The sequence below is a fragment of the Amphibalanus amphitrite genome, unplaced genomic scaffold (genome assembly GCF_019059575.1).
Source record: "Amphibalanus amphitrite isolate SeventyFive unplaced genomic scaffold, NRLGWU_Aamphi_draft 000033F_arrow, whole genome shotgun sequence".
Taxonomy (NCBI): domain Eukaryota; kingdom Metazoa; phylum Arthropoda; class Thecostraca; order Balanomorpha; family Balanidae; genus Amphibalanus; species Amphibalanus amphitrite.
The window spans coordinates 553,882-675,777 of NW_024881529.1; the positions used below are offsets into that span (position 1 = coordinate 553,882).

Below are 121,896 nucleotides of genomic sequence, written 5' to 3' on the forward strand. Positions count from 1 at the left end.
AAAACAACCATTCCCGCAATTGCTCCTTCTCGGTGGGATTGGGAGTGGAAAATTGGGCTTGAAAACTGGAGGCGAGAGTGGAAAATGATTTGCATTTCGATGTCGTTTCCCACCCACATCTACAAATTTTGGGACACTGCGCATCAGTCAATGTACATTATGGTTCAGTCGCAAGCCTTGCTTTAATCAACGAAAAAAAAAATTCTAACATGCATCATGAATTAACAAAATTTTTATTTATATTTTTGTTTTTACCTTTTCTCATTATTTCATGCACACCTTAAAATCATGAAACTGTAGCGAGCAACTGATTTGAAGATAGGAAAGTCCTTGCTACATTTCTCGACATTATCAAAACATCTTTTTCCAAACATACATGATACCTATCAACATCCTGGAAATATGACTTAGCAATATATTGAGGTTCCATACCGTTGACAAGGCAAATGCACAAACTTTTAAACCAAAACAACTTTACCAACTTTTAAATAAATTTGTGACTTCCACTCCTACTCCTTTACAAAAAATCATTGTTGTTGCCTGCTGGATCGAAAAGCGAAAGAGCGCCCTCGCCCCTTCCGTGAGACCTGCACAAACTTACCAGGAGTCTGCAGTCAGAACACGACACCGTATTCATATTGAAAAAGGGCATAGCGTATAGAAGAGTAGCGACTAGCGTCTCACTGACCGTAGGCCAAAATATTTCACTTGAGATGACATCCACGCAACGCAAGGCCAATGCAGTGTAGATAGGCATATCAATATAGAAATGATATGTCCAAATATGTCTTTGCCGCGTCATAGTTGTAACGCACTGCGGGGAACTCCAGAGATCTGATTGGTTAATATTAGCCAATCAGTAGCATATGTTACTGGAAGCTGTCATAGTGGAAGTAAATTGGTAGCTGTTTCAGCTACCAAACTGATGAAGGAAATAGGTAAAATTGCTTATTTTACACGAACACCTGTCATACGCTAATCAAAGTAGAGCTAATGAAAATGGCATTATCCCACAAAGGAAAGCCAATTTGCCACGTAAGTCACCATGAATAGATTTGCTGAGCTTGTCATCACGTGTTTTTAACAAAAACAGTCAATGAAATAATGTAATTTACGAATTTCTAGCACTCACATGCATATTTTCGTCTGCACACCGAATTGCGTCCAGGATATTGGCCATGGCGTATTTCTCGGGAACCCTCTGTTAGTGGAAATTCCACTATCTGGCAACTAGCCCTATGTAAACGCGGCTAGTGACACCACAGGCCTGTCAGGAGCACCATCGGCCTTGCAAAAGCACTACAGGTCTTCCAGAGGCACCACAGACCTGTCAAGGGCACCTGCGTTCTAGCAGGGGCACCACAAACCTGCCAAGGCCCAGGGACACCACAGGCCTAGCAAGGACACCACAGGCCTGTCAGGGGCACCACGGGCCTGTCAGGGCCCATGGGCACCTAAGTCATGTCAGGGCCCACCGTAGGCTTGTCAGGGGGCAGGGTAGGTAGGTACCACAGTCTTTCCAGGGGCACCAGCGGCCTAGCAGGGGCACCAGTCATCACATGACTAACCAAAAATAAAGAAAATAGAAAAAAACTGAAAATAGGGCACCACCAAAATTAAGTGGCCGAAATCCGTTGAGGTTTTAATTTTGGGCATAGGTAGGGGCACCACTTCGATTCATGACCCTCCCCTTGGAGTTTTCCCGAATCCGCCCCTGGTACTAATACATCAAATTTAAGGGGGCACCTTGCTATTGGTGCCCCCTTGCAGAATTCAAGGGGGGGCACGGTGCCCCGGTGCCCCCCCCCGTTCCGCCGCCTATGCCGGTAGGGGTCGTGACGGGTATTCGTAGTACCTGCCATCCGCCTCTGACAGCTTCGTAACATGCTACGAAGGCACCAAAACTACTTCGTAAATGTTCAAATGGTTGCTAAATTCGAATTCAGCTCCAAAAACTAGCCTAGAAACATGTAAAACTCGAAAAGGTGAACCGAGGTCACCAAAGGTCAATGACCTGACCTGACCTTCAGGTGACCTCGACACCCACCCTAATGCATGGGAGCAACATCAAATCACATGTTTGAACGTTTGAAGCCACGAAAAGTTTGCAAACGCGCGGCTAATGCGAGCCGACATACGCCGAATCGCGATTCCGGCCAAACATGGTCTCGGAAAAAGAGGTCACAGGTCAAAGGTCATTTGGGTCAGGGTCATGAAATTTTTAGGGTAGGTGTAAAATTGAACAATGCGAGGGTACTGAAAGTTTCGTCGCGATCGGCCCCTTTTTACGCGAGTTATTCGCGAAAAACCTTAGGGGGGGCTGCATCACTCCCCCCGTGCCTGCGAGGGTTAATGACCTTGGTCTGAAATTTTCGCAGCATGTGTAGAATTGATGTATGATAAGGTGTACCAAAAACGGCCCGCTGTTTTTGAGATATTTGCGAAAAACACAGGGGGGCTGTTCAAACACCCCCCCCCCCAGCAGGGCGCGGGTTAACACAAAAGCTGAATCCCCCCCCCAACCGAAAATCTCTGGCGACTCCTAGGTGCTTTGTAACGTGTTGCGAAGCTGTCAGAGGCGGTTGACACCAACTACGAACACCCGGCAGGACCCCTGCTGGTTCATGGTTGACCTGGCCTGACCTGACCCGACCTTGCCTAAATGCATGAAGACGACATCATCTGTGATGAAAACTAACATGATACCTACTCGTGATCAGCACCCAAAAAAAAAAAAAAAAAAAAAAACGTAGCAGCTACAGTTTATGACGTTCTAACAGGTCCCGAATTTCTTGACTTTTGGGTCATTGACCTGACCTGGAAGGTCAACCAAAGACCTAGGACCCTAAAATTGGATATCATCGGCTTCCTCTCGTCACGGGCAACACGCTTTTTTGCGAATCTCTAGCTCGATCAGGGGCGAAACGGAAGGGGGAGGGTCCAACGGACCCTCTCCTCTCTTACCCCTCAATAAGTGAGAGGGCTTATCGCTGCTAGTGGCCCAAACACTGGGAAAAAAATACTTTTATATCGTGCTATAAAGCTCAGCCGCACTCTTATTTGACCGTAGACAAATTTCCTCTTCAAGAATAAATCCGTCTCCCGAAAAATTCTTTCTCCGTGTTGAACCGTAAGCGCTTGACTGAGTGAGACTATAGAGGTCGACCGTTCGGACAGTTTCCTTCTCAAAGTGATGCCCCGTCCGGGCTTCAGTCGGCGTTCGATTATAAAATCTGCAATGTCTGACCTCATTCCGCGGCTCATCCTAGGCGGATCTGAAAAACCTTGTAGATAAGAAACCAACGATATAAGGAAACTAAAATTAGTAACATGGTGATCGTGGAGATAGCCTGGATTGTTTGTTTGGTAAGCTAATTTCCTCGTTTTTCTACGTGATTTGCTTAACTGCGTGCCCCCCCCCCCCCCAGTGACGCGATTTCAGCTCCACTGGGGGGGGGGGGGCCAGCGGCATCACTGGGGGGGGGCCGCCCCCCCCCCCCAGTTAGCATGTTAGAGGAGGCCCTGCGTGCAAGACTCACCCCCTCGCTCGCTCAGTTAGTCGCCCCGAAAGGCGCTATACTGGTTTTAATTTAGCAGCCAATGCTTATTTTGCGCATGCGCGTTCTCATCAACTCTGACGCCGTCCGTTGCCGCCGCCCGCGCAACTCACCTGTTTAACTCACCTGTTTGGTTTCCCTGCCCGGTCCAATGGAATTGGAAGGGGGAAGGAAACCGTGTATGATAGAGACGCGCCAACGACCCACGTTAGATGTTTCTTAGGAGAAGGACTCGTGGGGGTCGGAAAAGTGCGTCTGCATAGAAGCATGTATGAGTAGATGGGTCGTTTTGACAGTGAAGTGAGTGCACTGTGCAGTGTGGTTCTTCGCGGTCCAAGGGCTTGTCCTCGGGCAGGTTCTTCATTTCATCACGTCCTCAGGCGAGGTACTCATAGAGCCTGTTGCCAAGTATTCCTGCCAGGGATGACTTGAATTCCGCCAGAGAGTTCATCGTGACAGTCGAGTTGGGTAGTGCACTCCAGTACTTCACGATCCTGTCCGTGAAGTACCGCTTTGTCGAGTCGAGCTGGCGCCTCTGGACCTTGATTTTGAGGGTGTTGCCACGTGTGCGACCGGCTGGAGCCATGTCCCATAGGTCCAACGGCTTGATAGGGAGACAGGCCGTGGAAGGTTTTCCAGGTCTTGATAAGGTCTGCACGGAGAAGTCTGCCTTTGATCGAGTATAAATCCAGTACCTTGAGAGACGCTCCTCATATGTTTTGTGTTCTAGGCCTTTGATGTGACGTGTCCAGAGCCTCTGCACCGCTTCAAGCCGTCGGACGTCTTCAATGTAGCCTGTCTTCCAGACTGTCGAGGCATACTCAATGATGGGGCGAATATGTGTCACAAAGACGTGCGTCATGAAGTCGCGCTCCCTGCACAGTGTCGATTTCAAGAAGTTGTGAGCTATGCCTCCAGCCTTCCTAGCAGCGGTTCTTGCATGCTCGTGAAACTTTAGATCGTCATCGATCGTGACACCAAGATCCAAAATGGGAACGAGCCCATCGAACTACTGATCCATCGAGGTGATACTCTGGTCTCGTTAACGTGTGGAACCTACGCTGGAATCTCATGACCGCAGACTTCTTTTGATTTAGGATCAGACCCCAGGATGCTGCGGTCTCTTGAAGGAGATCTATATCTTCCTGGAAGTTGGTTGCATGGGACCCTGAGTCAGAGATGCACATGTAGACTTTCAAGTCGTCTGCGAATATCTTGTAGGCGGCGTGTAGGCGGAAGGCGACGTGGTTACGTGCGTGAAGTTAGCGTCGTATTCCGCGACGGATTCAGCGTCGAGTCCGAATTTCAACTAAACCCAACCTATCCAATGCAGTTTGGGACGCTGATTCCGAATATCGTATTCATTTCAAATTTCAAGGTCATCTTCAAGGTCAAATCACGGATTGAAATTGAGTCCCCGATTTTTCCTACACCGATCGTCCGATCCGATTTCTGAAGGTCGCATTCGATAGTTAGGGTCAGAATCTCGAATTCCCTAATATATACCTTATTAAAAATATTTGACCTTGAAGGTCAAATCACGGATTGAAATTTTGAGTCCCCCGATTTTTTCTACGCCGATCTCTGATCCGATTTCTGATGGTCACATTCGATAGCTAGCAACAGAGTCTCGAGTTCCCTAGTATATACCTTAGTAAAAATATTTGACCTTAAAGGTCAAATCATGGATTGAAATTTTGAGTCCCCCTATTTTTTCTCCACCGATCGTCCGATCCAATTTCTGATGGTCGCATTCGATAGCTAGGGTCAGAATCTCGAGTTCCCTAATATATAACTTATTAAAAATATTTGACCTTAAAGGTCAAATCACGGATTGAAATTTTGAGTCCCCCTATTTTTTTCTACACCGATCGTCCGATCCGATTTCTGATGGTCGCATTCGATAGCTAGGGTCAGAATCTCGAGTTCCCTAATATATACCTTATTAAAAATATTTGACCTTAAAGGTCAAATCACGGATATTTGACCTTAAAGGTCACATCACGGATTGAAATGTTGAGTCCCCCGATTTTTTCTACACCGATTGTCCGATCCGAATTCTGATGGTTGCATTCGATAGCTAGGGTCAGAATCTCGAGTTCCCTAATATATACCTTATTAAAAATATTTGACCTTAACCCGCGCCCTGCTGGGGGTCCTGGATTTCCACGCCCTGCTGGGGGGGGGGGGGGTGTTCAAACACCCCCCCTTCTAACTCGGCTCCTGGGCCACGTAGCGATACGCGGAAGGCGGCGTTCGAAAGAGCATAAAAAATAATGACGAAATCACTTCGGTCAATTTTTTGGTCAGGTCAAAGGTCAGGTCACCAGAGGTCATTGAAGGCAAAATTTCGCCGATTTCCAGGTCGAATGTCGACAATTTCCATGAAGCCAACGCATAACTCGGGAACCAATAGAGCTACAGCGCTGCGGAAAAGCGCATTCGATAGCCCTATTAGCGATCTTTCTGAGTAATTCTCTCAGATTTGACCTAGCGTCAACGGTTTTGCCTGCAGGGGGTAAAAACTGCAAAAATAGCCGATTTTTTTCGGAAACAGTTTTTCTGCAATAACTTTTGACCCAAACCTTGTACGAGCTTACTTTTACCGGCATCGTGTTCCTCTCGTCAAGACGCATCGAATGAACTATAACTTGACCTTGAAAGGTCAACTTGAAATTTTGACCTCAGGTCAAGGTCATGACCTGACCGGAAAGGGTGATGTTGCATATCAGTCGATCCGTATCGTCGAGCTGAACACATCTAAGGCGTTTTCATCGCTCTAGCATGCCTCTATCAAAAGTTATTTGCGAAAAACTGTTAGATACCATTCGTGACCTAAGATGACCTCAGGGGCATAACCAGGGGTCACGGACACCATTTTCATGTTCAGTGTGTCTAAACCACTTGTAATTCAGTGTTTGGGAGTGTTTATAATGCTTTTCGTCCAAAAGAGGTGCATTTCAATTTTCTCCCATTGACTTATAATGGGGAGGTCGCAAAATTGACCTGACCTTAGGTCATCGATATCAAAATTCTGAGATATACATTTTGTACATGCTATTGCTCTTAGTAATCGCTGAAAGTTTCAAAGCGATCGGTCACTCGGTGTAGCTATGGCAGACATTGAAACTTTTTATGAGGTGAGGTCACTTCAAGTGACCTGGTGACCTGACCTTGAATGACCTTGGTCTGAAATTTTTACAACATGTGTAGAATTGATGTATGATAAGGTGTACCAAAAACGGCGGCGCTCCGCGCCGCCGTTTTTGAGATATCCGCGAAAAACCACAGGGGGGTGTTCAAACACCCCCCCCAGCAGGGCGCGGGTTAAAGGTCAAATCACGGATTGACGATTTTTTCTACGCCGATCGTCCGATTCGATTTCTGATGGTCACATTCGATAGCTAGGAACAGAATCTCGAGTTCCCTAATATATACCTTATTAAAAATATTTGATCTTAAAGGTCAAATCACGGATTGAAATTTTGAGTCCCCGTATTTTTTCTACACCGATCTTCCGATCCAAATTCTGATGGTCGCATTCGATAGCGAGGGTCAGAATCTCGAGTTCCCTAATATATACGTTATTAAAAATATTTGACCTTAAAGGTCAAATCATGGATTGAAATTTTGATTCCCCCTATTTTTTCTACACCGATCGTTCGATCCAATTTCTGATGGTCGCATTCGATGGCTAGGGTCAGAATCTCGAGTTCCCTCATATATACCTTATTAAAAATATTTGACCTTAAAGGTCAAATCACGGATTGAAATTTTGAGTCCCCCTATTTTTTATACACCGATCGTCCGATCCGATTTCTGATGGTCGCATTCGATAGCTAGGGTCAGAATCTCGAGTTCCCTAATATATACCTTATTAAAGATATTTGACCTTAAAGGTCAAATCACGGATTGAAATTTTGAGTCCCCAATTTTTTCTACACCGATCGTTTGATCCAATTTCTGATGGTCGCATTCGATAGCTAGGGTCAGAATCTCGAGTTCCCTAATATATACCTTATTAAAAATATTTGACCTTAAAGGTCAAATCACGGATATTTGACCTTAAAGGTCACATCACGGATTGAAATGTTGAGTCCCCCGATTTTTTCTACACCGATTTTCCGATCCGAATTCTGATGGTCGCATTCGATAGCTAGGGTCAGAATCTCGAGTTCCCTAATATATACCTTATTGAAAATATTTGACCTTAAAGGTCAAATTACGGATTGAAATTTTGAGTCCCCCGATTTTTTCTACGCCGATCTCTGATCCGATTTCTGATGGTCACATTCGATAGCTAGCAACAGAATCTCGAGTTCCCTAATATATACCTTATTAAAAATATTTGACCTTAAAGGTCAAATCACGGATTGAAATTTTGAGTCCCCTATTTTTTCTACACCGATCGTCCGATCCAATTTCTGATGGTCGCATTCGCTAGCTAGGGTCAGAATCTCGAGTTCCCTAATTTATACCTTATTAAAAATATTTGACCTTAAAGGTCAAATCATGGATTGAAATTTTGATTCCCCTATTTTTTCTACACCGATCGTTCGATCCAATTTCTGATGGTTGCATTCGATGGCTAGGGTCAGAATCTCGAGTTCCTCAATATATAGGTACCTTATTAAAAATATTTGACCTTAAAGGTCAAATCACGGATTGAAATTTTGAGTCCCCTATTTTTTCTACACCGATCGTCCGATCCGATTTCTGATGGTCGCATTCGATAGCTAGGGTCAGAATCTGACCTTCTGACCTACTGACCTTCGAAGTGTACCAAGGTGCCAGCGGAACTGCTCAGCGTCCAGACTATGAGGCCGCCTTCGGGAAATGTGGATCAGCAGTGAAGATCCTCAAAGACAGAATGCCGAAGGAGATGCGCATGGACGCACTGCACATCTTTACGGACAACCTCTTCACCAGCCTTCCTCTGATGATGGCGCTGAAGGAGGAGGGAATCGGGCACACGGGAACCATCCGCCAGAACCGCCTCCGAGGATGTCCGCTGAGCTCGGTGGCAGCGATGAAGAAGGCTCCCAGGGGAGACACCTCTGTCGCCGTGGAAACGAAGCAGGGCATCAACCTCGTCAGGTGGAAGGATAACAGCGTGGTGACCGTAGCATCTACGGTAAGCTCATCCCGAACTGTGGCTGAAGTTCAAAGATGGTCGCGACGAGAGAAGAAGAGGATCAAGGTAGCTCAGCCACAGATGATTCAGGACTACAACTGCGCCATGGGCGGTACCGACCGCATGGACCAGAACATCGGCGCGTACCGCATCGCGATCCGACAGAAGAAGTTCTGGCGGTGCATCTTCTGCTGGCTTCTGGGGGCCGCGATGCAGAACGCCTGGCTGCTCTACCGTCAGCATCATCCAGGCGAGAATCAGATCAACTTCATCCGAGCCATCGTCCGGTATCACCTGGCAGAGACGACGAAGCCACCATCTGGACGTCCAAGTTCCGCGTCGAATCAGCATCGCGTCCCAGCCAGCATCCGCTACGATGGTATCAACCACCTGGTCGTTCCTCTTGCCAAGCAGGGAACGTGTGCAAACAAGGAGGGAAAGTGCAAGAGCCACCCGAAGACCGCCTGTCGCAAGTGCCAGGTGCCGCTGTGCGTGGCGTGCTTCGTGCCGTTCCATGCGACCTGAGAGTAAGAACATGCTGTACACCATGGGGAAATTTGGGCTAGTTGGGCCAACACTGTTGGATACGGTGAGATGGGTGAAAGTTTGCAAGCGCCGTCTAGATCCCGGAGGGATGTTTTGTTTTCAGCGTTTGCTGTAAGCTGTGTCACTGTCCAATGCACTTCGATGTTTGTGAGTCAGGTAGTGCATTGACTCATCATCGTAATTGATTGTTGACCGCTGACACTATCAATCATCACAATCATTCGCCTGATCTCATAATATGTTCACATGTTGGTAGTGGCAAGTGCCTATCAGCATACACATCTAAGAATATACATTGGTTCTCAAAAGTTTCGTTTGAATTGCGCTTTGTGGCAATATTTCGACTACCCAGGTGCCCATAGCCATATATTTATTGACCCCCCTGGCGACAAATGGGGGGGGGGGGGGCTAAAAAAACAAGAAAATCATCCTAAGCTAATACATTCGATAAACAAGCTAGTATTTTGTGCAAAAAAGTTTGAAATTTTGACTAAAAATAAGTTGGGCACTAATGGGTTAAAGGTCAAATCACGGATTGAAATTTTGAGTCCCCCGATTTTTTCTACGCCGAACTCTGATCCGATTTCTGATGGTCACATTCGATAGCTAGCAACAGAGTCTCGAGTTCCCTTATATATACCTTATTAAAAATATTTGACCTTAAAGGTCAAATCACGGATTGAAATTTTGAGTCCCCCTATTTTTTCTACACCGATCGTCCGATCCAATTTCTGATGGTCGCATTCGATGGCTAGGGTCAGAATCTCGAGTTCCCTAATATATACCTTATTAAAAATATTTGACCTTAAAGGTCAAATCACGGATTGAAATTTTGAGTCCCCTATTTTTTCTACACCGATCGTTCGATCCGATTTCTGATGGTCGCATTCGATAGCTAGGGTCAGAATCTCGAGTTCCCTTATATATACCTTATTAAAAATATTTGACCTTAAAGGTCAAATCACGGATATTTGACCTTAAAGGTCACATCACGGATTGAAATGTTGAGTCCCCCGATTTTTTCTACACCGATCGTCCGATCCGATTTCTGATGGTCGCATTCGATAGCTAGGGTCAGAATCTCGAGTTCCCTAATATATACCTTATTAAAAATGTTTGACCTTAAAGGTCAAATCACGGATTGAAATTTTGAGTCCCCCTATTTTTTCTACACCGATCGTCCGATCCAATTTCTGATGGTTGCATTCGATAGCTAGGTTCAGAATCTCAAGTTCCCTAATATATACCTTATTAAAATATTTGACCTTAAAGGTCAAATCACGGATTGAAATTTTGAGTCCCCAATTTTTTCTACACCGATTGTCCGATCCGATTTCTGATGGTCGCATTTGATAGCTAGGGTCAGAATCTCGAGTTCCCTAATATATACCTTATTAAAAATATTTGACCCTAATATATACCTTATTAAAAATATTTGACCTTAAAGGTCAAATCACAGATTGAATTTTTGAGTCCCCTATTTTTTCTACACCGATCGTCCGATCCAATTTCTGATGGTCGCATTCGATAGCTAGGGTCAGAATCTCGAGTTCCCTAATATATACCTTATTAAAAATATTTGACCTTCAAGGTCAAATCACGGATTGAAATTTTGAGTCCCCAATTTCTTCTACACCGATCGTCCGATCCGATTTCTGATGGTCGCATTCGATGGCTAGGGTCAGAATCTCGAGTTCCCTAATATATACCTTATTAAAAATATTTCACCTTAAAGGGACTATCCCACCTTCTAAAATGTTGTTAAAACCAGTTAAATTGTGCCCGGCTTTATAGATTGGATGACCAGGAACACGGTTCTGGCATTTATTTTTCATTAAACATCTTAGGCTTCCCATATTCCAAACACAAACTTTCAAATATGTGACGTCACAGCCCAAAATTACCTCCTTCCCCAGGCCACATTACTGTCATAAAGCTGATTCTTTTTACTCTGTAGGCACCACAACAAAGTTCAGACCAAGTTTTAAGCGATTTTTCAACGAACAAACCCATTTAAATCAGAATAACTAAACGAGGTGACGTCACACTAACGGTCGCTCCATGTTGAAGATAGGGCCTTGTACAAGGCCCATTTTCAAATGAAGGGAACAAATTTCTTCAACACCAAGAGGCCGCGGGGGTTGCAACCTAGATAGATAGTGGTTTCTGAACCTCGCCGCAAACTTGGCTATCTCAACTCAAACCCCATGTTAAAGGTGGGATAGTCCCTTTAAAGGTCAAATCACGGATTGAAATTTTGAGTCCCCCGATTTTTCTACGCCGATCGTCCGATCCGATTTCTGATGGTCACATTCGATAGCTAGGGTCAGAATCTCGAGTTCCCTAATATATACCTAATTAAAAATATTTGACCTTTAAGGTCAAATCACGGATTGAAATTTTGAGTCCCCCTATTTTTTCTACACCGATCGTCCGATCCGATTTCTGATGGTCGGGGCATTCCATGTCAACCGGGACAGCCAAAATCGGTCACCTCTGCGATCAGGGGCGCGGGAACTACTTTCCGACTGGGGGGGCACACCATAATAGAGATCAACCTAGGGTACCCCCAAATCTAGTTTTCTCACCGGTTTTAGGCCACTTATTTTTCACCCCTCGGCTTTTTTTAAAAAAAAGAAAACATTTGCAAAAAAAGTGTGGTATTCCGTCTCAAAGCTGTGGGGGCACCGCCCCCACGGCCCCAGAGTTGGGGGGGCAAGCTGCCCCCACTGCCCCCCCGGCTCCCGCGCCTATGTCTGCGATTTTGTTCAAACTTGGTATACCTACTTATTGCCTATTGGGTGAAACCTCTGAGGGTGAAAGGATTTTGTCATATGCCCTCGGGCTACAGAGATACAAGCTGCTAAACTTCTGCTTTTTTAGCAGAATTGGACGTGTACTGCAATCTTGAAAGATCTATAGCTTCAACATTTTTGAAGCTATTAATTTCAAACAAACTGAAACGTGTACATAAGGAGTTATTCTAGTAAAATTTGACAATTTTTACATTTTTTGATGATTTTGAATTTATTTTATTTTGAATTAATTTCTTAAAATGTAATTTGTGAAAAATGGGTACCCTTCGATTTTGCTCAAAACAAGTAGTGCAACGTAGCACGGGCGGTGGAAGAGGCCGATTTCGCTAGCCCCACCTGTTTATCGCCAATAACTCACGCCATAATTATTATATTAACGTCAAACTTTCAGTATCTGTCTAGAATCGAACTGCAAATTCTCCCGTGCAAGAAATAGGTAAATCGGTCCACAACTTTTCTAGTAATGGCGGTGTAAAGTTAAACATTCCTGCCGGAGCGGCTCGGCGGCCGGCGCCGGCCGTTAACGCCTGAATGGTAGACTGTGCCGGCGCGGGACGGTTCATCTTTGCACCGCGCTTCTTACCGCTGATTATGATCGATTCGTGTCAAATGTTGTGTGAAGGCTTAAAAATGTACAGGCAATCTAATGGTCAAATACCTACATGCGAAAATCAACAGGTAAAAATTGAATTATTATGGCGCAAACACAATCTGTGAATGAAACGTTTCCCGCGTCGGCCGATCTCCGCCTCTGCCGGCGACATCTTACTCTTAGCAGGCCAATAACTGCCAAATTTATGGTTACATTAGCTAGAGATTCTCATAACACTACAAATGTCGTATAAAGAAAGAAATAGGGAAATCGGCCATTAACTCTTAGCGCTATGGGCGTATAAACGCAAAATATTCACTATAGCAAATTCAATCACGTTTAACCCTCGCCCTGGCAGGGCATTTTTCATAACACGGCCTGGCAGGGGGGGGGGTCGATGCGACCCCCCCCCCTCGCGATTGGCTCCTATGGCACCTAGAAACACCAAATTTGGTAGGTAGGTGGGCCCCCTGGAGTTCTCGTCCCTGTGCAAATTTGGTTGCTCTAGGTCAATATTTAGGGGGGTTTTGGGGGGTATAAATGTAAAAATTTCGCTTAAAACAGGTCAAAAGTTTTTCGCTTATAACTTTTGATCTAATTAAGATAGAGCAAAAAGAAAAGCACAAGTGAACTCAGCACGTCAAGGCGCGTCGAATGATATACTTTTTAGCTTGTTTAAGTGTACCTAAAGTTTTTCTTAAATTTTAAGTAAACTTAAATTTATAAATTAAGTTCAAGTTAACCAAATTGCGTCATATCGTATATCATTCGATTTGGCTGATCACCAGGAACACAATGATACCATTTTTTAAGCTCTAGCGTCATTATGTGCCAAGTTATTGACAAAAACGTCATTTGACCTCAGTTGACCTCATTTGACCTGACCCATGGATAAGTACACCAAACAAAGAAGCACCAAGTGACCTGCTGTTAAGTACTGTGATTTCAAAGCACAAAAATAATAGAACGAAGCGGATAACTCCAGTATTTTCCGAATTTAGTATTTTCCCATAGGCTTAACATTACGACGTAATGACCTCTAACTGACCTCAGGTCAGTGACCTCAAAAAACCCGAACTATATGTTATACAACTCGGTGAACTTAGCACATCCTGAAAGTTTGAAGGAAATCAGTCCAAAACTGTGAGTTGGACAGGTGCAAAAAGAAAATTGAAATTTGACCATGACCTTGTACCGGTTTTTCTGACCTGGTGACCTGACCTAAGGTCACCGGGACCTGAAATTTTAAGGTCATATGTAAAAAGGTTGCCCCATAGGCTGTGCCAAATTTGGCGGCGCTGCGCGCCGCCGTTTTTACGCTATCTTCGAAAAACCTTAGGGGGGGGGTCGCATCGACCCCCCCCTGCCAGGGCGAGGGTTAACCTCATTTGATCTTGAAGATATTGATCTAGGGCCATGAAATTGGCACACGATAAAGTTCCCCACCGCCCCACCTACAATTCAAATTCCGTTTTTTAATACCCTTTTTTGACTAAACCGGACCTTTCTCCCCTAGCGCTGGGAGAGTCAGGCGTATTTCCTTTTTGCAACCAAAGAGAGGCGCTGCCGGGAGAATGCTCAATTGCATCATTAAAAAAGAAAACTGGCTTACAGCTCAGCGATGACCAGCTATCTTCGTGGCTTAGTAGTTAGTGTGCCGAGTGTACCCAACCCACCTCGTAATCTATAGGTCGCTGGCTCGTGGCTGGTCATCCTCGAGTGTTTTAACACGCGTTCATTTTTGTTTTATAGTGTTCGTATCTAAGTCAGGGGCGTCGTTTTGTATAGGCCTGGTAGGGCCCGAGCCTTACCAATGTTTATTTGGGCCCTACCAATGTTCGCTGAGCCCTACCAATCTTTTGTCACTTATCAGTTGATAAAAAATCAAAATAAACAGATAAGCAAATATTAAATAAGCACATATGCAAGTACATAAATAAGGCTCTAGCCACAGTAGGTGCATGTAGCTGACAATGAGGTTTCACGTGTCTAGGACTCCGGTCCTTAATGGATTTTAAGAGGCTCGAAAACGCAATTGGTTATAGAGGTCCATAACTGCCTCTGAGTCCCGCATACCACGCGACCGCCCCTAATAGACCCCGATCCGTCTCCACACCAGCCGCTGGAGGCCCTACACCGACTTCGGAAGGTGCCGCAGTGCTCCAGAATAGGCCATAGGTATATTGATTTGAGTGGGTGATGCAGCCTGATTCCCCAGGGTTCAACGCCAGGTCATTACCGCATCAGACCCCGAAAACTGAAGCTCGTAACTACGAGGGGCGTTCAAAAAGTTTCGGGCCGAACAATGAAGGAGTTGGAATTTTGGCCTGCAAGGCGGTGTGTTAAATGATGTGTTATTGGGATGTCCACTTACGCAAATTAAGTAAGTGGCCATTAATTAAGTCTCTTCTGTGATTGATTCGGGCTTCTATTCGTAGCATAGTTCGCCATTTCGGATAGGATGGGCGACGCCCAGAAGAGAGCAGTGATTCGTTTCATAGTAGTTAGTGCAGAAAAGGCACCAAGCGTTAACCCTCGCCCTGGGCATTTTTCATAACACGGCCTGGCAGGGGGAGGGGTCGATGCGACCCCCCTCCGCTCGTCAACTTTCCAAAACAGGGGCACACAATTGATGATGTGCGTCCATTCGATAAACATCGAACATCGAGGAGAGGCTATAGGGAAGCTGACGTAAAGTGTGCACCTGATCCGCGACCACGCACCTGCGTACATACATGGGCGGGATGACGAACAGTGAAGCGATGAGCTTCGAGTTGTTGTCGCATCCACTTTTTCTCTCCGAACCTTGCACACTCTGGTTAGTGGTTGCCACCTCTTCCCCAACACAAGAAAATTAGCAGCGGCAACCTCGCTAACAGCAGGGAGACGAAATCAGCCGTCTTGGACGTGCAGGATGGGTCCAAAACCCACTTGGTTATGGAGGCCTTGAGGGCTCTCGCGAAGCGCTGCGCGAAATGTGTTTGTCTTAACGGTGTTTATTTGAATAAATGAACTTTTTGGTCTAATGAGTCGATGCTGTATCTCTCTGCTCCTTCATGGTCGGGCCCGTAGCTTTCTGAACGCCCCTCGTACTGTCATCCTTTTATTTTGGCAAGCAGGTCTTTCTAACTATCGTTGTGTTTCCAGTCCTCGTTAGTTGTCGAACCCTTCAATTGGCGTGGGTCTTCAAAACCGTTCCTGGCCCCGCAGCCGTCTTTTTTAGTCGGCTTGGGCCCTCAAAGCTGTTCCTGTCCCCTTTCAGCACAGCCGTCCTTTTAAGTCGATGTGGGCCTCTTTCAGAATGGCGTGCATTCCTCCGACACTATTGCCTATATAACTGCACGTTTTGTGCATGGCGTCCGGTGTGGACCCAGATTTCCAAAGTTTTTTTTTTGTGTTTTTTTTTAGATTTCGGTTAGTCTTGTCAATGACCAGGGCGAAAAATAAGTGGCCGAAATCCGATGAGAAAGGCAGATTTGGGGGTACCCTACCTTGTAAGCCCCGTCATATATGGCCAGCCGCCGCCTTTGGGCACTACCAATCATTTTCGGAAAACGACACCCCTGATCTAAGTAGCATTTGGCCAGCCAGCAACTGCCGTGAGGGCTATACATAAGTTTTCGCGTGTTAGATTAGGTCAGGTCAGGTTAGGTTTGCTTTGGTTTGATTAAGCTAGAAAGAACCATCTCCGCGTAGCGCCTCTCCTTGGTTGCTAAAACGAAACGCGCGAGTGCCAGACATTACGAAGTCCAAAAGACAGTTACGTAGACGTCGGCCCATTCTGAAATTTTCATATGAAGTAGCTAATGTATGGAAGAAGAAAATATGCAAAAATCAGCAAAATCGAAGGGTACCCATTTTTCAGAAATTCAAAATTTATTTTTTGAATTTTAATTATGCTCACTAATTAGTTAATGACGTCCATATTGTGATCCTCAAATTAAAGCCTGATCTATTCCCTCCATTTCAAACATTGTCACGTGGTGATATGTCTAAAACTTAAAAAGTTATGACGCTTAAAAGATGATAATGTGCCTTGCCGAAGTCAATGTTTGATGACGTGTATCTCGGAAACGTGACGTCATATCTTGGCAAAAAAATGTCTCCTTTCTTTTCACATATAGATGAGTAGGTTCACAAAGTTTCGCAAAAATCGGAGGAGGTGAGGTTCAAAATCGTCATTTTTTGTCCCACTTGACGTGGAATGCCCCGGTCGCATTCGATAGCTAGGGTCAGAATCTCGAGTTCCCTAATATATACCTTATTAAAAATATTTGACCTTTAAGGTCAAATCACGGATATTTGACCTTAAAGGTCACATCACGGATTGAAATGTTGAGTCCCCCGATTTTTTCTACACCGATTGTCCGATCCGAATTCTGATGGTCGCATTCGATAGCTAGGGTCAGAATCTCGAGTTCCCTAATATATACCTTATTAAAAGTATTTGACCTTTTATATTATACTTTATATTATATTTTATATTTAGTGGCACTTTTTCAGCTCCCCGTCCTTTGACCTTGAATTTGACCTTGAAGTTTGACCTTGATGAAAATGGTTTTCGATGTGCGGCTAGAACTTTGCACGCGCTACATTTTCGTGCCAAAGTTTTGAAGATCGGACAATATTTAGTGGCACTTTTTCAGTTACCCGTCTTTTGACCTTGAATTTGACCTTGAAGGTCAAGGTTTAGGGGTGAATGGGCTCGATTTTCGTGATCCTCATGGTCCAATTGACCTTGGACGAGGTTTTGGCTAAAATCGGTGCTCGTCGCTGGAAAAGTCGCTGGTGACGAAGCATTTTTAAAGTTCCCCGTCCTTTGACCTTGAATTTGACCTTGAAGTTTGACCTTGATGAAAATGGTTTTCGATGTGCGGCTAGAACTTTGCACGCGCTACATTTTGGTGCCAAAATTTTGAAGATCAGACAATATTTAGTGGCACTATTTCAGTTCCCCGTCCTCTGACCTTGAATTTGACCTTGAAGTTTGACCTTGATGAAAATGGTTTTCGATGTGCGGCTAGAACTTTGCACGCGCTACATTTTGGTGCCAAAATTTTGAAAATCGGACAATATTTAGTGGCACTTTTTCAGTTCCCCGTCTTTTGACCTTGAATTTGACCTTGAAGTTTGACCTTGATGAAATGGTTTTCGATGTGCGGCTAGAACTTTGCACGCGCTACATTTTGGTGCCAAAATTTTGAAGATCGGACAATATTTAGTGGCACTTTTTCAGTTCCCCGTCCTTTGACCTTGAATTTGACCTTGAAGTTTACCTTGATGAAAATGGTTTTCGATGTGCGGCTAGAACTTTGCACGCGCTACATTTTGGTGCCAAAATTTTGTAGATCGGACAATATTTAGTGGCACTTTTTCAGTTCCCCGTCCTTTGACCTTGAATTTGACCTTGAAGTTTGACCTTTATGAAAATGGTTTTCGATGTGCGGCTAGAACTTTGCACGCGCCAAGGCCCTAAATGCACGCGCTACATTTTGGTGCCAAAATTTTGAAAATCGGACAATATTTAGTGGCACTTTTTCAGTTCCCCGTCCTTTGACCTTGAATTTGACCTTGAAGGTCAAGGTTTAGGGGTGAATGGGTTCGATTTTCGTGATCAGGGCCTATTTTAACATGTTAACTGGGGGGGGCAAATGCCCCCGCACTCAACAGAATTGCCCCCTAGTCGTCGAGATTTGCCCACTATAAAAATGGGCATAAAGGAACAGGGTGACAAACATACTACGTAACTACTGTGACTTGTTTTGCAATGGATGTCAAATGAGTCAGTCTGTAAGTAATGACCAGTGGTGTATCTAAGGGTGGGTCATATGGGTCATGACCCCCACCCTCTTGGGGCCCGGGGACACCACAGGCCTGCCAGGGGCACCACCGGCCTGTCAGGGGCACCACAGGCCTGTTGGGAGCACCATCAACCTAGCAAGAGCACCATAGGTCTGCCAGGGGCACCACAGACCTGCCAGGGGTCCCACCGGCCTCGCAGGGGCACCACCTTGGGCCTGTCAGGGGTACCACCACAGGCCCGCCAGGGGCACCATAGGCCTGCCAGAGGCACCATAGGCCTAGCAAGGGCGCCACGGACCTGTCAGGGGCACCAGAGGCCTAGTATGGACACCACATGCCTGGCAGGGACACCACCGGCCTCGCAGGGACTGGGACACCTTGGGCCTGTTAGTGGCACCACGTGCCTGTCGGGGACACTCCAGGCTTGTCAGGAGCACCACAGTCCTGTCAGGGCCCAGGGGCACCACCGGCCTCACGTGGACACCACCGGCCTCGCAAAGGCATCATGGGCCTGTCAGGGGCACCACGGGCCTGTCGTTGGAACTTCAGGCTTGTCAGGGGCACCACAGTTCTTTCAGATGCACCGGCGGCCTAGCACCATGGCACCATGTTTGGCCGAGGTCGCGATTCGGCGTATGTCGCCTCGCATTAGCCGCGCGTTTGCAGTCTTTTCGTGGTTTCAAACGTTCAAACATGGGATATGATGTAGCTCCCATGCATTAGGGTGGGTGTCAAGATCACCGGAAGGTCAGGTCAGATCATTTACCTTTGATGACCTCGGTTCACATTTTCGAGTTTTATATGTTTCTACTTTCTAGGCTAGTTTTTTTAGCTGAATTCGAATTAAGCAACCATTTGACCATTTACGAAGTAGTTTTGGTGCCTTCGTAACATGTTACGAAGCCGTCAGAGGCGGTTGCCACCTACTACGAATACCCGGCAAAACCCTTACTGGTTGACCTGACCTGACCTGACCTGGCCTAAATGCATGAAGACATCATCTATGATCATAACTAACATGATATTCGTGATCAGCACCCCGAAAAACCATAGCAGCCACTCTTTACGACGCTCTAACAGGTCCCGATTTTCCCGACTTTTGGGTCAATGACCTGACCTGGAAGGTCAACCGATGACCTAGGACCTTAACCCTCGCCCATGTAGGGGGGGGGGTTGGTGCAACCCCCCCCCCTGAGGTTTTTCGGAAATAGTGCAAAAACGGCGGCGCGCAGCGCCGCCAAATTTTGGGTACCTTATGGGGCAAACCTTGCGCATCTTTTGATGAAAAAAATTTGACCGGGTCATGTCAGGTCACGGAGTTATGACGTCACAAAGGGAACAGCCTCCGGCCGGATTTTCACAAACTGAGTGCCAACGCCCGAGGTTTCCTGCCGGTGGTACGGAGATCGGTTGATGGATCGTGATGAAACTTCCCATGCATGTTGGGGCAAGTATTGGCTATCATATGGTATAAGAAACTTGACCGGGTCAGGTCAGGTCACGGAGCTATGACGTCACAAGAGGAACAGCGTCCGGTACTATTTTTGAAAAGCGCCCGAACCACTATTTTGCTAATTCTTGTCACCTCAATGGGAATATGCAGCAAATTTAGCTTCTATAGGGAGCAAATGGACCTCCCAAATCCAAAAATACAATCAGATTTCAAAAATTTAAATTTTGATTTTTCGAATTTCTGCCGCCGACTGTGACCTTGCCGACTTCCGGCGCTCCCAACGCGCCATTTTTAGAGCTAGGGAAACAAAATACATACCAAACGATAGAGAATTGATCAAGGAACACGATAGTGAAGGTTTCAAGTCGATATCTCCCACCGTTTTGCCGCAATCGCCGTCGAAAGTTGAAAAAAGTCTATTTTTCCGAAAATTTACCCTTTGACCGGTCAAAAGTAGGTCAAATGTTGACCTAGGACCAAAAAATATACCACCAATCGCGAGATCTCGGCGAGAGCAATCCGTTGGTCTTTTCCGCTAAGCTCTACGACGCTCCGTTTTCAAACGCCAAGGGGGGGGTCGCACCAACCCCCCCCCCTGCATGGGCGAAGGTGGCAGATCGCCGTTTACGGGCGAGGGTTAAAATTGGGTATAATCGGCTTCCTTTTATCACGGGCAACACGGTCGTTTTTTCCGCGAAGCTCTAGCTCGATCAGGGGCGAAACGGCAAGGGGGAGGGTCCAACGGACCCCCCCCCCCCTATACGCTCGCTACTGGAAACACCAATACGGGCGAGGGTTAATGGATTATTAAAGACAATTTTCCAGGTTGCCCCCCCCCCCCAGTCAAATTCCCTTAAAATAGGCTCTGTTCGTGATCCTCATGGCCCAATTGACCTTGGACGAGGTTTTGGCTAAAATCGGTGCTCTTCGCTGGAAAAGTCGCTGGCGACGTCGCCAACTTCACGGACATGGGTATGATAAGGTCGAACAACACGCCTTCAATAGTTGTGGATGGAATGCGTCTGGGCCTATTGCTGAGTTGGGATCCAGATGGCGAAGAACTGCTTCAACATCAGCCTGAGTGAAAGCGATTTCTGCCAGCACAGAGTCGCAGAGCTGATGAGTGAAGGGGTTTCGCGGAACCTCAGACGAGAAAACGCTTGCGAAAGCGTTCACGAAGATATCCGCCATCGAACTCGGGTCGTCTGTGATTACTCCAGAGGGAGCCTTCAGAGGACCTGCCGAAGAACGGTACTGCTTCTTGTGGCGCAGGTAAGAGTGCAGGACAATCCAAAAAAAAAAAAAAAAACAATGTAATAAGATCAGACGTTTCGACAACAAAGTGCCTTCGTCAGTGGAAACAAGATAGGCTTTACATTGATAAAAAATATAGAAGACACCGTCTAAGACACCGTCTAACCTGTCTTTTATATTTTTTATCAATGTAAAGCCTATCTTGTTTCCACTGACGAAGGCACTTTGTTGTCGAAACGTCTGATCTTATTACATTGTTTTTTTTTTTTTTTGGATTGTCATTGTCGTTGAGAAAAACAAAATGTCTGACTCTTCTAACCTAAAGAGTGCAGGAGCTTCGGGCTTTCATTTTACTCACCAGTGACTTCTCATAGTCGATTTGAGAGCGCGAGGTAAAGCTGCGTAGCTCCTTGCAGGGCTGCGGAGTCGATGGATTTTCGGCGACTCCGACTCCGACTCCGACTCCGGCTTTTAAAGACCAGCTCCGACTCCGACTCCGACTCCGGGCAGAATTGTCGACTCCGACCGACTCCAACTCCCGACTCCAACTCCGTAGACCTAGCAGGGCTGCGGAGTCGACAGATTTTCGGTGACTCCGACTCCGACTCCGGCTCGGGTTTCTAAAATCGACTCCGACTCCGACTGCGGTCACAACTGTCGACTCCGACCGACTCCGACTCCGACTCCGACTCCGACTCCGCAGCCCTGGCTCCTTGTTCACTTCTTGGAATGAAGTAAGTAAAGACTTGAGGGCTGTTCACGACGTCGGTTTATGTGGTTTACATAAACTGCCCTCGGGGCACGTTCCCGGCTGTGACGTCACAAGGCGTTTATGTTTACGAAACACAAATGTTTACGAAACACAGTGACAACTAATTGGCAGTTGAGAGTTGAGACGATACTGTAAAAGTTGCAAATAAAAGATAATCTGATGGAAATATGTCTCATATCATGACATATTGCAAGAATAATGACAGTTTTCACCGCAAAATACCCACGACGCCAGACGCTAGTTAGCAGAGAACGATGCTCAAAATAATCATTAATTTCAATGAAATAATAAAATACACCATTCCAGTCCTCTGCGACGTTGTTTAAAACTCATTTACCCATCTATCAGCCCCTGAACTATCCGAATTCAAATTTCCGGACATGCCTAAGAGCTGGACTTTTTGCACGCGTTCCCCGCCAGGGGGCGCCACTGAGGAAGCACCCTCTGACGTCACGATAAAACTGCGCGCACTGTGCGCACGGTTCTGTAAGCAAGTAATATAGTGGTGGTTTCATGGTGGAAATTGGAATAAGTATTTTAACGTTGTAAAATTTCAAGCCGTTTTTGTGAAATTAATTAGTAAATGCATTTCAAAAGTATTTATTTTAAGTGTGAAAGGAGAATAATTAGAAGAACATGGATATTTTTGTTCCAATAGCTTATTATGTGAGACATTATCGGTACTAACGGGTACTTCTAAGAAGTAGTGAAGAAGTACCAAACAGCCTGCTCCGCTACGATCGTCAGCTGTCCTTTGGAGCTGGACTTCAACGCTGTAAAAAAAATATGTGCTGAATTAATTTTTAGTTTCACCAAAATATAAGCAATTTATCATTTCTTTTTCACTTTTGTAATTATTGTTGAGTGAAGAGACATGTTGCTAGTTCTGACAATTTAAATTATTAATTAAAAAAAACGAAATGCGACGGTAAGTATCTGCTACTAAATTATCACTCTGACCAAATACATGGAGAATCTTGCTACCATTGCTTATAAAACGTGCTTATCAATACACAAATGTTTTATTTCACACAAGAAGGATTTATTTGCCTGAAGTCTTGCGTCATGTGCTACTGCTTTGATTCCAAAGACGCTCTCCGGGTCGGGGTAATTTAGTTCTTCATCGATCGATAAGAGATTTTGATTCCATTGATATCCAAATTGATAAGCTCGGCACCATGGAGTAAGGGCGTCCCCACAGGGGTGACGCAGGAAATATGAATAGCGTTTACACCGACAGTAGTTTCCCACAGCCGGCAATGGGAATCTCCTGTCGGTGTAAACGCCACTATAGTCCCATCCAACTCAAACACTGGGGAATATCCCCGCACTTTTGAGGACGGAAATCTATGGACCTGCTCGAAAAATAGTGGATAAAATACGGCGAGCTTTCAGTTTTATGGTTGGGTCTCCCTTCCGAGGCACATATTTACGGGGGATATTGGGTCATATTCCCCCGGCGTCCTGATGATCGGCGCCCAGCTCAACGTCGAAGGCGCCCTGATACGCGGCACTGCTATCTGTGAAGGTGCCCAGGTTGCTGCCGCTCGAATTTTGGTCGCCTACTTAACAAAACCTCCGTTGGTGCCATCTCAGTTTCCTCGAGGTCAGGCAACCTTCACACGCCGTTGGCTACCTTGGCTGGCCGGCGACTCGTTCCCCTCGTGGCGACGCTCTTGACATCCAGTCAAAAGTTGGAGTGGCTGGCGCCCCCAGTGGGGGCCGGGGAAGGGGCAGTGGGCCTCCACGTTGCTCTCTTCCCGAGCCTATGGTGACTTGGCTCAACTCTCCTCAATAGAATCTGGATTCTGCACGCTGTATTAACATGGGCGTAGACACCACTACGGACAATACGGACAGTGGGTGTGACAATCAGTAGTGCCATTCATATAGAGGGTGTCATATATGAGCGGAGAGGCAACAGTACAGCTGAGCGGACAGACAACATTAAAACAACAGTACAGCTGGCGTTGCATGGAGCTGCAGGCAACCGGACAGCGGAGGCTTGCGAAAAATAAACAATTCGTCACTTCAATGTATAAACAACAGTACATATAAAAAGCAACATAAACACATATTCGCATGGTCGAACCCATGCACTAGCGGCTCACGGCGGGCACAGGCACGCAGTGCGGTAGCGGTACCGGATCACACGTCATGGGCGTTGTCTCAGCATAGGTTGTTATGAGCGGAGAGGCAACAGTACAGCTGAGCGGAGAGACAACATTAAAACAACAGTACAGCTGGCGTTGCATGGAGCTGCAGGCAACCGGACAGTGGAGGCTTGCGAAAAATAAACAATTCGTCACTTCAACGTATAAACAATAGTAAAAGCAACATAAACACATATTCTCATGGTCGAACCCATGCACTAGCGGCTCACGGCGGGCACAGGCACGCAGTGCGGTAGCGGTACCGGATCACACGTCATGGGCGTTGTCTCAGCATAGGTTGTTCGCAATCTAGTTGAAGCCTAAGAAGACGGCCAGTGGGGTCTCACTGCTGCTGAGGCGACCTCGGAGACGATGCGTCGCCCCTTCCTGTCGGCGACCTGCGGTGAGCAGGACTCCAGATAGCTGGCTGGCACGTTGCCGACACTGCCAGACGCTGTCAGCAGGCCTCACTGCTGCAAGTGATGTGCAGATGGACGCCAGGTGACTTCGTCTGCAGGCGATTCCGGAGACCGCGGCCTCACCAGGCAGTATCACCTGCATCGCCATGTCGGTGTTTCTAGAAATGGAAAAATAACAGTATCGGTGAAGGACAAGCAATACAATGTATTCTGTTTTCCTCTCTTGCAGGTATACGTAATCTACAATTATCATTGTTCCTATTTCATTCAACTGAACCTGAAAATTCCATATTGGCACATTGTTTGACTAAATTTGTGTAGTTGGGAACAGGGGCGACGCCACGGTGCGACGACTGGAGGGGACATTGACCATTTTGGAGGGGACGAGGACCATTTCAAGTCGATTCTTTCCATGCAACGCCATAGGCGTAATGTTAAAATTTTAAAAAGTGGAGGGGACGAGATTCCCTCTGTCCCCCCCCCCTGTGGCGACACCCTTGGTTGGGAAGCAGATTGTTTGAAATACATGTTTGGCTGAACAGTGCGGAAAATATTTCATTGATCACTATAGCTGCAACAAAAATACTGAGCCAGAAAACATTTGCGCTTACCTGGCTCCTTAGTCAGTCCCGCACAACGGAAGTGGTACCATTTATCGCAGCCGTCGCATGCGACCATCGGTGCTGCACTGATGCTGCTGCACTCCCCACATTCCCAGTAGGTACCTTAGGAGCGTCCTGGCTGTGAAAAGATTACATGAGTCATGGCGCATACATGAAAAGTAAGATGTTTTATAGGTTTAACATCGCATAGCAAAGACACAACAGCTGGGAGTCAAGTGTTAGCCAAAGTGTAAGCCCTGCCATGTTTTGCAGACTGGATTTTAGGCAAGAAAAGCTTTGCTAAAAATGACGCTTGACGAAGCCTCATCCTACTGGGCTGTCTGACATGTCTCCCTGTAAAAAGCATGTGGCCCTTATATTGTATATATGATGAATATGTTAATAATGCAGAGAAAACACGGTATAAATTATACCCAGCGTTTCATCTTAATCGACTTTGTCAAGGGTGTTTGAACAGCTTGAGATGAGTGAAGTGTAAGGTGTAAGGGTACCTAGGTACAATAAACTGAATCTGCGTTCAATAAACATTGATTTTGATAATACATTTCACAAATCAACTGCTAATAACAATAATACTAAAATAGCAAGACAGATAACTACCTAACAATCGCACGAAGAACTTCTTGATTCGCCTTGACATTGTCGTCCGAACGAATGTTGTCTGAAGTTACACATTTGTCTTTTCTGCGCAGCATTTGTGTTTGCCATTTACCGCACCAATGTTCGCCAGCGGTGGTGACTTTTCCTTACCTGCCCACGAAACGTCACACACGACATGACGTCACCCGAAGACGTCATCAAAAAGTCCAGCTCTTAGGCGTGTCCAAATTTCCTAACTCACAACTCGCCTTACGAGTTTGCCGCATATCGCCATAATTGTCACATTAACGCGTTTACGCGCCATGTTGATGCTCGGAGGCATCAACCGCATAAACGGCTTACGGCGGAGGTCTGACGTCATTGACGGGATGTGACGTCAGGATCAGGTCGACGCTGATTGGTGCTTCAAAAAATAAACATGTTTACGGTTTATTAAACGGGATAAACCGACGTCGTGAACAGCCCTTTGGTGATAGAGACCTGCTCTCCTGCCGTAGTTTTCTCTGGCTTTCTTGTAGGCCGGTAACAGAGCCACTGCATTGACCCGGCCGTGCCCGTCCAAATATTCGAAATATTGCTGATCTTATTTATTTGCACTGCACTGGATTTACTTGATTGCTTCCAGTTTCCACCAACCATAACATAAAAAATTGAATCCGTCTGAGGTCAGAATGCACATATTTTAATTTACTGGCCTCCAATACTTCTGCGCATGCGCGTTCGCACCAAGTTTGATGCCATCCATCCGCTCCGCGCCAATGGCGCCATTTCTTGCCGTTGCTGGCCGTTGCCGCCAAATTGCCGCCGCTTGATATCCGTGTGGAAGTGGAGAATATTGGAGAATCGTATGATAAAATCGATTGTGGGATGTTATAAGGTCTTGGATAAAATGGAAGATATGCATGGTGCTCGCCCTGGCTTCGGAGGGTCTGACTTTGGTAACCCAACTGGAGCGGGATTTTGGAGAGGACCGTGAGTAGAAATATTCAGACCCTAGAGCACACTGAATTACGTGATGTCGAAGCTCCTACAATGTTTTTTTCGGATTTCCTCATGTATCTCGTCTGGTCTGTCATGTCCGTCGCTAAGCCAATTCCGCACCACAGTCCACACTACTAAATCTGTACCGCACCATGCCATGCCAATACCGCACCACACCACACCTAATCCGCACTAGCCGAACAAGCCCGCACCGACGAAATGGTGAAATTGCCATTCTTTGCAGACTGGCTAGTGGAAAATGGAAGCCTTTTCTCCAATGAGTCGGAGTGGACGTGGTACCTACTGCAAGTACTGTCACATTTTACCGTTTTCACCCGTAGTAGCGAGGGCTGTATTTATGCCTATATATGGTCAGCAAAAGTCGGTATTAGTATATATTAGGTCCGAGTGGACAATTGTGACGCTGTTGATACAAATATGTAACAGCAAAAAATTTAGGTTTTAGGTTAGGTTAGGTTGTAGGTTTGTAGGTTTTAGGTTTTAGGTTGGTAGGTTTGTAGGTTAGGTTAGGTTAGGTTGTAGGTTTGTACTGTTAACGCCAGACCCCTTGAGACCCTAATTTTTCGCGATTACTTTTAAATGCGTGAAGGTATTTCAACCAAGCTCAGGACATGGCCGTTTCAAGACAGGCCGAAACTTTTACAATTTAGATATTTTATCGCCATTTCAATATTTCAGGCACTTGTCATTGACTCGTAATGTTAAATTTCGAGCAAGATTTTCATCCGGTGTGTAGAGGCTATCACCAGTCAGTCTGTGATACGTTATGACGTCACAGCTAAGCCCCGCCTCTGTGGTCTTGGCCTGCGGCGGTTTGGGGCCGGCGCGCGGTCACTCTCGCTGTGGCGGGGAGCGGGGACGGGCGACGGTCGAGCGGTGCCGAAAGCCGGCGGAGTTGTGCGTAGCGTCTTGGCTGACAGTGCCCAGACTCCAGAGAGTGACATGATGACTAAGGAGTCATAAATGCTCAATGCGCATTGCTTCTACAATGCTGATATGTTTGCTGATATATATTTTTTTTATATAAGCTGCAAATGACGGGCAGATGGCATATAACTGACATAAGGTTAGGAAATATTCACCTGTATTTAAAGCCTATGGCGTTGCAGATAATGCGATAATGGGATGTCGGATGTCACCAAGTAGCTGCCGATTTGTACATCGCTATGAAACCATCGAACAACGCAATAATAAGTTAATTGCCTGAGCTTCACATCATACGGCTCGCTCGTATTTCAAACAGATACCCTACATCGAAAATCGTATTTGTTAGGAATCATTAACGTTTGTTCGAAGCACGACTGAGTAGTAGGTTGAGGAGTGATGGTCCTCTTGGTCCTATATACAAGAGTCAACAAGAGCCTAACATTTACTTGACCGTCTGCTGCAATTGACTCATAGCACGTGAAGCGTCAGCGAAATTCATAGTCCTTCACAGATGGCAGGGGTGTCGTTTGTACAGAGGTCGCTGATGGGCACGGGTCAATGCCGCAGTCGTGGGCGGAGCCTAATGTCATATGACGTAGAAAGCCTTTATCCAGGATGGAAAAACAGTTAACATTACGAGTCAATGACAAGTGCCTGAAATATTGAAATGGCGATAAAATAACTAAATTGTAAAAGTTTCGGCCTGTCTTGAAACGGCCATGTCCTGAGCTTGGTTGAAATTCCTTCACGCATTTAAAAGTCATCGCGAAAAATTAGGGTCTCAAGGGGTCTGGTGTTAACAGTAGGTTGTAGGTGGTAGGTTGTAGGTAAATAGGTAAGGTTAGGTCAGGTTTGATTATGTTTTTTCTTTTATTTCCAAGACATATAAGTATCATTTTTGGATTCAGGATGTCAAATAATGTAAGAATATGAAAACTTTATCTTTTTACAGTCACTCGGACTCAATCAAAAGTCTAGGTAAAAGTATACATTAGGTAACTTCACTCGGACATAATATATACTAATACCAAAGTCTATTTATTGACCGATCAATTTTTTTATCTTTGCCTCCTAGTTTCCCCAACTGAACTAGTTATGTATGTTCAAGTGTGCTCCTTTTTGGGAACACATTTTCGTTCCCATATTTGGGAATGACAAACCTAAATGTGGGAATGCTATGTAGGCAGCATTTAACCTTGGCCCAGTGGGGGGCTGGCATATGTTATCACCCTGTCACGTTTTTTCATGTGTGAATAAAAAACTGGCGTGTAGCGCTGTGCCGCTTCAAGTAGCTTTCTGTACTTCAATTTTGGACAATGTGAAATTTTTGACCCCAGGTCATGTCAGGTCAGGTCACCAGATCAAGTTAACTGATCAAGCCTACAAAAGTTTGCAATGATGTCCAGCCTGCAGTGTTTGTCAGAGGTTTTAAACTTGGTGGACTGTAATTGCATGATGTTATGGGCACCTATAATTTGTATATCTCAGATTTTTTATATTCGTGACCTAAGGTCAGGCCAGTGCCAGTGACGTGACCTTTCCATTATAAGTCAATGGAGAAAAATGAAAATGCCTCTAGATCCGTGTGTAAGCATAGGAACAGTCCAAACATTTCAGAATCACAATGATTTGGACCACCCGTGACAACAAGGGTGTCTTTTTTGCTGATAGCCTCTAGAAAGGTCATCCAAGGTCATTTGAGGCTACAAACAGATTTTTTTTCCAAACACTCTAGATTGGGAAGAGATATACCTAATGCTGGGGATGGCTTCATTGTGTTTGTCTTGTCGAGATGCATCAAATGATATGCAACATGACCTATTTGTGTCACCATGTGACCTTAACCTGAGGTCAAAGTTTGACCTTGACCTTTCCAGGTAAAAAATATATTTTCCGAAACAACTGAAGGAGAGAAACACGATAGTGCCATTGCCAATTCTTCATCTTTGCTGGTTGAAAAATTATTCATGAAAAAAAGCTTTATCCAAAAACAGCTATTTTCAGAATGTTTGACCTATGGAGGCTTAACCCGCGACCTGGTGGGGGGGGGGGGGGGCTATTTTTTGCCCCCCCCCTCCAGACTTTTCGATATATCTCCAGAACCGCTGCGCCGATCGTCACCAAACTTTCAGTAGGGGAGAGTGGGGTAAGATGCCCAGGGTGGGAAAGACGCCCCACCCCCTCTAGCGGGGAAACAAAGAATCGAACCTGGAAATTAATGTTCTTAGCGTAAAGCGGAAGCCTGCCTTGTTAACTGCACAAAAATTTGCGAAGCTCAGTTGGGCAACGGCTGGCTGGTGATTGTATGTTTTTTATTTGCTGCTTTCAAAAAATATTTTGGCGTCAAAACATTGTAAATATCAAAGAAGATAATTTTTGCGTCCCTTGCTATAGTCGTGATACATTAACATGCGTGTACTGTGTCCCAAACAGTTTGTTTCAGGGTGTAGTTTTATGGCTAACAAATTGTGCTGATTTAATGTTACTTCGGTACCTTGGGGTAAGATGCCCCCTGTCCTGATGGGGAAAGACGCCCCCCTAAATCCGTAGGCTGTCCTTCAAGCAGCCCGTCAAATCATTTCTTACATACTTGTGATGAGAGACAAAAGCCGATCTGGGACTATTGAGAGTCCGGTACGGTCGAGTGCTCCCCATGCCGGTCTCTCGGCCCACACAGCGACTTTTTGGGCGGCATCTGACTCTGAGAGAGCCCTCACGACGGCCTCTGTGGGCCCCATTATTGGTTCCAGGGCCCCTCACGACATCCTTTGAGGGCTCCCACGTTGGCTCCACGGGCCGCGCTGGCATCTGAGGTCCCCACAATGGGCTCGAGGGCCCTCAAGCATCATGAAGGGCCCCACAGTGGTCTCCGAACGCCACCACGGAGGCTTGTTTGGCCACGCTGGACTATGATGGCCCTAACGATGACCTCTGAAGCCCCTTACGACTACTTTTGAGGGACCTTACGATGACGTTTGGTGTCTACTGCAGGCTCGAAGGGACTACTGATTCGTTCAGGCGATTCACGTGCCTATTTATGTCACTTATAGTGCAGGGGGCATCTTACCCAACGCCAGGGGGCGTCTTTTCCACCCTGTGGGGTAAGACGCCCCCTTTCACTTCTTCAGGAAAATGCTTAATAGCAAAAAAAGTTATCATGTTTCAGGCACGAAATTGTGATATTTTTGGAGAAAAATGATGTCGGCTTCCGTTGAAACTCCAAGTTTTGGCTTTCCGATCGTCATTTTCGAATAATATATGACATAGTCAAACCCTGGGCATCTTTCCCCACTCTCCCCTACCCTCCCGGACATCAATTTTACACATTGTGACCAAAAATTTTTCCAAAGGCTATGATAGGTTGGCCGGAAATGACGTCAGAGTGACGTCATGTTCTGCCGTTTTCGACCCAAAAAAGGGTTTCGCGGGAAGAGCTGTCAGGCCTATAGCTTTGCAAATACAGAAAAATGATAAGAACATAAAAGCTGTAGAATCAACAGGGCTACAAAACTGCTATCTTGGATTTTTAAAATTTTTGGATTTTGACCCCCAAAAATAAAAAAATAATTTTTTTGGATATAATTATCGAAAAATTCAAAAAGTTTTTTGAATTTCGCAAAAACCGGAATATATGTGATAGTCCTTACCGCCTTCCATCCATATATACCAAATCTGAGATTGATACCTCGTTTTTTGGCGAAGTTATAGCGAAAAACTGTTCAAAATTGATGACATCAAGTTTTCAAGCTCAATTTTTAGCAATTCTAGACCCCGTAGCGCAAAACAAAGATCACCATTAGACTCCCCGTGACGAGCTGCATCGAATCAATACCCATTTTATGCAAAACTATCAACTTTAAAATTTGACCTTTTTGGCCTGACCTTGACCTGACCTTGACCTGAACTGCACCAGAAAGTGACCTAAGCCGTACCTGATAGTCTTATAACCAACACCATTGAGTTGGAAATGAAAAATTGGCCATAAAACATGCATCACACAACCTTAGCAAAGTTGGGCTCATGTGACCTGACCTGTGACCCTTGGTGACCTGACCTGTGACCTGACCTGGTATTGTCAGTGACCTCTAATTGCAACATATCTACTAGGCAACTGACGCCCTATCGCTGATTCTCGACGAAATGCGTTTTCCTCGGTGTTATAGCGCATACCCTAGAAGACCCGTGAACGGTGAATCATTTCATCTTTGACCTGACCTGTGACGTCATCGGTGACCCCGAGGTCAATGAAATTTGGTTTCCTTCGACAAATTTGACAGTCCTTTCGAACGCCGTTTGAATCTTGCGGATCCGTCCAGTAGTTTCGGAGATACGAGGGGGGGGGGGCAAAAAATAGCCCCCCCACCAGGTCGCGTTATAAACAAGCTACCTATCGATTGCTTTTCCATACGTTTTTCTAGCTATCATAGTTCCTGAGATAACGGCATGCTTTCTGAAAAATATAATGACATTTGGCAAATTTTGACCTTTAATGACCTCTGGTGACCCCTATATTGCTCTAAGATGAAAAAGCTGAAATACTTTCAAACATACGCATTGAGAGCTATCGACTGCTTTTTACTACGTCTTTTTAGCCCTCTTAGTTTTTGAGTTAGAGGTGGGTGATAACATATGCCCCCCCCCCCTCGTACTGTTGCGAAGTTGGCCGAGACCGCCACTGAGGCGCGGGTTAAAATAAGAACCATTAAATGACGCCCAACAAATATAAAACGATCGTGAACCGCCTGATATTTGTCTCAATATTGTTGGGAAGGAGTTTGCTATTGTAAACTGGGAAGGAGTTTGATATTGTAAACTGTAAAGCCCAGCGTGGTTTCAAATTGTTCCCCTTTTCCTAAAGCAGTCCACCGCCCGTGCCGCGTGCCCAAATTTGGGAACGCTTTCGTACACTGGCGCTGCCAGCGGTCCTAATTATGGGAACGGCGTACCCAAAATTGAGAACAATTTCACCGACGCCTTTCACGGCCTGCTTATTTTGTCATTAATATTTTGTTACGTGCATATATTATATAATATGTTGGCGCATTAAATTGTACACAAAGAAGAGAGATGAAACTTTGCTGCATCTGTGTGCATGTTGACTTCTCAGAATTACAGGTACTATAATTCTGACTATTCTGGCTTATATAGGTATATCGCTACGACATTGGTTTTTAAATAAAAGGAGCATGTAACACATTTGTTACGAGATAAAACAAACACAAGAGACCCCACGCATGTGCCAGGTACAGGAGAAATGCGCACTGCGCAGTATGGTAGTCAGTAGTGGTGTCAATCGGAACTTGAATCTTCGGAATTCCGATTTTGTCCAATGTCCAATTCGGAATTCGGTTGAATAATGACGGCAGGCGTTGGACATCTTTGGACAATCACTTGCTACACCTCAGCATTTTTATAAAGCAATCGTGTTTAACACCGATTGGCGAATAGAAAGCTCAGCTTTTGAGATGATTAAATTAAATTAAAAAATTAATTATTTTTAAATAATTAAATAATAATTAAAAAATTAAAAAAACACATTAAAGCTCGCAATAGTACATTTAAAACAGATTGAATAGCAATGTTGAGTGTAAACTATTGCGTAGGTTTCGGACATCTTTGGACAAATGGCTGGCTTGGACATTTTTGGACGGACAATTCAGGTAAGCATTGGAAATTGGACGGACATTGGACATACATTTTCTGAAACTGACACCACTAGTAGTCAGTATGAGCATGTTTGCTCACTTGTACGCTTACTAGGGGAAGGTGGGGTAAGACGGCCCAGCGGGGCAAGACGGACCACCAGCCATCCCGGCTGAACCGCTGCTGGTATCTACTGCTTTATTCACTCACTATGTTTGTTTTCCTTCGTAACAATGGCCACCTTGAGCTCATGCTGCTAGGATGCATAGCTTTTGAGTTATTGAGAAAAATGTTGTTTTTCGTCAAACCGATCTAATATAAGAGGTCTACGGGTGATTCAATTACAGCGCCTTTCTTGCATGATTAGTTTCTATTTTGCACTTAACTGTGAAGAACAAAGTTATAAACTTAGTTATAGTCACACTTTAGGAAAGGCAAGGTTTTGCAATGTTGGGCTATTTGACATATACGTCATGATAATGACAGAATTTAGATTTGGGGCAAGACGGACCACTGTGGTCCATCTTACCCTGTGGTGGTCCATTGTACCCTGCATATGGAAAGTTCTTTTCCAAAACATTGACACAAGTTTAAGTAAGCTAATTTTTCAGGAAGGAGTCTTTGTTGCATGTGAGCCATGCATGCAAGTGCTCAGTTAGCATGCATTCATGCCAAACGACAATCAACACACATGTTCCCAGCTTTTAGCTGCACTTCCATCACACATGAGTGAAGAATAAAGGCTCATTTTGTTATTTTACCATTCTGGTTACTTTTTCTTACAAGAGTACAGAGCAGAAGTGTAACACACATGAACGGATAGCAGGCACTGCTGGGTGGTCCGTCTTACCCCACGTTTTTTCTTGTCTGAGTTTTTGACATGTCCCTCTTTAAGAGCATCCACCACCTACTATGAACGTCAAACCCCTTGAGACCCCACTTTTTTGCGATAATTTTTAAATGCGTCAACTTTCGTTGACAATATTCTGGCATTGTATGTTTCAGAACCTGCCGAAACTTTTATTACTAAGGTATTTTGACGCCAAACGATTATGGAAGGTACTTCTCATTCACTCGTAATGCTAAGGTCAATTCAGGCCCGGGCAGAGGCTTGCGCTCGGCCACACTCGAGCCCCGCAACCAGCGCCATCTGCTCTAAATGCCATCTACCAGCGCCCGCTATCGCTACCAGCTACCGCCCACCATCAAGCCTGAATGGAGCGAGAGACGCGAGTGACCGGTCGCCGGGCAAGGAGCGCCGGAGGGGTAGGGCGGAGCTTAGCGCTGACGTCATTACGTGGCTCCGCCCCATGAACGCGTAGCCTCTACCCAAACAGCAGATTCGTTCCGTGAAATTTAACATTACGAGTGAATGAGAAGTACCTTTCATAATCGTTTGGCGTCAAAATACCTTAGTAATAAAAGTTTCGGCAGGTTCTGAAACACACATTGCCAGAATATTGTCAACGAGCATTGACGCATTTAAAAATTATCGCAAAAAAGTGGGGTCTCAAGGGGTTTGACGTCCATAGTAGATGTCTTTAATTGGAAATTTAGTCTTTACACATATCAACAGAGAAAGGATTGAGCATTCCGAAGACTATAAATAATATGAATTACGAGAGCAGTGTAGCAAGATATGCGGCCTCAAACCTTAGCTGGTCCGTCTTACCCCACCTTCCCCTACAATCTATGGGTGCTCAAAAGCCGCAGATATTCACACGATCGTTGTAGGAACCTAATAGGGGAGGCCCGGGAGGTATGGGCCGGTTTTGTGAAAAGGCAACTTTCTTCCAGTGTGCAGTGGCTAGACCCCGGTTTTCACTCTGTGTACGTGAAATTGCCTTTCGCCTGCAAAGTGTGCCTGATATTAGGCATCTGGGCTCAACTATTTTGTCTCGAGATAACTTTTAATAAATCATGCGCTTTTTCGATCCATCGAAATACACCGGGAGGTATGGGTCATGGCCCGGGAGGTATGGGCCGGTGCCATGTTTCATATTCTTTTCTCGACAAGGAAAACAATACTCGCAGCTGGTATCTACCTTGATCTCTCTTAGAGCCCAGAAACCGCATAAGCGGCCAACAGCTTACTTCATGGAGGTCACTTGGGCACACATCTATTTTGGTAAACTCAATCATGCTCCATGAAATAAGATAAATAATATTTCTGTTCGAATGGAATGAATTTGTAGTTAAATTTTCGACCTTGCGCGACAAAACTAAAACTTATTGAAGAGGACATTCAATGAAAGCATCAGTTTATTGATTTAGAATCACCGGGGGTGGGTGGCCCGAACCTTCCGGTTAGGACGCCAGAATGTGCGAAGCATCTCAGCTCATACCTAATCTTGCAAGATTGCTTCATTTTGTCTATCCAGTCTTAATTTGCATGCTTTACACTTTATGTTAGCAATAGCGATGGTCTGACATCATAGAAGGAGCCTGTTTCAAATTTATCACGAATTTCCTGTATGTACCATATTTTACTCGAAGAGGGCAAAAACGCTTTATCATCGCTCATTGCCAAAGAAGACTGAGACTGAGGAAGATTTTGAAAATCACTTGGTTTGTTTAACGGAATGGCTGCTACCAGTTTACGCAGTCAAATGTGTAAAAATACGGAACACTTTTTCAAAACTGCGATGGCCCATACCTCCGGGGCCCATACCGAGTAGTAAAGTAATCTTGCCCATACCTCCCGGGTCTCCCCTACCTATCACCGGCTACCTATCACCGGCAGCCTTCGACTTCAGTAGAGCGTATGACGTCGTGGACCACAAGTTACTGCGTCTGAAACTCCTCGAGAGCGGCCTCCCCCTCTGCCTTGTCCGGTGGGTATGGGGATGGTTAGGCGACAGAAGAGCGAGGGTCGAAGCTCAAGGAGCCCTCTCCAAGTCGAGGATGTTCCGCGCCGGGCTGCCCCAGGGCAGTGTTCTGTCGCCCTACTTGCTCCTGTTGTGGGCGGCAGACCTGGCCGAGGCCCTCCGAGCGCCGGGCACCTCCCCCTACATATACGCCGACGACACGGCAGTTTTATGCTCGGGAAACACCATTGAGGTGGCGAGAGGTCGAGCGCAGACAGCGGCAGACGCCCTCGTCGCGTGGGCTCACCACAACAAGATGCTGGTCGCCGGGGAGAAAACCCAACTACTGGTGCTCTCCCAGAACGCCCGAGACGCCGTCCGAGGCACCATCAAGGTGGCAGGAAAGACGGTGCAGGCGAAAGACACCCTAGTCCTCCTCGGCATAGAGCTCGACCGCCACCTCCAGTTCGGTGCCCACTGTCGTCGTCTCCGGAAACGAGTTCGCCCCCGGCTGGCTCACCTGCGCCGCCTCGGCGGACGCAGCTGGGGCCTGGACGAGGATGCCCTGAGGACGGTGGCCAACGGCTACGTCCGCGGGGCGCTCGAGCACGCCGCCGCCGCGTGGCTGCCGGCGGCCGCTCCCTCGCACGTGGAGCTCCTGGAGCGGGAACTGCGGGGGGCGGCCCGCATCATCACCGGGTGCCCACGATCAACACCGACCCACGCGCTGATGGCGGAGGCTCGACTAGCCCCGATGGAGGAGAGGGGATGGACGTTGGCCGCCAGGCTGCTGGGAAGGGCCCTGGCCCTGCCGCCGGGGGACCCCCTGCGCGCGACCGCCGAGGCCTCGGCGCCGGCGCGCCTGGCTTCAGTCCGGGGGTGGAGAGAGCGGGGCCGCCGGGCCTGGGAGAAGGCCGGTGTCGCGCTACCGGTGGAGCCGGTGCTCCCCCCTCGGATACCGCCGTGGCGGCAGACATCAGGCGTCACCTTCAGGATGGACGTGGGCCCCCTCCGGGCCGGCGCCGCGGCGGCGGAAAAGGAGCGCGCGGCCGCCCTGCACCTCACGTCCCTGCCGCAGTGCGCCGTCTGGCTGTGGACGGACGGGTCCGCGGCGGGCGGAGTCTCGAGGGGCGGGGCTGGGGCCGTGCTGGTCTGGCCGGATGAAGAGACCGAGGAGCTGCGGGTCCCGGCCGGACAGCTATGTTCCAGTTACCGTGCAGAGATGGTAGCGCTGGTGACCGGCCTGGAGACCCTAACCCAAAGAGACAGAGACCAGGACCTGCCTATCGTGGTCTGCACGGATAGCCTCTCAGCAGTGGCGACCCTGCGCAACGGCCCGGCCGCCCAGACCTCCCCGCTGGGGGTAGCGGCTTGGGGAGCCATGTTCGCCCTCTCGGATAATGGCCGGAAGATCCACGTCCAGTGGGTCCCCTCGCACTGTGGTGTGGAGGGTAATGAGCGAGCCGACAGAGTGGCCCGAGAGGCCGCGGAACTACCACAAGACAGCGTGCCTGCAGACATCAGGACAATCACCCGAGCGGTGGCTAGGGCCGCCCGCGACGATACGGTCCGGGCCTGGCCCCCCGGCTGGTTCCGGTCGCTGATGGGGGGCCGATTCCCCCCACCGGTGGCGGGGCTGGACCGGGAGAGCGCGGTGGACGTCCACCAGCTGCGAGCCGGGCACTGGTCGGGCTCCAGGGCCTATCTGCACAGGATCGGGGCCGTTCCCTCTGTGGGATGTGAGGGCTGCCGCGACGAGGGCTGTGTGGCGGCCCGCTGCCCCCTGTGCAATGAGGAGCCTGACTCGCCGGCACACGTGCTGCTGAGATGTCCGGCGCTGATGCGACTGAGACATTCAACCCTGGGTCACATCCATCCCAGGCTGGAGGAGGTCCGGGAGACCTCAGTGGTGGCGGCCCTGGCGGCCGCCGCCAGACGCTTCCAGAGCCGCCTGGCTATGCTCCCGTGAGGAGCAGAGGGAGAAACAACAACAACAGCAACAACAACCTATCACCGGCAGCGCTCATTGTCCGCCGTGGTGTGCCGTTTACCGTTTAGCACCCATGGCAAGATCAGGGTCATACGCCCTGCATAGTGGCGCTGCACATGATTATAGAAGCGAAGGCACATCACTGGAGTGATCTGCTCCATTTGTAGGGGCCGGGTTTGGTACCCGGCACCAGGCCCGTCTGAGGCGCGGCCCTGCCGCGGGCTGCGGCGGACCGTCACCTGACCCGCTGGGGCGCGGCCCCGCGGTCGGCTGAGACGGACCATCACCTGACCTGCTGGGGACTGGTGAGGTCGCCGGTCCATCGTCTGTCTCGGCAAAAGTGACCTCAATATTATGTGGATCAAAGTGATCACCTACGTCCTGGGACGACGCAGCCTGAGACATGCCCGATATCCGGCGCGCCCCTAACCCCCAACAAACAAACTGCCCGATATCATGATTAAAACGCGATATAACAAAAGTACGGTAAGAAAATAGAGCTATTAAAAAATAAACAGATTGTGACTGATAACATCGATATTACTCGGTGTTAAGTTTCAACAAAGGTCGAACTCGACAACCAGAGTAAAAACAAAAACTACGATCAACAACAGCATTCGTTTTAATATTGCACGTTCTTTTGTATGAAGCCGTTTACCTCAACATACTCCTCGACACAAGCGTTTCTGCGCGGTGCAGAGGGCTTTTCACGGGCACCGCACACTGCTGAGTGCGGTGTGTGCGGTGTGTGCAGCAGGCGTGGGGGTAGGGGAGGGGTAGTCTGTATGACGCCACACGGCTGCGTGCAGTGAACCGCACACATCCAACGCTGTGCGATCCCGACCGGCCTCGGCGGTCGCTGTGTGCGGTGACGCAAGGCTGGCGTAGGGACGCAGTGGGCAGAGCTTGAAGCCTCTGTACGGTCCTACGGCACGCAGGGCCCGTGAACAGTCCTCAGGCTAACCTAACATATGTATGTTACAGGGAGTATGAGAAATCAGTTAGTTTGCAAACTACCTAGGGAATTTGCAAACTCCCTGAACGATCAGGTAGTTTGCAAACTCCGTAGGTAGTTTGCAAAGTACCTGGTCGAACAGGTAGTTTGCAAACTCCCTAGGTAGTTTGCAAAGTCCCTAGTTAGTTTGCAAACTCCCTAGGGTTGTTGCAAACTACCTAGGTAAAATGCGAAAACGACGAAACAACAGCCATATACGAGTACATATGTAGATAAGACGCGATGAATTGGTTCAGAGCTCAGAATGAAGCTCGAGCAGCAATGGTGCATAACGAGACGATGTGTTGTTTTGATGACGCTCTTTCGCAGCTCACTATTTATTTTACGTCTTCCTCGCAAATATCACCTTACATATTAATGTCTGCCTTTTTTCTTGTAGTCGACAACATGTTACGTTGCCATCCACCTCCTTTCCTTGGACGTCAGCGGCCTCTCCTCCACCGGTCTGGCGTCCATCAGAAAGCGGATGACGTCGCCATGTTCGGCGTCTTCCACGATCGAGTTATTGCCGCTCAACGCTTCCTCCCACTCTCGAAACCTCTGATCGAACAGTTCGCGAGACATCCCCACAGAACCACAGAGCAACCGCAGAACAGAAATTGCTATCACTATGCTGCCTCTTCACACTCCGCTCAGCACTGCCTGACCCGACTGCACTGAGCACCGTCCACCAGCCGTGACCCGACAGCGCCTTTCATCCGTATCCCGCAGGCACACACTGACCTGACCTGTCAAGCTCAGGGAAGTCGACTGCTGGCTACCAGGATCGGGTGGAAGCGGAGCGTTGGGTTGACTAAAGATGACATCTTGATTTCTAACCCGCGCCCCGTAGGGGGGAGGGGAGCGGGGCCGAAACGGCCCCCTGTCCTTTTGCGTCAATATCGCCTAAACGGCTGCAGCTATCGCCACCAATCTTTCAGGACTTCTCCGGGCATCAATTTTACACATTGTGATCAAAACTTTTCCAGAGACTTTGATAGGCTGGCCACAAATGACGTCAGAATGACGTAATGTTCTGTCATTTTCGACCGAAAAAAGAGCTTCGCGAGAAGAGCTGTCAGACCTACAGCTTTGAAGATACAGAAAAATGATCAAGACATAAAAGGTGTGAAATCGACAGGGCTACAAAACTGTTATCTTGGATTTTTTATTTTTTTATTTTTGACCCCAAAAAAATGAAAAATAAATTTGGAAATATTACCCAAAAATCCAAAAAAAGTTTTTGAGCTTCGAAAAAACGGATTATATATGATAGTAGGTACCTACCGGCTTCTATCTACAAACCAAATTTCAGATCGATATCTCTTTTTTGGCCAAGTTATAGCGAAACAACTGTTCAAAGATGATGACGTAAAATTTTCAAGCTCAATTTTTGGCTACTTTGCTATCTGAGGTCACTGATACCAGGTCAGGTCACAGAGCAGAGGTCAGGTCACTGGGGGTCACAATATGAAAGTGTCGTGTGATACATGTTTTATGGTCCATTTTACATGACAAATGCGATTATGTTGGTCAGGCAGCCTTTGGGGCCAGCTTAGGTTACGTTCTGGTGAAGGTCAGGTCAAGGTCAGGTAAAAAAAGGTCAAATTTCAAAAGTGGTATTTTTGCATAAAATGGGTATCGATTCGATGCAGCCCGTCACGTTGTGGTCTTTAACCCGCGAGTTGCTGGGGGGGGGGGACGTTAAACGCCCCCACTTTTTTCGCCGGGCCATAGCATAAAAACGGCGCGCCGCAGGCGCGCCAAATTTTGGGTACCTGTAGGGAATTGATTGAAGTTCATTGAGACAAAGTTTCAAAAAAATCGGTCGGAAAATTTTTGAGATATCGAGGTTTTAGTGACCTCATGATTTCTGAGTTTTCGACCAAAAACGGCATATGTTCAAAAAAATCATATAAAATCACAGAATAGACATAAAGACATGCCGTAAACGCCATTAGACTGCAAATACCATGATCAATCAAATGGCTATCTTCGATTATTGATTATCGTTCCGCATTTTCCAAAATCTTGAACTGAATCTTGGCAATTTTTCGTGACTACTTCACGACCATGATACATGAATTTCTTAAATTGAACTTTTTGAGCCAAACACGAACACATATGATAAAATGAATGTCACCATCGTGTTCTACGCCCCAAATTACCTATAAAACATGTGTCACAGGCTGCGAATATCACTTTTGATTTTCGGGGATATGTGCCTACCCGGTTGACCTGACCTTGACCCTGACCTATGCTTGACTGACCCCTATATGGAGCTGACACTCTTGTAGGCCTTATAAGGTGGATTGTGCACCGTTTTGACAGAGTTTATGGCGAGAGGCGCCCATTGCGAAGTCCTGAAGTCCATGCTACTGAAAGCCCGATTTCAGGTGTTTGACCTGACCTTGACCCGACCTGTGACCTCAAAATTCAACTTTAAAGTACTCATCTGAAGCGTCTCGTCGCGCTCTTTCGTTTGCCGCCTCGTGCGTTTCGCTGCGCCTATTGGTTCTCGAGTTATCGGCTGGGGGCGTTTAACGCCCCCCCCCCCCAGCAAACGGTGGGTGGCGAAATACAATGCATTGGGGTCAAAGTGCATTGGGGTCATCAGTGCTGAGCGGAGTGTGAAGAGGCAGCATAGTGACAGCAATTTCTGTTCTGCGGTTGCTCTGTGGTTCTGTGGGGATGTCTCGCGAACTGTTCGATCAGAGGTTCCGAGAGTGGGAGGAAGCGTTGAGCGGCAATAACTCGATCGTGGAAGACGCCGAACATGGCGACGTCATCCGCTTTCTGATGGACGCCAGACCGGTGGAGGAGAGGCCGCTGACGTCCAAGGAAAGGAGGTGGATGGCAACGTAACATGTTGTCAACTACAAGGAAAAAGGCAGACATTAATATGTAAGGGGATATTTGCGAGCAACACATAAAATAAATAGTGAGCTGCGAAAGAGCGTCATCAAAACAACACATCGTCTCGTTATGCACCATTGCTGCTCGAGCTTCATTCTGAGCTCTGAACCAATTCATCGCGTCTTATCTACATATGTAGGTACTCGTATATGGCTGTTGTTTCGTCGTTTTCGCATTTTACCTAGGTAGTTTGCAACAACCCTAGGGAGTTTGCAAACTAACTAGGGACTTTGCAAACTACCTAGGGAGTTTGCAAACTACCTGTTCGACCAGGTACTTTGCAAACTACCTAGGGAGTTTGCAAACTACTAACTAGGGAGTTACAAACTACTCTAGGTAGTTTGCAAACTAATTGATTTCTCATACTCCCTGTAACATGTATATGGCTTGCTGCCCAGTGCCCGTGCCCCATCGAGCCTTAGAACCATCCCGGCTCCGGGCATAGATATTGGGTAAGTAAACTGTCCAGGTACAAGGCAATCGAGAATTGGTGCACAGGCGAGCAGCTCAGCAGACGTAGGGTACATGGCCTTATTACACATTACATCTTTTTATATTTTTTTTACAACTCATGTTAGAGCTGGACCTGGTTGCTAGATAAGTGCTACTGTTGGTATCCTTTTAGCAGGTGTCTCACATGCTGTGACCTGTTTGTGAAAAGTCGCTAGACTTTCCAGTTCTTGAGATTTTTGTATAAATTTTGCCAACAAATATACAACAAAGGTCTAATAGAATAGTCTAACAGGACAAAACATAACAAACTCTGACAGCCCCTCTCCCTACAGGTGGCCTGACCCCCCTGGTGACCCGCCCGGACCCCCATGGCGCGGGCCGCCGCCGCCCCGATTCCGTGGCCGCGGCGGTCCGCCCGGCCCGCCATGGAACGGTCCGCCGGGCCCGCGCGGTCCGTGGCGGGGCCCGCCTCCGCCACCGTTCTTCCGCGGTCCGCGCCCGCCGTTCCGGGGTCCGCCGCCGTTCGACCCTAACTGGGACCCGCACCCGGGCATGATGGGTCCCGGTGGGCCGATGGTGAGTGGCGACGCCGGCCATGGCACCGTTCTGGTCTCAGGGACTATATGAGTCTGTTTTAGTTCGTCCATTTATTCTCGGCTGCCGGTACATATTGTTCGACACAGCGGCCAGCGCAGTGATGGCGTTTGTAAAGTAGTCGTTCATGTCGCGCTAATTACACGCTGGTTTTCTACATCTTGTGATATGTGGGCTGGTTACAGCAGCATTAAATGCCAGCTCGCAGTTTTCTTAGGCTGCTTGATCGCCGAATTTCGTGTGCTTGCTGCTGTGCTGCGCACACGTTCCTCGCAGCACTGCTCTGCCCCAGCTGACCCTGCCCCGTGTGCCGCCGCCGCAGGAGCCGTACCCGCCGGGCCCGCCGGGTATGGGCGGCCGGGGCATGGGCCCGCCGCCGGGGCATTGGAGCGACCCGATGGGCCCTCCGTCCGGGCCGCCGCCGTTCTCGGGCCCGCGGCCGAGACACCACTCTGCGCCGCCGCCCCAGACCGCAGACTTGGAGGGTGAGTCTGCAGCAGCAGCGGCCGCGCGCCGCGTGCATGACTGAGTGGAGGTGCGTTTTAATAGGGGGCGGAGTCAGAAGGGAGGGTCGTGTAAATATTCCGGCGGCAGCTGATTAGACGACCTAGTTTGTTGCATTACGGACAATGTCAGTGAGACTATTGTACTCGCGAAAATGTTAATGTGTCCGGGGACGACTGGGCCTCAGTGTTTATCCTTATACTTGAGGTGGGGTGAATTGCTCAGAGGTCCGGTGACGGCTGTAGATCGGGTTCTTCCCTTGTGTCTGTACTGACGCAGCTGGTACCTAAGTGGTGCCGCGTCTGACGAGCCAGTCGTTGCCTTGGGTCGTGTCTGACCGGCCGCCGCCCTGTGCCGCCAGCCGCCGCCGCCGTAGCTGCCGGCGAGATCAACCCCACCGAGCTGCTCGAGGTGGAGTCTGAGCTGATCGAGGTGAAGTCTGAGCCGCTCGAGGTGAAGTCTGAGCCGCTTGAGGTGACGCCTGAGCTGATCGAGGTGAAGTCTGAGCCGCTCGAGGTGAAGTCTGAGCCGCTTGAGGTGACGCCTGAGCCGCTCGAGGTGAAGTCTGAGCCGCTTGAGGTGAATTCTGAGCCGCTCGAGGTGACGCCTGAGCCGGTCGAGGTGAAGTCTGAGCCGCTCGAGGTGGAGGAGGTGGAGGAACCGGCGCCGGCCAAACAGGAGGACGAGAGCCGTCCGGTCAGCTCCACGCCCGTGCCCGGCTCGCCCTGGTGAGTGCACCGCCAGCATTGGATGGCGGCGGTATGTGCAGCATGGTAGGCAAACGGGACGAACGAGAGTCTGTGTGTCAATGGTTTCGAGACAACATAGGCTACAGAACTGAGTGTTTTATATAACTCACCACACGTCTTTTGTCTCCAGTTGGTGCGTGGTGTGGACTGCGACCGGGGACTCCCGCGTGGTCATCTATGATCCCCGCCCCCGCCCCTCCCGCTCTCTCTTTCCATCCGTTAGGTGCGTGGTGTGGACCGGGGACGGCCGGGTGTTCTTCTACAACCCGTCGACGCGCACATCCGTCTGGGAGCGTCCCGAGGAACTGAACGGCCGCACTGACGTCGACAAGATGCTGCAGCCGCCCAAACAGGAACCCGCGGAGAGCAAGGACGACGAGCCGCCCGCCAAAAAGGCCAAGGTCGAAGAGACCAAAAAAGGTACTGTTTGTGATAGGTTGGAGTAAAGGGGTTATTAACCCTCGCCCGCACATGCCATTTTCCCATCCTACAACGCACATGGGGTGGTTGCCACCCCCCCCCGCGCCATTTCGTTCCTGTTGGAGATAGAGCTTCGTGGTAAAGACCAAAAAGATTCTTTGGGAAGAGACGAATCCAATGATACCCAGTTTTACCTTCTCAGGTCAGTCATTGACCTTCCAGGTCAGGTCAAACTAAAAAAATATTGCTGCTTTGGGTCACCGTTGGATATCAAGTGCGCTGCTTGTCATATACCGATGACGATGCCGTTTTCTGGTGCCAAGCCAGCTAGAACCTCTTTGTCACTCTACCCGACCAGGCTTTTGCTGCTGAGGTCATTTCAGGTCAAGTTAGGTCAAGGTCAATGATATGTGTTTGTATGTCTGTGTGTTTCTGTGTGTATACTGATGTGTGCACCGATTGTTTATGTGTGCAATGTCCATATTACATGAAATCATGATCTGAGAAGCTTTTACCAAAAATGCAGTAAAAAAAAAAAAACTTCACGAAAAGTAAATTCAGCTTGCCTAGAACGCACTTATTTTAGATGACCTAGGTTGACCTTCACCCATACCTTGACATCTGTACATCGTCGAACAACATGTTCCATGATAGGTGGGAGGTAAGACTGGCAAAAAAGGCCGAAATCAAGGTGTCAAAAGCTCACAAGGCCCTGATAGCCAACGCAAGATGTTGAAAATTGGTCATTTGGGTCATGACATGACCTGAAAAACAAGGTCATATCTCCGAAACCAAAAACCACAGAAACTTGAAATTTTCAGAGGACATCAAGAAAGGATAGAGGAGCAGCTATACGAAACATCAGGCTTCTAGCTCTAAAAGTTTGAGTGCAGAGCAGAAAGACTACCTGGTGGAGGAGGGTGGCAACCCCCCCCCCCCATGTGCGGGCGAGGGCTAATACCTGGGAGACCCGGGAGGTATGGGCCGGTTTTGTGAAAAGGCAATTTTCTTCCAGTGGGCATCGGCTAGACCCGGTTTTCACTCTGTGTACGTGAGATTGCCTTTCGCCTTCAATGTGTGCCTGATACCAGGCATCTGGGATCAACTATTTTGTCTCCAGATAACTTTTAATAAACCATGCGCTTTTTCAATCCATCAAAATACACCGGGAGGTATTTTTTTTTTTTTTACTCGAGGAGGCAAAAACGCTTTATCGCCGCTCATTGCCAAAGAAGACTGGGGAAGATTTTGGAAATCACGTGGGTTGTATAACGGAATGGCTGCTATCAGTTAACGCGGTCAAATGTGTAAAAATACGCAACACTTCTTCAAAACTGCGATGGCCCATACCTCCCAGGGGCCCATACCTCCCGGGTCTCCCCTACTGCTATTTTTATAGCAGTATTTTATGAGTTATTTGAAGTGTTATCTCTTAATGTACAAAAAAAGAGTATTTCTCCATCTTTGCCGTGTTGAATGTCGCTCGACCCGGTCCGTCTCCCTATGACCTTCATCGTGATGTGTGGCCCGCAGAAGTGAAGGAGGAGGCGCCCGAGGAGATCGATCTCGGGAAGGAAGCGGCCATTGAGGCGAGATCCGAGATCCCCATGAAGCAGTCCAGGGACAAGCTCAACGAAAAGGAGGTAGGTGTCGGCGTCAATGACATTTACTCTGCTCATTTTATGGGGAAGCGACTTGTCAGCAGGGTTGGCAGGGGTGGCATAGACTGCTTTTTGTTAGTGGTTTTAGCTGGTTTAACCCTCGCCGGACCTATTGATTTTCTACATACGCGCCGGCCGAGGGGGGGGGGGGAGGCGGGTACGACCCCCCTCGCCGTTTCGCCCCTGGTGGAGCTACCACGTCGCGGAAAAAACGATCGTGTGCGCCGTTACGAGACGCAGAGATTGGTACCCGATTTTAAGGTCCTAGGTCAACCGGTGACCTCTGAGGTCAGGTCAAGTGCACCAAGGTACGGTTCAGTTTTTGGTGAATAACTTCGCAAAAAACGGACGCAGAGCCGCGATTTTGGCAGCATCGTGTTCGCCTCGCTCAGGCGCGCGAATGATATAATTTTTGTTCGGGTCAGGTCAACTCAGGGTGTTGACCTCAGGTCAAGGTCAGGTCAGCACCCCAGGTCACGAAGTTGGTCGAAAGAGGTCATGTCGCATATCATTCGATTCGTCAGGTCTTCCTAAGTCCATTGGTGGCTTTCCCGACTCGCTAGCTCAATTTGATTGGGAGTTATTGACGAAAAACTAATATGACCTTGATGATGTCATAAATGAAGTCACGCAAGGTCAACATTGCAAAAGTGACGCATCTAACCTTGCAAGGAGTGCATCATATCACGATTATGTGTGCTTGAGATAGTTGGATATCGTTCCCGGCGCCAGAATAGCAGTTTTCATTTTTTCCCCATTGACTTATAATGGTGAGGTCACGAAAGTGACCTGACCTCATATGACCTTTAGGAAAAATCCGAGATATACAAGTTGTGAGACTCATAATGGATACTAGATCCTGCAAGTTTCATTTCCCTGTGACATCTCCTCTGGCAGTGAGGACGTTGCGAAGTTGCGACATCTAAAGACCGTGCAGAGGTTCACTTATGACGTCATAGGTCAGTGACCTGACCTGCCCTTAAAATGCGGTTGGTGTCAAAAGATCTGGCTTGAATCAAAGGTCAGGTATGCCAAGTTTCAGCTCTCTATCGCCAACGTGCTCGGAGCTATAGTGAAAAAAAAACCAATGGGGGGCGGCACCTGCCACCCCCCCCCCCCCTCGGCCGGCGAGGGTTAAACCGGCTGGCAGAAACCATGGAAGCAAAAGTTGGCTAAACTCAAGTGGTCAAATTTTTTTTCTAGTTGACAATTGATTGAAATGGGGGAAGAAAGCCCATCACGAGAGGAAGCCGATGATACCCAATTTAACCCTCGCCCTGGCAGGGGGGTCGGTGCGACCCCCCTAAGGTTTTTCGAAGATAGCGTAAAAACGGCGGCGCTGCGCGCCGCCAAATTTGGCACAGCCTATGGGGCAACCTTTTTACGTATGACCTGAAAATTTCAGGTCCGGGTGACCTTGGGTCAGGTCACCAGGTCAGCAAAACCGGTACAAGGTCGTGGTCAAATTTCAATTTTGTTTTTGCACCTGTCCAACTCACAGTTTTGGACCCATTCCCTTCAAATTTTCAGGGTGTGCTACGTTCACCGAGTTGTATAACATATAGTTCGTTTTTTATGTCACTGACCTGAGGTCAGTTAGAGGTCATTACGTCGTAATGTTAAGCCTATGGGCACATACTAAATTCGGAAAATACTGGAGATATCCGCTTCGTACTATCACTTTTGTGCTTTGAAACCACAGTACTTACAGCAGGTCACTTGGTGCTTCTTTGTTTGGTGTACTTATTCATGGGTCAGGTCAAATGAGGTCAACTGAGGTCAAATGACGTTTTTGCCAATAACTTGACACATAATGACGCTAGAGCTTAAAATGGTGTCATTGTGTTCCTGGTGATCAGCCGAATCGAATGATATGCGATATGATGCAATTTGGTTAAATTTAACTTAATTAATTAATTTAAGTTTACTTAAAATTAAGAAAAACTTTAAGTACACTTAAGCAAGCTAAAAGTATATCATTCGACGCGCCTTGACGTGCTGAGTTCACTGGTGCTTTTCTTTTTGCTCTGTCTTAATTAGATCAAAAGTTATAAGCGAAAAACTTGTGACCTGTTTTAGCGAAGTTTTTACATTTATACCCCCAAAACCCCCCTAAATTGGATAACGACAACTCAAGAAACTCAAGTTCGTCGAAGACGAACTTCCTCTCCCGAAGAACGACTACATGAAAATGGTAGAATTATGTATAAAATTCGGTTCTTTTTCTTACAACGGCGAAGAGTACGTACAACGTAGCGGCCTAGCCATGGGATCGCCATTAAGTCCCATTGCGGCATGTCTTTTTATGGAAACTCTTGAAGAAGAACATTTTCTGAAAATTATCGGTGAGAACTCAATTTGGCTAAGATATGTGGATGATACCCTCGTCATCGTCCCAAGAGACCCTAGCCTAACCGAAAAGCTCGAAGAAATGAATAAGATACACAGTTCACCATTGAAAATGAAGAAGATGGACAGCTGGCATTTTTGGACACCTGTATCGTGAGAACTCAGTCATGCTTTAAATTTAAGGTATACAGGTAACCAACAAACAAGGAAGACTATGTACATTTTTATTCGGCTCATAGTGAACGTACAAAAAGCGGCATTGTGATCGGTTTCTTTTTGAGAGCACTGAGAATATGCAGCAAGGAATATCTTCAAGAAGAGATTGACCATATTTACAAAACTTTTGAGAAGTTGAGATATCATAAGGGATTCCTAATACGACAAAAAGAGAAAGCAATACGAATTAAGAGAAGAAATGACGAACGCACGAGCAGAGATCACGACAAAGAAGTCCGAACAAGCACGAAGAAGAAGAAAACGAAAAGATATATAACGATTCCGAATTCGAGCAAAGCCGACATAATTTCGCGAGAACTCGAGAAAACGAACATTCAGGTCGCAACGAAAACAGGAATCAAGATACAAGAAATAGCCAAAACAACGTCATCAGATAAAAATACAAATGAAGAAAAGGGTGTGGTTTACGAAATTCCTTGCAAAGGTTGCGGAAAAGTTACGTAGGTGAAACAGGACGGGGCATTGACGTACGCCTAAAAGAACATCGAAGCGATGTCAAATATCATAGAGAGTCGAATGCCATCGTCCTTCATATAGACAAATGCAATCATTTACCAGACTGGACTAAAACAAGAATATTAGAAGAAATATAAAAAAGAAGACACGAAAAACGTTAGAAGCCGCTCATATCATCACCCGGGACACATTTAACTCGAGAAGTGGGTTCATTTCATTATCATCCTGGGCAGCAAAACTGGCGGTAGGCTAGGAAATTTTCATGCGCTTCACATTAATAATTTTAGACGGTTTTTGTATCATTTTTGCGAAGTTTGTATAATTGTGAAACATTGTGAAACACAGTGATCAAGGTCGTATGTGACCGAAAGCTTTGTGTAATTAAAAGTAATTTAAAAATAAATATCGTTTGGTAATTTTGAGTTTCTTGAGTTGTTATCCAACTGTCATGGATACTTTACACCCCCCCCCCCTAAATATTGACCTAGAGCAACCAAATTTACACAGGGGCGAGAACTCCAGGGGGCCCACCTACCTACCAAATTTGGTATTTCTAGGTGCCATAGGAGCCAATCGCGAGGGGGGTCGCATCGACCCCCCCCCCCCTGTCAGGCCGTGTTATGAAAAATGCCCTGCTAGGGCGAGGGTAAAAGTTCAGTGTTTGCTTTCCGAGTCAGGTCAGTTATAGTATAAAAAGGAAAATCGCGACCTGCTAGAACTTCTCAAAGAAAGACGAGAGCTTGTGTTTTTCGGGTTACTGCTTTTGAATTTGGTATTTGTAGGAAAGAGAGACAGAGACAGAGACAGAGTTAGAAGGGATGACATTCGTATGTCTTGTCATTCAACCGTCTAATTGATTTTCTTTGCTTTCCAGTTCAACATGGCACCTGCTGTCAGCAAGAGCAAGAGGAAGAGGATGAGGAGGATCCAGGCTAAGCAGAGCACAGTGGGGAGGGTGGTGACGGTTAAAGTTTTGCTGGTTGGGGATGAAAAGTTTAGGGATTCTAAGCTTGGGCCAGCTCACCTCGATGTCATCAACAGAAAAATTCGTCGCAGAGCCCTTAAGGCCGAGTTCATCAACTTGGAGCACACGCCTCCCATTCTGTCCTATTCTGGGGAATCTTGCACGAACGCACTTGTGACTGCAGATATCCTGGGGAGGGTGGGGTTGCTGTGTGGCAAGGATAGGACTCAACTCTTTTTGCTCTTCTTTTCGATGGGCGGGAACGGGGTGTTCAGTCGAACAGGGCGTAAGTCCGACGAAGAGACACAGGCGGAGCTGGATGCCCACGAAAATCTTTTGCGGGAGCTCCTTGCCCAAAATTCCAATCTGTGTGCGCTTGTGTTTGGTATTTTTCCTCGTCCAGCTATCCCCGAGCATCTCGTCTTCCTGAGAAACGTTAATTACTGCATGCGGAAAAGGATGGCGGCGGTTGCAAAAGCGTCCGGGGGAAGGGTGACCTTCGAGGAAGTTGGACGAGCTCTGCGTGAAAACCCCGGCTTTTTTTTCTCTTCAGATGGGGTCCATTTGACGTCACAGGGAACGCTCGCCATCCTGGCGGTCATGGCGCAATACTTGAATTTTACCGCGCCCTTTCGGTTCGCCCCGGGAAGTGTGCACTGCGTGACACAGGGCGAGAATGAGGAGAGTCAATGAGTGCGAGAGCTCGAGTGGGTGTAGGAAGGCAAAAAAGCCACTGAGCAGGTGATACCTACCGACTCGGTCCGCTGAGCCGGCGGGGCTCCTATTTAAGTAAGCTCCTATTGTGTGAGCAGCACGGTGACCTGGCCAGTGTAAAGTTTAGCGGTGCGGTGGCGCGAATGTAGGTATGTGTGCAAATGTGACGTATGTTATGTTTGTATGTTGTGCTTGTGCGTTATGTTTTGCCCGCCTTACTCGTTTCACCTGACTCGGCAGCCAATAATAGCCATTTTCGGATGGATCGGCTTGCAACGAGTAGTACAAATAAATACACTGCAATATATTGCAACCAATGTAACTTTTAAGGGGGGAAAGGGAAATTTTCCCCTTAAAAAAAATTTTCGGGTGCTGAATCGGAGGAAGGCGAAAAACCAACAGCATTCAGCAGCTGGTGATCCCTGCCGACTCGGTCCGCTTAGTTGGCGGAGTGAAGCCTTGGCTTTCTGTCGTGGGCTAAATTAACCCTCGCCGGCCGAAGGGGGGGGGGCGGTGTGCCGCCCCCCCCCCATAGGTCTTTTTCGCGATAGCTCCGAACACGCTGGCGATAGAGAGCTGAAACTTGGCATACCTGACCTTTGATCCAAGCCGGATCTTTTGACACCAACCGCATTTTTGGGTCAGGTCAGGTCACTGACCTATGACGTCATAAGTGAACCTCTGCACGGTCTTCAGATGTCGCAACTTCGCAAAGCCCTCACTGCCAGAGGAGATGTCACAGGGAAATTAAACTTGCAGGATCTAGTACCGTAAAGTGGGGCTATTTGAGACAGTGGGGCTATTTGAGACAGTATTTAAAATCGCTATAAAATGAAGCTCGTTTAATTTTTATGTGATACTAGAGGTACAGGTTTACGCGATAACTGTATGTTTTGATATGTATGATTAACGGATGCATTAGTTTGGGTGTAGAAACTTGCATTTTTATTGGTATTATTTGTTTATAGCTGGGTAACTGCTTTTAATTGAACTGTAAAGTATGATGGTAGTGCATGCGAGTTGTTCGAGCCCTTTGTAAGTTAGGATGTTACTCAATTCAACCCTACCCTACCCTACCCTACCCCTACCCCTACCCTATCCTACCCTACCCTACCCTACTTTACCCTACCCTACCCTACCCTACCCCTACCCCTACCCCTACATCACCCTACCCTACCCTACCCTACCCTACCCTACCCTACCCTATCCTACCCTACCCTACCCTACACTACTCTATCCTACCCTACCCTACTTCTACCCTACCCTACCCTACAATCCCCTACCCTACCCCTACCCTACCCTACCCTTCCCTACCCTACCCTACACTACCGTACCGTACCCTACCCTACCCTACCTTACCCTACCCTATCCTACCCTACCTTACCCTACCCTACCCTACCCCTACCCCCACACTACCCTACCCCTACCCTACCCTACCCTACCCTACCCTACCCCTACCCTACCCTACCCTACCCCTACCCTACCCCACCCTACCCTACCTTACCCTACCCCTACCCTACCCTACTCCTATACACTAACCTACCCTACCCTACCCCTACACTACCCTAACCTACCCTACCCTACCCTACCCTTACACTACCCTACCCTACCCTACCCTACCCTACCCTTACACTACCCTACCCTACCCTACCCTTCCACTACCCTACCCTACCCTACCCAATCTTACCCTACCCCTACCCTACTCTACCCCTACCCTACCCTACCCTACCCTACCCTACCCTACCCTACCCTACCCTACCCTACCCTACCCTACCCCTACCCTACCCTACCCTACCCTACCCTACCCTACCATACCCTTACACTACCCTACCCTACCTTACCCTACCCTACCCTACACTACACTACCCTACCCTAACCCTACACTACCCTACCCTACCCTACCCTACCCTTCCCTACCCTACCCTACCCTACCCTACCCTACCCTACCCTACCCCTACCCTACCCTACCCTACCCTTCCCTACCCTACCCTACTACCCTACCCTACCCGACCCTACCCTACTACCCTACCCTACCCTACCTTACCCTACCCTACCCTACCCTACACTACCCTACCCTACCCTACCCTACCCTACCCTTACCCTATCCTACCCTACCCTACACTACCCTAACCTACCATACCCTACCCTACCCCTACCCTACCCTACCCTACCCCTACCCTACCCTACCCTACCCTACCCTAACCTACCCTACCCTACTCCTACCCTACCCCTACTCCTACCCTACACTACCCTACCCTACCGTATACCCTACCCTACCCTACCCTACACTGCCACCGACAGTTCAAGTTTCAGCTAAATCGGCCCAGAAACGGCTGAGATATTACAGAAACAAATTAATTGTATTTACTGGCGAATCCCCTTGGCGAGCGGTGCCTTGTGTCGGCCTTCGTTGTCAAAGGTCAACGACCTCCCGGCTCTGATGCTTTTGACTCAGTTTTTAAGCGAACAACTGAGCCTAAAGCACGTGCCCTCTGCTCGGCGCCGGTCGCGGCCCCACCACGTGCACACCGCTGAACCCACACCCTCGAAAATTTAATACGACAAATGAATGCACGCGCTCGACTTGGCATGAAAATTTCACCCCCGTAGCCCTTACCGTTTCCGAGCAATTGCCTGTTTTTGCCGATTCTAATGCTAACCCTATGGCGCACATGAGCACGCGCCACGGGCGCACCCCCGGCCGCATCATGTCCAAAATTTAATACGACCTGTTCATTTACGTGACCCACGACTGGTAAAAATTTCACCATCCTGCGTCAATCGACGGCTTTGCAATAAGCCTTTTAGGGAGTAACCCCGACGGCGTGGGCGGCGGACTTTTTAGGATTTATAATATAGATTTTTGCTCAGGAAGGTGTGGAATCGAGCAGTAAATCGCCTCAGCAAAAATTAAGCATAAATTTCAAACGGTTTTTATTTTATAACAATTTTAAATACTGTCTCAAACAGCCCCACTGTCTCAAATAGCCCCATCTTACGGTATTCATTATGAGTGTCACAACTTGTATATCTCGGATTTTTCCTAAAGGTCATATGAGGTCAGGTCATTTTCGTGACCTCACCATTATAAGTCAATGGGGAAAAAATGAAAACTGCTATTCTGGCGCCGGGAACGATCTCCAACTATCTCAAGGACACAGAATCGTGATTTGATGCACTCCTTGCAAGGTTAGATGCGTCACTTTTGCAATGTTGACCTTGCGTGACGTCATTGATGACGTCATCAAGGTCATATTAGTTTTTCGTCAATAACTCTTGATCAAATTGAGCTATCGAGTCGGTAAAGCCACCAATGGACTCAGGAAGACCTGCCGAATCGAATGATATGCGACATGACCTCTTTCGACCAACTTCGTGACCTGGGGGTGCTGACCTGACCTTGACCTGAGGTCAACACCCCAAGTTGACCTGACCCGAACAAAAAGTATATCATTCGACGCGCCTGAGCAAGGCGAACACGATGCTGCCAAATTTGCGGCTCTGAGGCCGTTTTTTTGCGAAGTTATTCACCAAACACTGAATCGTACCTTGGGGTCCTTGACCTGACCTCAGAGGTCACTGGTTGACTAGGACCTTAAAATCGGGTACCAATCTCTGCGTCTCTTAACGGCGCACACGCTCGTTTTTTCCGCGACGCGCTAGCTCCACCAGGGGCGAAACGGCGAGGGGGGGTCGTACCCCCCCCCCTCGGCCGGCGCGTATGTAGAAAACCAATAGGTCCGGCGAGGGTTAAACTGATGTAGGGGTGTGCTGAACCGTACGCAGGCGAAAACCAACAGCATTGAGTAGGTGATCCCAAGGTGACCCCTGCCGACTCGGTCCGCTGGGTTGGCGGAGTGAAGCCTTGGCTTTCTGTCGTGGGAAAACCAACAGCATTGAGCAGCTGGTGACCCCTCCCGACTCGGTCCGCTGGGTTGGCGGAGTGAAGCCTTGGCTTTCTGTCGGCCAATGCACAGTGGGGATTTTCCCGATCTGGCATGTCCTAATTCGTAGAAGGCAAACCAAAGATGTGGTTTAGCCAGATTGTGCACATATGCTGGCCGGTGTGTTCGGGTGAGTGTGACCCTAAATGTGCATAATTAGAATATTTAATCAGGAATATGATGGGTCATTATCCGACATCCGTTCACATCAAGTAGACATCCTCGTTAATATTAGTTCTTCATTTATCCAGCAACACTGACACATTGTAAAAACACGAAATGTTGGTTCCTACCATACTACATTGCTGCTAAACGAGGCTAATGTCTAAGACACGCCTGCAACTCTAATAACAGTGTGTGCCGCACCGTCTGCCACCCAGTGCAGTGCGCAACAATCGATCGGTTCTGATTCCAGTGGGAGCTGCGCCTTTTGAACCACGCGGTGGGTAGCGGTCCCACCGGGCTGTGTCAGTTCTCGGACTCGTTGATAGCCTATCTGGTTAAGCCGTATTGCAAACAGTGAACCGTACGCGTACCGTACGAGATTTAGCGTCTTCGTGAAATGACAAATACCATCATACTGCCGGGCCCTGAGTCCTAACTCTCCGTAGTAAAAGATGAACCTAAAAGATTTAGAAAACGTTATTATTCCAAATAACATATATATATATATATATATATATATATATATATATATATATATATATATATATATATTATATATATATATATATATATATATATATATATATATATATATATATATATATATATATATATATATATATATATATATATATATATATATATATATATATATATATATATATATATATATATATATATATATATATATATATATATATATATATATATATATATATATATATATATATATATATATATATATATATATATATATATATATATATATACCGCCCGTATAGGAGGGGGGAGGGGATGCAGAAAGGACCCCTTACCCCTCGGTTTTTCGTGAATAACTCGCGTAAAAAGCGGCCGATCGCGACGAAACTTTCAGTATCTACCCTCGTGTTAATCAATTTTACACCTACATGCCCTGAAAATTCCATGACCCAGACCCAAATGATCTTTGACCCGTGACCAGGGTTTCGGAGTCGGAGTCGGAGTCGGAGTCGGAGTCGCCCGGAGTCGTGGCAAGCAGCCAGGAGTCGGAGTCGGAGTCGGTCTAGATGCCTCGACTCCGACTCCGGAAATTTAACTGAAGTCAATCCGTGCTATTATTTTTCAGTTGTTTTTAACCAGTGGCCCCACGGCAAAATTCGCTTCCGGTGATCACAAATAAGGTATTTTTTCACACATCTTGTTTTTTCTGAAAAGCTAACATTGCATCTTACAAATTTCAAGTTATGTCATAATTTAGTAGGCAAGCATTTTGTATTCGCGTTATAACTTCTACTATCCAGTGTCAAAGACTTAATGGCAACTGTATATTTACTTTCTTCTTTTATCGCTCCGAAAAGTGTCTAACACAAACACAGACCGACATGCTGGCGAATGGCGATGCCAGTGGTCATGATACGGCCACACTCGTGCTTCTCGGCCGGTTTTCAAGCTGGCCGCCGGCCGCTGGTCTCTAAGGATTCAACTGCGTCAATGTGGGAGAAATAGTGACCGCATGAACGCAACCGGACCGATCTCCCGGTGCGCGAACAGGGTGTCCGGAAAGTTCTGGCACCTCTTTTGGACGTCGTCTAACGCGCGCTGTGATTATTGGACTTTCAACCAATCACCGCAGATATGACCCCTCGTTCACCGCTCAGCTAGGGGTCGCGTAAATATGACCTTGAAATCGTTTTCAGTGTATGGGCGAAGATGCGCCTTGTCGCTGAGAGCCCGCGCGCGGGGGCCCGGTGCGGCTTGAACGAGGCGCGAGTTGCAGCGCGATGCGGCGTTTCCCGGCGAACGGTTGAGCAGGCAGAGGTGCATTTCAGATCAGAAATTTCTTAGAAAATATTCTCATCAGTTACGACCACGGTATGCCAAAGCTGCTGAGACTGAAGCAGCATGGGCGTAGGAACGGCTGGAACATTGTGGGTGCATGGGTGCAGAAGTCCAGCCATGGCCGGTGAAGCGGGGGGGGGGGGGGCGACACCCGAGCGAAGGCTCGTTACGAGCTTTGAGGGTGTACCATGTCGAAAAGGTACCACCAAGTACCAACCGATAAGTGCATTTGGAAGCATTGACCCTCGCATGTGTAGGGGGGTCGGATGAACCCCCCCATGGTTGTTCGCAAATAACTCGCGCAAAAAGCGGCCGATCGCGACGAAACTTTTAGTACCCTCGAGTTGATCAGTTTTACACCTACTCTAAAAATTTCATGACCCTGACCCAAAAGACCTTTGACCTGTGACCTGATTCTCGAGACCATGTTCGGCCGGAATCGCGATTTGGCGTATGTCAGCTCACATTATCCGCGCGTTTCCAGTCTTTTTGTGATTGTAGACATCCAAACGTGTGAAAAGATGTCCTTCCCATGCATCACAGTGGGTGTGAAGGTCACCTGAAGGTCAGGTCAGGTCATTGACCTTTGATGACCTCGGTTCACTTTTTCGAGTTTTACATGTTTCTAGGGTAGGGGAGAGTGGGGCAAAGCGGCCACCCGGGGCAAAGCGGCCATCCATCGTTTTAGCCCTCCACAGCTGGCGTCAGTTCCAATTTATGACTTCCAATTATACTTCTCTTTGCGGTCGTTCGAATGAGCCAGACCGGGGTTTCAGGCCCATCGCCATTGTTCTGTGAAACACGGAAAAGCATTTCTTGCCAGGTTACCAATTATGTTTACAATTTTTAAATGCTATTTTATTCCATAACCGTTTGGAATTTTTATAAGCGTTTTTGTCCATGCATTGCGTGGTTATCGTACATGCCTTCTACCAATTTTAATGCTTTTTACCCCACTAATAGCTGAGCTGGAATATTTTTGTCTCGGACAGTATGCGCGGGGCAAAGCGGCCGGGGCAAAGTGGCCAGCCCCCAATTGGCCATAAGTTGTTTCCATCTGGATAAAAACATTATTTATATTCAAATGTGTCGTCATGCATTCATCTTGGCCACTTTTCGGTTACATGAGTTACCAAATTGTGCAATTAAATGTTTTTCCAAGAAAATTCTTTGTTTGTTTAGCAATAGCTGGGAAGATAACAAAGTAAACATCCATCTTCCCTTAAACCTTGTCACCATCAAATACCCTAGTCGTGCATGAGGCAACTATTCTGTTTCTCATATCGGGACTTGAGAAGTCGCCAGTGGCCGCTTTGCCTCAGGGATGGGGCAAAGTGGCCAATATGCTATAGGTTTAAAGTTTTGTCAATATCTCCCATATGTGAACGCCTTTGGAAATGAAACGCAGTTGGAATAAAAGACAATTTAATAGGAATCACATTGGTATAGAAAGAATCTTTCCAAGTTTAAAAATCAAGCGTCGGCATCGTTAGAAACGTTAGGGTGGCCGCTTTGCCCCACTCTCCCCTAGTTTATCGGGCTGATTTCGAATTTAGCATCCATTTGAACGTTTACGAAGTAGTTTTAGTGCCTTCGTAACATTCTACGACGCCGTCAGTGGTAGTTGACACTTACTATGGATAGCCGGTAGGACGCCTAATGGTTGACCTGACCTGACCTGACCCGATCTGGCCTAAATGCATGAAGAAATCATCTGTGCTCAAAACTAACATCAGATATTCGTGATCAGCACCCCGAAAAACCCGATAACAGCTTCACTTTACGCAGTTCTAGCAGGTCCCGATTTTCCCGACTTTTGGAATATTGACCTGACCTGGAAGGTCAACCAATGAAGTAGGACCTTAAAATTGGGTATCATCGGCTTCCTCTCGTCACGGGCAACACCCTCGTTTTTCCGCGAAGCTCTAGCTCGATCAGGGGCCGATCGGCAGGGGGTCAGACCGACCCCCCTCCCCTCCCCCTACACATTAGAAGCTGGAAAACGCTGCACACATGCGAGGGTTAATATTGTCCAATATTGACTACCGCAAAAAGTAAAAGCGGCCAACTCAGCCATTTTCGAAGATATCGGGCTAAAATTTTTGACAGTGGGTCATCGGTTCGGTATGTGTTCAATCACATGCTCCATTTCCTTTTTTTCAGCACAAATGTAAGTTTTGAAGACCATCACTGATCACAGTAGCAAATGCTTCGAAAGATGGATAGTAGGCAATATATCCTGAATTTGCCGTGCTGCATGGGAAGTAGTGTTGATGAAAAAGGGGTTTTTGGTTCAGATTATTGTGGGTGCAGAATACATTGTCTGCACCCACTGGATAAATATTGTGGGTGCAGCTGCACCCTTGCACCCATGGTTCCTACGCTTATGTGAAGCAGCATTTCAGCGGCAATCGAAGAAAATCTGGGGTCTGATGGACACAAATGTTTCATCATCTTCGTCAAAGTCAAATAAATGACTCACAGGCTGGTCCACGAGGGGTTCCTGGACACGACAATCAAGGCGACTTGCCTTAAGGGTCATTTCGCACATCAACAGCACGGTGCGCCCTCCAACAACGCCGCTGCCGTCCAAACCAAACTGACAGAGGAGCTCGGCGGACGAGATCACCGTGTGGTGAAGCGAGATTAGGCCACCTTATAATCCCAGCCTTAACCCACTCGACTAAGGCATGCTACGCGTTTTGCAGAATAAGCTCTAGGCCACCTCTCATCCCAGCCTGGAGTCGTTGAAGACTCGCATCATGACAGCATGGATTGGCAGACATAGAAACTTTTTATGAGGTGACGTCACTTCAAGTGACCTGGCGACCTGACCCTTAACCCTCGCCCGCACATGCCATTTTCCCATCCTAGAACGCACATGGGGGGGGGGGCCGGGGGGGGGGGGGGTTGCCACCCCCCGCGCCATTTCGTTCCTGTTGGAGATAGAGCTTAGCGGTAAAGACCAAAAAGATTCTTTGGGAAGAGACGAATCCAATGATACCCAGTTTTACCTCCTCAGGTCAGTCATTGACCTTCCAGGTCAGGTCAAACTAAAAAATGTTGCTGTTTTGGGTCACCGTTGGATATCAAGTGCGCTGCTTATCAAATACCGATGACGATGCTGTTTTCTGGTGCCAAGCCAGCTAGAACCTCTTTGTCACACTACCCGACCAGAATTTTGCTGCTGAGGTCATTTCTGGTCAAGTTAGGTCAAGGTCAATTATATGTGTTTGTATGTCTGTGTGTGTCTGTGTGTATACTGATGTGTGCACCGATTGTTTTTGGGTCCATATTACATGAAATCATGATCTGAGAAGCTTTCACCAAAAATGCAGTAAAAAACTTCACAAAAAGTAAATTCAGCTTGCCTAAAACGCAATTATCTTAGATGACCTAGGTTGACCTTGACCCTGACCTTGACCCCTGTACATCGTCGAACAACATTTTCCATGATAGGTGGGAGGTAAGACTGGCAAAAAAGGCCGAAATCAGGGTGTCAAAAGCCCACAAGGCCCATGGCAAACGCAAGATGTTGAGAATTGGCCATTTGGGTCATGACATGACCTGAAAAACAAGGTCATATCTCCAAAACCAAAAATCACAGAAACTTGAAATTTTCAGTGGACATCAAGAAAGGATAGAGGAGCAGCTATACCAAAAATCAGCCTTCTAGCTCTAAAAATGTCGAGTGCAGAGCAGAAAGACTACCTGGGGGGTGGGGGGGGTGGCAACCACCCCCCCCCCCATGTGCGGGCGAGGGTTAACCCTCGAAAAGAGGTCATGGTCGAAAGAGGTCATGTCGCATATCATTCGATTCGGCAGGTCTTCCTGAGTCCATTGCTGGCTTTCCCGACTCGCTAGCTCAATTTGATCGGGGGTTATGGACGAAAAACTAATATGACCTTGATGATGTCATAAATGACGTCACGCAAGGTCAACATTGCAAAAGTGACGCATCTAACCTTGCAAGGAGTGCATCAAATCCCGCGCCCCAGTGGCGGTCTCAGCCAACTTCGCCCTAGTGGGGGGGGGGGGGGGCATATATTACCACCCACCTCTAACTCAAAAACTAAGAGGGCTAGAAAGACGCGGTAAAAAGCAGTCGATAGCTCTCAATGCGTACGTTTTAAAGTATTTCGGTCATTTTTCACCTTAGAGCAATATTGGGGTCACCAGAGGTCATCAAAGGTCAAAATTTGCCAATTGTCATTATATTTTTCAGAAAACATGCCACTATCTCAGGAATTATGGTAGCCAGAAAAACGCATGGAAGAGGAATCGATAGCTTTTGAACTCTTCTTTTGAAAAGGTTATCCGCCGAAGGCGCTCAGAGGGCCCCTCAGGCCCCAGGATATTTTTAAACACTGGATAAAACGTGTTTTACTGGGAAGAAAAATTGATATTAAAGTTTCATTTATGTGCCCTGGGTACCCGAGGGGCCCCTGCAGTCATCCAAGGGCCCCCAGTTTCCTGGGCCCCTGGTCGCCTAGGGGGCCTCTGGTAGCCGGGGGCCTGGTCTCATGGGGCCCCTGATAGCCTGTGGCCCCTAGTCGCTCAGTCGGCTACCAGGGGCCCCCAGGCGACCAGGGGCCCTCTAGGTGACCAGCGGCCCTCAGGCGATCAGGGGCCCCCAGGCGACCAGGGGATCCCAGGCTACCAGGGGCCCAAGGCGACCAGGGTCCCCAGGCGACTAGGGGCGACCGGGGGCCACAGGCTATCAGGGGCCCCCATGAGACCAGGCCCCCGGCTACCAGAGGCCCCCTAGGCGACCAGGGGCCCAGGAAACTGGGGGCCCTTGGATGACTGCAGGGGCCCCTCGGGTACCCAGGGCACATAAATGAAACTTTAATATCAATTTTTCTTCCGAGTAAAAGACGTTTTATCCAGTGTTTAAAAATATCCTGGGGCCTGAGGGGCCCCCGGCGCTCAGGGGGGGGGGCCTTGGCCCCCGTGGCCCCCCCCTTGGGTACGTCACTGACAAACAGTGTTTTTGCCAATAACTCGCGATTGGAAAGAGATAGAACGCTGGGGATGGTCTCATTGTGTTTGTCTTGTTGAGACGCATCGACTGATATGCAACATGACCTTTTCCGGTAAGGTCATGACCTTGACCTGAGGTCAAATTTTTAAGTTGACCTTTCAAGGTCAAATTATAGTTCATTCGACGCGTCTCGGCGAGGGGAACACGATTCTGTCGAAAGTTATTGTCGAAAAACACTTTTCGTAAAAACAGCTATTTTTGGAGTTTTTGCCCTCTGGAGGCTAAACCGTTGACCTGAGGTCAATATTGATGATGACCTTTTCAAAAGAAGAGTTCAAAAGTTATCGATTGCTTTTCCATGCGTTTTTCTAGCTACCATAATTCCTGAGATAGTGGCATGTTTTCTGAAAAATATAATGACAATTGGCAAATTTTGACCTTTGATGACCTCTGGTGACCCCAATATTGCTCTAAGGTGAAAAATGACCGAAATACTTTAAAACGTACGCATTGAGAGCTATCGACTGCTTTTTACCGCGTCTTTCTAGCCCTCTTAGTTTTTGAGTTAGAGGTGGGTGGTAATATATGCCCCCCCCCCCCCACTAGGGCGAAGTTGGCTGAGACCGCCACTGGGGCGCGGGATTTGATGCACTCCTTGCAAGGTTAGATGCGTCACTTTTGCAATGTTGACCTTGCGTGACGTCATTTATGACATCATCAAGGTCATATTAGTTTTTCGTCCATAACCCCCGATCAAATTGAGCTAGCGAGTCGGGAAAGCCAGCAATGGACTCAGGAAGACCTGCCGAATCGAATGATATGCGACATGACCTCTTTCGACCATGACCTCTTTTCGAGGGTTAAGGGTCAGGTCGCCAGGTCACTTGAAGTGACCTCACCTCATAAAAAGTTTCTATGTCTGCCAATCCATGCTGTCATGATGCGAGTCTTCAACGACTCCAGGCTGGGATGAGAGGTGGCCTAGAGCTTATTCTGCAAAACGCGTAGCATGCCTTAGTCGAGTGGGTTAAGGCTGGGATTATAAGGTGGCCTAATCTCGCTTCACCACACGGTGATCTCGTCCGCCGAGCTCCTCTGTCAGTTTGGTTTGGACGGCAGCGGCGTTGTTGGAGGGCGCACCGTGCTGTTGATGTGCGAAATGACCCTTAAGGCAAGTCGCCTTGATTGTCGTGTCCAGGAACCCCTCGTGGACCAGCCTGTGAGTCATTTATTTGACTTTGACGAAGATGATGAAACATTTGTGTCCATCAGACCCCAGATTTTCTTCGATTGCCGCTGAAATGCTGCTTCAGTCTCAGCAGCTTTGGCGTACCGTGGTCGCAACTGATGAGAATATTTTCTAAGAAATTTCTGATCTGAAATGCACCTCTGCCTGCTCAACCGTTCGCCGGGAAACGCCGCATCGCGCTGCAACTCGCGCCTCGTTCAAGCCGCACCGGGCCCCCGCGCGCGGGCTCTCAGCGACAAGGCGCATCTTCGCCCATACACTGAAAACGATTTCAAGGTCATATTTACGCGACCCCTAGCTGAGCGGTGAACGAGGGGTCATATCTGCGGTGATTGGTTGAAAGTCCAATAATCACAGCGCGCGTTAGACGACGTCCAAAAGAGGCGCCAGAACTTTCCGGACACCCTGTTCGCGCACCGGGAGATCGGTCCGGTTGCGTTCATGCGGTCACTATTTCTCCCACATTGACGCAGTTGAATCCTTAGACCAGCGGCCGGCGGCCAGCTCAGTTGGCTCAGCGCAGCGCCACGGGCTGCAGCGCTCCCGGCTCTCCTCTCAACCACCCCGTGCGCGAGTTACCTATCGCCTGAGTGTGTGCGAGTGCTTGAGCGACTGAGCTGTGAACGGAGCGAGCGAATGTGCGAATCAGTGACTGTGAGTTAGTGAGTGAGTTGAGTCTTGAGTGAGTTGCTGCGTGCAAGTGAGAGAGCGCTGCCTGATGTGTGAAGAATGTGTTTTCGGGGAGTGAGATTACTGAACAGTGTGCAGGCTGCTCCCGGCGAGCCTGGGTTCCGCCGTACTGTCAGGCGCACAGTGATGCAAATGGGGTTCACGAGTGGCCATAAATACGAAAAAGGCCCAAAATTCAAGTTCACTTAATCGAATAAATCGTAATATGGTCAGTCAGGCAAATGTTTGGGGTGTCTGAAAAAGTATGATTTTAATGTTTTTGTCAAAACTGGCCTCGTGTAGGATTGTCAGAAGTCGAGACATTTTCGATGTCGTAAAAATGACTGTCAGGTACTTGAAATTCAAGTGCCGCTAGCGTGCGTGCATGTCATACAAACTGCAAAAATTATACATGAAAATGATCCCCGAAACCTGCTGCTTCTAATGCCACGTCATAAAAAGCCGTATCTATTTTGGTTTGGTGGTGAGCTAACTATTTGTAATCATGTTGCAACCGCAGTTTTTTACCAAAAATATTTGCTTTCAATTCACCTACAGCTCTTCCCACAGTGTGTGCCCGTTAGTGCACCATACCATAGCATTCACTAATCATTTCTGAGTCGCATCGTGAAAGAATTAAGGCGCTAGCACAGGGCTGACCGGCGCTACAGAAGTTTTCGTCCGGCACGGTCGGGTGCCGCGGCGCAGCGGGCGGCCCGGGCGGCCGCGCCGCCGCGCCGCCCGGACGCCGCGCGGCGGCACCCACCCGCCCACTGCGCGCCCACTGCGGCACCCGACCGCCCGGACAAAAACCTCTGTAGCGCCGGTCAGCCCTGTGCTAGCGCCTTAACCCTCGCATGTGTGCGGCGTTTGCCAGCTTCTAATGTGTAGGGGGGGGGGTCGGTTGGACCCCCCCCCCTTGCCGTTTGGCCCCTGATCGAGCTAGAGCTTCGCGGAAAAAACGAGCGTGTTGCCCGTGACGAGAGGAAGCCGATGATACCCAATTTTAAGGTCCTAGGTCATTGGTTGACCTTCCAGGTCAGGTCAATGACCCAAAGTCGGGAAAATCGGGACCTGTTAGAAAGTCGTAAAGTGTGGCTGCTAAGGGGTTTGTCGGGATGCTGATCACGAATATCGTGTTAGTTTTGATCACAGATGATGTCTTGAAGCATTTAGACCAGGTCGGGTCAGGTCAGGTCAGGTCAACCAGTAGGCGTCGTGACGGGTATTCGTAGTACGTGTCAACCGCCTCTGACAGCTTCGTAACATGTTACGAAGTCACCAAAACTACTTCGTAAATGTTCAAATGGTTACTCAATTCGAATTCAGCTCCAAAAACTAGCCTAGAAACATGTAAAACTCGAAAAAGTGACCCGAGGTCACCCGAGGTCACCAAAGGTCAATGACCTGACCTGACCTTCAGGTGACCTTGACACACACGGGAGTAACATCAAATCACATGTTTGAACGTTTGAAACCACGAAAAGCTTGCAAACACGCGGCTAGTGCGAGCCGACATACGCGAAATCGCGATTCCGGCCAAACATGGTCTCGGAAAAGAGGTCACAGGTCAAAGGTCATTTGGGTCAGGGTCATGAAATTTTCAGGGTAGGTGTAAAATTGATCATTGCGAGGGTACTGAAAGTTTCGTCGCGATCGGCCGCTTTTTACGCGAGTTATTCGCGAAAAACCATGGGGGGGTCCATCCGACCCCCCCCTACACATGCGAGGGTTAATTCTTTCACGATGCGACTCAGAAATGATTAGGGAAGGCTATGGTATGGTGGACTAACGGGCACACACTGTGTTAAGTGCTGTAGGTGAAACGAAAGCATTTTTTTCTTAGTAAAAAAACTGCGATTGCAACATGATGAGAAATAGTCAGATTACCGCCAAAGCGAATGAGATACGGCTTTTTGTGACCCGGCATTAGAAGCAGAAGTCTTTGGGGATCATTCTCATGCATAATTTTTTCAATTTGTACGAAATGAACGCAAACCAGCGGCGTTTGAACTTGCGAGTGTCTGACCGTCATTTTACGACCTAGAAAATGTCACGACTTCTGACGATTATACACGAGGCCGGTTTTGACAAAAACATGAAAACCATGTGATTTCAGATGCACCAAAAATTTGTCTACTCGGCCATATCGCAATTAACTCAATTTGGTAAACTTGATTTTTGGGTATTTATGGCCACTCGTGAACCCCATTTGCATCACTGTGAGGCGGCTCGTGGGATCGGCTGGCGCGCTGTGATCAGTTGGTGTATGTATGATGGGTTTGTGTGTTTAGTGTAAATGTGTCCTCATTGTGTCCGCATTGTAACTGACGTAGAAGAATGAAAAGCCATATTGTATGGATTTCTTTTGAATACATCTGTAAGTCGCCTAGGGGGCCCTGGTCGCATGAGGCCCCTGATCGACTGGGGGCCCCTAGTTACCTAGGGGGCCCTGATAGCCGGGGGCCTGGTCGTATGGGCCCCTGATAGTCTGTGGCCCCTAGTCGCCTAGGGGGCCCTAGTCGCATGGGGGCCTCTGGTTGCATGATATTGAGGCCCCTGATCGCCTGGGGGTACCTAGTCGCCCAGGGGGCCCCTGGTAGCCGGGGGCCTGGTCGCATGGGCCCCTGGTTGCCTGGGGCCCCCGGTCGCCCCTAGTCGCCTGGGGACCCTGGTCGCCTTGGGCCCCTGGTAGCCTGGGATCCCCTGGTCGCCTGGGGGCCCCTGGTAGCCGGGGGCCTGGTCGCATGGGGCCCCCTGATCGCTTTGGGGACCTGATCGCATTGGCCCTTGGTCACCTGGAGGGCCCTGGTCGCCTGGGGCAGTGGGGCCCCTAGTCATCTGGAGGACCTGGTCGCCTGGGAACCCCTGGTCGACTGGGGGCCCCTGGTCGTCTGAAAGTACGCTTATCACCTGATTGATCCCAAATCATCTGAGTGGCTACTGGCTACTGGATATAAGTAGTGACTGGAGTAGGCGCTCATCTGAAGGAGCCAATATCTTTCACAGTGCCGGAGATATCACAGAAAAACAAAAAGGCTAAACTGAATACCCCCCAACCTTGGCCCCAAAGGCGTCATTGGCTAACACAGGGATGTGGGTCGATTTGCAATCGCATTTCCTCCTAAGTCCTATTCCTCCAATTAATACAGAGTGTCCCAGAATTACCCAAGCATTTATTTTCTGGCTAAAACTACAATTGCGCTCGTTTCCTAGTGAAACATATAATAACCGCGTTTACATAGGGCTAGTTGCCAGATAGTGGAATTCCGATAACGAGACATTTATTCCCCACTATTATATTATTTACCTACATATCCGGAATTGGAGGATGATCAGTAATTGAGGCGCTCGCTCATACAATGCCGTGCGTTTCATGCACACTCCTCAAGCAAAAATATTTTTCTCTTTTCAAAAATATGTTCTCAAGGCTTAGACCGTTACAGAGACCGTTTTAATTGACTTTGATGAAGTCGAACGCGAGAAATCACAACCAAATGCTACATTAGGTTGTAAAGAACTGAATTGCGTTTTCTCACACACGTGGCGTTTTCTCACCTACGTGGGGTGAATGAAAAGTTTTGAGCCTAACACAGTTACAGGTGACGCAGGTTAATGAAAATTTGGTCACACATTTTGCAACTATTTTTAGGTGTGTACACCAAGTTTTGAAGTACTAGTCCTTTTCGTTTCGTTTTTAGAGCCCGTTAAAGTGAAGAAGATTACGCGTTCGGTGAAAAGGGAGAAAATCGAGAACTGAACTTTTATAAAGTATTGCGATTTCAAAGCCATGCCTTCATCTGAAATTAAAAAGGACCTGAAATTAAACTTATTGGTTGTGGCCCATCATATGTCACTGTTAAAGTTTGAACTGCTAATTTCAAGCAGGGCAGGAACAGCGTCCAAAATGAACAAATATCAAAAACGCCGTATAATGTGACAAAATCCGAATACATTGACCCTGCTCTAGGGGTGTGGATGCTGGATCCAAGACTGTGAGCTCATCAGATAGCGGTAAGAATGGACATCTCCCAGGAGCAAGCTGGCGACATTCTTACCAATGGGCATGACATGAGAAAGGTCTCTGCTCATTGGGCCTCTCGGCTTTTTGCTGCAGAGCACGACGAGAGATGTGTAATGACATTTGGAGCTAGTTGAAGCAGATTCTGAGAATTCAAAGTCACTTTTCGCTACCGATGATTAACTGTGGGTGTTTCACTTCAATCCAGCATGGGAAGAACAGTGGAGTCAATGAAAGAACGTCTCTACTCTAATCTGTAAATTAAATGTCAGAGTCACAACAAGGAGGAAAGTGTTCCGTAATTCGGAAAATAAATGAGATGTCTTGCAAGTGTACTTTTTTCAAAGGGTCTTACTGTAATTGGGCATTACTAGGATGAACCACTGATACACCTTTGTTAGAAAATCAGGAAGATCAGAAGGGCAATCCTGACAAAATTGGTCGTGTTTCACCAGGACAATAAATCAGGGTATTTTTCACTGGTTGCAATGTAAACAATCAATTACTGAGCCTTCCAAAGTATCCCAAATTTAATCTTTTAACCCTATTCCTGGCGGGCTCCGCCGGGACAAGAAACTGGCGGGGGGGGGCCGATTCGGCCCCCCCCCCCTGAGATCTCGAGAACGAAGCAAGATAGCGACAAGCGGTAAACGGCATCGGATACGCACGGCCAAGATCTACAATTTTTACAAAGGTCATTTTCAGGTCAGGTCAAAGATGACGTCACAGTTGTCGAAAAAGTCAAAATGGCGGCGCTAGATATGGAGAGAGTTTTTCTCGAATAACTTTCGAATTAGTCAAGATAGGAACAAACTAAGGGCATCACCGTGATCCTCTCGTCAATCCGCATCGAATGATATATATGTTGACCTCGAAAGGTCAAGGTCAAAGGTTGACCTCAGGTCACGTGACCTCGAGGTCATCATGTATATCATTCGATGCGTCTTGACGAGCTGAACACAATGAGACCATCCACGCGTCTGTATCTTGTTCCTGTACGGAGTTATTGGCCAAAAACCTTTGGTGACCTTTGATGACGTCACATGACCTCACAGCTGCCCAACAGCAAAACAGACCTCAAGGTAGTGAAGGTTGATCGTATATGAAGTCATGTATGGTATATGGGGCCATTCCGACCCGTTTTAGTGGTAAAAACAGGGAGTTGATTTTCCCCCCATTGACTTATAATGGGGAGGTCGCGAAATTGACCTGACCTTAGGTCACCGATATCAAAATTCCGAGATATACAAATTGCACATACTGGTACCCTAACTAAACCCTGAAGAGAAGAAATTGATCGGTCAAAAACTCTAGCTCTGGCGTGATTGCAAACTTTTCTGAGGTAGGGTCACCAAACCGCCTCTGGTGACCTGACCTGAGGTCAGATCAACTCAAAATTTTCAGACATGTTGCGTAGAAGCCTTTTAGGAAAAGTCAGAAAATTTGAGCTTCCTAGCTCAACGCGTTTGGGAGAAATAACCAAAAAACCTCAGGGGGGGGGCTCCTGAGGCCCCCCCCCCCCCGCCAGGAATAGGGTTAAACAGCATTGGCATCCTTAGGGTGTCTATATCTGTCTAAACTTAAAGAAAAAACTGACTGGATGACGCTTCACAAAAAATAATGACGTCATTGACACCGCGAGCACTTACCCAAAATAGCATGATTTAAGGCGCTATAAAAGTGAGGAAAAAAGTGCTAGGACTTCACAATTTTGTGTCCATTCATATCAATAGTGGCAAAATGTGTGACCAAAGTTTCATTAATCTGCGTCACCTGTAACTATGTTAGGCTCAAAACTTTTCATTCACCCTACGTACGTCTGCAGGAGAGACCGGACCCACTATGCCCCCCCCCCCCCCCCACCATCGAAAGGTTCTTCATGACTCCCGGGGGCCCCCGGGGAACCTGGGGTGCCCTATACACTGTGGGGGGCCCTTCGAAAGCAGATGGCCCCCTCCTGGGCGAAATCCTGGGTACGTGCCTGCTGTTTGTAGCCTCAAGTGACCTCGGATGACCTGTCTAGAGGCTATCAGCAAAAATGACACCTTGGTCATCACGAGTGGACTAAATCATTGTGATTCTGAAATATTTGGACTGTTCCGATGCGTACACACGGATCTAGAGGCATTTTTATTTTTCTCCATTGACTTGTAATGGAGAGGTCACGCCACTGACCTGACCTTAGGTCACGGATATAAAAAATCCGAGATAGACAAATTGTAGGCGCCCATAACAGCATGCAATCCACCAAGTTTTAAACCTTTCTGACAAACACTGCAGGCTGCGCGTGATTGCAAACTTTTTTAGGCTTGGTCAGTTAACTTGGCCTGGTGACCTGACCTGACATGACCTGGGGTCAAAAATTTCACACATTGTCCAAAATTGATGTACCAAAAGCTACCCCAAGCGGCGCGGCGCGCCGCGGTTTTCTATTCACACGCAAAAAACGCGACAGGGTGGTAACATATGCCCCCCCCCCCCCCCCACTGGGGCGAAGGATAATGGTGAGGTCACGAAAGTGACCTGACCTCCTATGACCTTTAGGAAAAATCCGAGATATACAAGTTGTGAGACTCATAATGGATACTAGATCCTGCAAGTTTCATTTCCCTGTGACATCTCCTCTGGCAGTGAGGGCGTTGCGAAGTTACGACATCTAAAGACCGTGCAGAGGGTTACTTATGACGTCATAGATCAGTGACCTGACCTGACCCAAAAATGCGGTTAGTGTCAAAAGATCTGGCTTGAATCAGAGGTCAGGTATGCCAAGTTTCAGCTCTCTATCGCCAGCGTGTTCGGAGCTATAGTGAAAAAACCTATGGGGGCGGCACCCCCCCCCCCCCCCCACCTCGGCCGGCGAGGGTTAAACCGGCTGGCAGAAACCATGGTGGCAAAAGTTGGCTAAACCCAAGTGGTCAAAACTTTTTTTTCTAGTTGACAATTGATTGAAATGGGGGAAGAAAGCCCGTCACGAGAGGAAGCCGATGATACCCAATTTTGAAGTTCAGTGTTTGCTTTCCGAGTCAGGTCAGTTAGGGGAAGTTGGGGGAACGCCGAATACTTTTTTTCTGACGCCCGTAGCACGCAAGGTAGACATCATAAGCTATTCTTGTTGGCGTCATTCGAGAGGCCAGTCTTTTGCCTTTCAAACATACCAGGCGCATTTGATGAATTCGCATACCGTTAAGCGCACAAACTAAAAATATCAAAGAAGTGACTTTTTCGGCGTTGCCCTGGACTGCGGGGAAAGCCGAAAATGGGAGAAATGATCTACGGGGAATGCCGACATTGATGTTTTGCCACTTTATTTCAAACTTTATCCAGAATTTATCAAAGCTGACACGCGTTTTAAGAGCTTGAGGACGCTTGGTGCACACTTGACGTTATAATTGTGTGATATAATCAAGGCCATCTATAGAAGGTACAGTCACTCCCCCGCCGACCAATCAGAGACAGATCCTGAGTGACGTCACCCCTGATGCTCGAAAGGGGTACTCCATTCCTTCACAACGTAAAAATGACTAACTTCATTTGAAGATTGTTGGTGACACTCTACACACATCGCTCATCCATTGATGTCATTGGAAAGTCCAACTAATTTTCTAGCGATAAAAAAAGCAGCAATATGCTAAGAAATGGCCGGTTTTGAAGATATAGACGATTTAAAAACCCTCTGCAGTTGCAGGAAAGCAACGTAAAAACGCATCAAGCTTATATTTTTACTATGAATAAATCATTTTTTCAGTAAGTTTTTAGATGTGGTATCGATTTATTCAACAACATTATTACAATATTTTTATTACTTGGAACTTTATTTCAAAATAATATTTTCAAAAATGGCAACTGTTGGAAAGTAGCTTTGAAGCGATGGTATTCCTATTGGGTATTCCTTATGGGTAACAGGCCGCTGTGTCGGTTGAAAGTGTAATTTGTGTGACTAAAAATTCGCGTTGCTATTCTACAGCAGTAAAGTCCACGTAGCGTGCTTTAACGTGCGTAATTGCACGTTTTCGGCATTACCCCAGCCAGCCGTACTTTCATTTGCAGGCCCATAACTTTTCAACGTGCCGTATAAATTTCAAATAGGCAGCACATTTATGCAAAGACATGCTGAAGATTACTTGACCGAATTGGCCAGACAAACGGTAGCATAATGAGTAAGAAATGCAGCTTCAAAGGCGTATGTAGTACAAGGAACGCGTACCTTGAAAACGCTCTTGGCGCCCTCACAGCCGAAGTATTCCGAATGACGACTCGTAACAAACATGCGATAATTGTAGTCACTTAAGCTTCAGTCAGAGCATCACTGACAGGTGGCATCCATGTCTTACGGTTTTCGAAATATCTCGAATTTAGGCTTTGCCCCAACTCCGGCATTGCCCCAACTTCCCCTATAGTAGGGGAGAGTGGGGTGGGTTGTATCAGTTTTTACTCCGAGACCCATAACCTCGTAACTATCCGTGATATACTCATTATTTCCATACCATCCCCTTCCTTGATTCTTCTGCTTTTTTGTGCAAAGTAACTTTTCCGCTACCTCTACCAGTTTTTCTTCTACGGTCTCCCGAATAGAACAATGTTTTTGATACAACTTGCCCCATGGCTTGGGTGAGTTGTATCACATGGTGGGGTAATTTGTATCACTATTTCACGTTTCAGGGAGTGTGCTTGCTACTGGTTTTGAACATAACAACAACATTAAATGGGGTTAATACAATATATAGGTATGCTCAAAGGCTTCACTTTATTAGACCAAACTTAGGTCAATGCAATCCGAACGAAACATCAACAGACTAGACGCAAAAGTGGCCCATTAAGAGCAAAGAAGCCAACACATTGTGCCGAAATGGAACGAGCATTGACTAGCTACCTACAAACGCGAGCCAGGGCTTAGCTTTTGTGATCAAAAGCAACATACCCATACATACATACATACATACATGTTACAACATACCCCACCCGGCTCTGATACAACATGTACCTAGCCGCCATCTTGGAAAACACATCCTCGTGCTAAAAAACAGCGGACAGCTGGAGAAATCCGTTTTCACTCACGCAGCCTTAGAACCTACCCTCACCACCGCTACGGAGATCTTTCAAATTCGTGCACATCTAAATGCCCAGAACACACATTTTCTTGCAACTTATTTTTTTAGAATGACATTAAAAAAACATAAAATCGGCTCTCACCTCGAGACGCGTTCACTCAGCCACAAGACAGAACAGGGAAAGATGGCGCCCGGAAAACCTCGTCGGCTGGTCGTGTCGCGAGCGCCATCCATTGGATAAGTTTGGCACAATTCGCCCTGATACAACTTGGACATGATACAACTCTCCCCGCTCTCCCCTATAAAAAGGAAAATCGCGACCTGCTAGAACTTCTCAAAGAAAGACGAGAGATTGTGTTTTTCGGGTTACTGCTTTTGAATTTGGTATTTATAGGAAAGAGAGACAGAGACGGAGACAGAGTTAGAAGGGATGACATTCGTATGTGTTTTCATTCACCTGTCCGTGCTTCTATCCTCAGGAAACTGACATCCTTCTCCTCCACGCCACAACCCCCCTCCGGGCTGGACAGGCAACTTTATCTCATGCGGGCTGCTTCCTTGGAGCGGCACCGCTGCTCCCGAGGGAGCGCACCCCGTAGCCGGGTGCAGTGAGTGCCTTGGGGCTGGGTGGCCTGTCTTCGGACGGGCTCAGCCCCGGCGACTCACTAGGGTGCCTGCCCAGACCAATGTCTCCCCCTATATCCTATCATCCTCCCGGCTCTGAAATGGTCTTACTGGACCGAAAGGGCCTAACCCAACAAAACAAAAACAAACAATGTTTTCATTCAACCGTCTTATAGATTTTCTTTGCTTTCCAGTTCAACATGGCACCTGCTGTCAGCAAGAGCAAGAGGAAGAGGATCCAGGCAAGGCGGAGGGCAGTGGGGAGAGTGGTGACGGTTAAAGTTTTGATGGTTGGGGATGAAAAGTTTAGTGATTCTAGGGTTGGGCCTCACCTCGATGTCATCAACAGAAAAATTCGTCGTACATCCCTTAAGACCGAGTTCATCAACTTCGAGCACACACCTCCCGTTCTGTCCTATTATGGAGAATCCTGCACGAACGCACTTGTAACTGCAGATATCCTGGGGAGGGTGGGGTTGCTGTGTGGCAAGGATAGGACTCAACTCTTTTTGCTCTTCTTTTCGATGGGCGGGAACGGAGTGTTCAGTCGAACAGGGCGTAAGTCCGACGAAGAGACACAGGCGGAGCTGGATGCCCACGAAAATCTTTTGCGGGAGCTCCTTGCCCAAAATTCCAATCTGTGTGCGCTTGTGTTTGGTGTTTTTCCTCGTCCGGCTCTCCGCGAGCATTTCAGCTTCCTGAGAAGGGTTAATTACTGCATGCGGAGAAGGGTGGAGGCGGTTGCAAAAGCGTCCGGGGGAAGGGTGACCTTTGAGGAAGTTGGGCGAACCCTGCGGTCAAACCCCGACCTTTTCTCTTCAGATGGGGTCCATTTGACGTCGCCGGGAACACGGACCATCCTGGCCCGCATGGCGCAATACTTCGTTTCTATCGCGTCCCTTAGGTTCGCCCCGCGAAGTGTGCACTGCGTGACACAGGGCGAGAATGAGGAGAGTCAGTGAGTGCGAGAGCTCGAGTGGGTGTAGGAAGGCAAAAAAGCCACTGAGCAGGTGATACCTACCGACTCGGTCCGCTGAGCCGGCGGGGCTCCTATCTAAGTAAGCTCCTATTGTGTGAGCAGCACGGTGACCTGGCCAGTGTAAAGTTTAGCGGTGCGGTGGCGCGAATGTAATGTGTGCAGATGTGACGTATGTTATGTTTGTATGTTGTGCTTGTGTGTTATGTTTTGCCCGCCTTACTCGTTTCACCTGACTCGGCAGCCAATAATAGCCATTTTCGGATGGATCGGCTTGCAACGAGTAGTACAAATCAATACACTGCAATATATTGCAACCAATGTAACTTTTAAGGGGGAAAGGGGAGGTTTCCCCCATCAAAAATTTCTTCGGATGCTGAATCGGAGGAAGGCGAAAAACCCACAGCATTGAGCAGCTGGTGACCCCTGCCAACGCGAGTCGGTCCGCTGAGTTGGCGGAGTGAAGCCTTGGCTTTCTGTCGTGGGAAAACCAACAGCACTCATCAGGTGATCCCTGCCGACGCGAGTCGGTCCGCTGAGTTGGCGGGGTGAAGCCTTGGCTTTCTGTCGCGGACTAAACTAAACTGATGTAAAACCGACCATGCCACATGAGTCCTGACTCTGACCATAAGGCCATGTGGTATAATATATTACTCTTCACGCATCACCTTATCTTGTTTGTGGTGAGACGCCAGACAGTCGGTGATCGTCTGTATTGGACACCAGCCAAACGCACGCGAGCGCGACCTCTGTCCGGCTCCGACTGACGCGCCTCGCCAGTTTGTTTTTTGTTTTTGGGTTAGGCCCTTTCGGTCTGACGAGACCATTTCAGGGCCGGAAGGATGATAGGAATTGGGGGGGGGGAGACATTGGTCTGGGCAGACACCCTGTAGAGAGTCGCCGGGGCTGAGTCCGTCCGAAAGGACAGGCCGACCGGCGACCAGCCCCCCAAGCACTCTTTGCACCCGGCTACGGGGTGCGCTCCCTCGGGAGCAGCGGTGCCGGTGCCGCTCCAAGGGAGCAGCCCGCATGAGATAAAGTTGCCTGTCCAGCCCGGAGGAGAAGGAATTCTGTGTGTTGCTGAGGATAGAAGCACGGAACGGTGTCCTCGCCAGCGGCTGACCGGCGCTATATACCCTGGACCGGCGGCGGCGGGCGCCGGGCGCACACTAGCCCGGGGCATATTGTGGGCCGCCATAGGGGTGCAAACTCACGGCTCCATCACACCACCACATCTCCCCCCTTACGTCCCAACTGGCCCACAACAGCAATGACAAACGATAACACACGACTGGACAAACGCCATTCACATTTCCTCAATCAGCCAACGGACCGGCCTCCGAGCGACGGCGACATTCTTCAAGGCCCACACAACAGCGGTGGCTTCCAACTTGATTGCACCGTACAATGCAGTATGTATGCACCAAGATTCTTGCAGATATGCAGACCATGCACGATAACAGCATACAAATCAAGATACAAATTGATACGGACTGACTGCAGGACGCATACATTTTAATTTAGCAGCCAATGTTTACTTTGCGCATGCGCGTTCTCATCTACTCTGACGCCGTCCGCCATTTGCCGCCGCTAGAAGTTTCCGTGGATCGTCGATTTGAGCGATTGGCTGTCATTGAATGTGCTGTTAATCGTGATAACTATATCTAGCTTTGCTCTTGAGCACTGGACGCATTGCGGTTTTTAGCTTTCTACTTTCTGGACTACAATTCTGCATAGTGCACACTGCACCATGGCCGACATAGAACAGGGTGATGGAGATCATGATCACTCGGCTGATCCTGGAAACCATGAATCGACCGGCAAAGGCGATATTCATGAAGATCATTCAGAATCAGAAATGCACAATGGTGGACCAGGACATCACATGGATCAAATGGAAGATATGCATGGTGGTGGCCCTGACTTCGGAGGGCCAGACTTTGGCGGCCCCATGAGAGGGGGATTTTGGAGAGGACCGTGAGTTGAAATTGAAAATCCTTGAGCTTTGATGCTAGCAAGAAAATACACTGTCAATTTAGTAAATGTTCTGAAAAAGCCTGATTCAGTTTTAACGCATTGTGATTTATTTTTAATATTTTTGCATTATTTGATGCCCTGAATCCAAAAATAATACATGCCTCATAAATACAAGAAGAAAACAATTAAACCTGACCTAACCCTACCTACTTACCTACCAACCTACAACCTCTACAACCTCTACAACCTAACCTAGCCTACAACCTAAAATTTCTGATGTTTTTATTTGTATCAATAGCGTCACAATTGTAGATCAGACCTTATTTTGACAAATACCTACCTGACCTAACCTAACACATTCTATTACCTACAATTTCTGTTTTTTTTTCAACAGCATCATAGTTGTAGATCAGACCTTTTTTGAACAAATACTGTCAATTTTACTGAAGTGATATACGTAACAATTTTAAACCATGATGAGGAAAATGAATTTGAATTTGTCAGTAAGATTAGCTCACCCTCTACATGCCTCAAGTATTATGCTTAAAATATCATTGATTACATACAGCAATTATTTATTTCCATTGGGTGTGCACTTGCACTGGCTCATTTAAGGATAAATGTGTAGATAAAGTCTGATCTGATTAAAAAAAAACAATTTAACCTTACCTTACCTTACCTACTAACCTTCAACCTACACAACTACAACTACCTACCAACCTTCAACATACCAACTTACAACCTACAAACCTACTTCGCATAACTACTTTGGAATTTATCTTCGCACAATTGCTGATTTAAGAAGGGTGAGGGAGGGGGTTTGGGATTAAGGTACACCTTTCACATTGTTACAAATTGATGGCCCTGCATTTTAATGCCAATGTTCTGTTTATAATTTATAAAATAGGTAGGTGATTGTGTGGGTATCCCTTTATATCACAAGCATCACAGTTGCAATGTTATTATTTACTTGAAATTTGTCTGAATTATATGCTTTTGTATAGGTATTACATCCATTTTGATTATTTCCTACTGTTTATGCTAGAGCTAGTTACTAGATAATTACACATTTTGTTAGCATAGCATCAAAAATGTTACCAGCTAACAGTATGTATGATGTCAATTAAATAGATAAACCTACAACATTTCTGAATGTATTGTTCTTTTGTTGTAAAGTTGAATTCAACCAAGGCAATGAGCTGGGCTGCATGCAGCCTGCATCCCTCAATGGCAACCATACGTAGGGTGTACAAACTGCATGCACAAGTGCCAACCTATTAGTCATTCACAATCCTTCACATTGGTCATTGCTACAATTGATAAAGGTGTTTATTGTGCAGTGTGTGCTCTTCTTCTTGACAGATTTTTCGTGCCCTTGGTTTTAGATATCAGACCTCAATAATGATCCTCTTCATGAAGAATTTGTTGTCACCAGTCCTGTACTCTCTTCCCTCTACCATTTTTTTTTTTTTTTTTACTCTTAATAATTCATATGTTAGTAATCAGCTCATTTCAGCCGATTTTGTCATCTCTTGCAAAATTAATTGTTTAATATGTTTGTGACAAGTTTGAAGATAACCTCGCGCCCATACATAAAAGGAGCAAAAAATCCAAAACGTCATTAAGCTCAGTTATCTGACAGTCCCTCTCCCCCACAGGCGGCCTGGTGGCCCGCCTGGACCCCCATGGCGCGGGCCGCCGCCGCCCCGATTCCGTGGCCGCGGTGGTCCGCCCGGCCCGCCATGGAACGGTCCGCCGGGCCCGCGCGGTCCGTGGCGGGGCCCGCCTCCGCCACCGTTCTTCCGCGGTCCGCGGCCGCCGTTCCGGGGTCCGCCGCCGTTCGACCCTAACTGGGGCCCGCACCCGGGCATGATGGGTCCCGGTGGGCCGATGGTGAGTGGCGACGCCGGCCATGGTACTGCTCTGGTCCCCGGCACGCTAATTAAAAGTCTGTTTTTATTAAAAGTCTGCTTAATTAATTAAAGGTCTGTTCTTATTTCGTCCATTTATTCTCGGCTGCCGAGAGCTTATGCATATTGTTCAAAACAGCGCAGTGATAATTTTCGTAAATTAGTTGTTAATGAATGACTTACACGCTGGTTTTCTATACCTGTTGATATGTGGGCCGATTGTTGCAGCATCAGATGCCAGCTCGCAGTTTTCTTGAGCTGTTTGATGGCCGGCTTCCATGTGTTTGCTGCTGTTTTGCACGCACGTTACCCCTTGAGGCTCCGCCAACTGACCCTGCCCCGTGTGCCGCCGCCGCAGGGGCCATACCCGCCGGGCCCGCCGGGTATGGGCGGCCCGGGCATGGGCCCGCCGCCGGGGCACTGGGGCGGCCCGATGGGCCCTCCGTCCGGGCCGCCGCCGTTCTCGGGCCCGCCGCCGGGCCACCACTCTGCTCCGCCGCCACAGTTCGCCGGCGGAATGAACCTCGCCAACGTCTGGGTGGAGACCAAAAACGACGAGGGGAAGCTGTACTACTACAACGCCCAGTCGCGGGAGACCACGTGGACGCAGCCGGAGGGCGACGGTGTCCGCATCCTCACCCAGCAGGAGGTGGGTACCGCGGTGTGCGTCTGCCGCGGTGTCGACTGGTCCGCTATAATTTGTTCAGGGCATACTTTTATCATGGTTTCGGTTGTGACAACGACCTTGGGTTGGTAATGCCTTTTCATATACCTACCATCTTGCTATAGAGAGAGAGAGAGAGAGAGAGAGAGAGAGAGAGAGAGAGAGAGAGAGAGAGAGAGAGAGAGAGAGAGAGAGAGAGAGAGAGAGAGAGAGAGAGAGAGAGAGAGAGAGAGAGAGAGAGAGAGAGAGAGAGAGAGAGAGAGAGAGAGAGAGAGAGAGAGAGAGAGAGAGAGAGAGAGAGAGAGAGAGAGAGAGAGAGAGAGAGAGAGAGAGAGAGAGAGAGAGAGAGAGAGAGAGAGAGAGAGAGAGAGAGAGAGAGAGAGAGAGAGAGAGAGAGAGAGAGAGAGAGAGAGAGAGAGAGAGAGAGAGAGAGAGAGAGAGAGAGAGAGAGAGAGAGAGAGAGAGAGAGAGAGAGAGAGAGAGAGAGAGAGAGAGAGAGAGAGAGAGGAGAGAGAGAGAGAGAGAGAGAGAGAGAGAGAGAGAGAGAGAGAGAGAGAGAGAGAGAGAGAGAGAGAGAGAGAGAGAGAGAGAGAGAGAGAGAGAGAGAGGAGAGAGAGAGAGGAGAGAGAGAGAGAGAGAGAGAGAGAGAGAGAGAGAGAGAGAGAGAGAGAGAGAGAGAGAGAGAGAGAGAGAGAGAGAGAGAGAGAGAGAGAGAGAGAGAGAGAGGAGAGAGAGAGAGAGAGAGAGAGAGAGAGAGAGAGAGAGAGAGAGAGAGAGAGAGAGAGAGAGAGAGAGAGAGAGAGAGAGAGAGAGAGAGAGAGAGAGAGAGGAGAGAGAGAGAGAGAGAGAGAGAGAGAGAGAGAGAGAGAGAGAGAGAGAGAGAGAGAGAGAGAGAGAGAGAGAGAGAGAGAGAGAGAGAGAGAGAGAGAGAGAGAGAGAGAGAGAGAGAGAGAGAGAGAGAGAGAGAGAGAGAGAGAGAGAGAGAGAGAGAGAGAGAGAGAGAGAGAGAGAGAGAGAGAGAGAGAGAGAGAGAGAGAGAGAGAGAGAGAGAGAGAGAGAGAGAGAGAGAGAGAGGAGAGAGAGAGAGAGAGAGAGAGAGGAGAGAGAGAGAGAGAGAGAGAGAGAGAGAGAGAGAGAGAGAGAGAGAGAGAGAGAGAGAGAGAGAGAGAGAGAGAGAGAGAGAGAGAGAGAACTGTATTTGACAGACTCGAGGTCCAGTACCAGTCACATCACATCAAAATTGTACCACTGTACAGGGCAGAGCACCACGCTCTCCGAATCGATGAATAACATGCCAGATCACTTTCATATAGGGAGGATACGATTCGGTTGTCCGTCTGGCTCAGGCGAGTCATGAATCCATAGACGGCCTTTCGATACATCGCCATAAAGTTATCGATTCTTTCATTCACAAACATGTCGGACGCACTACAGAAACGATGATAACCAAAGAACATTCTAGCTGCATTGTTGAAACAAACAGTAAATTTCCTTGACACAGAAGAGCGATAAGAATGCCACAGATGCACACCATGTACATTAGAACAATACGTAGAGTATAAGTACCGTTTCACATTATATGAGCACATTGCAAATTTCCTGATCAGGGAGTTTGCCCGACAACAAAGAAGACGATACTGATATTGGATTTCCAGATCATCAGTTTTCTTGGGGCTGCTGGTGATATGGAAGCCAAGATATTTGTACTGATCAACATAAGCTAGAACATTTCCACAGAGCACAATATCAGGCAGGATCATATTTCGAAACAGTGGAGGCAGAATCGACATACACACTGATTTCTTGGTATTGAACACAATATCATGATTCCCTGCATAGTCAGCACAAATGTCAACCATTTTTTGCAGACCCTGTGGCGTAGGGGATAGGAGCACCATGTCATCCGCATAATATAGGTGGTTTATACTCCCCAGATAATGACATCCTACACCACTCAAGTCCAATTTTTCTGACAGCTGGTCGGTATAAGCATTAAACAGGTACGGAGAGAGTATCCCGCCTTGCCTTACGCCATTCGTCACAGAGAACTCCTCAGAGAGGGTTTTACCCCAAAGCACATGATACCTCTGTGAGTCTCGCCACCGAACGAGGAGCCTTACAACGCTATTATCCATTCCCCTACTCAACAGCTTATCAAATAGAGTCCAATGGTTCACGCGATCAAACGCCTTTCTAGCGTCCAGAAAACAGACAAAGACTGCACTCCTATTGCGCAAATAGTGGTCCACAATTTCTTTTAACGCATACACAGCCATATCGGTGGAGTGGCCCTCCTTAAATCCAAACTGATGATCGCTAGTGAGAAGACTTGCTTTACATCGAGTGAGTATGACCCGCTCCAGTATTTTAGAGCTCACCGTGGCCAAAGCTATTGGCCTATAGTTATCCTTATCAGTCAATTTGCCTGTCCGATCTTTCACAATAGGGCGAAGTATCACCTTCGACAAAGAAGGAGGCAAGACGCCATGTCTCACCATCATCGAGAAACATAACGATAGATGCGTAGCACATGGAACACCCGCAAACTTAAAATGTTCAGCAGATAGACTGTCACAACCTGGAGAGCGACCTGACGACAGCTCATGGATCGATTCTAAAACCTTAGGAACCGAGAACATATCAGCACCTTCACCATCATTACGAAGCTGATTCAGAACACCTTCTTTACAGTCATCGCCATCAACACTATTCAGAATATCAGCAAAGTGATCCTTCCACATGTTCGCTATATTTTTCTCTCCACTGACGCTTCCAATAGACTGGGCCAGTGGCGGATCAGCGTTAAGCTTACGAACTTCTTTCCAAAAAGTTGCTAAGTCGCGCGGGTTTTTAGCAAATTTATCAGCTAGTGATTTTGCTCGCAGCTCTTTCTCATTCTTAAGACAAAAACGAAGCGCATACTTGAATTGTGACCTAGCCATTCGCAACTGGCTGTAGATGTAGCCCTGACGGGGCTTTCCAACCAGGGACCAAAGGGAGTAAACATCACCGAACAAGGTGTGTTTCTCCTCCACAAACTCGGTCCAACCTGGGATTGTTCGCTTACAGCTACCATGCGCTCGTTTGGCCACAGTAGTAAGAGTAGCACTCTTAATAGCATCAATTATCGCTTCATAATAACTATTGATAGCCTCTCTCTGGGCTACACTACAGTCAGTGGCAGCACAGAATATAGCCTCAAACGGTACGTCAATATTAGACAATTGCTCCCTCGCAGCCATAGCAAAGTTGTTCAGACCAAGTTCGTCAACAGAAGACCAATCAACTACCCACCTAGGATCAGATTCAGCAGCCTCGTGTGAATCCGGGATAGGATCGGTGGTCATGATTTCCAGATCACAACACACTGGGAAGTGGTCAGAACTCATAATCGACACATCAACCCTAACAGCACGAACGAGAGAGTAAAGACTCTTTGTACAGACTATGTGGTCAATCCAAGATTCTGTGCAACTGCCATCATTAGTATGAGTGATTGAACTCTGGGGCAATAACAACACATCAGCAATGCGTAAGTCTGCCTCATGACAGAATGATTCAAGTTCAATTCCAAAGTCAGATTGCTTGATGATGTCAGCATTAAAGTCGCCTACAATGCAGACATTGGGTGAGTCAAAATCATCAATGATTCCTTTGAGCTTAGCTAGATAGTACACGTATTGATCAAAGTTTTGTCTCGAGTCATACGGAAGATAAACCCCAACGAGAAGCAGTTTGTGGCCACCTAAATTACATTCTAATCCAATAATTCTGTCGTCATCAAAGGAGATAGGTCTTACCCGCGGAGCCAGCTTACCCCTCCACAGGACGGCAACACCTCCATACGGCCTACCCAGAATTACACGGTCACACGGGTCAATGGATGAAGTGGCAAAAGACATGAAATCATTGTGAACATTATTCAAAAGGGTAAGTTCTTGAGGAAATAACCAGTGTTCCTGCAGGAATACAACATCCGAGATATCACACAACTTCTTGATTCCAACTGCATTACTATAGTTTCTATGCCCATTTAGTTTCCACTCATAGACGGAAGCCCGCAGTTTGTGTCTGCTGTGTCTATTGGCTAGGCTCTAGACCAGTCGGCGCGTTCGATGCCCGTGTCTCACGTCCGCCCGGCGCTGTGTCCCCAGGTGGAGCAGATGACTCAGTCCGTGGGCGGCCAGGCCGGCGCCCAGGCGGCCGCACGCGCCAAGACAGAGGGAGAGGCGGACGGCGCGGACGGAGAGAACAGCGAGGACTCGGCCAACAAGGGTACGGGGCCTTTGTCGGCTGTTTATTGGTCACAGTTCTTCCTTGTATTTGTGAAGTTGCTTCAAACTTAAAGTGATTTTACAGTCACAGATTCGCTTGAAATGGGTTGTGAAGTGACGTTTTAAAATGTAGATTCAGTGCCTAGATACAGCGGCGCTTGGTCACCAGGCTGTCCCAATCAGCCGATGTTTCTGCGTTGGTATGTCTGTACGTTCTGACGTTGTTTTCTGACGGTGTCTGCCCGTCTGTCCGCACAGACTCGGCCGGCGGTGGGGAGGCCGTTGCCGCGCCCGGCACCGGTGCTCCGGCCGGTCCGGGCGGCGCCGCTGGTGGCCAGGGGGTGGCGTCTGGGCCGCCGCCGTTCGCGGGCGGCCCGCCGGGCGCCGGAGGTGGCGGCGGCGGCGGTCCGTTCAACATGCCGCCGCCGTCCTGGGTGGGCGGCCCGTGGGGCGGCAGCCCGGCCGGCTGGGGAGGCCCCGGCGCCGGCGGGCCGCCCGCCGCCGCCCAAATGGCGCCGCCCTCCCAGCAGGTGATTCAGGGAGCGCCGTCTGTCGACAACAAGGAGGTGAGGCACGGGGAGACTACTCTGGTGCCAGTCAGAGCGGAGATGGACAGCTGCCGCTTATGAGTGCCAGAAACTGTCATGGGTAATGAGCTAGAATCTACTAGATCCTGTTGCAGGCTCGTTATCATCTCAGTTCACCCTTTCGTGTACTTAAGCGTAAAGCACCATTTTTAGAGGCGTTGAGCCGTCTAGTTCCTGGAATTAATCCGCTGGGGCTCTGGCACATCTTTGTGCTGGGCTTTTCCCCTCCGGGCCCCGTACCCGCTGCCACCCTGAAACCCCTCATTGACGTGTGACGGGTCCGATCGTCCGCAGCTGGACCCGGAGCTGGTGGCCAAGGCGGCCGAGTGGACCGAGCACACGGCGCCCGACGGACGCAAGTACTACTACAATGCCAAGCTGCAGCAGTCCGTCTGGGTGAAGCCGCAGGCCATCGCCGACCTGGAAGGTGAGTCTGCCGCAGCTGCCGCGTGCATAGCTGCGTATGGATGCGTATGTTATTTGGTAGTGAACTTTCAGGGGGGGGGGGGTCGTTTAGATATTATTTTGGTAGACTCTAACGAACTAGTTTGTTACATTCTGAGGCAATTCCAGTGAGACCACCTTAATCGTACTCGCGTGAATAATGTGTCAGGGGACTTGGCTTCAATGCAGGTCCTTATTTTCAAGATGGGGTTATTACTGCTCAGAGGCCCTTGTGACCCGTGTCGTGTCTGACCAATTACTGCCGCGCTGTGCCTTCCAGCCGCCCGGCTGGCCGCTCAGCAGCAGGTGGCCGCCGCCGCCGCCGCCGCCGTGGCTGCCGGCGAGATCAAAACCACTGAGCCGCTCGAGGTGAAGCCCGCCCCGGCCGCTGCCGCCCCCGCGGCGGCGGCAGCAGCAGAGGACGACCACGAGTCGGCCGATGACGGGATGGACGTGGATGACGACGAGTCGTCACAGTCGGCGCCGGAAACCAAGGAGGAGCCAGCGCCGGCCAAGCAGGAGGACAAGAGCCGTCCGGTCAGCTCCACGCCCGTGCCCGGCTCGCCCTGGTGAGTGCACCGCCCGCAGAGTACGCTGGATGGAGCGTGCGGGCTTAGCAGCGGGTTAAGGGAACTTAAAAGATATGATAGATGTCTTCAGTCCTACGGCATATTGCTTACCGTTCACACCATCCATTCAATCATCTAGGTATCCCGGTTTCGTGTTAGCTGTGCCTGGATTTTAGTCATTTTAGTCGTATAACAGCTCACCACGTCTTTTGTATCGTGTAGGTGCGTGGTGTGGACCGGGGACGGCCGGGTGTTCTTCTACAACCCGTCGACGCGCACATCCGTCTGGGAGCGTCCCGAGGAACTGAACGGCCGCACTGACGTCGACAAGATGCTGCAGCCGCCCAAACAGGAACCCGCGGAGAGCAAGGACGACGAGCCGCCCGCCAAAAAGGCCAAGGTCGAAGAGACCAAAAAAGGTAGGTCTCGAGAAGCGGACTCAACGAAGGGGCTAGTTCTGCTGAAATTACAGGGTGTCCCATAATTACCCGGACATTGTTAATTAGCGTATAAAATAAGGCAAACATGATTGCGCTTTTTTCTTTTTACCGTCCTATATAGTCAACTAGGGTGGCTGTGAAATAGCACATGCAATAGATACGCTTGTTACAAGATCAGCCGATAATGATGGAAAATGCCAGCCATTGCTGGTCTCAGTTGTTTTACGGGTATCCCGAAACTGGGTGTAGGTGTAGGCCTGTTTTCTTTGACCTCTTGCCGGAGGATAATACGATCATATAAGATAAACTTGACATCAAAGTGTTCCCAGGCCATAAGGTATTATCCCCCAAAACAAAAATTTCTGCCTACGCCACTTTTGCTGCGTTTTTTACATCTGGAGTGGAGAAGCTCCATGTCTGAACATTGTGCAACCTTTGGCTTCCAACAGATTTGGTTTCCAAAACAAACCCGTTCATGGCCAATTGCTTCACGGCATCCAATTTTCGCACTGGTAGAATATTACCGCAGACCGCAGTAGTACTCTGTGCTAACGGTTGTCTTTGGGCCATCATATCAAGCCCAATGAGTGCACGGTGGCTCAAAATGTCTCACAATTTGATTTTTGACGGGTGCCTGGCCGTCTCTGCTGTTGGGGCGTTGTAGCCATCGGACGTTCACAGTTCACACACGCCTTTTTCGGGCTGTTCAAATGACATAATACCTTCGTTAGACCACAAAGTGTGCTTCAATATACTGTTTTGTTGTATATGTTATGTTTTTGGGATGAATTGTAGTGATTTGCGCTGCTTTTCCCATAGTTTTCGAATATTTTTCTGGCGAAAGACCCCAAATTCCAAAATTTTGTCGAAGATAGTGGTGCAAAGTAGACTAATGTTTTGTAGATAATCCTGATCTATTGTTTAGCTAGTTTTTAGCTAGATCGGTGACGTTTGTTGTCTATGACAAGCAACCACTTGTTTGACAACTGGTGCTTGGCCCTTTTTGGCCGAGCCCAAGCTTGTCAATCAGGTTTATCTCTTGCTCTCTCTCGCTTCGTTAGCTGATATAATTGCGCTTTGCTCAATCCTAACTGCTTGCAGATGAGCTGCTGAAGCTCTCCAGCAAAAACCATGCCGAAAGTCCGTTTGCAAAGTTGAGAACGGGAGTTGATTCACCACCATCCCTCCTATGCCTCTTGGATCTTAGCAAATGTTTTGACGCCATTCCGCACACTCGGCTCCTTAACAAACTCCAGCAATATAACATTGATACATCCTGGTTTTCTTCGTACCTCCATGGTCACACCCAGTCAGTCTCTATCTCCTCTCCTTCCGGCACCAGAGTGGTCTCGAATCCCCTTCCTATCACCACGGGAGTGTTCCAGGGATCCGTCCTTGGTCCTCTCCTATTCACCATCTTCTCCAACGACCTCAGCCTACACGCGCCGGACGCCCATGTGACCCAGTACGCTGACGACACCCAAATCCTGATGTCCGATGTCAAAGCCAATCTTCCTGACCTCATCCAACGCATGGAATCTACCCTTTCCGCTTTGTCTGCTTGGTTCCATGCCCATGGTTTAAAATTCAACGCATCCAAAACTGAAATCCTCCTCCTCGGCACCCGTCAGAACACCCGTAACCTCCCCCCTGTCAGCGTACGGGTCGGTGGCGGGACCGTCCAGGAGAGCCGGACAGTTAAAAACCTAGGCGTGCTATTTGACCGTCACTTGAATTGGGACGCACACGTCAGTGACGTGGTTCGCCACTGTACCGGCCTCCTGATCGGTCTCCGCCACTTGAGGCATTTCCTCCCGCAGCACGCACTGAAAACTATTGTTGAGGGGTTGGTCATCTCGCGCGTGAGATACTGCATATCCGTTTACGGAAACTGTTCTGCCGACAACTGTACCAGACTTCTCAAAATTATTAACTTCGCTACAAGAGTTATTACCGGCCTCAAAAAGTACGACCACGTGTCTCGCGCGCGGGATGACCAGCACCTCACATCGGCCTCTGACATGTACCGGGTCGCGGCGGTGACCGTCGCGCGCGGTGCCACTGCGCGCGGTGAGCCGACCGTCCTCGCCTCGCTGTTCACCACGAACGCGGGGTCGCGGGCCAGTGGTGACCGCACCACCCGGAACGACCGCCGCCTACGGCCACCGGTTACACGCACTGCGGCTGGGCAGCGTGCCTTTTCATACCAAGCGACCGCGCTTTTAAACCAGCTGCCAGCTGCCCTTTTAGACCTCGATCCCGGCAGTTTCAAGAGAGCAGTGAAGGCGTTCTTCTGATGGACTGACGAGTGGCTGTGATTGACGGAAGTGTGGTTGCATATGGAGTGTGTGTGTCTGTGTGCGTGGCGAGTGTCTGGTATATGTATAGGTGTGTGATTTGACTTTTTATTGTCTTTTACCCTGACGTATGTTTTTTTTTTACTCGCCATGACTTTAGACACGGAATAGCCACAGTGTATGTGGAGTGTCTGCCTACGTCAATACATGGTTGCCTATTAGTGGCTTAAGCTGAAAACGGAAAAGGACTACTCTTAGTTACTTGACTCTGGATAATAATAGATTCGAGTCGTTACCGGCCGCCAAAAGCACACAGTCCCCAATCTCGATAGCTAAGGGATATCTTATAAAAGTATGATGCTTGAATATCATTAGAAGCGAGCGCAGTCGTACTTTTAGCCAGAAAATAAATGTCCGGGGAATTCTGGGACACCCTGTAGATGTGGTTGGACGTGACGTAACTCGTGTAAATGTTTTTTTATTATAATTGGGGTTTATTTCTTGATTGTTATCTTGAAAGAAGGTTAAGACTTGACTGCTGAAGTGACCTATTTGAATGGCTCATGCCATTCAAACGTTGTGTGATGTGTTGACTTACTTGACTTTGAGCTAAAGTCACCCTGGTATTTTTCTGGCAACATTTTTTTATGAAACGAAGACATCACCGGATATGTTGTACCATGTAGACCAGATATTGTGCTGAACGGCGCCCCACCGTCCCCTAAGTGACCGTTCCTCCTACCGTGCGTGCCCGGCAGAAGTGAAGGAGGAGGCGCCCAAGAAGATCGACGTCGGGAAGGAAGCGGCTATCGAGGCGGAGGTGCGGGCCGCCCGTGAGCGGGCCATCGTGCCGCTCGAGATCCGCATGAAGCAGTTCAGGGACATGCTCGCCGAGAAGGAGGTAGGTGTCGATGGCAGGGCGGCTCGAAACGCCGCCAATGCTGGGCCCTAATGACAAAACGGCTCAGCGGTGGAGTTTTCTATGATTGAATTGATGTGATCATCCTAACTCAGTTCCATTTGCGATCAGGCGCTCTCAACTGAATCTCAGTGTCAACTTAGTCATGCGTGCTTCGCTAACTGCTATGTCCCTCGTATGTCGCCTGCGTGCTGCGAGTCAAGACTTTTGGCTCCAACCGACCGCTCCTCGTCCCTTCTGCAGGTGTCAGCGTTCAGCACGTGGGAGAAGGAGCTGCACAAGATCGTGTTCGACCCGCGCTACCTGCTGCTCACCTCCCGCGAGCGGAAGCAGGTGTTCGACAAGTACGTCAAGGAGCGCGCAGAGGAGGAGCGACGCGAGAAGAGGAACAAGATGCGCGAGACAAAGGAGGAGTTCCGCCGACTGCTGGCGGACGCCGACCTCAACGGAAAGTGAGTCGGGCAGGCGCGGCGCGAATCCAACCTGGCGTCACTTTACTGAAGCTGTGTGGGATAGCGTGTCACCCAGTGTAGTGTGGATACTGCTAGCTAAGATGAGTTCTTGATAACAAAAGCAGGCTCTGTAATTATTTTATAGCGATAATGTTTGAGCTTCAAAACGTGGAGTTTGCTAGTTTAAAGGTAGTGTGCCAGCTTTCTTGGACCGTATGGAGTTAATGGCCCAGATAAGGAGAACCGGATTTTTAGAACTTATCCATACCTTCAAAACTCATGGAAACGTCTTAAATTCTTCAAATTTTGAGTACCCCAGTGCGAAATTCGCCCCGACGGGTTGTCGGTCGTACCCCAACCACATTTCACACCACTATGAACAATAAATGCACACACTGAAATCGCTATTACCGATATGCTCATCCAATCAAGTTTCGATAAACCCGTTCATCATCAGCTCCTGCGGTTTCGAACACGCCTGTTAGGTGGTGCGGTAGACCACGCCCAAAGCCAGGGCCCCGGTAACGTGAGGTAGCCGAGTCAGGGCAGCGTGCGCTGACCCAAGCCGGAGCCGCGCGTCCTCCCGGTGTCATGTGATAGCCCGGGGCTGCCCGCGGGGATGCGGTAGACCGCGCCCAAAGCTGCGGCCCCGTCTTGGGTCAGCGCACGCTGCCCCGACACGGCTACCTCACGTTACCGGGGCCCTGGCTTTGGGCGCGGCTTCTGCTCATACTTTGTGGTGCGGTGGTGGTGCGTCGGGCTGCGCGCTCTGACTTCGGCCAAGAAAAATGCGTCAGCTGATCATTGTCATTTCTGCCACTTGCGTGTAGTGAAATGGGGTCATAACTTATAAGACGGCTTTTTCATATCAATTATTTTACATAAAATCATATTTCAAACCATAAATAATGTTCGACAGCCAAATAAAAGAAACAATACCAATACAGGCTTACAGTTTAAGACTCGACATTGTGTTGTCTACGATTAGACAGCTGATAACTCATTCCCGTACGTCGTATGGTCGTAACACTACAATGACCTTTGCTTATTGTCACAAGTGCGCCGCATTCGCGATTGTTGCCCGACGCCTGTTTGCAGGTGAGCGGCCCACTACAGTTGTTATACATATCTAAAAACCGATAAACTTTTAGGCGAAAAAGGCACTATTCCAGGCCCATTTTTGATTTTTTTGCGATATTAGGTAAAAACAGAAGCTTCTTATCCTAGGAAAAATAAAATGGGAAATCTTTCAAAGGTGGCATACTACCACAGGGGAGCAATGCCGCTTCAACCCTATTGGCCGTAGTGTCTAACGGTGGCGGCCATATTGCGCAGACCAGAAACCGGCTGCCGCCTGTGTTGAGGAATAGGGAATTCGGGACCTCGATTTACGTTTGCGGCCGCCGTATCCGTTACGTTCAAGTTACGTAGATACGGAACCCGGCATCTTACGCAGAATTGAGTGGGGAACACGATCGTATCTTCAGAATTCCTCAAATTCACTCGCCTGACCTACATTTGCCCCGGCCGAGGGGGTTGCTTGAACCCACCTCGCTAATGCACCGCTAATTAAACTTGAATTAAGCGGTAAAGTGGTCGTATGCGGCAAAGTATAATGCAGAGTGACTGGTAGGAACCCGCTGTAAGGGTCTCAGGTCAACCGGTGACCTCTGAGGTCAGGTCAAGTGATCTAAGGCACGGGTTCGGTTTTTGGTAAATAACTTCGCCAAAAATGGCCGTAGAGCCGCGATTTTGGCATCATCGTGTTCATCTGGCTCAGGCGCATCGAGTGATATACTTTTTGTTCGGGTCAGGTCAACTTAGGGTGTTGACCTCAGGTCAAGGTCAGGTCAGCACCGCCAGGTCACGAAGTTGGTCGAAAGAGGTCATGTCGCATATCATTCGATTCGGCAGGTCTTCCTGAGTCCATTGGTGGCTTTCTCGACTCGCTAGCTCAATTTGATCGGGAGTTATTGAAGAAAAATGGTGACCCTTGTGACGTCACGAATGACGTCACGCAAGGGCAACAATGCAAATATGAAGCATAGAACCTTGCAAAGAGTTCATGAAATCATGATTTTATATGCTTGAGATAGTTTCAGATCATTCTCGGCGCAAAAATAACAATTTTCATATTTCCCCATTGACTTATAAGGGTTTAACGTATTAGTTCCTTATAGCTGATGATTTTTTAGGATTTCATCTTGTTCTCCACTCAATTCTGCGTAAGATGCCGGGTTCCGTGTCCACATAGCTTGAGCGTAACGGATGCAGCGACCGCAAACGTAAATCGAGGTCCCGAATTCCCTATTCCCCAGCACAGGCGGCGGCCGCGTTCTGGTCTGCGCAACATGGCGGCACCGTTGGACACCATTTGGCGGCCGATGCGCATTCCACAATACAGAGTTCAGTGCACACTACCTTTAAAAATTGTATCACAGTTGTATGCGTCACATCGATTTTGATTGCATCAAAAAGTCTGCAGTGTTTCCCACATTCCTAAATGTTTCAGCCTCATTTTTTAATCCCCTACCGTTCGCTCGTTCTCGCCAGGTCTTCGTTCAGCGAGTTCGCTCAAAAGTACGGTAAGGACGAGCGGTTCCGCGGCGTGGAGAAGATGCGGGAGCGCGAGAGTCTCTTCAACGAGCACCTGCTGGACATCCGGCGGAAGGAGAAGGAGGAGCGGGCCGCCCGACGCGAACAGGTACGGACCGCGACGCCGGCCGGCGGCGGGACCAGTAACGTAACGTAACGGGACGGCCTCGGCGCCACATCGGGCTTGAACAGCATTCTGTGGGACTGGGAATGGCGGTAACGTAATTTGTAATTCGTGGTCGAGTAACTAGCTGTGATTCTGATTAGTGAGAGCCATTAAGGGAGGGTGTTGAAAATGTACGTTTTGATGCTGTGCGTTTTATTAGTTTTGTCGTTCTTTTTTATAACCCAATGACCACTGATTATCACAGGGCAGATGCATTTTATTTATTTGTAATGTAATATAGCTGTAAAAGCAAGTTGCAAAGGCTGCTATATTCTGATAGGCAGTTTTCTTATAGCGAGATGCATGATATTCCTTTTTTCTTTTGTTGATAAACATCCATGTGTAATCGTTCTTAATTTGCAAATGGATTTTTTCGAACTATATACTTAAACATTTAATTCCTTAGATATAAATATCGGTATATTCTTAGTCGTTTTACAGGATTTGATTTAAAAACATTCATACGTCCCGCTATTATCGTGGAACTACAATAGATGGAACGACAGAATTATGCTTGCACTGTTTCTTTTCAGCTTCGTGGTGGTTCGCATGTTTTTATTGTTCTCAAAGTTAGACAGATACTTTGTGATGTGATTATATAGCATTATTAATGACACAATAACATAACTATCATTACCTAATACAAAATCAATTCTCCTTGATCCATAGCGAAGCTTTCCTTGTATTTCGCCCGATTAAAAGATGTAGGCTTACGTTCTTGTATTCGAGGTCATCTTCGTATTTGTGTTTGTTTGTTGACGTCTTTTTCAGGTCATTGTTTACAGCGTGCATTGTGTGCCCACAGCGAAATGCTCGTTCTATTGTATGCTATCAACGCTTCCTTGGGTCATACCCTGTTTTCACTTAACCGCGTTGTGGTCGTTCTAAGTTAAACAGCGCTAGGAATATGACTGGTATTCCTAGTTCTGCGTATTTCATTTGACCCTACCATGTCCGTGCCCTGCTCGGGCTTGCCTCGCTGATCGGTACAGACTAGTGTGAGGGCAGTTGCACTCTGCCTTGAGCGGTCGGCCGCCGTCAGCTCAGTGCCGCGTGGCCAGCACCTCTGACCGCCTCCTTTCAGCGCGCCAGACCCGGCGTGACTCGACGCCTGCCCGCCGGCTGACTGAAAAGAAAACCCAGGCAGAACTGACCCAAGCATCAAGCGAGCTAACGTAACGTAACGCTGCGCCGGCCCATAGGTGATTGTCTATCTATATTTCTCCTTTTTAAGTGTGATACAGGCCGGCTCCCTTGAGATTAAGGTAGGACAGAGGCATGATTAATATTGTGCGCTCAGCTGCAACTGGGAGTGGTTAGGTGGGGAGCCGGCCGCTTTCCCTTTGCGAGTCAATAATTTCAGTGCAGCTTTATTTGAACCGTCACTTACGTGCTACCTGACACCTCACAGTAATGTCTACGATGTATCGAGGAATCGTGCAATTTTTACAGGCTATTTGTTTGATCAAACTCATCACTTTCCTCTCACTGAAGCATGCCGTATTTCAGTTGTCATCATTTTCTGCAACATCAGACAATTTTAACTTAACAGTATAGTGACAATCAGTACATTCGTAGACTTATATTCAATTTAACTCAAAACTGACATTCAGTAACGCTCTAAACATCAATTTCTAAAGGTAACGTAAGAAGCCATTCAGTTAAATGATTGATGTTGTAATCCGTGGACTGCGTTTTGACAGAGCTGAGTTGGCGCGGCGCACTGGCGCGCCGCTAGCGTCGCACTGGACTGCTGCGCGCTCGCTGTTTGTTGCCATTTCCTGTGAGCTTCGCTAGAGGAGTCGGCTCGCGCCAAGGTGACCGTGTCTCCCAGGGCGGCGGCGGTGACGGCGGCCAGCGGCCAGCGAAGGAACGGTGGCCGGCCGCCCGGCGGGGACGGGGTCAGGCCGATAGCTCGAGCGGTGGCCGCGGAAGAACTTTGTCCGGAGTGGTGTCAGGAGTCTATTTATTAGAAATTAATTACTGTCTTTAGTCGAAAAACTTTGACAGTTTCAATTTCTAAAAAATCATAACCTTGCCGCGTGAATCCTCAACTTGTTTCAATCTGTTCAATGTTTCGGCAGTTTGGTAACGTTCAGCCGTTTCGTGGATTAGTTGTGGGGTGTTGCCGCCCACCCAGCCGCCGTCGACCTGAATCTGAACCCTGCCGGGCGGGCCGCCCGCCATAGCTGCCGAGTGTCGGGCCGTGTGTGAGGCCAGGTACCGGCTCCCAGGTCCCACTTACCGCCAGGCAGCCTTTCGTTCGACTCACACCTTCAGCTTCTGGGTCAAATATAGGGGCTGCTTTCACGACTTGATGAGGACGTGTGATCGCCCTCTAAATTAAACTTGTAACTTCTTTATGTTTCACTTTCACGTCAGCCAGTTAAATTCAGATAAAAGCAGGATCTTCAGGAAGAAGTTGTAAATATTGATGCTTTACCGTTTTTCAAACGTTTATGTACGTTAAATGTTGTTTGTATTTCATGCTAGTCAGGCTGAGGACTGAGGAGTTAATGCGCTTAGCTGTTGGTACTTTCAAGCTAATTGGTTCATAAGGAATGAAGGCTGCTTGGTGGTGAGGGGCCATTTTGGGACCAGTGGTACCTGGTCTCAATGTCTCAGCTGGTTCGCTAAATGACCCCAAGTTGCTACTACAGTGAGTTGCTGCAGCATAACAATCAACATTCTTCACTAGATGGTATTACATTGTAGGTTTCCATTGATCTGAAGTTGGCATTAGATGTTCTAACTAACATAAATGACTATAGAGCCGTTATATTACCTGTTTCCTGTTCGAGTGAGTCAGGTAGCCTGTGGGGGAGGTAGCCTGTGATGCATTTGTCAATAAAGTTTGTAGTCAGTCGAACCGCTCGACGTATTTCGCGTTTGTGTGTCCATGCAAAGAAAAACAATAACGCCGCGTTTGGAATGATACATGTACTTAAATCGATCGATATTTACTCATTAACGTTTAAATAAACGCGCCTTTTTATCGAATAACAATGTCCTGCGTTTTGACACGCGCTGAACCATTCCGTTTGTCCTCTGACTGGTAGGCACTGTGACGTTTTCCCTCCCACTGACACCCAACAGCAGCACCTGACTAGTCGGCTGTCCGGCGCAGAGTCTGAGCTGCCGGGCGCCCCAGTCTCTCTGACGTGCCTCTCACCCCCCAGGGCAGCAGCCGAGGACGTCCCCCTCCCCTCCCCAGCCCACGCGTCCCTCCGCCGACCGCGCCTGACCGGTCACTCCGCCGCCAGGTCAAAAAAGACTTCTTCGCGATGTTGCGCGAGGACAAAACGATCGACCACCACGCGCACTGGTCGGACGTTAAGAAGCGGCTGGACACGGACTCTCGGTACCGCGCCGTGGAGTCTTCTAGTCAACGTGAGGACTGGTTCCGTGACCACATACACGACCTCAAAGAGGAGCGTCGCCGCGAGAAACGCAAGGAGAAGGAGAAGAAAAAGAAGCGCAGCCGCAGTCGCAGCAAGGAGCGACGCAGCAAGAGCCGCGAGGCGAAGAAGGAGAACGGAGACTCGCGCGAGAGCGAGGAGAGGAAGTCCGACGCCGAGAGCAAGACCCGCGAGGACGGCGAGAAAACGGACGAGGTGAGACTGACTGGACGGACGACGGGTGGGGCCGCCGCGGAATGGATACATTGGTTAGTCTCTTGAGTGAGCAACAATGTGAAAGTACCTGTAAATAAGCTAAGTAGGAAGAATGATACCGAAAAATAAGGCTTTAGGAGTCGGAGATGCGTACATTTCCTTAGCTATACAATCCAGTCGCATGACATTTTGAGCCAAAATCGTCTTTTTCTTTTGGTATATAGTAGTTTGCAGACTGGATGGTCTATATCGCTCCTGTTCAAGATATCGTCACAATTGTCTTTCCTGACGTGTTGAGTCCCTGCTGTGACGCTGTCTCTCCCATGACCGGCGTGCCTTCCCCTGCAGGACTCTGAGGAGGAGGAGGAGCGCCGGAAGAAGGAGACCGAGGAGCGCGAGAAGCAGGAGCGCGTGCAGGCCTCGCTGCGCGAGCGAGAGCGAGAGGTGCAGCGCACGCTGGCAGAGCACCTCCGCGATCGGGACAAGGTTAGTTCTGTGGGAGTGACGACGGGAGTAGGCCTGAGTGGCGGCAAATAGTGGTCATCGGAGAGTCCCCTTTATGGCAGATAACGGCGGCATAAGAGGCCGGGGTTCTTTGGTACGGTATAGGGTTAGAGAAACATGCATTATCCCCACGACTAAGCAGCTAGATGATGCGATAATGTGTTGGACATCTGGCTGTGCGTCCACTCTTCGCGATTCCTGGCGTACGAACACTAGTATAGCCACTGACTTGGCGCTTATTCTTTCCACCTTGTCAACTCACGCCTGCCATGACGCAATCCTTACCGTTTCATCCCACCTGTCGCTGAGGCTGATCCGTGCCGCCTGGACCCCTCCGCTGACCCGCACCGTCTCCGCCCGTCCTGCCCGCAGGAGCGTGAGCAGCACAAGCACGCCGAGTCCGTGCAGCACATGCTGGCCGTGCTGGCCGACCTGGTGCGAACCACCGACATCACCTGGCGAGAGGCCAAGAAGGTTCTCAAGAAGGACCACCGCTGGCAGCTGCTCGACGGCCTCGACAAAGAGCAGAAGGAGAAACTGTTCGAACAGCATGTGGAACAGCTGTCCAAGAAGAAAAAGGAAAAGTTCAGGTGAGTGTGGTGTATGCGTGAGGGCTTTGCTGAATAGTAAAAGGGACGCTATGAACTTGTATGCTTTTCCTTGCGTGACATAATTATGCTCTGTCGTTCATCGCCACAGTATTTCAGTGGATTCAGGCGTCGGCGGCGGAAGATCTGTTGCCATATATGACAGAATATGGTAATGTTTTCACAGGGAGTTGCTGGACGAGATGAACGTGGATCTCACCTCGTCATGGAAGGAAGTTAAGAAGATGATCAAGGACGACGTGCGGTATTCCAAGTTCTCGTCCAGCGATAGGGTACGGATTTCGCATAATCATCCCAGTTTTGTGTCAGGTTCATAATGAGATTGGCACACAATGTGTATTTGCCGGCTGCCAATTTTTCTTACTGAGTATTACATTTCAGATAACTTCTTTCGATATGCTCATTGCTCGCAAGTAATCTTCACTATCATTTACGCTTTTAAGGCGGCCGCACACTAGGCCATTCGGCGGGCGACATTCCGCAAAAACGCAATTCCGTGGCGACATTACGCTTTCGTGGACGCCGAATCAGCTGCCGAAACGACAAAATTATCAGCCGACCGCTGCCAGCTAGCTGTCCGCGGGTAGAGTGCGCATGCGCGCGAACAGCCGCGGAGTTGCGGAAAAAAGCTGGACCGGTTTAGCTTTTTCCGCGGCGACGCCGCGGACACCCGAAATTGTGGAACTTGAAACTCACCAACTATTGATGGAGCAGCCGAGAAATAGACTTCACTTGATAAAAAATCGTAGCGGCACTTCTTTCCCCATATTAAATGGTTTTTATACACTTCATTGGTTATTCCAATAATGGGTTACTATGTGCCTCTCCACAATTGTCTTTAGGTTTCTTGCATTTGTCGACAAACACGGTTGTTAACATTAATCACGAGCTTTATTTTTTTGCAACTTCCTCCAGAAATTATGTCAAATTAATAGATACTCAAAACTTTATTGTACAGAAATATAGCATAATCGCATTAAATAAGCAAATATTGTATTTGCTTAAATGTATTTAGTTTGCATTCGTTTATATTTATCATAAAATGTTTCACATAAAGTTCCTGAAAATACTAAGTAGAAAATCGCACCGCCGAATGGTCCTGTAAACTGCTGAAAACAAGCGGAAAGCCGCTGTAGGAATGTCGCCCGCGACATTCCGCTTTTGCGGAATCTCGCCCGCCGAATGGCCCAGTGTGCGGCCGCCTTTAGTCGCCTTCCTCGTCTGCTTTTTCATGTATATTTTGTCCGCGTATTCGTTGTATTGTCCGTATTCTCTCTATGTTGACCGAAAGCTGACTCTATCTCTGTTTCCGGCAGAAATGTGAGCGCGAGTACCGCGAGTTCATCAAAGACAAACTGGTCGTGGCCAAGAGCGAGTTCCGTGAGCTGCTCAAGGAGACCAAAATCATCACACACGAGTCGCTCAAGAAGATCACCGACAACGACCAGCACATGAAGGACATCCTGGAGGTGCTGCGCAAGGACAAGCGGTACCTCCAGCTGGACGATATTGCCGAGGAGCGCGAGCAGATCATAGTTGCCCACCTGGAGGAGCTGGACAAGCGCGGTCCGCCGCCGCCACCCACCGCCAGTGAGCCTTCACGCCGGCTCGTCAAGTAGCCTCTGCGCGGGTGGTGTGAATATGCTACGACTATCCGGCAGGGAGGGCCTGGTGCGCCCGGCGCCGAGTGCTGAGTGAATTCGGTGGGACGCGGCCGTGGCGCGCGGCAATGATAGTGCTCGGCGGTGTGCCACGGTGGCAGGCGGTAACCGACCCTGCCTGTCGGCGGGCACGGGCCCGGCGCCCGGCCGTGTCCAGTGGTCTAGTGACGGGTCATGAGTTGGGCCCGCTTTTATCCTGCGTTATTGACTAACCGTGATTGGATTTGTTTGCTGACGATTGGCTATCCCCCGTCATTGGGGCTCACTTGCAAACAAGTCACGGTATTATTCGAACGATCACTTGTCCCGACATCCCCACGCCTGAAAATCTGCAATTGCCATCGGGGAAGTGTGCTGCACGTGAACGAATACACTGTCTATGAGTGAATCTGTGTCTGGCTCTCGATTTCCTGACTAAGATATGGGCTACTATGTTTATATTTGGAGTCTGACGGAATGGCGGCGGCGACTGGGAATCTGGGGCCTGGCGCCCGGCCAGACGTTCCTACGTCGGAGGCTGGGGTGCCGACTGGGGAGGGGAAGGGTCAGGGGACGTCTCGGGTTGTTGCCAGGCGGCCAGATGTCCGGTGTTCGGTGACAGACGCCAGACCAGGGGAGCTTTCCGGTCATGGCCGGTGAGGGGAAGGGAACGCAGTTCTTGAGGGATGCAAATTACCACATTCGGTAATATGTGGGAAATGATGCGGGCAATATGCTGTAAGACATCAATAGGTTTATGGAATCGTTATGAGAAGAACATCAAAGCGTAAAACAAAACAACTACTGTTCCAAGTTCTTCAGTCTGTTGATTTTGCGATTCCGCGACGGCGGCGAGGGAAGATCGAAGATCTCTCGACGTTTGTTTACATTACAGGAGCAAGGCCACAAGAACGATACAAAGCTATGATGACGTCACATACAAATTATTTCGTATTCTAGTGGGTTTCAATATCTAAACCGTATAATTTGGATATTTTCACGACAGAGCTAGCTCATGTTTTGTTTTTAAACAATAACAGATCAGTATTTTTCAAATGACTGCATTTTTATCTACTTCAATTTTATTATGCGTCACTAAAAACACCCTTGCTCCACCTGCCATCTATCACAAATGCTACGCCTCCCGAGAAGCACGAGGCAGCCGAGCGAGCCGAGCCCCCTCTTCGTCGCCCGTTTCCGCCCCCTTTTGGCCTCGTGCCCGCAGTCGTGTGAGATCTCTTGGCACCTGTCCCTGACCCGACCGGCTGCAGTCTCAAATCATGGCCGCTCTAGTTCTTTCAGTGGGTGGACGCCAGTCTTTCAGGTCTCTTGGCTTGTGTGGCCGGATTTTCTACAGGAATATGAGCTCATCGTATCTGGTGGATAACAAGGACGCCAAATACGAATTTTTGAGGGATCTTGGCCTCCAGAGTGTCAACGATGGTGTCTTCAATGGAAAATGGGGTGGACGTGGTGAGGTAGGTTGTCTTCTTTTTGTTTTGGGGTGTTCCACGACAAATCGACAAATAAAAAATTAAATTTGCACCCTCATATTTTATTCTTCGTTGAAAACTGGTGTAAGGGGTTGTGATGGGCGGGGAAGCCAGCTGTGGCAAGGATTTTTTTCTTCGAACAACGGTTTCCGAGATATAGCCTCGGGCAATTCCTGGAGTTCGCGCTGCAGCTCTATGTTTGGCGGCCTATAACTCAGAAACTATTGGTTTATTACGATAAAAACTTTATATGGTTCAACACACAATCAACCAACAAACATTTTGGCTATCTCGGATTTTCAATTTTTGAAAATTTTGATCACGTGACCTTTTGTCCTATTTTTCGAAGAGTGACCTTGATATTTTCCCCTCTGAAAGTTGCAATTTTGTCTGATGATGATTAAAGCCTTATCAAGTGTCATACATATGCGATAATAAAAAAAGTGGTTATCGCCCTGCGTTGACCTCAGGTCAGGTCATTTCTATGACCTGTCCATTATTACGAGCGGGAGCGACAGCGAGATCTCGAGAATAAAGCAAGATAGCGACAAGCGGTAAACGGTAAAGGGTACACACGGATAAGGTCTATAATTTTTACTGAGGTCATTTTCAGGTCAGGTCAAAGATGACGTCACAGGAGCTAAAAGGAAGTCAAAATAGCGGCACTTTACATATATATGACGTTTTTCTCGAATAACTTTCAAGGTATCCCAGCTAGGAACAAACTAATAGCACCATCGTGATCCTCTCGTCGATCCGCATCGAAACATATGTATTTTGACCTCGAAAGGTCGAAAGGTCAAAAGTTGACCTTAGGTCACGTGATCTAAGGTCAACTTTTGACCTTTCGACCTTTCGAGGTCAACATACATATGTTTCGATGCAGATCGACGAGAGGATCACGATGGTGCTATTAGTTTGTTCCTAGGTGGGATACCTTGAAAGTTATTCGAGAAAAGCTTCATATATATGTATAGTGCCGCTATTTTGACTTCCTTTTAGCTCCTGTGACGTCATCTTTGACCTGACCTGAAAATGACCTCAGTAAAAATTATAGACCTTATCCGTATGTACCCTTTACCGTTCACCGCTTGTCGCTATCTTGCTTTATTCTCGAGATCTCGCTGTCGCTCCCGCTCGTAATAATGGACAGGTCATAAAAATGACCTGACCTGAGGTCAACGCAGGGCGATAACCACTTTTTTTATTATCGCATATGAATGACAATTGATAAGGCTTTAATCGTCATCAGACAACATTGCAACTTTCAGTGGGGAAAATATCAAGGTCACTCTTCGAAAAATAGGACAAAAGGTCACGTGATCAAAATTTTCAAAAATTGAAAATCCGAGATAGCTAAAATGTTTGTTGGTTGATTGTGAGTTGAATCATATAAAGTTTTTATCGTAAAAAACCAATAGTTTCTGAGTTATAGGCCGCCAAACATAGGACTGCAGCGCGAAATCCAGGAATTGCCCGAGGCTATATCTCGGAAACCGTTGTTCGAAGAAAAAAATCCTTGCCACAGCTGGCTTCCCCGCCCATCACAACCCATTAGACCAATTTTAAGCAAAAAATAAAATATGAGGGTGCAGGGCACTCGTCGATTTGTCGTGGAACGCCCCTTTTGTTATTCTAGGATAATATTGTTATGCCCTGTGCTTATACAATTTATGTCAGTCTTTGTACCCAGTCTTTGGAAGCCCACACGGATCCCTGAGGATCCCACTGGCACTGCAGGCCTCTGAGATCCGTTTTTGGCTCCAAAGGGCTTTCACTAATCTTTGTGGATGGACCCTGCCACTTGCCAGCATCCATGGGCTCATACCAGGACATATTTCAACTTGTTTTACGTGTCCTAAAGTTGACCTTGGGGCTCATGGCTACGACAGGGTCAGGGAACTGATAGCATAATTGTACATATATGCAATTAGTAATAGAAGGATTTATGGATGTCCTCCTGTTACATATATCCCAACAAATAGGTATTCAGTCTGCTGGCAAGCTGTTGGGCACAGGGCAGGGCATAGAGCAGGGCACATATCAGGATATAGGGTGGGGCACATGTCAGAGCACAGGGCAGGGATTGGCAGGGGCACAGGGCAGGACAAGAGGGAACAGGGTAGGGCACAGGACAGGACAGAGAGGGCAGATGCCAAAGGGCAGGGCAGAGAGCAGGGCACAGGACAGGGTATAGGTAAGGGCACATGGCAGGTCATGGGAACAGGGTGGGCACATGTGCCCTGCAGGGCATGCATATTTCAGGGGCACAGGAGACACAAGGCATGGCACAGAGCAGGGTATAGGACACAGTGCAGGACACAAGACAGGGCACAGGATGGGGAACAGGGCAGGACACAGGATTAGGAACAGGGCAAGACAGAGGACATGGCAGAGAACAGGGTGCAGGGTAGGGAACAGGATAGAGGACAGGGCACAGGGCAGGGATTAGGGCTAAAAGAAGAGCACAGAGCACATGACAGGGGACAGTGAAGGGCGCAGGGCAGAGGGCAGGGCACAGGGTGGGGAACAGGGCAAGATACAGGGCAAGACAGAGAACAGGGCACAGAGGAGGTCACAAGGCAGAGTTTACAGAGAAGAGCACAGGGCAGGGCTTGGGCAGAGTCCAGAGAGCAGGGTGCAGGGCAAGACACAAGTCAGGGACCAGGGCAGGTCCTGTCCACACAGCAGAGCACAGGGTAGTGAATAGGGTAGGGCACAGGATACATTACTGTGAACAGGGAAGGGCACAGGGCAGATAATAAGGCACACGGCAGATAACAAGGCACAGGGCAGGGAACAGGGCAGAGTACAGAGAAGGGCACAGAGCAGGGTTTAGGGTAAAGAGCAGGACAGAGGGAAGGGCACAGCGCAGAGAGCAGGACAGGGAACAGGGCACAAGGCAGACAGGTCAGGTAACAGGAAGGGCACAAGGCATAGCAGAGGGACTGCATCCTGAAATGGGATGCACTAGGTAAGTGGTACTAAGTGCCATAGAATATGCCCTGGCTCTTACAGATCTCTGGTGGCCCTCTGACAAGTCTATTAGAGCCTATGATGAACTCTGATGGCCTAGTTTAGCTCCTAAGGTCCCAAACTGTTTCCCATGGGCCCAAAACTGCCATCTGAAGGGGCGCATTTACCTAATCCCCAACTGACCTCAGATGACGCCACATGGAACCTTAGGGTCCAACTCCGACAAACTACCCAGCCCTCAGCTGGTCTCTGAGGGCCAATGGTGGGGTCTTTAGGGCTCACACTGGTCACTGAAGGGCTCACTTTGACCTCTAAAAGCATTGATGCTCTATATAGGTCTTTGGTAGCCCATACTGACTTGAGCCTTGAGGGCCAAACGCTGATCTCTTCAGTGGTCATGCAGCATCCTGAGTGTCGCAAACTGGCATCTTGGAGGTCAGGTGGGCCTCCAAGGGTCATGACGTGCTTCCTTCTTAGAATCCACCTTCATCTGAGTGCCGTTTTCGGGGATCCCTTGGCTTTGGTGGGTCCCATACAAGATTCCTTGGATGCGTCGCCACGTCGACCTCTAAGAGGCTAACACTGTCATATGACTACTGCCCCCCTCCCCTCCTCCAGCTAGCCTTCTGGCTCACGTAGCGGCAACCGTCTGATTCCTTTTATCTGATTTACGTCTTCACTTCCTCCCACGTCTTTTCGTCTGATGTGTCGCCTTACAGCCTTCTATCACGTAAAATCTTCTGCTTCGCCCATTGCTTTGAGTCTCGCATCGTAGCTCTCACATCTGACGTCTCAGCTCACATGGCGTGTCACCTCACGCCTGTACCTCACGCCTCAATGCTTGTTTCACTCCACATCAGCAGCTGATGTCTCACCGCGTTCTGCCCACAGGTAGTCACGTCCATCTGCCCAGCCAACAACAAGCCGATCGCCCAGGTACGGACCGCCAGCCCGGAGGACTACCAGGAGACCATCAAGGCGTCCCAGGAGGCCTGGCAGGTGTGGGCCGACCTGCCCGTTCCCAAGCGGGGAGAGATCGTGCGTCAGATTGGCGACGCGCTGCGCCGCTACCTGGACCCGCTCGGCCGACTGGTCTCCATCGAAATGGGTGAGGAGGAGAGATGGCACCTCTTGGCGCCGATACCGACGTAACGACGATCTCCATAAACTCTGCTTTAAAAGAGGGTTGTGGCACCGCGCTCAAGCTGCTCACCATATTTTGCCAGTGATTGCAGATGTGGTTAGAACGAATTTTTGTCGTTTTCTTTTGCTTTCCGGCTTCCGCTTAGATGGTTGCTTAGTTGCCTGGTTCTTTGGAACATGACCTTGCAGTCGGGTGTTCAGTACGCGATCAGCGATGTGCAACGAGTAGTCGTGACTGCACTGAGTAGTTCCTTCCAGACAAATTAAAATGTCCGGTATTGTATATAATTTTATTCCCTAGCATGCACAGCTGCTTTTAGGATTTCATGACCAGTTGACCCGGTCTTTTCCTTCCCATCTAATATCCCATAAGAACGTGTCTGAACCCCACCCCTCCCTGCTCCGCCGTTAGGTAAGATCGTGCCGGAGGGTATCGGTGAGGTGCAGGAGTACGTCGACATCTGCGACTACGCCGTCGGCCTGTCGCGCATGATTGACGGCAAGGTGTTTCCGTCGGAGCGGCCCAACCACGCGCTGCTCGAGTGCTACAACCCGCTCGGCGTGGTCGGCGTCATCTCGGCCTTCAACTTCCCCTGCGCCGTCTACGGCTGGAACAGCGCCATCGCCATGGTAAGCGCGCCGTCGCCATGGTGATAGTGACAGGGGTGTCATGGTGACCGTGTGGGACGCTGTCCCTATGCCTGCCGGTGGTAAGTCCTGTGATAGTGTCACCCAAGGTGCAGATGCTTTCCGGCTAATTGTGGAATAAATTGATAAGCTAACTGAATATTGGAACGTCATTCATCAAGACACTGACTGATAAAAATATGTTATCCGGTGTTTTTCACATTTCTAATTGTGGACAGTGCTTCCATTCCACAATTATACGGCGTTGTTCTGAATGCGTGAAGTTGGTTTTATCACGAGATTATTCTAGGTATGTTGCTTTGTTTTGTGTTCTTGTCTTCATTTTGTAAAACATTGCCTCTGTGCTAATTATTTCAATGCGCTGCGCACACGTCACCACTGCCTTATTCTGATCTCCCCGCCCCCTCCCCTCCAACAGACGTGCGGCAACACGGTGCTGTGGAAGGGCGCTCCGAGCACGCCGCTCGTCTCCGTGGCCATCACCCGCATCGTGCAGCGGGTGCTGGAGACGAACAGCCTGCCGGGTGCCATCTGCTCCCTGGTCCAGGGCGGCACCGACGTCGGCAAGCTGATGGCGGCCGACGAGCGCATTGGCCTGCTCTCCTTCACCGGCAGCACGGCCGTGGGACGACAGGTGGGCAGGGGAGGGGTACGGCAGGTGGGGAGAGCGTGTCGTTGATATGAGGGAGCTGGTAGGAGCATATTATCCGCTGCCCTAGCCCACCACGACCCGACTGGACCAGGCGTGCTCCAGTCGTCAGTGATTTTCCACCCACCCATCCCACTCATGGCTTTTGGTGATATTTTACGGTCGGTGTAACATGGCGGAACGACCTTGTTTACCTGACGAGTCGTTGGTGGCTCTCTTACCATTGGTTGTAAGTGGTACCATCGCCGTCGACATGGTTACATTACCCACTCTGTGGTTACTCGACCCGTCGTCTGTGGTTACCTGACCCACCGTCGCTGATTCCAACCCTTCCCCCCCAGGTGGCCCTGGACGTCCAGTCGCGGTTCGGCCGCTTCCTGCTGGAGCTCGGAGGCAACAACGCCATCCTTGTGGACGCCGACGCGGACGTTACGATGGTGGTACGCGCGGCGCTGTTCGCCTGCGTGGGCACGGCTGGCCAGCGGTGTACGACCACCCGGCGACTGGTGCTGCACGAGAGCCTACACGATCAGGTACGGAGGGTATCACTAATCACCACCCACCGGCCAGCGGTGCACCACCACCCGGTGACTGGGTGCTGCATGACAGTCTACACGAGCAGGAATTGGAATGGCGACGTCATGGGGAGACGAAGAAGGCTGTGAAAAGGCTCCCGGCTTATTGTAAACTGGGTGCTGGTCTGGTCGTTTAATGGTCATGGTATGCTCTGCGATGGATAAAAAAGTTATAGATATGCATCGTATGTGCATTGTGCTCGTTTATATAAAAAAAAACAGGCTGTCTCAGTCGCTACCTTTATCAGTTATGCGCCTCCATTCGAACCCACGCGACCTTGTGTGTAGGTGTTCTTCCCCGATTTGGAGCTCCCCCTCCCCCTAGTCTGCACAGGTGGTGACCATTCCCCTCAGCTGAGCGGAACCTCCATTCCCCTCCCTCCCGCACAGGTGGTGGCCGGCCTGGCCAAGGCCTACGCCCAGGTGCGGATCGGCGACCCCCTGGATGACGGCACTCTGTACGGACCCATGCACTCGCAGCAGGGCGTGGAGGCCTACAAAAAGGCGGTCGCTGAGGCTGTCGAGCAGGGCGGAAAGATTGAGTACGGAGGGAAGGTGAGGAGACTATAGCCAGGCGACGGGCGGTGGATGGAGGTCGGACGGAGTTTGTTTATGTGGGCTCAGGGCTGGTTTCTGTCAGCTGTCGTTTTTTATGGTCTGGCCTTTTAGGAGTTTTTTTTTGCGATAGCGCTGGTCGTGATTGAAATGAGAGAAATAATCATTGAGGGCCTGTGGAAACTTTTGAGAAATTACTGATGAATAGGTTTAAGACTTCTTGATGCTTAGTATTGCATCATCGGTCTGACGTGTCAACACTTCTACCAAAACGAATTTTCATTTTTTTCCATCATCACCTTTCAACGAATGTGCACTTGACTGGTAACAATGGAAAACTACTCGTGGCATTTTGCCAGCTGACACAGTATATCGTAAGCCAGCGTTGACGTCGCGCAGATATACCGGGTCAGTCTGATGACGTCACAGCGATGACTGATGACGTGTTCCGTCGCCGCGCAGGTGCTGGAGCGCGAGGGGAACTACGTGGAGCCGACCATCATCACCGGCCTGGCACACGACGCGCCGGTCGTGCAGAAGGAGACGTTTGCGCCGATCGTGTACGTGTTGAAGACGAGCTCCATGGACGAGGCGATCCGGTGGAACAACGAGGTGAAGCAGGGCCTGTCCAGCTCCATCTTCACGCAGAACCTCGGCACCATCTTCAAGGTACGGACACGGGACGCGGATGGGGAGGGGCGGAGGCGGCGGTGCTGTATGTACAGTCAGATTTCAGCCACCGTCTTGAAGGGGGTGTGGTGGACGGTGGTTGATTCGTTTTCTGTGGTTCGAAATTGGACTTACGGGGCGTTATGCCTCACGAATTGTCCGTTTCAACGCTGTCTCTTTTCTTGTGTTTGTCAACCCGTTTTTCTTTGATCCGCCAGTGGCTGGGACCGAAGGGCTCCGACTGCGGTATCGTCAACGTCAACATCCCCACCTCGGGTGCCGAGATCGGCGGCGCGTTCGGCGGCGAGAAGCACACGGGCGGCGGACGCGAGTCGGGCTCGGACGCCTGGAAACAGTACATGCGCCGATCCACCTGCACTATCAACTATGGCACCGAGCTGCCGCTGGCGCAGGGCATCAAGTTCGAGTGAACGCGTGCTGAGAGACCTGATACCGCGGGCTGTGCGGAAACGGAGGTGACCGCAGCGAAGACAAAACGAGCCCGCGGTGGAGAGAATGTTAAGCTGGTGGAGAGATCAGTTTGTACCGACTCAAGGACGCACGTACGGGGTTTGATATCGAGCTTTTTGTAACCGGAGCGCTGTGCTGCGGGCGATTTTGATATTTGCATGCCGGTTCAGTCTGAGAAAAGGCGTATTTTCTGATGTGCGAAAATATGTTCAGATCTGACCAGCAGTCGCTGTTTCTGACATCTGATCTGACAGCTGAAGTTGATACGTAAACATGTGTAGTGCAATAGAAGCGTTAGGCTATTGCTTGACAATCAAGTGCCAAATGAATCGCGCTGGTTACTACTTTTGATAGAATATACTGGCGTTACGTGACGTTGGCGTGTGTGGGGATCGTAGCACTGTAGCGAACAACGGATCTTGGGAATGACTGTTCGATTCCTGGCCGATTACGATCGAATTTATATTATCGGCTCAAAGATTCCATGAAAGCTACATAGATAGGCTAATTCCAGAACATGACTAACGAGGCCTGCCTGAACCATCTCGCATTCTATTCCACTCTTTCAGTCACAGATTACAGACGGCGCACACATACGTACATTTGTTTAAAGATATATTACGATAAATACAACTGGCTGGTTATAGGCAATTCACTATTCGCCAACACAGGAGCGACGTTTCCTAACACAACAGCACGATTCAGACAGCTGGGTCGTGGACCGACCACTGTACGCAGTATATGTAATGTCCCGTTCTGCTCGGTTCCGCCGGTTGTCGCGGTCGCCCCCCGACCGCACACCGATCACCGGCGGACTCGGTCATCGAGAACGTCATCACCGCCCCTCGGAGCTTTCCAGAATAGACAAGCGTCACGATCACAGTTGCGCGAGACACCCGCGCATTAATCCCGCCCAAGACGGCTGGGAGACTCCTTTAGCAGACACCCTCCCCGCCCGGGTCACCTCGAGTCACTGCTCCCTTTACACCGTCCTAACTGAGCTCGAATCCCGCCTCGGACTCTATGGCATAGCAGAGCTTGCTGCGTAGCGTCTCCTCGTCCCTATACTCTGGCAGCTTGAGCAGGTTCATGCACGTGCTGGCCGAGGGCAGGCGGTCGGCGTCGTCAGCCCCGGCAGAGTGAATACACAGCGGCGGGTAGAGCTCGCGGAAACCGAGCAGCGGCGGCCGCGAGCACGACGTGACGAACTTGAGTAGCTGCGTCTTCTGCCGGTCCGTGAGACCGGCCGCCACGCGCCAGAACGTCTCGATGACCGGGTGGTCGTCCGAGTAGCCTCCCGAGTATTTGGTGTGCGCGCGCAGGTCGGCCACGTCCACCGGGATGGCGGCGCCCGAGATGAGCGTCTGGAGCTCCCGGTGATCGAACAGCTGCAGCCACTCGAGAGGTATCACGTCGGCCAGTCCGCGCCGCAGCGCCGCGCACTGTCGCTGGATCTGGCGGTTCAGCTTGAAGTCGGCCACCAGATGCACGTACTCGATGTGGTTGGCGTTGGTAACGGCCACACCGGCGCCGCCCGGCTTCAGCTCCTCGATGCGACTCTCGCCGAGCTCTGTGACGTTGACGGTGAAGTCGAGACCCAGCTCGGAAACGTCGCCGTCGTAGGTGGTGAGGTACAGCAGGTTCTTGTACATGACCGGGTCCAGAGAGTCCAGGTAGTGGATGTCCACGCTGTCCGAGTGGCGGCCCAGCAGCTTGGTGAGGAAGAAGGCGGCCAGCGGCAGCTCGACCAGCATCTGCTCGTACATGGCCTTGCCGAGCACGCGGCCGATGAAGAAGTAGTGGTCGAGCGGCCGCTCCACCAGCAGCTCCACCTGCGGGTTCGGGTACAGCTGGTTGTTGTTGGTCGTCCGGAAGAACCCGCGGTTCGGGTCGAACGCCGTCTTCAGCAGCTCCGAGAGGAACTCTCGGAATATGCCACCGCCGTCGATACCCGCTTCGTCCAGGCCTTTGGCGTTTACCATCTTGACGCGCATGCGAGGCTTCAGCGACGGCTCATTGTCGGGGGACAGCTTCTCGAAGGCGTCCTCGTAGATGTAGTTCCTGCGGATGTTACAGTTGATGGCGTTCCCGGCGCCGGCCATGAAGTGATCCAGCTCCGACTGGGCACCGTGCTTGTCCTGCCGGATGAGCTCCTGGAACAGCTGTACCCGCTGCGGGAAGCTGAAGACGAAGGGAAGCTGGCGCAGCAGCAGCATCATCCGCACGTCCCGCGAGCTCACGATCGGACTGCCGGCCTCCAGCTCGTCCCGCGAGTAGCGCACAGGGCCGGCGAACGGCCGGAACGCCTGCAGGTCCGCCTTGAACAGCGCCACCACCTCCGGGATGCGCTCGGCCGTGAGCGGCTGAGTGCGCTCCGACCAGTGTCCGGGCGGACAGAAGGCCAGCCGGGCGTCCCTCGACTGCAGCTGCCACAGCAGCGCGTTGACGCTGCGCAGCAGGCTGGTCCAGTGAGCGGCCGCCTCGCCATCCGTCGGCCGCGCCGCCGGCACGCCCACGCTCCGCAGCGCTGAGGAGTACGTGGACGACACGCTGGGCTGGAGGTCCGGGTAGGCCAGCTGTACCAGTCCCAGGTAGACGTCCCGCAGCGCGGCCGACATGGCCACTAGCTGCGGCAGCGGGAACAGCGGCGCCGCGCCCACCAGCTCGCCGTCCTGCAGCGTGACCAGCATGTGCGCGAACAGCGCGCAGAAGGCGGCCAGCGGCGGCACCAGCCGCTCGCGCTCGTCAGCCGGCAGGTCAGTCCCTGCCGCCACCGTCTGCAGCAGCGAGCGGCGCTCACCGAACAGCGACGCTGGCGACGAGCACTGCTCCACGACGGCCCACAGCCGGCGCAGGAACGACTTAGAGAAGGCCAGTGTGTAGAGCAGCCGGTACTTGTGCAGCGCCAGCCGTTCCCGGCTGATGAGGTGGTAGCAGAGGCCGCAGAGCGCGCGCACCGCGCCCGACTCGGGCGCCGCGTCGTCCACCAGCCGCCGGAGCGCCTGCACGTGAGCCGGCCGGTCCAGCACGGCGAGCGCCTCCTCCAGCGTGTCGGCCTCCTGGCGCTGCTCGGGCGACTCGGCCGCAGCCATCTCGTCGTCAGAGTCGTCCTCATCGACGCGCTCTGAGCTCCAGCGTGGCCGCAGGTGCGCCGACGCCCAGTCGAGCAGCTCCAGGTAGAGCAGGCGCACCTCGGCCGGCTGTGCGTCCAGCGCGTCTCGGCCCAGTGCCAGCAGCGAGAACAGCAGCCAGGTGCTGGGCGGCAGCTGCTGGCGGCGCGCCGACAGCACCTGCAGGCAGCGGGCCAGCGGGAACGTGCCGTCGGCGGCCAGCGCCGGCAGTAGCCAGTGACGCACCTGGGACGAGAAGCGCGGCTGCAGGAAGCAGCCGGCGAACTCGGCCAGGATAACGTCCGAGAGCGGTCCGGGCCGCTGCGCCAGCCGGAGCGGCTGCTGCAGCAGTAGCAGCACGGCGGCCGCCTGCGGCACCGGCGCCTGCACGGCGTCCTCCTCCAGCGGCGGCACGCGCGCCTCCAGCAGCCGGCGCATGTGGCCGAAGTAGGAGCGCGGCACCAGGTACTGGAGGTGCGCCGCGGCCGCCGCGCCGTCCAGCGACACCTCCAGCAGACGCTGCGGCACCGCCAGCGACCGGCCGCCGTCCGCCGCGCCGCCCAGACTCTGCACACAGAACAGCAGGAGCCGACTGAGCGGGTAGCTGCCGGCCAGCGCGTCTCGCAGCGGCGCGTGTCGCAGCAGCAGCTGGCACAGCGCCACCAGGCGGCGCCAGTCCTCCTCGTCGGCCCGGTAGAACCAGCAGAGGCGCGCGGCCAGTCGCCGCACCAGGCTGGCGTCGGGCGCCGCCGCCGCCGACAGCGCTGCCCGCTCGGCCGTCCACTCGGCGTCGAACGCCTCCCGCAGCCGGCGCCGCAGCCGAGCACGGCCCAGACAGCCGCGCACGAACGCCTGCAGTCGGCCGGCGCAGAGCTGGTGGCGCTCGGTCTGCGCGCGCCGGCTGCGCTCCAGCTGCGCGCGCTGAATGGCCTGCTCCCGCCTCTCAGCGCCGCTGGCACCGCCCAGCCGCACCTGCGGCCGCCGCCGGAACTGACCCTCGAAACTGTACATGGTGAGCGGACTCGGCGGCAGCCCACTCAGCAGTACACCCGGCCTCTGGTCACCTCGACCAACGCTGCACCTGAGGACACACGAGCTAAGATGAAAGCATGTCTGCAGACTTGCAGAGGACCTTCACTGACAATTCATTGTTAGCCATTCTAGACCTTAAGTACACCTGTAGGCTGTATTGTTACGGAGCGAGCGAAGCGACCGTAGTCTTTCCTAAGATTAACCCCGGCGCCTTGATGGGGTCTGCCGAGCAACGCGGTCTGATGGGGGGGGGGGGGCATTTTGGCCCCCTAAGATCTCGAAAACCACGCAACATAGAGAAAAACGGCAAACGGCGTTGGATAGCCCCAACGGAGAACTACCTTGTGACCCAATTTCATTGACCTCGGTCCAATCGATGACGTCACAGGTCAGGTCCAAGGTCGAATTTTCACCGTTTACAGACATTTCAAGAAATGCGTTGTAAAATCGAGTAAAATGCTTGTCATTGAAAATCATCGATGGGGAATTGTCCATAAAATACATATTTTGCTATTTGAGGTCACTGATACCAGGTCAGGTCACAGAGGTCAGGTCAATGAGGGTCAAAATATGAAAATATCATGTGATACATGTTTTATGGTCCATTTTACATAACAAATGCGATTATGTGGGCCAGGCAGGCTTTGGGGCCAGTTTAGGTTATGTTCTGGTGAAGGACAGGTCAAGGTCAGGTCAAATAAGGTCAAATTTTAAACTAATAGTTTTGGATAAAATGGGTATCGATTCGATGCAGCTCGTCACGGGGAGTCTAATGGTGATCTTTGTTTTGCGTTACGTGGTCTAGAATTGCTAAAAATTGAGTAAAAAAATTGACGTCATCAATTTTGAAGAGGTTTTTCGCTATAACTTGGCCAAAAAAGGAGATATCAATCTGAAATTCGGTATGTAGATAGAAGAGCACAGGGACTATCATATATATTCCAGTTTTTCGAAATTAGAAAAAAATTAGTATTTTTTAGTTTTTTTTTTCTTAAAAAACTATTTTTGGGGGTCAAAATCCCAAAATTTTGAAAATCCGAGATAGCAGTTTTGTAGTGCCGTCTCTTCTCTACACGACCACATTAAATACTTTAAAATTGCTTGTTAACTGTAGATTTGGTGAGCGTTTCAAGATGTCTTTGTTTTTTTTTTGCGCAAACATGACCTCAGTTTGACCTCAATAAATCCTGACCCAAGGTGACCTGTGACTTGAAATTTTGTGTGAAGGTGTCAAATTGATGCCCGGAAAGGTACCTACTGAAAATTTGGCGGCGCTACGCGCCGCCGTTTTCACGCTATTTAACCCTCGCCCGCACATGGGGGGGGGAGTTGCCACCCCCCAGGTAGTCTTTCTGCTCTGCACTCAACATTTTTAGAGCTAGAAGCCTGATTTGTCGTATAGCTGCTCCTCTATCCTTTCTTGATTTCCACTGAAAATTTCAAGCTTATGTGGTTTTTGGTTTTGGAGATATGACCTTGTTTTCAGGTCATGTCATGACCCAAATGACCAATCAACATCTTGCGTTGGATATGGGCCTGGTGAGCTTTTGACACCTTGATTTCGGCTTTTTTGCCAGTTTTACCTCCCACCTATCATGGAACATGTTGTTCGGCGATGTACAGATGTCAAGGTCAGGGTCAAGGTCAACCTAGGTAATCTAAAATAATTGCATTTTAGACAAGCTGAATTTACTTTCCGTGAAGTTTTTTGACTGCATTTTGGTAAAAGCTTCTCAGATCATGATTTCATGTAATATGGACACATAAACAATCGGTGCACACATCAGTATACATACAGACACACACAGACATAAAAACACATCATTGACCTTGACCTAACTTGACCTGAAATGACCTCAGCAGCAAAAACCTGGTCGGGTAGTGTGACAAAGAGGTTCTAGCTAGCTTGGCACCAGAAAACGGCATCGTCATCGGTATATGATAAGCAGCACACTTATATCCAACGGTGACCCAAAACAGCAACATTTAACATTTTTTAGTTTGACTTGACCTGACCTGGAAGGTCAATGCCTGACCTTGAAGGTCAATGAATGACCTGGAAGGTCAATGACTGACCTGAGAAGGTAAAACTGGGTATCATTGGATTCGTCTCTTCCCAAACTCCCATGTGCGGTTCTAGGATGGGAAAACGGCATGTGCGGGCGAGGGTTAAGAAAAAACACGGGGGGCCAAAATGGCTCCCCTGTCAGTGCGCGGGTTAACCCTCGCCGGCGAGGCGGTTGATGCACCCCCCCCCCCCTATGGTTTTTTGCAAATAACGTAAAAATGGTGGCGCATAGCGCTATCAGATTTGGCATAGCCTCTGGGGTAACCTTTTCGCACCTATCCTGAAAACTTAGTCCCAGTCTTTTCAGGTCAGGTAACTAGGTCACAAAAACCAAGTGACCTCTCCATCAACTTATCAAGTCAATGGGAGGAAATTGAAGAGGCTCTTATGGATGATCATCATTCTAATCACTCAAACAACAAATTAAGAGTTAACATGTCCTAATGAATCGCAAAATGGCCCCTGTGACCCCTCATTAAGTTCCTGAAATCACATGGATCGCACCCAACAGGTTTTTCACAAATAACTTTTGAAAGAGGCATTCTAGAGTGATGAAAACACCTTAGATGTGTTCTGATAAACAATACGGATCAACTGATATGCAACACAACTTGATATGCAACATGCAACAAAGCCAGGTCATGACCTTGACCTGAGGTCATGTTTACAAGTTGATCTTACAGGGTCTGATTATAGTTAATTCGATGCATCTTGACAAGAGGAACACGATGCTGCTGAAAGTAGACTCATGCAAATTTTGGGTCAAAAGCTATTGCACGCCACAAGAACTGCTCCTGGAAAAATGTCATTTTGAGTTTTAACTCCCTCCCCCCTGCAAGCTACACCTCAGGTCAAATCTGAGGGGATTATTCATAAAGAGCGTCAAGAGAGCTATCGCATGCTCCTTTCCACAGTGCTGTAGCTCTATCTTTTCTTTAGCTATGTGCTAGTTAGGGTATTGGTAACCCTGGCATCTGTAAGAATCTTGACCCTGGCGTCACCGGTAGCGTTTTCGTTCAAAGTTAAGGTTTCCTGTATGAGGCCGCCGTGCCAAGCTGAAGCATGCTGTGACGTCACTGGGTAAGAGAAGATAACTTACCATGCTATCGGTATCGACTGAGACTCAGATAGACTCAGACCGACTCAGGCAGACTCAAACTGACTCGACCGACTCAAACCGATTCAGATCGACTCAGTCCGACTCAGAACGACGCAAATTGACTCAGACCGACTCAACCAACTTAAATCGGTTCCGATCGACTCGGACAGACTCAGAACGACTCAGGCAGACTCAAACTGACTCGACCGACTCAATCCGATTCAGATCGAATCAGACCGACTCAAACTAAGTCAGACCGACTCAACCGACTCAAATTGATTCCGATCGACACAGACAGACTCAGAACGACTCAGACAGACTCAGGCAGACTCAAACCGATTCAGATCGACTCAGACCGACTCAGATAAACTCCGAACGACTCAAACTGACTTAGAACGACTCAACCGACTAAAATCGTTCCGATCGACTCAGACAGACTCAGAAGGACTCAGAGAGACTCAGCCTCAGGCAGACTCAAACCAACTCAGGCAGACTCAAACCGACGCAGGCAGACTCAGACCGATTCAGATCGACTCACTCAGACCGACTCAGATAGACTCAGAACGACTCAAACTGACTCAGACCGACTCAACCGACTCAAATAGATTCTGATCGACTCAGGCAGGCTCAAGCAGACTCAGACAGACTCATGCAGACTCAAACCGACTCAGCACACTCAAACTGTTTCGACCGACTGAAAACCGATTCAGGTCTGATGATTCAGGTCACTGCTGGGTCTGTCTGAGTCTGTCTAAATCGGTTTGAGTCGGTTGGGTCGGTTAGAGTGTGCCTGAGTCGGTGCGAGTCTGCCTGAGTCATTCCGAGTCTGTCTGAGTCGATCGGAATCGATTTGAGTACATCTGAGTCGATCTGAATCGGTTTGAGTCGGTCGAGTCAGTGAGAGTCTGCCTGAGTCGGTTTGAGTCGTTCTGAGTCTGTCTGAGTCGATCGGAATCGATTTGAGTTAGTTGAGTCGGTCTGAGTTATTTTGAGTCGTTCTGAGTCTATCTGAGTCTGTCTGAGTCGACCTGAATCGGTTTGAGTTGGTCGAGTCAGTTTGAGTCTGCCTGAGTCGGTTTGAATAGTTCTGAGTCTTACTGAGTCGATCGGAATCGATTTGAGTCGGTTGAGTCGGTCTGAGTCAGTTTGAGTCGTTCTGAGTCTATCTGAGTCGGCCTAAATCGGTCTGAGCCTGCCTGAGTCGGTCTGAGTCTGCCTGAATCGGTTTGAGTCGTTCTGAGTCTGGCTGAGTCGATCGGAATCGATTTGAGTCGGTTGAGTCGGTCTGAGTTAGTTTGAGTCGGTCTAAGTCGATCTGAATCGAGTTGAGTCGGTCGAGTCACCTTGAGTCTACCTGAGTCAGTTAGAGTCTGCCTGAGTCGTTTTGAGTCTGTCCGAGTCGATCGGAATCGATTTAAGTCGGTTGAGTCGGTCTGAGTCAGTTTGAGTAGTTCTGAGTTGGTCGATACTGATAGCATGGTACGTTACCATCTCTTACCCAGAGAAGTCACATCATGCTTCGGCTTGGCACGGCGGCCTAATACAGGAAACCTTAGCCCTGCACAAAAACACTACTGGTGACGCCAGGGTTACTGATACCCTAGTTTGTAAAGAAATTTGTCAGAAGTTTTACCTCTGAAAACAAGCTTGGCCCTTGGGTGACCAGGGCCCTGTTTCACCGGTGATAGCAGCACGCTCTGCTAATCACACGTGTCAAATTGGGTTTCCATGGAAACATCAACAAACCATGACACCGTCAATCTGTGTGATGTCATCAAATATTGCTGCTAACATCTTCACGGCAGTGCCCGTGCGATCAGACAAATGTATCAAACGCAATTCAACGAGACAGCAACTCTGTTCCAAACGCAGCTCACGGATTACACGAAACGTCATTAGTGTGACCTGGTCACATTACGTCAGCTCGCGCAATTTGATAGTAGCGTGCTGCTATCACCGGTGAAACAGGGCCCTGGCCTTTGACCTGATCAAAAAGTGAACAAATAATTTGATTATTTTTTATGCCCTTTCGAACGCCACTTGCAGTGTGTCCAAAATGATAGAAGGCAGACAAACTGACTGCCGACATCAACATAGAGGTCATTGTCATAACTCATAGGTCAGTGCACGACAACGATGCCTAAAAAAAAACAAAAAACTGGTACTAGGTAGTCGGTACCTGACCTACCTACCTATAACTCAGCGCTAGTTTAGGTACCTACCTTTCGGGAGCAATAGAAACGCAGCGTCGTAAATGTCAAAATTTTGCAAAAAAAAAACAATGACCGCTCAAGATGACAAGAGTACGTCAATCCTCCAGCACGCTACCACCGCGATGTCAAGTTGAATTCTCCAGAAATTCCCCACGCATTCGCATCATCGGCATCATCGTAAAAAAAATATAAGCAAATCATGCTGAGAGAGTTGATCAATGTTGCGTTGTATTTGTCGCATAACGCTACTGCCAAATCCTACCAAATCCTCCATATCCTTCACCACCTAAAATTTGTCGTATGGCGACACCTATAACAAAATACCCTTGAAAATACCTACTCAATTTGATTTTGACTACAGATGGCGTACATTGAAATCGGGTGTGAAAAAGTCACAAATGGTCAGATTTGATGTTGCCCGTGCAGTGGCGGATCCAGGGGGGGGGGGGGCAAAATGGGCATTTGCCCCCCAAACGGCATGATTTTAACATTACGCCTATGGACAATGCATGGAAAGAATAGATAAATTGTTATGGTTTGCCCCCCCGTGTCGGGACGCGGCCGGCCGGCCGCGGACCATTTTCAGAAGTGGCGGGCAGACCGTGCGTCGAGTACTTGCTTTCTCGCGCGGCGGTACTGGGGTTCACTAGCATTGTTTAAAATATTTTCATTTGCCATGAACTTGAAATTATACACTGTAATTAACGATCATTTGTCAATTATTACAAGTTCTTCAAAATTCTCCTTTGAAAGCAAATTATTTCATTTCACTCAAGAATTGTCTTGTCCACCACTACAACCGCCACCCATCCGCCATCCATTGGAAGAGATAGGCTCTGCGGCACAAAGTGTCGTTTTAAACTGGACTGGGAACCAATGTGTGATGACATTTCGAGCTAAATTTATGCTCATTGTGTACCTAGAAGCATTGGGAACAACGCTTTGACTGTACATTTTTAGATTTTTGCCTCTAAATGAAAATATTTACAATCAAGTACTTTGCGAGCGCAGTTTAGAAGCTCCCGTAATTAAAGTCCTATCTCCTACAAGTATGTAAATACTGCTCTAGGGAACCAACAGTTTGCATCGTACTAGCTTTAAATTATATCCATATTGTTCCCAGTACTTTGCTGAACACTGTGGTGAGTGTACATTTTTCGTTTTTTGCTTTACAAGCGTAAAATTTGTCTGGTTCTACACCACTTCATTCGCCTCCATAGCCCGGTAACGGCGCCGCGCGGCGCGGCCGGCCGGCGCCCGCTGTAGTTCCAAACACTGCCCGATAGATGGCAGGCGCAGAAGTGGTCCCAGCCGTCCCGGTACGCCCCCAAAAAAACTGAGCTGGATCCGCCTCTGTGCCCGTGCACCTATGGGGGGGGGTAGGAGGGGAGGCGGTTGCGTGCGCCACGAAATTTAGCACTACTAAACTTCCTCATTTTTTTTTTTTTTTGCTACTTGTATCATATTCTACAGTAGGTATGTGGCAGGGCTGCGGAGTCGGATCGTCGGAGTCGGAGTTGGAGTCGGTCGGAATCGAAAGTTTTGCCCGGAGTTGGAGTCGGAGTCGGAGTCGCCAAAATCTTATCGACTCCTACGGAGTCCGAAGTCGGAGTCAACGATGCAGCATGGCTCAACGTCATGCACTGCACCCATGTTTGATCTTGAATTGATGGGGGAAGCTTGGGTATTATTGGACGGGCCACTTCAAGCCATCGTAACATGATGGTTATCATTTTTATGTAACTGGGAGTCATTTAACCCTCGCCGGACCTATTGGTTTTCTACATACGCGCCGGCCGAGGGGGGGGCGGGTACGACCCCCCCCCCCTCGCCGTTTCGCCCCTGGTGGAGCTAGCGCGTCGCGGAAAAAACGAGCGTGTGCGCCGTTACGAGACGCAGAGATTGCTACCCGATTTTAAGGTCCTAGGTCAACCGGTGACCTCTGAGGTCAGGTCAAGTGCCCCAAGGTACGGTTCAGTTTTTGGTGAATAACTTCGCAGAAAACGGCCGCAGAGCCGCGATTTTGGCAGCATCGTGTTCGCCTCGCTCAGGCGCGTCGAATGATATACTTTTTGTTCGGGTCAGGTCAACTTGGGGTGTTGACCTCAGGTCAAGGTCAGGACCTCAAGGTCACGAAGTTGGTCGAAAGGGGTCATGTCGCATATCATTCGATTCGGCAGGTCTTCCTGAGTCCATTGGTGGCTTCCCCGACTCGCTAGCTCAATTTGATCAAGAGTTATTGACGAAAAACTGATATGACCTTGATGACGTCATAAATGACGTCACGAAAGGTCAACATTGCAAAAGTGACGCATCTAACCTTGCAAGGAGTGCATCAAATCACGATTCTGTGTGCTTGACATAGTTGGAGATCGTTCCCGGCGCCAGAATAGCAGTTTTCATTTTTCCCCATTGACTTATAATGGTGAGGTCAGGAAAATGACCTGACCTCATATGACCTTTAGGAAAAATCCGAGATATACAAGTTGTGAGACTCATAATGGATACTAGATCCTGCAAGTTTCATTTCCCTGTGACATCTCCTCTGGCAGTGAGGGCGTTGCGAAGTTGCGACATCTGAAGACCGTGCAGAGGTTCACTTATGACGTCATAGGTCAGTGACCTGACCTGACCCAAAAATGCGGTTGGTGTCAAAAGATGCGGCTTGAATCAAAGGTCAGGTATGCCAAGTTTCAGCTCTCTATCGCCAGCGTGTTCGGAGCTATCGCGAAAAAAACCTATGGGGGGGGGGCGGCACCCGCCCCCCCCCCCCTCGGCCGGCGAGGGTTAAATATATGAAGAAAGCCCAAAACTTTGTTTTTTTTTAAAAGTCTGCTGAGGTTCCGGTGTTGCGTTGGAGCGCAGCGATTTTTTAAAGAAAAACAAGTTACTTGGATACCTATTATCGGACAGCAGCAGCAAACTACGGACGGGCGTCCAAATGGATCCCAAGGCAAGAGTGTTGATATTGATATTGGTTCCCGAGTTTTGCATTGGCTTCTTGCTCTTTCAAACGCCACCTTCCGCGTGTCGCTCCGTGGCCCATGGGAGCCGAGTTAGAAGAGGGGAAGGTGGGTTCAGCTCCCCCCATGGGGTAATATCGGTCATCGGATGGGTGTCCGATAATAACAAACACGTATGACGTAGGCCGTTCAAAATGCGGCAAAATGAGAGCTACAAGGCTACAAGCATATTGAAACCTGAGCAGTAATCGCCACGCACTTTGTATGTGGATCGCTCTTAACCCGCGCACCGACGGGGGGGGGGGGGCGGATATCCGCCCCCCTGAAGTTTTTTGCGGATAGCGGGAAAACCGGCGGCGCTACGAAATTTGGTACCTACGACTATTCTCTCATCAATTTTACACATGGTGTGCAAGTTTGAACCTCCTAACTTAACGAAGCACTGTGCTTCGTTAAGAAGTGCTTCGAACTAAGTGCTTCGTTAAGAAGCACTTAGTTCAACTAAGTGCTTCTAACCTAACTTAACGAAGTTGCGACATCTGAGGACAGTGCACGCTGCAGGTCTTTGCTTATTACCTCATAGGTCAGTGACCTGACCTGACCCGAAAATGTGGTTAGTGTCAAAAGATGGCTTCATTCATGCATGCATTAACTAATTAATTAATTAATTAATTAATTCATTCATTCATTCATTCAATCAATCATTCTTTCATTGTTTCATTCATTCATTCATTCATTCATTCGTTCATTCATTCATTCATTCATTCATTCATTCATTCATTCATTCATTCATTCATTCATTCATTCATTCATTCATTCATTCATTCATTCATTCATTCATTCATTCAAAAATCATTATCAAAGGTCAGATATTCCGAGTTTCAGCTCTCTATCGCCGGTGTGTTCCGAGCTATAGCGAAAAAAAAAAACTATGGGGCGGCACCCACCCATCCGCGGCCGGTGAGGGTTAAGGGATGTTTTTTTTTTTGTTGTTGTTGGGTTAGGCCCTTTCGGTCCAATAGACCATTTCAGAGCCGGAAGGATGTTAGGAATTAGGGAGAGACATTGGTCTGGGCAGGCACCCTAGTGAGTCACCGGGGCTGAGCCCATCCCGAAGGACAGGCCGATCAGCCCCAAGGTACTCACTGCACCCGGCTACGGGGTGCGCTCCCTCGAGAGCAGCGGTGCCGCTCCAAGGGAGCAGCCCGCATGAGATAAGGGATGTAGATGTCTGATGCAGAAGGCCGCCAGTCGATCAGTCGAGCGGTTGCCGAGATACAACTCTCTCAAAAGCATCACGAGGCCGGGGTCGGGTCGGGCCGCTCATATTTATATTTCTTTCCGTAGATAATCCGTAGATAGATTCATGGATAATCTCGCTCGCTCATTTAATCTGAAGGCTTTGTAAGGAAAATACACCAAGTGTACATGATTTCGAACTCAGCACATCCCCGTACTGACGATCAGGACATTTGGCGGCCAGGTACTGCCAGACCATGTTCGTGGGCCACTCTGCGCCGTGTAGCTGCGAGGAGCAGGTCAAACTCCACTACTGCGGGCCGTACAGCATCCACGAGGATTTCTGCAGCGACTACTACAACCACTGGATTGTGCCGTGCATCAGCTCGGCTTGAGCGGTCCGAGCAGAAACAGCATCGATATAGGATTTTGTGGACGATAACAGTGTGTGTTCAGTAGGCTGAATGAAGTCACCCTGTGACACAGCGCCTGCTCCTCTAAATGATCAGAAATGCATATGACTTATGAGCAAAACTAATATCGTCTTCAATACATAATCGAACTGCTATTTACAGCTGCTGATGTTCACCCTAACTCATAAGGTCAATACATCATGCCTATTTATTCCAATCGTGTGTTTTACAAATATGTATGCATGACGCCTTAGCCCGGCACCGTATCGGTTACTCGTATTTCCCAACCCACGACAGCCTGGGGGAGGGGGTCGGATCTGC

The 121,896-nt window shown here is 48.9% G+C and overlaps 5 protein-coding genes across 10 annotated transcripts; 4 read left to right on the top strand and 1 right to left on the bottom strand.

Moving 5' to 3' along the window:
* Positions 1 to 8,427: 8,427 nt before the first annotated feature.
* Positions 8,428 to 9,216, top strand: LOC122368947 (piggyBac transposable element-derived protein 3-like). The gene has a single exon (XM_043343283.1). The coding sequence runs from the start codon at positions 8,428 to 8,430 to the stop codon at positions 9,214 to 9,216; it is 789 nt and encodes a 262-aa protein (XP_043199218.1).
* Positions 9,217 to 26,449: 17,233 nt separating this feature from the next.
* LOC122369043 (pollen-specific leucine-rich repeat extensin-like protein 1) lies at positions 26,450 to 75,263 on the top strand. 4 transcript variants are annotated; one of them, XM_043343429.1, is made up of 8 exons: positions 26,495 to 26,693; positions 42,786 to 43,029; positions 43,370 to 43,532; positions 43,913 to 44,279; positions 44,524 to 44,720; positions 46,254 to 46,363; positions 73,818 to 73,865; positions 74,446 to 74,556. In XM_043343429.1, exons 1-8 carry the CDS (start codon positions 26,569 to 26,571, stop codon positions 74,458 to 74,460), a joined length of 1,269 nt encoding a protein of 422 aa, XP_043199364.1. In that variant the 5' UTR covers positions 26,495 to 26,568; the 3' UTR covers positions 74,461 to 74,556. The 4 variants fall into 4 exon arrangements, 3 of the variants coding, with proteins under 3 accessions (XP_043199345.1, XP_043199364.1, XP_043199355.1); XM_043343410.1 differs by having other exon boundaries at positions 26,450 to 26,693; positions 73,818 to 75,263; XR_006254342.1 differs by lacking the exons at positions 73,818 to 73,865; positions 74,446 to 74,556 and adding an exon at positions 50,298 to 50,877 and having other exon boundaries at positions 26,494 to 26,693; positions 44,524 to 44,719; positions 46,252 to 46,363.
* A 923-nt stretch (positions 75,264 to 76,186) lies between these two features.
* On the top strand, positions 76,187 to 98,668 carry LOC122369059 (transcription elongation regulator 1-like). Of its 2 annotated transcripts, XM_043343448.1 has the most exons (17): positions 76,188 to 76,576; positions 78,235 to 78,469; positions 78,845 to 79,135; positions 83,305 to 83,425; positions 83,683 to 83,774; positions 83,913 to 83,990; positions 84,306 to 84,438; positions 84,736 to 85,024; positions 85,247 to 85,443; positions 88,520 to 88,662; positions 88,924 to 89,132; positions 91,686 to 91,836; positions 95,157 to 95,507; positions 95,856 to 95,993; positions 96,384 to 96,601; positions 96,786 to 96,891; positions 97,936 to 98,668. In XM_043343448.1, the coding sequence occupies exons 1-17, from the start codon at positions 76,350 to 76,352 to the stop codon at positions 98,236 to 98,238; spliced, it is 3,282 nt and encodes a 1,093-aa protein (XP_043199383.1). In that variant the 5' UTR covers positions 76,188 to 76,349; the 3' UTR covers positions 98,239 to 98,668. The 2 variants fall into 2 exon arrangements, with proteins under 2 accessions (XP_043199375.1, XP_043199383.1); XM_043343440.1 differs by having other exon boundaries at positions 76,187 to 76,576; positions 83,683 to 83,990.
* A 714-nt stretch (positions 98,669 to 99,382) lies between these two features.
* Positions 99,383 to 107,813, top strand: LOC122369071 (alpha-aminoadipic semialdehyde dehydrogenase-like). Its single transcript, XM_043343459.1, has 8 exons — positions 99,383 to 99,737; positions 103,620 to 103,836; positions 104,284 to 104,501; positions 104,938 to 105,153; positions 105,510 to 105,701; positions 106,134 to 106,298; positions 106,761 to 106,967; positions 107,186 to 107,813. Exons 1-8 carry the CDS (start codon positions 99,540 to 99,542, stop codon positions 107,396 to 107,398), a joined length of 1,626 nt encoding a protein of 541 aa, XP_043199394.1. The 5' UTR covers positions 99,383 to 99,539; the 3' UTR covers positions 107,399 to 107,813.
* A 223-nt stretch (positions 107,814 to 108,036) lies between these two features.
* Positions 108,037 to 117,159, bottom strand: LOC122369075 (ubiquitin-protein ligase E3C-like). 2 transcript variants are annotated; one of them, XM_043343474.1, is made up of 2 exons: positions 116,970 to 117,159; positions 108,037 to 111,629 (listed from the first exon to the last, which is right to left on the bottom strand). In XM_043343474.1, exon 2 carries the CDS (start codon positions 111,557 to 111,559, stop codon positions 108,431 to 108,433), a length of 3,129 nt encoding a protein of 1,042 aa, XP_043199409.1. In that variant the 5' UTR covers positions 111,560 to 111,629; positions 116,970 to 117,159; the 3' UTR covers positions 108,037 to 108,430. The 2 variants fall into 2 exon arrangements, with proteins under 2 accessions (XP_043199409.1, XP_043199418.1); XM_043343483.1 differs by having other exon boundaries at positions 108,037 to 111,644; positions 116,970 to 117,143.
* Positions 117,160 to 121,896: the final 4,737 nt, after the last annotated feature.

Coding starts and splice junctions, on each gene's coding strand:
- LOC122369075 (XM_043343474.1), bottom strand. CDS start 111,559: ATGTACAGTTTCGAGGGTCAGTTCCGGCGGCGGCCGCAGGTGCGGCTG.
- LOC122369059 (XM_043343440.1), top strand. CDS start 76,350: ATGGCCGACATAGAACAGGGTGATGGAGATCATGATCACTCGGCTGAT. Junction 85,025..85,246: donor CCCGTGCCCGGCTCGCCCTG/GTGAGTGCACCG, acceptor TGTATCGTGTAG/GTGCGTGGTGTGGACCGGGG. Junction 96,892..97,935: donor AGTTCTCGTCCAGCGATAGG/GTACGGATTTCG, acceptor TGTTTCCGGCAG/AAATGTGAGCGCGAGTACCG.
- LOC122369071 (XM_043343459.1), top strand. CDS start 99,540: ATGGCCGCTCTAGTTCTTTCAGTGGGTGGACGCCAGTCTTTCAGGTCT. Junction 99,738..103,619: donor AATGGGGTGGACGTGGTGAG/GTAGGTTGTCTT, acceptor TTCTGCCCACAG/GTAGTCACGTCCATCTGCCC. Junction 106,299..106,760: donor AGATTGAGTACGGAGGGAAG/GTGAGGAGACTA, acceptor GTCGCCGCGCAG/GTGCTGGAGCGCGAGGGGAA.
- LOC122368947 (XM_043343283.1), top strand. CDS start 8,428: ATGCCGAAGGAGATGCGCATGGACGCACTGCACATCTTTACGGACAAC.
- LOC122369043 (XM_043343410.1), top strand. CDS start 26,569: ATGATAAAATCGATTGTGGGATGTTATAAGGTCTTGGATAAAATGGAA. Junction 26,694..42,785: donor GCGGGATTTTGGAGAGGACC/GTGAGTAGAAAT, acceptor CTCTCCCTACAG/GTGGCCTGACCCCCCTGGTG. Junction 44,280..44,523: donor CCCGTGCCCGGCTCGCCCTG/GTGAGTGCACCG, acceptor TCCATCCGTTAG/GTGCGTGGTGTGGACCGGGG.